The 102995-nt window shown below is 36.1% G+C and overlaps 6 protein-coding genes and 1 long non-coding RNA gene across 10 annotated transcripts; 3 read left to right on the top strand and 4 right to left on the bottom strand.

The window, feature by feature from the left end:
- Positions 1-4552: 4552 nt before the first annotated feature.
- LOC121251572 (protein CONTINUOUS VASCULAR RING 1-like) lies at positions 4553-10631 on the top strand. The gene is made up of 7 exons (XM_041150852.1): positions 4553-4966; positions 5883-5935; positions 7932-8041; positions 8917-9084; positions 9170-9267; positions 9759-9885; positions 10229-10631. Exons 1-7 carry the CDS (start codon positions 4820-4822, stop codon positions 10324-10326), a joined length of 801 nt encoding a protein of 266 aa, XP_041006786.1. The 5' UTR covers positions 4553-4819; the 3' UTR covers positions 10327-10631.
- A 2266-nt stretch (positions 10632-12897) lies between these two features.
- LOC121251573 (dynein light chain 1, cytoplasmic-like) lies at positions 12898-13791 on the top strand. The gene is made up of 2 exons (XM_041150853.1): positions 12898-13270; positions 13399-13791. The coding sequence occupies exons 1-2, from the start codon at positions 13133-13135 to the stop codon at positions 13540-13542; spliced, it is 282 nt and encodes a 93-aa protein (XP_041006787.1). The 5' UTR covers positions 12898-13132; the 3' UTR covers positions 13543-13791.
- A 713-nt stretch (positions 13792-14504) lies between these two features.
- Positions 14505-19578, bottom strand: LOC121251571. Of its 2 annotated transcripts, none has more exons than XM_041150851.1 (6): positions 19253-19578; positions 19043-19089; positions 18523-18597; positions 16676-18439; positions 16313-16457; positions 14505-15310 (listed from the first exon to the last, which is right to left on the bottom strand). In XM_041150851.1, exons 2-6 carry the CDS (start codon positions 19070-19072, stop codon positions 14676-14678), a joined length of 2649 nt encoding a protein of 882 aa, XP_041006785.1. In that variant the 5' UTR covers positions 19073-19089; positions 19253-19578; the 3' UTR covers positions 14505-14675. The 2 variants fall into 2 exon arrangements, with proteins under 2 accessions (XP_041006785.1, XP_041006784.1); XM_041150850.1 differs by having other exon boundaries at positions 19043-19099; positions 19258-19578.
- An 8988-nt stretch (positions 19579-28566) lies between these two features.
- On the bottom strand, positions 28567-49974 carry LOC121253189. The gene is made up of 3 exons (XR_005938371.1): positions 49961-49974; positions 39517-39520; positions 28567-28692 (listed from the first exon to the last, which is right to left on the bottom strand). It is a non-coding gene; the product is annotated as an uncharacterized LOC121253189 (long non-coding RNA).
- A 9546-nt stretch (positions 49975-59520) lies between these two features.
- On the top strand, positions 59521-77897 carry LOC121251914 (peroxisomal fatty acid beta-oxidation multifunctional protein AIM1-like). Of its 2 annotated transcripts, none has more exons than XM_041151322.1 (18): positions 59521-59775; positions 59869-59940; positions 60592-60654; positions 60759-60815; positions 60951-61018; positions 61117-61198; positions 61395-61450; positions 62052-62354; positions 62601-62687; positions 68605-68779; positions 69171-69292; positions 69560-69723; positions 70714-70968; positions 71278-71399; positions 71509-71630; positions 71783-71931; positions 72480-72618; positions 77487-77897. In XM_041151322.1, exons 1-18 carry the CDS (start codon positions 59682-59684, stop codon positions 77529-77531), a joined length of 2175 nt encoding a protein of 724 aa, XP_041007256.1. In that variant the 5' UTR covers positions 59521-59681; the 3' UTR covers positions 77532-77897. The 2 variants fall into 2 exon arrangements, with proteins under 2 accessions (XP_041007256.1, XP_041007255.1); XM_041151321.1 differs by having other exon boundaries at positions 60592-60660.
- A 3375-nt stretch (positions 77898-81272) lies between these two features.
- Positions 81273-88200, bottom strand: LOC121253299 (protein tesmin/TSO1-like CXC 5). The gene is given in 9 exon segments (XM_041153328.1): positions 81273-81981; positions 82811-83227; positions 83383-83477; positions 83552-83655; positions 84010-84369; positions 84984-85161; positions 85939-86046; positions 87459-87646; positions 87649-88200. Coding segments are annotated over 9 exon segments (1854 nt in total). The 5' UTR covers positions 87790-88200; the 3' UTR covers positions 81273-81718.
- Positions 88201-90407: 2207 nt separating this feature from the next.
- LOC121251713 (RNA-binding protein EWS-like) lies at positions 90408-95390 on the bottom strand. Of its 2 annotated transcripts, none has more exons than XM_041151046.1 (3): positions 95079-95390; positions 91499-91802; positions 90408-91196 (listed from the first exon to the last, which is right to left on the bottom strand). In XM_041151046.1, the coding sequence occupies exons 1-3, from the start codon at positions 95281-95283 to the stop codon at positions 90581-90583; spliced, it is 1125 nt and encodes a 374-aa protein (XP_041006980.1). In that variant the 5' UTR covers positions 95284-95390; the 3' UTR covers positions 90408-90580. The 2 variants fall into 2 exon arrangements, with proteins under 2 accessions (XP_041006980.1, XP_041006982.1); XM_041151048.1 differs by lacking the exon at positions 95079-95390 and adding an exon at positions 91956-93642.
- Positions 95391-102995: the final 7605 nt, after the last annotated feature.

Genomic DNA, 102995 nt, shown 5'->3' with positions numbered 1-102995 from the left:
AGAAAATAATTGGCAAGTAACGAGCCCGCCACCATAACTTATCACTTGCAAGGCAAGCAAGCAGCAATCCAGCCACACAATGACGACAAACAATGCTTGCTCACCTCACCCGATCATGAGCCATCCCGCTACTCCTCTTTGTTCCCATAGATGGCAGCTATTGTTGATGCATGTTGTTGGTACAGATCGAAAAGGAAGAATAAATCATCATTGGCAATTGACTGGCCCACGATAGTTGCTTGGGCATCGGTACGGTGTCCTTGCATTCATCCATGACAGTAAACAACAAATGAAATATAAATGAGAGAGATACAAAGATTTATGTGGTTTGACATAAAGCTTACTTCCACATGGTGTTTGGAAGACAAATACACTATGTTTGGTGATTTGAGCATTCTCTTATGGCCTCACGTATCTCTTAGTACAATATGGATAGTACAATAGAGGATGAGAATCCTCTTACCTAGAGGGAGAAGACGATGTCTCTGAAGTCCCCAAGATTAAGGTTGAAGAAGCCCCTCTAGAAGTCGATCTATAAGTTATTGACTATGATTCCCCCTTCTATATGTAGGAAAATCTCATTTTTCTAGGCCTCTTGGGAGTGGTTGTCAGCTTTATATTTCATTCACATTTTCTTTTTCCGTGTTTGACTTGGCTTTATTTAAACTATTATCTTGTCTTATCTCTCTTCTTTTTCCTCCTCATTTGATGATGGTCATATAGTAGGCTGGCCTAGTTTATCTTGTATCCTAACAAGTTTTGTTCATTAGCTTATGATGGGTAGTAACATAGTGATGTCAGGTGCCTATAGAATTCTATATATTGGTAAAAAAATTTCTGCACAAGCTTATGAACCCAGTATTGGTGCAACATAAATTTGCACAAAAATCGTAAATGTCAACTTTCCCTTGGTGAAAATGAGCAGGGTTTGATCAAGCTATCTAATAACTAGTTTTTTTAATCTTATTTTTCTTTTTGCACTATATTATCTATGAAAAAACTATTTGTCCGGACCTCCCACTTTTAGGGGTTGTTCGAAAAACATAACTCATCCCAAAATTTTTCATAATTTTCTTCCAAAATATCACTCAAATACAAGCAATTTCTAATTTTAAATTTTCATCTAACTATTACCTAATAATTATAATTTTCATAAAATTCTAAACAAAATACAAAAAATAATTCAACTTTTCCAAACCTTAAAACAAAAAAATAGGACAATGATAGAGTGCACACCAAATGTGCACCCCAAATATGCACACCAATGCAAATGGTTTTTTTATTTAAACATTTTTTAAATATCCTTAATCATTAGGAAAAAATAAAAAAGCATAAAATTTCATTAATAGTCACTTTTTAATCATTAAAAAAATATATACGAATAGGCATATTTGATAGACATATTTGGAAGTCATATTATTATTTTTTAAAATAATATTAAAAAATAATATTCTAATAATATTTTAATTTTATAATCTATTTTATGTAATTTTTTCTCTCTCATTTTTCAAAACCCAATAAAATTTTAACTTCAAACTATTTCATTACTATTTACAAATATTTTAATTATTATTTATAAAATTATAATCTTATCTCATCTTATTTCAATATCCCAAAGTTATTTCAATACTACTAGGGGCAACCGACGTGTGAAACTATAGGGCAACCGTGGGGCTATATATATATATAAAGCCACGTTAGCCGATATATTAAAAAATAAAAAAATAAAACAAAACACAGGAGTAAATGGAAAGAGGGAAAACTCAAATTTCAGTATCGCGTCTGGTTTGGGTGGAAGAAAATTGCCATTTTGGGTTTGCGATTTTGCTGAAGAAACTCAGATTGTTGCCCATAAAATTAGATTTATACTTCACTCCCAACTCAGATTCATCCCCTTTGATTTATACTGGAAGAAAGAAGAGATCATGGTCGTCGTCTTCAGGTCTAGAAGAGATCATCGTAGCTTCTTCGTTTTTCCTAATGTTGTCATGGTAGCAATCAGATATTTAGAGAAAATATTTCTAATTTGAATGATTTGTTTCTGTATATCTCTTTATGAGTTTGGTATTTTTCTTTTCTTCCTTTCATATTCCATTGCCTCTTTAAGCTCTAAATTGTTAGAAAAAATTGGTAGTTAGTACACTAGATTTGTGAGATTTGTTCATCAATCACAACATAACTTTTTGTTTACTTTTGATGGATCAATTGGTAGTGATAAAGTAATGATCATTCTTGTCAAAATCACCCAGTTTCTTGCAAAAACTTTCAATGATTTTGGATTTTATCCAAACGGAGGAGTGAAAACTATGCAGTTGGCATATACAAACTACATAGGCTTATGGTTACCTTTTGAAATGAGGAAAGGAGGAAGGTGGATTTCGAGGGAGGTCTGGAAATGGGAGAAATTGTGATTTCGAGTGGTTTGAGAGCTCCAGAAACGGTTGCCTCTAGCAGTCTTGATTGTGAAATGAGAAAAACGGGGAAGACGGATGAAGATAGAAACGTGAGTTTTGACAAGTTGAATGAAACGTGGTCGTTTCATTTTTGCCACATGGGACGCGGTTCCCTAGCAGTTTGTCTAGCCAGTTACGAATAACATTTTTCAAGTTCAATACTACTAGGGGCGATCGACGCGTGAAACCGTGGGGCTTTATATATATATATATATATAAAGCCACGTCAACTAATATATTAAAAAATAAAAAATAAAACAAAACACATAAGTAAATGGAAAGATGGAAAACTCAGATTTCAGTATCGCATCTGGTCTGGGTGGAAGAAAAACTGTCATTTTGGATCTGTGATTTTGTTGAAAAAACTCAGATTGTTGCCCATAAAATTAGATTTATACTTCACTCCCAACTTAGATTCATCCCTTTTGATTTATACTGGAAGAAAGGAGATCATCGTCATCGTCGTCTTTGGGTCTGGAAGAGATCACCGAAGCTTCTTCATTTTTCCTGATGTTGTCACGGTAGCAATAAGATATTTAGAGAAAATATTTCTAATTTGAATGGTTTGTTTTTGTATTTCTCTTTATGAGTTTTGTATCTTTTTTTTCTTTCTATCATCTTCCACTGCCTCTTTAAGCTCTCAATTGTTAGAAAAAAACTGGTTGTTAGTACACCAAATTTGTGGTAGATCTGTTCATCAATCACGACATAACTTCTTGTTTACTTTTGATGGTTTAGTTGGTATTGTAAAGTAATGATCATTCTTATCAAAATCACCCAGTTCTTTGCGAAAACTTTCAATAATTTTGGGTTTTATCCAAATGAAGGAGTGAGGACTATGAGGTTGGCATATACAAACTACATAGGTTTATGGTTACCTTTGGAAATGAGGAAAGGAGGAATGTAGATTTTGAGGGAGGGGGAATTGTGATTTTGAGTGGTCTAGAGCTTTGAAAATGTTGTCATGGTTACCTTTGGAAATGAGGAAAGGAGGAATGTAGATTTTGAGGGAGGGGGAATTGTGATTTTGAGTGGTCTAGAGCTTTGAAAATGTTATCTCCGGCAGTCTTGATTCTAAAATGAGAAAAATGAGAAATACCAAAGAAAATAGAAACGTAAATTTTGATAAGTTGAATGAAACGTGGTCATTTAATTTTATCACATGGGACACGGTTCCTAACGATTTGTCTAGCCGCTTAGAGCATTAGTATTGGATTGCTATTTTTTTAAATTTTGACTAATATGTAACTTTTTTACTTTTAGCTAATCATTCAAAACTTGAAGTCTATATTGGATTAATTATTACACTCTCTATAATAATAAAATATTATTATTTTTTTACTATTTATATTTTTTTAATTAAATTTTATTTTATTTTCATAATCGTCAATATCCTCCAGCAATCATATTCATTTTCATTTTTACAATCTAATAATCTATAACTTAATAATCTTATATATATATATATAGATGATAAAATTTCATATGAATAAAAATCTCATATTTATAATATAATAATCTCAAAAAATACTTTTAGACTTGCTATAGTTCTTTTCATATTTGAAAAGAAGAATGAATTTACTGTAACTTATATTTTGAATGAAAATAATTTAACTAATTTAATGTGAAGTAAATATAGATAATATTTATTAAATTTAAAGATGAAAAAGCGCTAATCTTACAAATGGCATTTTCAAGTTCTTTATTTGTAATGGAATAATCTAATTGTAAGTAATTCTACGTACTAATATGGGTATCTATTTAATATAATTGATCAAAATGTAAATTTTATTAAAAATAATATTAATTTAAATTTAAAATATAAAAATAATAATATTAATATACGTAAATTTATTTGTACGAAACAAAATTCTTTTATAATCTACGTTTAATTACGTGAAACCTGGCCTCGATAGGGAAAACAAAACACAAAAAACAAAAAAACTCTGGCACCCCGCTCACTGGAGACAGATCATCAACCACTGCAGACAACACAGCAGGCTACAAAGGTCAAAGTGCAATGTGATTGGATAATATGTAATTAACATTGTTTAATCCGCCCCTTAAGTGGTGCCGCCAGACACATTTCCTCGCAGTCCTCGCACACTTCATGTCGTTACCCAAAACGTTATGTTTATATATGTATTTAGTTTGAATTTAAAAATTTATTAGTAAGAAAGATTTTAGGGAAAGGGATTTGGGAGAGATTTCTCTAGGAAGGCTCCTTTCCTCATCTCTCTTCTTCAAGCTTGTCTCCTCTTTCTTCTTTTCTTCTTTCTTCTTCTTCCCCTCTCTCTTTCTGACTGCCCGCACGGTAACGTTGAAACGTTCGGATTCCTGAACGGCCTCGCTTTGTTCTTCTTCTGATGGGCGACGACAAATCGGCTATCGTTATGGCCACCAGAGACAGAGATCGGGAGCTTCTCATCCCCGTCGCCGACTCCGGGGACGACCACGCCTCCTCATCCAAGCCCTCCTCTTCTTCCTCTCCTTCCCACCATGCGGGCCGAGAGGTAATCTCCCTTCTTTCTTTCTCTCTATCTGGGGTCTTCTAATCTTTGCTTGTGCTTCTGCTGCGTTTGCTTCCCTACGAAACTGATGGGGAACTTGTACTTCTTCATTAGGTTATGCTTATGCTTTTTTTCCTTTTCACTATTTAAACTTACTTTTTGGTCGGCCGTTGACCTGTTCTCATAGTGTTTTCAGTTGTGATTTGAAGACCATATTTTGGATTCTTTTGGAGTAGAGCTTCTTTTGATTCTAATTTTGGTACTAATCGTAATTGCTCTAAACGTTATATTCATAAGTTAAACGAGTTGAACTAAACTTCGTTAGTCAAATTGTCTGCTGATTTTGATATGATCAAACGACTATTGCTTAAATTCTTCATTTCTGGTTCTATCTCTGGGTCGATCGAGTTCGTTGAGAAACTGAAAGATTTGAATTATGGTTTGTGTGGAAAATCAATGGACATTTAACAACTTCATTGTTCTGACTTGGAATTTAATTATGCACAATCTCTCAAGTTACGAAATTGAATAAGTAGATTTCAGGTTACCTTATCGACATCTCTGGCAGTAATGGATCTCACGTTGGTTGTCAGGCAAAATGCATTAGCTCCACGTGCTCCTGTTTGAAGATAGACTGTTAGATTGAAATAGCTTTTACCAAGGCATCTTCTAAACCTTCTGTTGGTTTGATTTCTGATTCGACCTAGTACTTCATATGTTGTTTCATCGACTTCAATTCCCAATAGCCTTTTATAATTGTAGTAGGTTCCACAAGTTGACTTTCCTATTTGTAGTTGTTACTCCAAATATGTGTGTATATTTTTCGTAGATTGTAGTGCCATGAATGATTCCATTGTTATGTTCTTATATAGGATTAGTATGTTTCTGACAGATTCTGTACACTGTCTTCACTGTGTAGACCTTTTACAAAGTCGTTAGGAGCTGGGCTTCAAAAAAGTTCATGACTGGATGGTGCGCAATTCTTGCTTATTTTTCCTCAGTATTTTTGCATCAAGATGAATGCTACATACTCAGTATAGTTGCTCTGTTATGCATAGGAGCATAGAAGTTCACCCACATTTAAACTGATGAACTTGTGTATTTTTTTCTTCCTGTCAATTCATCATGATGATATTTTACAGATAAAGGAATCCGTTGGTACAAATTTTTATTTTTTGGCATGACTTTGTATTTAAATGTAGTGGAGTCAATTTTCATGACTTGTGCAGGATTTTGTTTATGATTATATTGAAACTATCTGCAATGATATTTTACCTGTTCCTGTTTTTGACATCATTATATGACCTGTGGGTTCTGAGAATTAGTTTTAAATGGGCAGGTGGTTTCCTATGGAGTTTCTTAGGGAAGCTCAACTTGCCACCTTTTCTTCCCCTCGCGTATTTCTTGGTTTCGATACTTTCTGTCCTATTTTGGCTTTTTACTATGGTGGGGTGGCAATCTTTTTTGTACTCGTTTCCGTTGAAATTTTCATCTATTTTTAAACCACTAAATTTTATCTTTAACCTTACCAATTTTTTTTTATTCCCTCGGAAGGGTTATCTTGGAATCTTTCAGTTAGCAGAAGCCTTGATAACATGTTGAAGACATGTTAGTTCACCTTGGTCTTCTATGAAAGGATATTATGGTAACATAAATTAAAAAAAAAAAAAAAAGTTGATAGATGGATATTTTGAAATGTGACATTTCCAGGTCATGTCACCTAGAGGAATTCTTGGGTGTTGGAAGTTCACTTAAATTTATAAGTCTTGAGGCATACTTAACTTGCACGTATTGGAAGATTGAATGCTTTGAATCTAACCTAGAGTTTATTGTTCATTATGATCGGGGCTTGTTTTTGAAACCAACTCCCCACCCAAAGGAGTTCGGACATGGGCTAAAACTCACCCCCTTTAGTCGTTTATTTTACTCCTGTCCATTGAAGCCGAACAGAGAGAGGGTCTAATGGATTAAGGAGAAGAGAGAAACAGAGGAACCAATGAGCAAAAACCCAAAAACCCTTAATGGAATTAGAGCAAAACAGAGAAAATGAGAGAGGGAGAAAGTTTACATTAAGGCCCCATTTGGATTCAAAACTCACGTCAACTCATCTCATCTCATTACTACAACTTTTCCAAATTTTCACACAAACTTTTTTAACTTTTCACACAAAATATAATAAACAATTCAACTTTTTCAAATCCCAAAACAATAATAATATTAAAAATAATATTCTAACAATATTTTATTCAACTCATCTAAAATCATCTCAACTCATTTCTGAATCCAAACGGGGCCAAAATAATTTGTTGTAAGGAGTATGGAGATAGAGAAGGGGGGAGGGCAGGAGTGGCGATTTGGTTTGAAAGGGAGGGGGCAACAATTTTGAATAGGAACGATATGATGAAGTGCTGAAAGAGATACATTTGACAGTTATAGGGAAAAAAGGGAAAAATGATGCAATATGTTAAAAAGATTGTAAAATATATATAATATTAAGGTTTGGACAAGCGGGTATTATCCACCTCAGAGCCCTCTGAACGTGCTATGTCCTTGACCTTTACAGATTTTAGAGGAATCTACCCAGGCAGGCTGCCCATTAGAAGGTGAAAAGAATCCACCCATTACTCAGGCGGGCGGGTGGGTGGAGTCTGTCGTGGGGCTGTTTTTATCCTGGCCTGCTGATCAGCCCATTTATGATGTATGTTGAATGAAATATTGTTCCTTGGGTAAGTAGGATAGCTCTCCTATTGATGAACTTAAGAATCTTGGTAGATTTAGTTTCTGATACTTGATTTACTTGCACAGAATTGTACTTGGAAAAGTGTGTGGTGTTCTTTTAATACTTTGTTAATTGTATAGTCCAACTATTATGAATGGTATGGTTTAATGGATATGCTTTGCTTTCAAGGTCTATGCTTACTGTGCTTTCTGCTATTATAGTAGTTGCTTACTCTTAGCTGTTTTGCAGTGTCATCCTATTTCCAATAGCAATTACTTTCTACCTAACATGGTGGTTTATTCACTTTGTGGATGGCTTTTTCTCTCCTATATATGCTCAGCTTGGAATTGATATCTTTGGTAAGCATAACGTTTGTGTCAAATAAAAAGTCTTTTCCTTCATCCCAGTGTTGGTAAATGTGTTTGAGATGTATTAATCAATTACTTCTGAGAAATCATTATCTGAGGCAGCATTTTCCCATGGCTTGTTTTGCCTTGTTTGGTTTGTACAGAATGGACTTCTCTGAGAAAGTCATCTCCCTTTTATGATAGTGCTAGTCCTAGATGCTTCTGTTGTACATGATTTTAATGGCCTAAATGTACATGATTTTCTTCTTTCTTTTTTAGCAACTAGATAGGTTTTATCTCTTGTATACGACCTTGCATACCTGGGCTTTGCCTATTCTTATTTATACTACCGTTTACTTATCAAAAAAAACTTTCTGCTGCTAGATGCTTCTGTTGATTGAGCACAGAGAAGTTCTATTTCATGGAAAAATTTGTAAATATTATGTTTTCATGAATCTTATATTCTTTTCTGAAAGTTCAAAATACATGATACTAAAGTTAATGCTACTTTGTCGACATGAATTCCACTGATTCTCATTTCTGTGGATCTTTGTTGCTAAATTTGTGGTGTCTATATGGAGTAAAAGAAAAGGAGAGGAAATAGAGACATTTTCTATACCTAGCTGCAAATTATGTTGCTCTAGTATTAATATATTTTGTCATTTTTAGATTAAGGGATTAGGAAGCTTACTAAGAGAAACATGCACCTCTATGGGGTTTCTGAAGTTGCTCTCATTTGTCAAGAGATGGCTGTCTGGCTTCGTGCTTTGAGCACATTTTCTCATAGATCGAAAGCATGCTTCCATAATTTATAATGTCTTTGTCAAAATGAACTGAACCTCAGTATCTTATGGAAGTTTTCACTTAGTCTTATACTTCTTGTGCAGGTCTTGGATTTGTAACTTCAATAACATTCATCTTTTTGGTTGGGGTGTTCATGTCATCATGGTTGGGTGCATCTATCCTTGCACTTGGAGAGTGGTTTATTAAGCGGATGCCATTCGTTCGTCATATCTACAGTGCCTCCAAGCAAATTAGTTCTGCCATATCACCAGGTTTGGTTTGTGCACATTTTCCTGCCCTTGTTTTGATTTAATCAGTTTCAGTGGAATGATATATATTCTAATCTGTTTGAAACAGATCAAAACACACAGGCCTTTAAGGAAGTAGCCATAATAAGGCATCCACGTATCGGTGAATATGCATTTGGCTTCATCACTTCATCCGTCGTCCTCCAGGTCTGAAAACAATCTCTTTGTGAAATTATCATCGCAGTACCGCCTCAATTAAACATCATCCATTAATGTAGTGAAAGTATTATTACCTCAAATTTGCCTCACTCTTTGAAAATGTGTGTACTGCCACATCTCTTGGACTGGTGGTGGCAGTTACCCATATTAAATTGATGTCAATTTACATGTGCAATCATTCCATGATAGAGGTGACTCAATAGTCTCTTGACAAGACTTTGTTCCCTGGATGTTTCCTAGAAATGTTTCACCTTCTCTGTTTTAAGAAAAACAACTCTCACATACAGAGAAAGTTCACAAACTGAATATCAGTAATTAGTTTTGGTTTAACGGTCTTTACCCCGGTTATTAACTTCTTTATCTTTGAACTGTTAGTTTGTCTTTGGAAGTTCATTTTTTATGCTATATTAAAATAGCCTATTAAGTTCTGAAATGAAATAGCATTTATACTGTTTTTCTCAATAAATAAATTAATGCAGAATTATTCTGGAGAGGAGGAGCTTTACTGTGTCTATGTTCCGACAAACCATCTTTACATTGGAGATATATTTCTGGTCAATACCAAGGATGTTATCAGACCAAATTTATCAGTCCGTGAAGGAATTGGTGAGTAATTTATTTCCTTAGCTGTTATTTTTATTGTTAAATCAGAGGTAGGGAAAAGTGAATTGTTGTCGACCTGGTATCACCTTCTTGCCCCTGCTTATAAAATATTCAATCTGCAATTTTCACCTAACAGCACCAGAAAGCCATGTTCATTGAGTCATGGAACAAGAATGGTCTGTAAATGAAGATACTTAGTTTTTAAGGGTTTCCCTGTTATTAATTTTTTTGGGGGTCCTATAATAAGTTCATTTTTTTCCCAATATAAAAGCAAAGAAAATTTCTTCAATTGGACTTACCATCTAATGTAGTTTGATGTGAAAACTTCTTTGCTCTTCAATTGCAGAAATTGTTGTGTCTGGGGGCATGTCGATGCCTCAGATCCTATCGACCTTGGATTCACAGGTTATGTCAGTGGATAGAAGTAGACTCAACAGAAGCTGAGAGTGAAGATGTTAGATGTAGTAGAGTTGTCTGTTTAGTAACTAGGTTCAAATTCAGGTACCAATCCGTTCACAAGGCAAGAATCAGTGATCATTGAAGTGTGAAATTTCAATGTCTTATGTAAAATTGGTTCCTGTGTTGAATATGGAATCTAGTGTTTGCTTGGAAATATAGTTTGGTTCAAAATTGAGGCTCATAGGCTGTTTGTCTTAGGATTTCTTGTTTCTCCACGAGTAAAATTTGCTTTGCTTAAATTACCCTTCGGTGTGTACCGTAAATTCCATTGGAGGATATATTTACCTTAACCTTCTTGGGCAGCTTTTCATTTTGTAGATAAAGGGCAGCAGTATGTTATCTCTGTTTTCTGAGTGATCTAATTATGCACTTGCCAGATTCAGTCTTTATATGTGTTTACACGTATTGTTGTAGGATATTGGTAAGCAGCCAACAATCTACTTGTAGTAAAAAGACAACCAAGAACACCCACTTGAAGAAAAAAGAGAACCAAAAACAATAAAGCTTTCTTTAGCCCATAATGCCACTCTAATACAAGATCTAGTGATATGTATATTTAGTATTAAGATATTTTAGAATCTCTCTAAATTTTAGGGTCTAAAATAAAGTAGATGGGTATACAAAATATGGAAAATGATTTACATATAATATTTTTTACGATACTTTACACAATTATATTTTAAATGAGGGGTATTTTTGTAAAACATCTTATAAAAGTAACATAATTTTACAAAAATACATTCATTTTATAATATTGTTCTGTAATGTATTGTACAATGTGTTGTGTGTATATTATTATTCTTTTGCATACTCTTTGCGTACTTCACTAATATGATTGGCTGTCATTTTTTTAATATAAAATAACTGTTTTGATCAATTATATTAGTGAAATACGTAAAGAATACAAAAAAATGACTGTATGTAGCAAAACTCTCAGCATTTGCAACTAGCTCAAAATTATCAATTTTGGAACTCACCCCTAAAGTACAAAAAAAAAAAAAAAAAAATCCCTTTTTCCTTTAAAAGTCTAAATTATCTCTAACAATTTAACAAAATGGTACATCCATATTAAGTTTACAAGAGAATACTAAAAAATGAAAAACAATTAGAAAAAAGTGACCCAAAATTTGACCCAAAATCTCTCTTCTATTTTTAATTTCCAAATTTTAATGAAGATGTTTTGTCATTTTTTTTTTTTTTATTGAGGTGCATATTGTATTTGTTTTTGTTAATATAGGGTTAATTGCCCAAATTAATAGTTTGAACGATTATTACAATTTGAATGTAGTTTGAGTGAGCTATTATTATTTTTTTCTAAAAGAAAATATCTTCCAATAGGAGGTTGACACGTTAGCTATCATTACTTTTCAAATACTTCTTAATTGAAATCCTATGCTTATATTTATTTCTCAAGTCCCTCTTAAGGAGACCGAAATGGACAGGATCCAGACCGTTAATGATAGTTTCACTTTATTTTTTATTTTATTTTATTTTTAATAAGCATCTTATATTATAAAAAGGAAGGTCCCTTACATGAAGCAGCATATTTACAAAAATAAAGGTGGGTCTTTCTCACTATGAAAACATAGCCAAAAGGGTGGAATAACAATAAGTATTAAATGGAATATTTTCAAAAATATTTTTAGAAGCAGCTCACTGCGTAATGAAATGCGCGTACCCAATTTCATCTTGGTATATTTTCCAGAGTTCCCATATGTGAAAACCTTTGAGAGCAATCCTTATATATTGTATAAGTGGTTGCACTGTCCAGTCGGGGATATAATTCGGATTTTTCACTGCTTGGGATAGTTTCACTTTATTTATTCCTCTTAAAGTAAATATTCAGTTTGAATTCGACCTCCATTAACTTTTCTTTCATTTGATTAAATTACTATATAGATCGATTAAATCAATAAGTCACCTCGTATGAAGATTTCTCTAGTTTCATTTTTTATTTTTTAAATTTAAAGAATGGAATATTTATTGCAGATGCGATTTTGCTTCAAAAATTTCCCCTCCCTATTCAAGGGGTAAAGAGCACTAGCATTAGATTATACATCTGCATATACATCTACATATCACATACCATATTTTTTTTTTTAATTTTTTAATTTTATTCTTTTTAAATTTATTGAATTTTTCTACTTATCATTCATATACCACACGTTTGGTAAGGAAAAAAAACGTGGTGTATGGTGTTGTGGGGATGATAAATAGAATTTTTCTTACAAAAATTTGAATATACACTGTTCACTCTCTAAATATTATTTTACTACTTTTTTCTCTATCTTCCACTCTCTCTCGTCACCAATAAAAATAAATCCTCTCTCAAAATATTTCATTCTCCATACTCTCTCTTAATACCAACGAAAAAAAATTTGAAAGAAAAAAATAATTTTAAGAAAAAAATAATAATAATAAAATAATAATATTTTATCATTATTTTACTCAATAATGTATCGGATGTTGCTTTTGATATGCAAAATCAATAGATATGATTTTGCATATGAGTGCTTGTATGATAAATGGCCAAGTGTTTGGAAAGCGGCGCATGCAGACAAGAAAGTAGCCAAAAAGGTTGGGCGACGTGCCCACCTCAAAGTTCACTCTTACTTATAAGTTGGTCACTTTGGACTGTGATCATGACGGAGATGGGGAAGCTTCTCGTTGTCTGTGCTCCAGAATCATACGCACATAATTCTTCCTTCTTATTCTATACATTCATATCATATTTGAGAGAAGGAATCGCTTCTGGGATTCCAAAAGGAGAGCCAAAAAAAAAAAAAAAAAGATGTTGGAAGGAAAAGCTAGGATAAGGGAAACAGACATGGCAGAGAATATGCAGATTCAAGCCATGGCTTGTGCTTCTCAGGCCCTTGATCTCTATGATGTGTTCGATTGCATCTCAATTGCTGCCCATGTCAAGAAGGTGTGTTTATTGCTTTGTTTCGATCAAAAGCTGTTCCAGTTATTCATCAATCATACACTATTGTTTACACTATTGTATGCATTTTGTTGCTTAATCCTAGTGTTTTTTTTTATGGGTTGTGTTTGCAGGAGTTTGATAAGATGTATGGGAGTGGATGGCAATGTGTGGTGGGTTCGAATTTTGGAAGCTTCTTCACTCATACACCTGGGACTTTCATCTATTTTGCACTGGAGACCCTCAATTTCCTTATCTTCAAGGGAGCCTCTTCTTAAAATTATATGTACATACATAAATGTTTGATGTCTTTGTTTGTATGTGTGTGTGTGTGTGAGAGAGAGAGAGAGAGAGAGAGACCAACATTATATTGTGGCTCTCGATTCTTCTTCCGCTCTCAGATGATGTACGATACGATGATAGATAGACCGGTAGTTGAAACAGTCCTTATCCTCTCAATGATTGCAGCTTCTCTGCGCTCCAAATATGCCTCTGCAGTTTAACTAGAAAAAATTAGTTTATAACTATTTCAATTGTTATGCGTTTGATGATGATCATATTCCACATAGGCGGTAGGAATCTGTCTATCATCTGTGCTTGTCACTTTCACTGAGGTAGTATATAAACAATTACAATACGTCGTAGTATTCTATTGGTGAATATTGAACAGCTGTGATTTCCCACTGAAAAACATAATCCTCAATGACGTGTTGAGCTTTAATGGCTTATTGGGAAGATTCACTTCAGTCTGCCAGTTTGGATTGGAAATTCCAATTATCATTATAATATTTTTAAATTTTCACATAAAATATTATAAATAATTTTATTATTTTAAATTTTAAAATAATAATAATATTAAAAATAATATTCTAATAATATTTTATTCAATTTATCTAAACCATCTCAACTCATCTTTGAATTTAAAGAGAATTGTTTCAGTCAGGTTGTTTTTCTCAATAGCCACAAGAGTGGCAGAGTGATTTTTCTAAACTGAAGTATAAGTCCTGCTTCATTCTTAGAACAGTTTTCCACATAAAACCATAATGATCCATATAAAGTCTCTAGTTCTCGAGTGCATCCAGAAAATTTCATTTTAGGTCTTCTTGAATATTTGGGCTGCTTAACTTGTTTTGAGAAAATCTAAACGGAAATACATTTGAACTCACCAAAAAGGGGAAATCCCAGTTTCTAAGTTAGGGCAAGTGGTGGAAGTTATAGTTCACATGCTAGGAGATATGCATTTGACTGCTTAAAAACAAGTCACATGGAAATGATCCCAACCTTGCGAAACTAGATGACAGTTTCAGCTCTCCTGTCTTGTAATCAGCATTGCACCATTATATATACCGGGAAAAAAAAAAAAATAGTGTTATGTATCCAAACAAAACTGTATAATATACCAAACCACCAATTATGTTAGGACCTCCTCTATCAACCCATTGAAAACCAACTTCTCTATCTCATTCACAACGTCCTCTGCATCATCATCAGAAAACCCATGCCTCCAACCCACCACCCAGATTGCATTTTCCACACCATTGCAGTTTATATCTCTCTCCAACATTGCAAGACCGTCTACACAAAGACTCTCACCAGCAAGCTTGCTGTAGCTTCTCAGATTTTCAACACCCTTACAAACTTCCTCCACCAACTTGTCTATTGAGATGCATGCTCTCACATTGCTCACAGGTGTTAGTAACAGAGGATGGACCATCTGTGAAACTATAAGGCTTTTACGTTCAATGAGTTCATTTGCGCATCCTAAAGTGAGTCTCCCATTGGCTACTTCCAAACCATCTATGCCTGATATTTCAAAACTTGTAGAACTACTACCATTGAGATCAAAAAGCTCCACTGCACGACTGAGAAATGATGGACTGCTTAAGAGAAAAGCTTCGAGATTAGTTCCAGTTTTGAAACTTTTGGTATCTGTTTTAGGATGAAAGATGAGATGGTAAGCTTCCTCGGCAATTTTATCATCCATTTCATGTTTGGGGCTCAATGGTGTGACATCAGAAAGAGAACTTTCTCTATTACTGCAATGCTCTGCAATTAAAAAAAAAGAGGTTACATAAACATCTAAATTGACGCATGAAAGTATATAAATTTTATTTGCCTAAAGAAAAGGGAAAAGATCTATAATTGAATCAATATCGGTGCTCTTTTCCTGTTCTATAGAGGTAGAAGATGCAGACGCTTGAATGGCTAATGGTGTCTGTACGACTATGAAGGTGATAGCAGGGCCTTTTAGCCAAGGTGCCGATTTCTTTGCCAAATCTGGTACTAAAGGAATAACTCGTGAATATTTGGCTCAGAAGGATATTCCAAGGGACGTGAAAAGAACTTTGGTGACATATAGAGAGAAGATGCCATATTTGAGGTGCAAATGAGTTTTGTTTTGAGTAGTGTATGGTTCCTTTTTTGTTATCTTGATTTGTACTGTGGTGGTGTTCTCACCCTAAGTTTGAGCTGAAAAATGATGGTTGGTTGGGTTGAAGAAAATATAAAAGAAAAGAAAACACAAACAAGTGATAGCAAGGCAAATTGGGTCTCTTAAAACTTGACATCTACTTGAATTAATACGGAGATTTTAGTCCCAATACTCATAATACCTCAAGCCTAACACCCACAAAGCACCATTGACATGGTAAGCATTGATAGACATGTCCAATCACAAAATAACAAATGATTGGCTTGACTACTTGCCATGCCAGTAGTATAATACGAGTAATAAAAATTAGGGTCTTATGAGTAGAACTTTTCATCATAAAGTAAATATTGAGTTGCTCAATGAAGCATAACACTTACACGATATTAAAATCTTAGCCTTTTTATTTTATCTAGTTTTTATTACATGCAGGGGATGTCACTACCATTACAACTACAAAAAAGCATCTTTGTTTTTCATCATATTGTATCTATCCCTGTCTGTGATCAAGAGATGTGATATGCCTTAAACATGCAAATATTTATAACTAGTCACACCGTTTTATCAGTATCACTGATTTACTGCAGTGAATATAGCATAATCAAAGTATAGCATCTTACCTCCAATATGACATTGAGAGGCATCTTTGTCCACCTCTATAGGAAGTTGATCCCCCAGAGCAGTGCCGGTTCTTATCTGTGGAGAGCAATTTTGACTTCCAAGATCAATCCTCTTGTCATCTTCTTTGGAACTAGAACTCTCTATCTGCAAAGAAGAAGACTGCATTAATTTTCACAAACCATAGATTCTTCTTTTTCACAGTTCCATTCATGTCAAAACTTAGTACTGTATTTCTCATACTTCTAAAACCGCCTCAATGGTTTTCAAAATAATAACAGCTAAAATCTTGGTTTGACAGAAAAAACAGAAGTTGCAAAGAGACACTTAGGCCAAATCAAGGAAAGTTGTTATAAGGAAGACTCAACTGATTTGGCTGCTTTAGGCTCCCTGACAGGCGTTGTCTTCTTCATCTGATTCTTTTTCTGATCAGAAGAATTAGAAATTGAAGTTTTTGTTTTTGAGGCGCGTCTCAAGATGGTGCTTTGGGTAGAACTTGGCTGCCCGGGAGTCTGGTTATTTATAATGTTTGATCCCTTTTTCGGCTTTATAGAGTTCGCCTTGGCGTGATCTTCAGATCTTGAGACAATTTTAGCTCTCACATTCACCATCTCCGTTGGTTTCCTGCTGGCAGAAGCAACTTTTGCCTTCTTGCCAATTGCTTCTTTTTTCTGTCGTGTGTGATCTACAAGACCAGAAGCTTTCAGCTTAATTGAATCCTTTTCTCTAAACTTGATTTCTTTCTCTTCTCTTTTCATAAGTACTTCTTTATGTCGTTTAGCTCCTTCTTCCAAGCTAATCATTTTTATTGGAGTCTCTGCTGCTTCCATCTTGCCTCTCTTGGAACTCAAAGCCCCTTTGCGAGTTTTGGAAGTAGGCTCTTCTACTGTTTTCGGTTTTGTGAGGATTACTTTTGTGTTCAAAGATTCCTCTTCCTGCAGCACTGGTGTGTGGAGCTCCTCCAACTGGCATGAGACACGCATAGGTTTAATAAGAACAACAGGCGGTATCTCATCAATCAACCTGTGTTTGGAATGGAAATCATTGGAATGGTAGGAATAAGGCTTAAGCTCTTTGGCAGATTTGCTTTTCAGAAGTCCTTTGAGTTGCATGGTTTCAAGTATTTTCTCCAGTGTCCTCAGCTCTGGATCCACATGCTGTGCCATAGATTGGGGATTGCTTCCTTTCGGAATATCGATATCAAAAAGCAGCCTTCGCTGACTTGAAATTCTTTCACTCTCCAAATGTTCTTGGAGAGTGGCCTGCAGTGTCTTTGAAGGGAGCTCTTCTAGACCCATAAGCTTGGCAATCAAATTTGGAGTTTTTGACTTCTTCTGTGAAGCTGTTGATGAAAGAGAGGATTCAGTAGAACAAAAATCACTTGAATGAACCATCAAAGACTTGTTTGAGCTTGTGGAAGGGATCTCTGAAGCCGTGTCCGAGTCTCTTTGAGTAAGAAAACCCATTTCTTCAGAGGATGGGTTTGGCAATAGATTCTGCCTAGCAAGGCTGTCATTGATCACTTTCTTAAGCTCCTCGATGTTGTGATTCCTTGAAGAGCCATCAACTGAAACTCTTGGCTTTTGAAATCCCTTTGGGAGCTTTTGATACCCAAATTTACTAGAATATGTTCTCTTAATCCCCATTTCATCAATCCTTCTCCTTTCTGTCTTCTCATTCTGCTTCCTTTTCAATCGACCCATATAATCTGAAGCTTCTTGCAACTTTCCTAGCATGATTAGAGACTCCTGCAGATCAAGAGCTTCTTTCAACAAATCTTTTGCAATATCTTTAGATTGCCCATCATATCTCACTCCTTTGGACCACGAGTCAATCGTCTGGTTCAGTTTCTGAGCTCCTCTGGAGACTTCCATGACTTGAAAGGAGGATGGACTAGGAACTTCTTCTGTCAACCCTTTGGAGAGCATCTCCTTTTTATCTGCCTTGTGTGAAATGGACGTATTTGAGTTCTTTGGTAATCTTCGGCTTTCGATCTTATGCTCTATTTTCTCACTGCTTGTCCTTGATTTTCTTATTGTCTTACAATCTACAATTCCTTTTGGATCGTCACAAGTGACAAATGATCTATACACCGCTGATCTCAGCCTGTCTTGAGGCATATTCTGCGACCGAAGATTACATTGACAGAGTCATATGCAACTAATAGTCTAATATATTCACGGATCCTAAAAAATACCGATTGGATACTTACTTGGTCTGAAGGAATCTGACCAAACGTTTGCAGCTCAAGGTTGTCTGTAACAGAGAAAAATATACTTGTCCAGCTCTGGTAAGAAACACAGAGGAACAAAAAATAAGGTGCTGACAAAACAATCGAAAGCAATGTCTTAAAAAAGAATGAATATATCATTCTCCTTCTGAAAACGTCAAACATGAACTACTGGATATGTCCAATGCATAAAGTTCCATCTTTTTCCTGTCAGTATTTTCTCATCCAACTTAGTTTTTGAACTAGCTAATCAACCATGTATCCCTTGAGAGAGGGGGCGGTTGTATTGAAGTTTTTTAAGGTGAAGACCTTGAACACAAAACATTAGCTGAAAAGTGATAAGACAAAAAAGAAAAAAACAAATAGAAAGGATGAGCTCTCTCTGTGACAATTGACATAAAGTAACTGAATTATGACATGATGATAATTGAAGATGTATGTCGACTTAAAACAAATTGAAAGCAGAACTTTCATGTGCCAATTAAACTTGAAGAGTACTTGCCTGAGTACTTAGGTTGTTCTTTCCCGGCATTGATCAATTTTATTATTCTGTTCTGTCATGAGAAAACAACTACATAAGACAGAATTTGAAAGGAAAAACAAAACACAGAGAGAGAGAGAGAGAGAGAGAGAGTGCATAAAACAAGCACAACACAAAACCGTATTTCCAAATCATAAATATTTACATGATAAAGAATACATTAATAATTTCCTGATTTGTTCTTTCTCAGCATTAACCAATTGGAAAACGCAGAACCCAAATGAGAATACATAAAAAAAAAAAGAAAAGTCAGAAGAGGAGAGGAGAGGAGAGCAGATCAAGACCCAGAACCAGTTTCAACGAAAGCTCACCTGAAAGTGAGCTTGGAGAGACAGAGATCCGGAGAGTAGGAGCAGAACAGTCGGTGCATTGACTTTGTACAAGTGCACCAGCTTTGATGTCTCAAGGCAAAGAGAGTCAGTCGTATGGCTATACGGTGCCCTTGCTTTGTATATTGGGTTTTATGGGACAAGAAAATTTATGAGAGATTCTGAGTGTCGTTAATGGGAGCATTTTTGTTTGTTACGGTACTCGTGTTTGAGTGCCGAAAAAGGCAGATGAAGGAGGGAAGGATGCTGTGAACCTGGATGAGGAACTGCCTCCCTCCCAGTCAGCAGTCTATTCTATTCTTAATTAATTAATATTAATCCTTTATAATTTATTGTAAGGGAGTAGTTTTAAAATCATTGGTATTTACTATTTATTAAGCATAAAATTTAAAATATATATTTTTATTTCAAATTATATTGGCAAATTGAATGAGCAAAACACCATATATTTCACACTAGATGTAAGTAATGCTTGTAGAATTAAATGTTGTAATAATACATTCATAGCTTCCTGGCTCGTAAACCAAACAAAAAAAATTGATTAATGTTTCAAAAAAATTTTCCCTTTTGGGCAATAACGAAATATAAGATTTTTTTTTTAAAAAAAATTATTAATTGACTTTGTATTTTGTATTTAAATAATGCATACTCTATGAAAACTGATAATGTATATAATTTATTTAATCTTATCCTATACAGCCAGCCCACTCTGTTCTTTTCGTTTTTCTAACAACTGCCTTTAGATTTGGAGGAGTTTTGGATAATGTGTTTGAGTTGAGATGAGAGGAGGTTATGGGATTTGAAAGTTAAATAAAAATATTATTATAAAATATTTTTTTAATATTATTTTTATTTTAAAAATTGAAAAGTTGAATTGTTTATCATATTTTATTTAAAAGTTTGAAAAAATTATAATGATCATATGAAATGAGTTGAGATAAAATCCAAACAACTGACCGGCCTTAATCTAAATAAAAGCCGACATCTTTTAGGTTTGAGCTTTGCTAATCATCATCCATACACACCACCACACACCATATTTTTTTTTTTTTATTCTTCTTAACTTTATTGAATTCTTATACTCATCATCCATATACCATACATTTGGTAAGATTAAAAAAATAATAAATAAATGAAGTATAGTGTGGTGTTTGGAGATAATGAATAAAATTTTTCTTTAAGTTTTGAGTAAACCCATCTTTTGTATACGTACTTTGAATCATAATTTTTTTTTTTTTAAAAGGTAAAAATTACCCATCTTGACATGGACTTGTACTTATATATATAAACATATATATTACACGATACATTTTTATTTCTCTTCTTAGGCAATGCTGTATATTCATTTGGATAGGAGGTGTTTCAAAATCATTTGGGATAAGTGCATGCATGCTGGAGTTGGGTTTGGACTCTTTGGACAGGAGTTGGTTTCATGGAAAACAAGCACGTGACTTAATTGCCACGTTGTTTACAGTTTTACCTTCGAAATATTTGATAAAATTAGGAGTACGTAGTACCATCTATCTTCTCTAAAAACAGACGCATCATAATATTCTTATCAAAGAAATGAAGGATTTTAATATATACTTCTTTTTTAAAGAAAATAAAATTAGATTTTATTCAATGAATTTGTCACAGAGAGGATAGACATTCTCATTTTAAATGCACTTTAATGCGTATTATAATTAATGAAATATATACACATACCGTCAAGAAAAAACCCATCTTCGAAATATATATTTGCTAAGAAATGTTAACTATACTTTAGAAAAACGAATAAAAAAGTTTAATTTTTCACGTATCTGATATGTTGAAAATTATGAGAAAATTAATAAAATGAATCTTGTATATAAAATTATTCATGTAGCTCATACTTTCTAATATTCTTCAATAACAAACTATAAAGAAATGATAAGAAATACACTATATTTTACTGTGATGTTGTTATTTCCTTCTGCGGTACGTAACATCCGTAGAAATAAAAACTTCTCATTTCAACACCTCATTTGCTACTTCAAGTGGGCTATATGTGTGCGTATAATTTATGTCTGACTCAGCTTGTTAGTAACTCGATTAAAAATAATTCATAAATTATTGAATATATATGTGCGTATAATTTATTTCTATATATTAGTATTCTCATATGTGTGTGCCCACGCTTATATATGTATTAAATTTAATAATATAAACATAGTTAATTTTATAATTAAATATTTAGTATTTAACTCAGTTACTTATATGTAGTCATTTATGCCTATATATTGAATATAGTCCATAATTATATATTAGTTAATTAAGTACTTAAATGATTAATTATATAGTTGGTATTTTATAATATATATGTGTTATAGTTAGTATGTAGGACTTGGTAGTTTCATATAGTACAATGTAAAAACCATATAAGAAATTAATGTATTCATAAAAATGTTATAATTCAATATAACTAGGTTTATGTATTAGTTGTAAAAATTTCATTAGATTTAATATATATATCTTTTTATGATTTGGTATTTTTAATTATTCAATTCATTCAAAAATAAATAAAAAATATATATAAAAGAGTATAAACAAACCCGAATAATAACTCAGCTCGGCTCAGGCTAGTTAAAGAGTTTAGATAAATCAATAAATATTAACTCGACTCGGCTCAAGCTTGTGTTTGATCAGCTCGAATTCTAGCTCAAACTCAAATTATTTGGATCCAATTCGACTCAATAATTCAAAAATTCGACTCAACTCGAATGCTTACAGTCCTAATTGCAAGGAAAGTACACACATGCATGCATGCAGTGATTAGAATCCATGCATGTGCGCATGATTATAACAAAGGAATTAGCCGGTCGGTGTATCAGTTTACGTACAAAATGCAATCAGCAGCAATTATTTGAATGTCGAATTATTTCTCATCGTAGGCTATAGATTTTGAATTCTAATAGATCTTAAAAATACATGACAACAATATTAATAGAACATAAATACCCTACGTACTACTCTTAATTAATTTAGATGTTGTACTCTCAGCCAGACATTACTTACTATCCTTTCCTTTCTAAGTTTTTTTCTTCTTCAAAAATCAATTTCATTTAGTATCTTTATGATAATAATAAATAAAAAAAAAAAAAACATTTCCTGAAGTATCAATCAGCAATTAATATGATATTTACGTTAAGTTGTTAACTGCAAAGCTACCCAAATGACATTCTTAAATGTAGTGCTGACAGGACTCTTGCAGTATTAATGCACGATTTATACATTCCCATTTTTTAGGCCTATATATCTATCTATATTCTTAAATGCATGATTTGAATCCCAATTCCCAACCACTTATGTTTCATCTTTACGCTAATAAACAATATGTGGTCCCTGCTCGATCATTGTTTGAAATTTAAAAGTTTGACTACAACTTCTATGACACGAAAGCTACTTTTATACAAGTTACAATATAAGTCCAATAGAGTTTTCATACAGAACGCAAGACAATACAAGAGTCTTACCTTGATCAAATCCCATTAGCTATATATATTAACTTACACATTATATATATTAATAAATTTAAAAATTATGTTATTAGTTTTTAAATTATCGTCATATTTAAAAATTTAAATTTATAATTTAATTTATGCAACAATTTGAGTTTAAAAATATGTTTTTGATTACTTTTAGATTCAAAAATAAATTTCAGACCCCAATTAGCCATGTGTACTATTGCAGAGGCCGGAGCGGATGAGGGGGTCCACCCCCGCCCCCAAGCGGGATGCGGGGAAGGATCGACTCTGCCTCCTCATGGGCGGGTTGCACCCCTAATTATTGCAGAATCTACGCCATTTTTCATTTGGATGATAAAGGTAAAATGTTACAGATGAGGCCCTATATATTCGACAGCAAAGTAGGTCAACAGTCTTCAAGCATGGCCGTCCATTAATCTCAGGCAGACATCGGTTGTTCTTGTTCCCATTACGCTATCAATTGCAGGCTAATAAATTTACTGTCTTTAGCTATGGGGTACGCTCAATGATCGTCATATTCTCTCTCTCTCTTCTCTCTCTCTCTCTCTCTCTCTCTGTGTTTTTCCATTTCTTTCCATAATTTAAGATGATAGTGATTTCTCCTTAAAAAAAAGAATAACATGACCAATATTGTATGTATCTTTTAAGCATATATATATATATATATAAATCACATATTGATCAATCTGAACTGAATAACATCAAACCCCGGCCCTGTGTACTTCAATGTCTATTAATATTATATTACATACGTTTAGGTCAATATATTAAATAAACCCCAGATATAATTTAATAAGGCTTAGAAATCTTGCTTGTGATTATTGTATATCTTTATCATGTGCCTTTGCATATCTCCATTAATATTACGCCTTATTCAGGGTCATCTCCCTTCACCAGGTCCATCATATTCTACCTAGATGATCTGGTGTAAATCGTTCTGCTAAACTAATTAAGAATTCAAGCCACCCATAACTCGACCCTTTATCGATTAATAAATAGTCTTAGCCCGCAATAATTTACAGTCCAGTAACATTTGTTGGATTAGAAATTCAAACTGAAGGATTTTGGGCAGCTTAAGACTTAATACTTCCTTGGTCAGAAAGTAGCTCAGTCTCCTCAAGGTATTTCTTTATGTCAATAAAATTATCGTCTTGTGATATTCCAAGATGCTGGTTTTGTTAGTGCTAAGCCAGTTACTCAACTAAAAGTTAGTCGAGAAGATTGCAAATTATTATAGGATCCTATATATAGCTTTTTAAAGACTCATCATTGGTAGGCTTTTGTATCTCACATGACCTAATCTCCCTTATTCTATACATAGGCTTAGTCAATACATGGATAAGCCTCGGCAGCCTCACTTGACAGCAACATATTGAATTTTATTATATGTAAATTGTACTTCTACTCGTGGTCTTTTCTTTCGAGTTAACAAACCTCTACATATTAAAGTTCTTACAGATTCAAATTGGGCATCTTGCCCTAGTTGGCAATTCTTTGGTTTTTTAGAAATCTAAGGAACAATAGAATGCATGTTATTGGCTAAGGCAAAATATCGCTCAATGGCATGCTGACACTACTTGTAAAATTATTTGACTTCTCACTTTACTCTCAGATTTTTGGGTTTCTCATAGTAATTGATACCAACCTAGTGTTTCATGAGTGCACAAGACACATTCAGCTTGACGTTATCAAGACTTTTTATATTTCTTCACAGCATTAGCTTGTTGATGTCCTTGCTACAACTTTGGGCAATCAACAATTTACTATTTTGGTTAGCAAGATGAGTTCATTCCATTTAGTACTTCCATCCACTACAAGAAATAACACCTTTTCCAGTGATTTTATTATTGCCGTAAAAAAAAATCATTGCCATTAACCATTATTTGCGGCAATTTTCTTATCGCCGCTGAAATCCAAAGCAATGTATCTGAAAATCTGATGTTGAAATTACTGTTCACTCATTGCGGCGACTATTAGACCTTTTGCGGCGCTTTTGTGTCGCCGCAAATAATATTAGTAATTGTAGCAGCATTTTAATTGCGGCGAATAAAAAGCGCTACAAATAGCCTTTTAGAAAATTTAGGCCTTTCCCAACGATTTTAATATCGTTGCAACAAAAAAATCACTAATAGACATTATTTCCGACGATTTCTAGGTCGTCGCTTGCTTTCCATCAGGAATTTTTGAATTGATAGAGAAGAAATTACTTTTTACTTTTTGCAGCGATTTTGATATCATCACAAAACATTTTGTCGATTTGAGTAAGCGGCAAACATTTCCATGGATTAGAGAAACTCAAGCAACATATACTATTTACGGCGAAAATTAAATGTTATTTGCGGCGAATCCAAATCGCTGGAAAAGTGAAATTAAATTTAAACCACTCGCATTATGTTTTTCCCCTCATTTCTTTCCCTCCCAGCTCTGCCTCCCCAATCCTTATTCTCTCTTAACCCACGCCGCCGCGCACAACCCGATGCCAGCGACCCCACCATGCCACTTCCACCTCACCTCGACGGCCACCCCTCCTTCTCCCCCAGCCCCCACGACGGAAATATCATTTCCCCCAAATCTGGCCTCGACCTCTCTCTCTCTCTCTCGGATTTTTCTATATCGCCGCTGCTAGGGGCACCATTCGCCACCACTCACACCTCGACGCCATCACCAGTCCTCCGTCCGTCGGAGCCCCCTTCTCCTCCACGCTTAACCCAACAGCCCGAGGCCCTCCCTCTCTCCGTTGCTCTGTTCACAACCCACGACCCCGACACGGTTTGCTACTGATCTGCCACTCCCTTGTGAGTTTTGATTCTTCTTTTCTTCTGTTTTTTCTTCCCATAGATTTTTGTATGTAATGTCTTTGGAAAAGTTGTGGGTTCTCGTTCAGGGATGCGTTGTTTTCTCCTTGTACCCATATTTTTTGTTGTTGTTTATTTATTTTTATTTTTTTTTCCAGCTTTTACTGAGGTCTTTGTTCAATTTGAAGATTGAAACATTTGAGTGATACCTATCTTGGGATCCTGTGAATAAGTTACTACAGAAACTGATTCTTTTTCCTTGAGAATATTTTCTATGCAACTAGTTCAAACTATTTTTTGTTTATTTGAGATTCAATATCACTTTTAAAATGCTTTGATTTTTTGTTTAAGAGATTTACATGCTTTTATTTTTTGTGTAAGACACTTTGTAAACACATACAGTTGTGAATCTTTATGTTGGTTAATGTCCAGTAATGTTAGTGTTCAGGTCTCAATTTGATTTTAAGGCTTAAACTAAGTAGTTCCAAAGCTCAAACTTGATTCCAAATGTAAGCATGTGAAGTTGGTCACGGATTAGGCTAGCATACCAGCAAGTTGTTTGCTGCTGAACTGAATGGCATACCCTGCATCTGTGACAAGCTCCTATGAACTGCTTTTAATGCTTGCATGTTTTTAATATAAAGTACTTAGTTAGTTAGTTTGTTAGTTAGTTAGTTAATTGGTTGCCTGTACGTTAGACTTTAACTTAAATTACTAGCTTGTGTTTGACAGCTCACAGGCCGAAAGTTCTTGCTTTTGCCGGAAAATGGGAACATCCTTACTTTTGTTGTTTTTAAAATGTTCTTAAGAAGGTACTAACTTTAATGGTATCCCTTTCTCACTTTATCTTGTTTTCTTTTATTTTATTTTTTTGCTCTTTTCCCTTTACTTTTCTTGTTGCTATTTTAGATCATGTTTGGAAAAAGAAGGCCACTAACTTGAAGCCTGCAGAGTGTTCATTCCATTTGAACAACTTTGTTTGCCTTTTAAATTATGGAGCCTCATTGAAAGATAATAAGAGCTTCCTTGTTTATTGTATCAATTGTCATGGTATATGCCATAAGTGTGTTGTGTCATCTATTATAGATTATGAAATTATTATTTGTCATCCTTAGAGATTGTCTATTGCATTTAAGTAATTGTGAAATGTAATGGAATCGACTTTTGCATGAGAATAAAGGGGTATTCTGGGTTTGCATCTATCTGTTTTGGTGTGACGTGATAGTTATTAGCTTCTATTTACGCTTTAACATGGATCCATATTGCAGATAAATGACCATTGTGGAAGTAATTTGACCATCTTTCTGAATGTACAATATTTAAAGAAGTGCTTATGATTTTTATATTATGCTTTATCTTTCACAATCTTAGTTCTAGTTCTATGATGTCACCAGCACATGGGGACTACTTTCATATTATGCTTGTAGAAGTGTCTTTATGTCATAGATCAGTTTTCACATAACTTTTTGTCTGCTGCTACATCTTTTTTCACATAACTTTGTAAACCAGTTTTGTATTCACTTAATGTCAGGCTAAGGAGTAGAATCAATGTGAACCTCACATAATTTGTCATCCAAATGTTATCTAATTTCGTTGTATCCATTCTTATAATTTCCTTCACCAAATAAATTATTTAACCAACATGCCTAAAAGTTTATGTATTACCCTAGGATTATGTCACAATAATTAGTCCAAAAACATAGATTTATGCTTGAAATTTATTTTATATTTTTGCATTAACAAACCTGATCATATCAATGTCATAATGAAAGTTTGGAATTTTATAATTTTATGTTTATGCATTGGTACTTTTTGTATGTGGAGTAATCATCTCTATTGTTTATATTTGAGTACTCTTGAAACTTTGGAAGAAAGATGTATGGCTACTTGGAATTTTCCTTCTATAAAATTCCAAGTATGTAGATAGTATGCTTTAGTTTGATATGTGGTGTGTAGTGTATCATCAAATGGTTTTGTTTTATAGATGAGGGAATTGTGTATTTCTTGGCAGTGAGGTTTTCTTGTTCCTTTGTGCAGGTGGGTGGATGAAGTCGTACTATTTTATTTACTTGCATAATTCTCGCAAATCTTGTAGTTAATTAATAATGATGATTGGTCCACTTTTAGTAGAACTATATTCTTATCACTCAGGTTAGAACCTGATTATCTCATCACAAAGTCATCATACACTTATATCCTTACACACACACACACACACACACACACACACACACACATATATATATGTATATATTTCGAAATAAGAGTTGTACAAATCTCAATATAAGAACTCTCATCTCCAAATTTATTATCTCCTAAGGTGCTTGGTTTACTAAGGGGTAGAACAGAGCAAGTTTTAGTTTCATGAACTTAGTTAGAAAATTGCAATTATAATATGATAATAACTAAAAATTATAAGTCAAATTCTTTTTTAACTTAACCAGCAAATGCTAGCCAAGGTTTGAGCACCTGGATTTTGAGTGGAAGTTGTTGTTGCTTGATGTTAGTGCTTTTCTCTAAAGGTAACATTTACAGCTTCCAAGAATGTTGTAAAAATGTTACTTTTTTCTGTGGAGTTGTAAGAAGTTGCCTAACTCTAATTGAGGGTATTACTACAAGCACATTGCAGGCTTGCAGCGGCAAAGTCGTGCTATGGATATTAAATCAAGGTACTTTTTATTCTCCCTTTCACTCTCTTTCTTGTTTGGGTGTTTTTTTTATTTAGTAGTTCACATTATTGTTTGATATAAATGTTAAATTGCAATTAGCTTGAACTTTGTGTAGCCATCCATAAATTTCATAGTGAATATAATTTGAATGTGTATTATAATTTTTATGTTTTATCTGCAGAAAAATTGATGTTGAAAAATGTTTTTTTTGCTCTGGCTTTTTTTATAAGTAAGGTCTGATATTCAACATAATTGCTTAAAAACCAAATTTAACATAACTGCAGATTGGATTTAGAAAGGTAGAAGACTTAACTGCAGAAGACATTCATAATTATATAAATATAAATATAAATATAAATATATATATATATATATTTCACAAAAAGACTATAATCAAGCCCATGAGCTTCATACTCTTTGGAATCACACTATATATAGTGATTACTCAGGGAAAAAATTGCTTTGAAAATTGGTTGTGAGGACTTTTTGTTTCAACTTTAATAATTCCTACCTTAAAACTTGGCTTTTGCTTATAAATAGGTAGTGAGCTTTTATCAATATCCAGCAAACTCTCACATTTTATTGATATATATATATATATATATATATTTGTGTGTGTGTGTTTGTGTGTGTATGTAGTATTAAAACAACAGTCAATGTGAGGGATTGTTGCACTATTTAGGTGAATTAATTATATCTTACAGTTATATATACACATATTATATATAAGTGTAACTACATATAATGCAACAACCCCTCATATATTATATATATATATATGTGAGAGGGGTTGCTGCACTATTTAAGTGAACTATACCTAAACCATTTCTGTTTTTGCTCCTCTCATTGAATGAGTTCCTGTGTTGCTGTAGGTGTAGAAGCAATGTTTCTGATTTAGGTCACTTCTTTGTACGTGCCATACAGGTTTATTTTTGCACTACATCAAATCATTTTTTTCTTGAAGAATAAATTCATGTATTTGCTTTACAAGAGACTCCTTATAAATAATCTATACTATTTATCTAGCTTTAGGGTTTAGTTCATATGTTAATTATATCTCATAGTTATATATACATATATTATATATAAGAATCTCTAATATGAAGTATAGCTTGGGTATAATTCATCAGGATTAATTTTGTGGATTTTTTTTTTTTTTTTTGTGAAATATCTTTTCCGGCGATTATATTTCGCCGGAAATATTTTTTGGTACATTAAACTTATTTTCGACGATCATATATCGCAGGAAAAAACTTTTACCGGCATTTTAGGATTTTTGGAGCGAATAATATTGGCCGCAAATATTAAATTTTCATTCGGTTCATTCTTGTCAAGTCTTTTCACTAAGAAGAAATCGGAACCATTTCGTTGGTCTCAATATCTCTTTGGTGTATAATTTTTTTACCTTATTTTGGTTGTGCCACACTGTAGATCATTGGGTGTTCTAGGCCCTAGGGTAATTGCATATATAGGTCCCCATGATTTGAAATTAGACTGGTAATGAGGATGAAATTACATCAGTTCATTAGTAGCTAGATGAAGATAGGAAAAGATTTATCAAAGAACGAGGAGTTCATGACAAGCATAATTACACTAGATATTGGTGGTCTTTCCCTCTCAAATTCCTCCAACACCATGATACCAAAAATAAAAGAGAAGTGATATATTTCATAAAAATATTTCATAAAAATAAATTCATAAACTGACGTAGCTCTATGTGATATGTGAAATTTACTTTACAATCTAATGTATCGCATCCAATCACGTCAATTTATGAATTTACTTTTATAAAATCACATTGTGGTTAAAACATTTCTCAAAATAAAAATTCATCCAACATCATCAATTGAAAAATTATACTTCCCATATATATATATATATGTTGTGTTTTATGGTGAAAATTTTGTTAGATTTACTTTATATTAAAAGTAATTTTACAATCTGACGTACCACAAGTCATCAAGTCATATCAATTTATGAGTTTATTTTTATAAAATTCCATTGTAGCTAAAGCATTTCTCAAAATAAAATTTCCTCCCACATCCTCAATTGACAATATACTTCCCATATATGTTATGCTTTAATGGTGAAAATTATGGCTATTATTCTATATTACTATTGAATATTGGCCCCATTTGAATAGTGAGATGAGATAAAATGATTTTAGATAAAAATTGAGTAAAATATTGTTAGAATATTATTTTTTAATATTATTATTGTTTTAAAATTTAAAAAAGTTGAATTATTTATTATATTTTGTATAAAAATCTAATAAAATTATAATAATAGGATAAAATAAGATAAAACATTTCTATATCCAAACCGTCATCTATCAACAAACTTCAAAAAAAAATATATATATATATATAATTTTTTCCCATTGAATGAAATAGCACCTACAGCTACCCCATTTATCATGACAATACTGTGTGCGCAAAAAGTCCGATCAGTATTAATATATAACACCGGATGGATGTTTAATGTCACCGACCAATACCAAGCAAAATTCATGATCTTTGTCCTTTAACGTTAAATGTTGTACCTGAAAAGTCGGTGTCAACTATATAACTTCATTCCAACCATACCGAACCATTTGATTCCGACATAATGCAGTGAAATGCATCGAGAATTGGGCGGATTTATTTTTGGGAAACAAATCGACACGAGAATACTCCTCACCTGACGTGATATAGATTGCAGTTATTCTATTTACAAGTTAGTGGATAAAGTAAAATAAAAATATTAAGATCCGTTTAAATTATAAAATAATTTCATTTTATCTTATCTTAATATTTAAATATTATAAATATAAATATTTTTTAATTTTAGATTTTTAACTTTTTCGTCTAATCATTACATAATTATTATAAATTTCTCAAATTTTCAAACAAAATATAAAAAATAATTCAACTTTTTTAAATTTCAAAATAAAAATTATATTCTAACAATATTTTAAATTTATAATATTTTATTCAAATTTTTCTCTCTCATTTTTTAAAACTCTATAAAATATCTTAATTTAAATTATTTTACTACTATTCTCAAATTTCTCATCTAATTTCAACATTTAAATGAGGCCTAGTATTTTTTCAATTGGCTAGACTGTAAATAATTTTTTATAGGTTACAATTTAATCTTTTTTCAAGAAATAGTTTTTGCAATGTAATATAGAATTAACGTGTTATAACATTAATTAGATTATTGAACTTGCTTCTCTTACATAGAAATGCAATTTCTCACCTTGAACTCGCCATTTTCAATCACATTAGAAGGTGATTTGAATTCAGAGATGAGATGAGATAGTTTTAAATAAAATATGAAAATTAGAAAAAAAATATAGTTAGAATATTATTTTATAATATTATTACTATTTTAAAATTTAAAAAAGTTGAATTGTTTATTATATTTTATGTGAAAATTTAAAAAAATTATAATGACGAGATGAAAGACTTTTTTAATCTAATAGGGCCTAATTGATACCATTCAGATTAGACGGTTTTTTATGTTAATCAATTAAATAAAAGATTATTTAAAATATGTCATATCACTAAGAATAATAATATTTAAGATGGAAAATAATTTCAGTTTAACTTTTAAGTATATTTTTAAAATGATATCGTAACGCTAACTAATGACGAATCGAAATATCAATTGTACTCTTTGTTCCTCTCTAGGATCACTTGTGATTTAATTTAAGTTTAAACTTAAATGTATACCAACGAGATATAAGATACTTTTAATTTAAAAAAAAAAATAGATATAGTACATGCATGGTTGTTACAACATTTGATGTTGCTTTTATGAAATATTTGAATATAGATTTCATGCATTATTTTATCATTATTTTTTATTACTATTTACTATTATTCAATATTTTATTATTATTTTTTACTACTTTTTCACTACTATTTACAGATAATCTGAAATTATCTCACTACCCAAAGTATATTCAAAGAAAAAAATCTATTCATCATCTATTTTTTAATCATCCTCATATCATTCCATGATATGATATCATATGATAGGTTTACATGTGAAATATATTAATAAGGAAAAATATAATTGTAAGCGATTCTGCACACTAATATGCGCACACATTCAATATGATTGGTCAGAAAGTAGATTTTATTGAAAACAGTGCTAATTTAAATTTAGAATATGAAAGCAACAATATTAGTACGCAGATTGGTACGTAAACTTGTTTGTACATAGCAAAACTCATATAATAAATAGTCTCCAATTATCTAATAACACATTATGAAATGATGCGAGAATGATGACAATTGAGATGATGAATAGCAATTCTCATATTCAAATATGTTATAACTCATATCTTTTGAAAAAAAAAAAGCGCGTGCCAGAAAAGTAAGCTTGATAATAATTTTGAATAAAACTAAGACTTCATTTAGTTACGCAGTTCAGATGAAATGTTTATAATATAATTTTTAATATTATTATTGTTTTGAGATTTGAAAAAGTTAAATTATTTATTATATGTTGTGTGGAAGTTTGAGAAATTTATAATGATGAGATGATATGAGATAGGTTTGTGTATCCAAACCAAGCCTTTACTTTATTTACATGTACTGTTTTTCATTTAGTAAGCTTAATTTAAATAATAATAGTAATTTAGTTAAATATATACATTTTTCATTTAATAAGTTTAACTTAAAGATAAATAACTTTCATATAATCTAATAATATGTTTATTTGACTATATCTTATTTAATTATAATAAATATTATGAGGATTAATGGTGACCTCTCTTTGCCTAGGCAAAGACCTATAGGCACTAGTTGAAGAGTCTTAAGCCGGTTTAGTTTCACAAATCTTTGAAACTATTTCATTATATCTTAGTTCATCTCATCTCAATGTCTATACATTATTTAAACATAAATATTTTTTAATTTTTTAACTTTTTCATCTAATCATTACCTAATCATTACAAATTTTCCAAACTTAAAAAAAAAATCTACTTTTTTAAATTTCAAAACAAAAATTATATTATAACCCTATTTTAACCTTATAATTTTTTATTCAATTTTTTTCTTTACTTTCCCAAAATCTTGCAAAAATCTTAACTCAAACTATTATACTATTATTCACAAATTATCTCACTATTATTCACAAATTTTTTATCTTATCGTATCTGTATAGTCAAACGAGGCCTAGTATGGAGAAAGAGTTAGAAAAATAAAAGGTTTCAATAAGAGACAAGAATTGATACTATCAACTTCATCATTGAACGAGTTGTTGTCAAAAGGGAAATATTGTCTTCTTGCATTGATCATGACTAACAAAAAAATTAACAAAGAAGCATTTCAAACAACCATGATCAAAGTATGGAGCCTAGATGAAGGGATACAATCTAGAGAAGTAGGAGAAAATAGATTTCTATTGGAGTTCCAACATGAATGTGATAAAAAGAAGGTAATGTGGGGGAGGTCGTGGTCTTTTGATAGTTTGATTGTCTGCCTCCAAGAGTTTGAAAGTAACACCTCTCCAAAAGACATCTTTTTCGCAAAGAACATTTCTAGGTTCAACTTCATAATATGCCTTTGGTAAGTATGACAAAGGAGATTAGATCTCAAATTGGATCTGTTCTCGGGAAAGTGATGAGACTTGAAGCAGATGGACAAGGCTTTGGGTGAGAAAAGTTCTTAAGAGTTAGAGCGGAGATTGATATCACAAAGCCTTTAGTTATAGGCATATTTTTTAAAATTGATGGAAACAAAATGTGGATTCCATTTAAGTATGAAAGTCTCTCAATTTTTTGCTTTCAATGTGGCATAATTAAACATATGAAGAAGAATGGTCCTCAAGCCAATCAAGGAGAGAACACGACTGATGAGGTTCAATCTCAGTATGGATCATGGTTAAAGGCAACACCTGCAAAAACTCATAGCAGTGAATCCAAAAAAAATTGGTGGTGAGCCTCTTGCACAGGAGCAACATGACCATGAACAAAGGAATTTTGACGAGAGGCTCAGCCAGGAAACTAAAATGGTAAGACAAGATCTCAGGTGCAACTAGATGGGACCATTGATGAGATTCTTGAAAAGCAGGAGCAATTTACTCAATCAACTGACTTTGTGATTCTGGAGAATCATTCAAATCAAATAAGTGGCGGGAAAGAAGATCTGTCTCCATCTTTGAAAGTTCCTACAAGATCTTCTAAATACGGAAATGGTACATAAAAAAAATCTCCTCCCATACTCATAGCTAAGAATTTAATGCAGGAGTAATGGAAGATATGGAGGTTGCATGAATAAAGGAGGCAGAGCAAATTGATTAAATCCCACAATCAGAGGAAGCATTGTCAAATCAAGTAAGTTTCTGGATCAATTTATTTATGATCAAATTCAAATTCTATCCAAAAAATAAAAAACCAAGCTAGTTGGAAATAAAAATAAATAAATAAATAAGAGCAAGAGATAAATTTTGTCTTTCTTATTGAGACAAAATGCAATAGAATTGAAGTGGAAAAAGTGAGGAATGGATTAGGCTTTGAACACAACTTTGTAGTTGACAGTAAGGGTCTAAATAGAGGTATTGTTTTCATATCGAAGGTTAGATGAATGTTACTCTAGACTTTTATACTCAAAACCATATCTCTCTAAGAGTTACAGAACCAAGAAGTGGGAATCAATTTCTCTTAACATGTTTTTATGGACATCCTTTGACTGCTAAAATGACTAATAGTTGGAATCTAATTCGAGCATTAAAGCCTAGCAATTGTATGGGTGACTTTAATGAGATTCTTCACCACACTTAAAAAAATGGAGTAGCTGTTAGACCTTATAGACAACTGGAAGCATTCAGAGAAGTAGTTTATGATTGTGGTCTGAGTGACTTAGAATACATTGGTGATAAGTACACTTGGAGCAATAATAGAAAAAGCCAATTTTTACCAAAGAAAGACTTGACAGAATTTTTGGAAACATTGCTTGGCATGAATTCAAAGAAACATCAGTGAGGGCTCTAACTGCACAAAGTTCTGATCATTTTCCTTTGCTGATCACTATAGATAATAGTTGGAATGCAAGAAATAAAAATAAAAAGATATTCCACTATGAAACAAGTTGGGCATAGAGGGAGGATTGTCATTTGTTAATAAAGGAAGAGTGGAATAAACTAGCAATGTCCATTAATAAGTTGAGGGCCTTTACTGTTTGGTTGCAAAGATGCAAAAATAAGCTGACTAGCTGGAGTAAAAAGAAGTTTGGAAATTAAAAGGGAATCATTTTTTCCAAGTTCAATCAGATATAGAAGTTTCAACAATCAAACCAGAGTGATTTAACTAGTAGCATCAAACAGTTACAGAAGGAAGTAAACTTACTTCTGGAAGAAGACAATCTCAAATGGAAGCAAAGAACTAAACAAAGATGATTGAATGAAGGAGATAGAAACACTAAGTTCTATCACATGTGTGCAAATCTGATAAGGAAGGCCAATTCCATTTACAGAATTTTAGATGAGGAATGAAGAATGGTTACAACACCTGAGGAGATTAGTCATTAATTCCAAAAGTTCTTTAAGGAGCTTTATGCATCCTTCCATCCAAAAGGATTTGAAGAATGCTTGTTGTCCATGGCTCCAAAAGTGAATGTAGAAATGAATTCTTCCCTCAAAGTGTTTACTGTCCAAGAAGTTGAGGAGACTATTTTTCAAATGAATGCTCTTAGCTCCCCAGGTCTAGATGGCTTCCCAGCAACCTTCCACCAAAATCACTGGATCACAATTGGAAAAGAGGTATGTGCTACTGTCTTTCATGTGCTAAATTCAAATGGTTTGGTTGATAAAATAAATGAGACTTACATTGCTCTTATTCCAAAATTAAAGTCTCCTAATAAAGTTTCTGATTTTAGACCAATTAGTCTTTGCAATGTAATTTTTAAAATTGTTTCAAATGTTGTGGTTAACATATTGAAATCTATCTTGAATGATATTATCTCTCCCACTCAGTCTGCTTTTGTGTCAGGAAGGTTAATTTTAGATAATATTATTGTGGCATATGAGACAATGCACATAATGAATAACAAGTTGGCAAGAAAATCAAACTACATGGCTTTGAAGAGCAAGGCATATAATCGAATAAAATGAGCATTTCTGAGAGCAGTTTTGATGAAGTTGGGATTTGCACGAAGAGAGACTGACCTGGTGATAAGGTGCATTGAAATTGTTTTCAACTCAATACTCATCAATGATACTTCTTAAGGCTCTTTCAAACCAACATGAGGAATTAGGCAAGGTGACTCACTATCACCTTACCTATTCGTTTTATGTGTGAAATTTTGAACAACCTTCTAAGCTCTGCAAATAACTCTGGTGCTATCTCAGGCATTCCCAAAGGTTGAGGGGGGTTTCACATCAACCTTTGCAAATGACAACCTCCAATTTTGCAAAACTAACTCTTTAGAGTAGAGTAAATTAATACACATTCTAGAGATGTATGAGAGGGCATCTGGCCAAAGGTTAAACAAAGACAAGACCTCCATCTATTTAAACAAGAATACTTCCAGAGAGTCTCAAGAAATAATTCTCAATATAGTAGGCATTAGATCAACTCTGTCATATGAAAAGTACCTGGGGCTGCCATCACTCATTGGAAGATCATGATCCAATTTATTTAGAAGCATTATGGACAGGTTTAGACAAAGAATTAGCAATTACAAAATGATGTTTCTTTCATAGGCAGGAAAAGAAGTTCTTCTCAAGTCAGTGATTCAAGCACTTCCCACATATAGTATGAGAGTTTTTAAACTTCCCAAATCCCTCCTCAGTAGTATAAATTTAGCTATGCAACAATATTGGTGGGGACATCAAGAAAATGAACAGAAGATATATTGGGTCTCTTGGAACATGATGGGATAGGCAAAATTTGCAGGAGGACTAGGATTTAGAGATTTGGAAAGTTTTAACCTTGCAATGCTTGCAAAGAAAGGGTGGAGGCTTATCCAGAATCCTAATCCCTTAGCATCTAAAGTTCCAAAGTCCAAATATTATGTTGAGCATTCCTTATTCCAGGCCAAACTTGGAAGCAAACCTTCATTTGTATGGAGAAGCATATTCTCAGCAAGACATCTGATACAAGAAGGAACAATGTGGAGAATTGGCAATGGTGAACAGGTAGGGCTAAAAGAGGATAAGACCGGACTGAGATCGATTGAATGTATATATATATATTTAAATATTATATATATAATATATTATTTTATATAGTAGTTGTATAAATTAATTATGTAACTTTCATCCAATGGATTACCACTAACCATATATGAAATGAAATTATTTAATATTCATTAACTATATATAAAATGTTAAAGAGATCATTTAATTTAGTTAACCATATATATACAATGAAAAAATATTCATGGACTGAATCGGACTGAATGGACCAACCAAATTGATAACTAAAGGTCTAGTCTGGCAAAAATGATGGACCGAAATTTTTCAGTCTGTGACTCCCCCCGGACTAAACCCGACCGATTACGCCCCTATGAACAGGTTCATATTTGGAAGGACAAATGTATTCCCCATCCAATCTCATTCAAAGTCTAGAGTGCTATTATACTATTAAGATACTAGATGAAAATTTCAAAGTGAAAGATCTAATTGAACCAGACACTCATCACTAGAAACACACTCTAATTGATCAAAATTTTTCAAAAACATAAGCTGAAGTCATAAAGAAAATTCCTTTAAGCTTTTGTAACAGTCAAGACAATTTAATACGAAGATGCACTACAAATGTCCAATTCTCTATGAGGAGTGCTTATCACTTACAAAAAGAAATAAAAGATAGAAGAAAATATGGCCATTAGTGTGGAAGTATTCCTAATGCAAAAAAAATCTTTTCGTGAAGAGCATGTATAGAGGATTTAACAACAAATTTGAATTTTTAAAAAAAAAAAAAAGTATTGTAGAGCCTAATTCCTGATATGCCTTGAGGAGGAAGAATCAATGGTACATGTCTTGTGGGGATGTATAGCAGCTTGAGATGTCTAGAATCACTGTTATATGAAAATATAGAAAAGCTACTTTCTCAAGAAGAGTGTTATGGAGCTGATAAAGGCCATGGGTGATGTTTTTTAGAAAGACCAACTAAAGGAGATTGCAGTAGTAGCAAGAAGAATTTGGTAGAGATGAAATAGGCTTGTGTTTAATGACTAGTTAACCCATTCTAACTCTGTGGTGATGCGCTCTAACAAACTTTGCAAGAGCTGAAAGTGAAGCAAACACAAAGCAAAAGCTTTTCAAAAGCAACTAGCAATCTAATTCAGTGCTAGAATCCTCCACCAAAAAATGCTATAAAGATCAATTGGGATGCTGCTATCGACGAAACTCTATGTAAGATTGGAATTGGGGTGATAGCTTGAGATTGGGAAGGAAGAGCCATAGCTACTATGAGAATGAACGAGAGTCTATTCCTTGATCCTTCATGACTATCAAAAACTTTTGGTGCTTTTCAAGCAACCATTTTTGGAGCAGGTTTGGGGAGGCTGGCCCTCCTTATATTCAATCCTTATTGAGAAGGAGTTGATTAATAAAACAATCTTTGTTGATGTCATGTTTTGCGGCTTGGGCAACTCCACGCTGTTAGGACTCAGCTTCCTACGAAGATGAAGAATGGTGAGCTTGGGGTCCGTGGTACCTCTGATACTCAAGTTAGTCTTAGTGATGGAGATGAATGGAGAATATCTTAAGGAAAGTTGTAGTAAGAATGTATGTAGATGTCAACCTCCTCACTGGTCTTGGGAGGAGTCTATTTATACCTGATTGTCTGACCTTTATGGTAGTGTGTGTGTGTGTCACTCTGTAGAGGATCGGGTGTCCATGCCATCCACCTACCCCGTCGCAGGCCACTCAGGTCTGATGTTGATTGTTCCTGATACAAGGCCTCATGTTGAGCATACCGAGCCCCGTGACGCATTAAATGCGGTGTGCCTTCCCCCATAACTCTCTCCATCTCATTAATGCGGTATGGCCTCAGCCAGATACCCATGGTGATTACTCCTGACACAAGGCCTCACGTTGTGCATACCGAGCCCCGGGTCGCATTGAATGTGGCGTGCTTCCCCTTCACAAGTCTTCCTATCTCATTAATGCGGCATGGCTTCAGCTAGATGTTCTCACCTTCCTGACATGTCTTGGAGCCGATATTTAGGGTCAGGGAATGTCTCTGTCTGTCAGCTAGTAGGGTGTCAGATTGTCCTTCCTGCCATATGTCTGTCATTGTTTCCTATCTAATCATCCCTTCTCTTTGGGCCTCTTGGGTATGCTCGGCCCAGCCCAGCCCAGACTTCATATCTGGGCTCGAGCCCGGGCCCTTCTCTTGGTCTGCCCTAAGGGATAATCCCCTCACAGTATCTCGCGAATTCCTAGCATGTTTGTAGGCTGGGAATTTTAAGGAGAGAGACTTTTCGTGTTCCTCTGCATCTAGACCATGTGTCCATTATGGCTGCCTTCGTCCAAGTGTAGAAACGAAAGATGACTGCGATATTCACATGTGCCTTTTCACCCGTTCACCTTCCCCAGGGTGCTGGGATATGGAACGACCTCGCGACGCTTTGACTCTCCTATGAAGAAGGTGAAGGGTTGTTCTCGCCTTCATTAATTGGGGTTGTCCCATTAGAGAGACTCCCCTATGCTTACACGTGTTATTCAAGGTTGGCTTGTGTCAACCACTTGCCTTACTGGTGCTGTCTAGTTCGTTTTCCCACAACTATCACACCCCAACGGATTTTGTGCTGCCGTTTCGTTAGAAGTCTATCAATCACCTCAACCCTACTTAAGCCTGTCACCCCCCTTTCCTTGTCCCTTTCGTTACCTTTTTCAAAATCCATCTCTCTCTCCTTTGTAGCTTTCCTTTGTCTTCTTCTTCCTTCGTTCCTGAAATTTTATCTCTCTTACCTTTCCTGCCATTGTTGATCGAGATGACATCAAAGCTCTTCTCAACTGCTTTTTCGGGCAATGTTGGTTGTCCGCCATGACTTTTGATGATCTTCGTGTTTACCGAAGGTCATACCATATTCCTCTGGAGGTTGATCTAGAGATCCCTAGTCCTCGTGTCTCAACGATGGATGCCGATGTACTGGCGATGCGTGTCACCCTCTACCCGCTGATGCTTAACAACGGGTTATGGCTGCCGTTCTGCCGCCCTGTTAGGGACATTCTGGACTTATTGGGTTGGCCCCGGTGCAACTCAGTCCCAACGCCTGGCGTCTGATGATGGCCAACTGTATTGGCTTTTGGATCTTTCTCAAGGAGGATTCAGAGGTTTGCCCAAACCTGACAGCCCGAGCATTTTTTTTCCGTGTATGGTATCATTCATCTTGATGGGAGCATTTGCAGTTTTCAAGCTCGGTCCCCAGAGAAGCACTTCGTCTTTTTGGAGAAGCGTTGCTCTTGGGTCAAAGACTGGCAACGACGCTTCTTCTTCATCTCCGGCTAGAGTTGGGAGTTCCCCAAAGGAAAGAACTAATCGAGAATTTCTTGTTCGTGTCGTCTAGTCCAACGTACCAACTTCTCTCTTTCTATCGAGCTGTTGGAAAGGGAGGAACTTAGGGTTGCCACCGTGATATCTTGGGCAGTGGCTCACCCTACACTATCCAAGACTGAGATGCTGCTGACAGACAACAACATTTGTCGTTACTTGACACTTCCCCACCATCTGCATGTGCTCAGTTTCTAGTTTTTTATGCTTCCCCCTTCCCCTCCCAGGGGGAAACATCGGGCCACCTCTCCACTTAAGGTAGCCGAGAGAAGCGGTCACGAATTGATGACCCCACCACTAGGGTCACTTCTCGTCCAGGAGCTGGGGATTCTCACTTTCGTTCCTCCAGGTGATTGAGATGCATTATTGCATATTTTATACATTTAAAACTAATATATTTTTTATTTTATTATTATTGATTTTAGATAAAAAGATTGTTAAGAGACATAAATCTAAGTTGTGATTTAAATTTGTTTAAAACATGTTTTATGCTTAATTTTAATACTTTTGATTTAATAATGTTTCTTCAAATGCACAATACACTTTTAATATTTTATTCTTCATTTTTTGTCTAGTTTTATTTTTGTCTTTAATTATTTATTTTCTTTTCTTTGATTAGTATAGTTTGATTTGTTTTGTTTTGTTTTGTTTAGTATACTATTTATTTATTTTTATTTTATTTTTGTCTAGCCTCCAAGCCATTGCACAATCATGTACCACCGCACGGCCTGCAGCCATGATAGCACCTCCACCAATAGCCAACCTACACCACGCATGGCAACACCAAATCCATTACATTGCCACTACCCAGCGGCAACATCATCGCATGTCCTCTCCACAGCCATGAGCCTAGCCGCACCCAGCCTCCTCCTGCACACATCATCCTTTCGGAACCACCAGCGCAGCACCACCCATAGTCGTGCCGTGAACCACCAAGAAAATTGCACATATACATGCATGTACGTAAACACGACAACGCCAACACCAATGCACAACAACGCAGTTCACTGCCGTAAGCCACCCCACTCCATGCAGTGCACCACCAGTCACCAACGCCACTGCCCCACTACACAATCACCATGCACGTCCAGCAGCACCCATGCACACGTACAACCATGCATGCACAGTCGAAGCCAGCCCCACGTTCGGAGCATGCACTGTCCAGCTAGAAGCACCTCCACAGCACTGCCCTAACACTACACAAAATCAATAGCCACCAGCATCACCACCTTCTTTTCATGCAAGGCCAGCTTCTGTTTTTCCACCCCAAAAACAGAGCATTTCATTCTGTGAAATGTAGCCTCTTAGCATGGCGACAACTCCTGCACACAGCAACACAGGCCTCCTCATACTACTTCGCCGACCTGAAACCGCGATGAGCCTTCTGGTTCATCATGTCGTGTGCCAACGGGGTCTCCCTTTAGTGCGTACGGTGGTGCTCCTCGTTCGACCCCACAGGTCCTAGCACAAGACTTGTGAGAGTTCTTCGTGTCCTCCTTCAATAGGCGCTTCCTGTAAGGAGGAGGGCAGTTCCTCTAGTGGGGCTACTCCCACTACAAGTCCCTTTCCCCCTTGGCAAGTTCCGTTGGGGGACCCACCGACAGGTAATGCTCTGAATTTTGGTTGACTATGCCACGTTTTTCGGGTGCTATGCCCATGCAAAGATTGCTCACGGTGAGTATTTGGCTAGAGGGTCGACCCCTTTTGAAGAGAGGCTTGCCTAGGTGGAGGCTGCCTGTGGTGAGTCTTTGGCCAGGGAGCTTATGCCCCTATCCTCCCACCAGAGTCCTCAGGTCTCGTTTCTCCAAGCCCTCCTATGGTTCCAGAGCTTCCCGAAGTACTGGAGGTGACTCCCGACGTCGTTCCCAAGCCAACCTCTCTTTAGGTCTAGAGCCGATCCTTTCAATTGCTATGGAGCCGACCCCTCCAGTGGTCATGGAGCCGACCCTTCCAGAGGTTCTTGAGCCAACTCCACCAGTGGTTCAGAAAGTGCCTCCTTCTATGGTCTATGAACCGACCCCTACAGTTGTCCACGAGGTGACCCCTCCTCTTCCACCAACTTCTCAGGTACGTGTTCTTTTATTTTCCATTGAACTTTCATCTGAGCTTTAATGTTGTCTTACACTTTACCTCTGATGGTCCATCTCAGGAACTAGCGATTCCCAAGCCGTGGCATCTTCTACTACCAAGGTTGACATCATCTTGGTGGAGGATAGTTCTCCGTCGGCGTCCTCCGCTATTGGGGATGGCTCTGGTCATCCAGAAGTTCCCCATGATGGGGCTTTTGCTTGAGGTGAGGAGAAGGCAGGCTCGCTGATGGTTCTCCCACAGATTGATCTGGTGTTGGCAGGTCCAAGGCCCTCTCCCCATCCAATAGGAGTTGGGGCACAGGCGGTAGGGCTAGGTTTTGAGAAGGCCCTGGCCAAATCAGTAGCAAAGCAGGCTCGGAAGTTTAGACCTCTTTTTGCTAGCGTATGTGTGTCTCTTTTATTGTTTAACTTGTCTTTCATTTTACCCCTTTCTTGTGACTCTATTTCTCATATCTCAGGCCGCCAATCAGCTCACGGAGATGGTTGCTAATGACCGGGAGGCTTTCGAAGAAGAGCTCAGAGCTCAGTGAGCACTGAACTGCCTTATGCATTTACAAATGAAAAAGATGAGCGACGACCTCCATGATCTATCCATGAAGCGTGACTCCTTGGTGGAAGATAATGAGGCCTTCTGTAAGATGATGTGAGATCATCGGAAGGAGATTGAGTCGAAAGATCGGGATATTAGATGGATGGAACGGGATCTGCAATCCACCAATGAGGACCTGCAATCAACAAAGGAGGACTTTGCCGATCTCCACAAGGGATTTGAGGTTCTCCTCACTGAGAAGGGTCATGCCACCGACGAGATCATGAGGTTGGAGTGCGAGTTGGAGTTTGTTTAGGAAGAGCTGGAGGCTTTCAAGAGAGCGGGCAAAGTGTTGGCGAGGCAAAAGACAGAGGAGTGTTCTTGGCTGCTCCATAAGTGCATCGGGCTCACTAAGTTGGAGCAGAGAATGAGGTCTTCTGCTTGGCGGTTCCAAATTTAGGCCCACCTGTCGGAGTCTTCCAAGGAGGTTGCTCAGTAGCGCGCGAAAGTCGTTGAGTCATAGCTTCGGTTGGCTCCTACTCTCCGAGATGTGGCCTGGGGTTATCGCTATAAGGAAGGCCTCGAGCATATGCGTGATCATCTGAAAGAGAACCCCGCGATCGACCTTGACACTATTGACCTCCAGTCTCACCTACCAGACCACCAGGCTTATCGCTTTGCAAAGCCTCTGGGCAAGAAGGAGATATCGTTGGCCTTTCCTAGTTCTCACTCACGGCGTTAGCTTTGTTTTGTTGTTCTTTTTGTTGTTCTTGTATGCTCGTTGAGGCTTTTGATGTAACGAGGACACCTACACACCTACACACACACACACACACACATACCTCGCATTTGTGGTTTGTGTAATCTTGCTTGTTCTACCATCTTATCCTTCTGTCGCCTGTATTTGCTATTATTTTGTGACTGTTATTCAAGCAGAGCTCGAGGGCTCTAGCCCTTAGCTGATGCATTGCAAGCAGTAACTTGGCACGAAGGTCGGCAAGTCAAAGGACTTGTGTTCCAACTGGCTGTTGTTGGAGCAAAGCTTGGGCGCTCTGGCCCTTAGCCAATGCATCATGGCCAACCAAGAGACTGGACTCCTGCCTTGCGAAGGTCGACTAGTCAAGGGACTTGTGTTCCAATTGGCTATTGTTTGGCAGAGCTCGAGGGCTCTGGCCCATAGCCAATGCATCACAGGCAGTAACTTAGCACAAAGGTTGGAAGTCATGGCACTTGTGTTCCGACTGGCTGTTGTTGGGGCAGAGCTCGAGGGCTTTGGCCTTTAGTCAATGTATCATGACTAGCCAAGGGACTGAGATTGTACCTTCGAAGGTCGGCAAGTCGAAAGACTTATGTTCCGACTGGCTGTTGTTTGGGTAGAGCTTGAGGGCTCTGGCCAATAGCCAATGCATCTCAGGCAACAACCTAGCACGAAGGTCAACAAGTCAAGAGACTTGTGTTCTGACTGGCTATTGTTGGGGCAGAGCTTGAGGGCTCTGGCCTTTAGCCAATGCATTGTAGCCAGCCAAGGGACTGGGCTTGTACCTCGCAAAGCTCGGCAAGTTGAGGGACTTGTGTTCCGACTGGCTGTTGTTTGGGCAGAGTTTGAGGGCTCTGACCCATAGCTAATGCATTGCAGGCAGCAACCTAGCACGAAGGTCGAGAAGTTAAGGAACTTGTGTTACAACTGGCTATTGTTGGGGCAGAGCTCGAGACCTCTGGCTTTTAGCTAATGCATCGTGGCCAATCAAGGGACTAAGCTTGTTTGATTGAAGTTTTCAGACATATGAGAATGGAGTGAGCTCATAGGCATTTTTTATTGACAAGTTGTTAGCTACATTGTTGGGCAGCGTCACGGTCTCTATACAAAATTTTTTCTCAAGTGCTCGGTGTTCAATCGGTGGGGCAATTCGCTGCCTTCTTGGTCTTTGAGTTGATAAGAGCCAGGCCTTCCGCTCGCCGTTACCACCAATGGACCCTCCCATCGGGGTCTCAGTTTTCCTTTCTCCTGGGTGGTGACGCCCGTTTACTTAAGGACTATGTCTCCTACTTTGAAGGCTCGAGGTCAGACTCGTTTGTTGAAATACCGTTCGACCTTTAGTTTGTTGGTGGCTGTTCGGCTTGCCGCTTCTTCTTGCCTTTCTTCTAAGAGGTCTAAGTTTTCTTTTAACCCTTCATCGTTACGCTCTAGGTTGAAGTGATGTATCCAGTATGTGGGTATTGCCACCTTTGCCAGGATCACGGCTTCCGTCCCGTAGACAAGGGCGAATGGCGTTTCTCCCGTGGGGGTTCTAACTGACGTTCGGTAGGCCCATAGTATGCTGGGGAGTTCTTCAGTCCATCTCCCCTTTTGGTTTCCCAGCTTTTTCTTCAGAATATTGAGCAGCGCTTGTTGTGGCTTCTACTTGTCCGTTTGCTTGTGGGTGTCCTTCTTGGTTTTAATTTCGAGTTTTGAACACCATTCTCAGTAATGGGAGCAATCGAATTGCCTTTCGTTGTCTAATATGAAGCTTTGAGGAATCTCAAACCAGCATATTATAAACTTCCAAAGGAACCTTGTTATGGTTGGGGTTATGATTGTTGCCAGGGCCTCTGCTTCCACCTATTTTGTGAAGTAATTGACCGCCGCTACAACTAACTTCACCCCTCCTTTGCCTCTAGGAAGTGGACAGATGAGATGTTGCGTTTCACAGCCTGGGCAACTCCACGCTGTTGGGGCTCGGCTTCTAGTTCCTACGAGGATGAAAAATGGTGAGCTCGAGGTCCGTGGTACCTCCGATACTCAAATTAGTCTCAGTGATGGAGATGAAGAAAGAATATCTTAAGGAAAGTTGCAGTAAGAATGAATGTAGATGTCAACCTCTTCACTGGTCATGGGAGGAGTCTATTTATACATGACTGTTTGATCTTCATGGTAGTGTGTGTCACTTTGTAAGGGATCGGATGTCCATGCCGTCCACCTACCAAGTCGCAGGCCACTCAGGTCTGATGTTGATTGTTCCTGACACAGGCCTCACATTGAGCGTACCAAGCCTTGTGACGCATTGAATGCGGCATGCCTTCCCCCCCCCCCCCCCCCCCACAGCTCTCTCCATCTCATTAATGCGGTATGGCCTCAGCCAGATACCCATGGTAACTACTCCTGACACAAGGCCTCACGTTGTGCATACCGAGCCTCGAGTCGCATTGAATGTGGCGTGCTTCCCCTTTATAAGTCTTCCCGTCTCATTAATGCGGCGTGGTTTCAGCTAGACATTCCCACTTTCCTGACATGTCTGGGTGCCGATATTTATGGTCAGGGAATGTCTTTGTCTATCAATTAGTGGAGTGTTAGACTATCCCTCCTGCCATATGTTTCTCATTGTTTCCTATCTAATCATCCCTTCTCTTTAGGCCTCTTGGGTATGCCCAGCCTAGCCCAGACCTCATATTTGGACTCAAGCTCGGGCCCTTCTCTTGGTCCTGTCCAGGTGATAACACCTCTCACAATCTTGATTTAAAAAAAAAAAAAAAAGTGGTGACAGCCATTATATGTAAATGATTTTCTAATTGTAATGGAAGATCAACATCTTAATATTGAATTATTGATGTGTTACGGAAATTACTTCCAACTACTCGGACACCCATGTAATTCCACAGTCAATTATGGATTAATAAATAGTATTTTTACTACGAAATTATGGGATCGGAACCATTACGTTGGTTTCGATATTCTTTTGTGTATTTTTTTCCACCATATTTTGGCTGTGTCACGCTAGTAGATTTGGGTATTGATGTAGGCTAGAAATGCTTGGGTCCTCATGATTTGAAATGAGAAATGAAATTGCATTAAATATTACTTGACAAGGGTCTAACAAAGTGGCTTATTGGATCACAACTAGAGCACTTTGCTCGCACCTCGCCCTATACTTGGATTATTTTCCTATAATGTTTCTTTTTACAATCTTATGTAATTGCTGCTAATATCAAGAAATTTGATCTAAAAGCAACATTAAAAATGGGAAAATATTTCTCTTTTTTTAAGCGTTTTTTAAAATGTTCTTAAAATGCCCATAAATTTCTCTTTCGCATTATTGTCTTGTTTAATTCGTGTGGTAATTGTTCTTGTGATTTACTTTTAGAAGTGTTCAACGAGAATACTAATGATATACGTATAATATTTTTCAAATTATTTTAAAATTTTTTAAGAGTGTATTTTTATAAAATAATATTATTTATATAAATTATTTTCCATCTCATATATAGATTCGTGGACATTGGAGAATCTCAACTTGTTAAACTTGTGAAACATGGGCTGATGCCGCCACAAAACATGTTTGACAAGTGGGATGAGATATAAAATTCTCATTTCGTCTCATCATTACAATTTTTTAAAATTTATACACAAAATATAATAAACAATTCAACTTTTTTAAATTTCAATTCAATTTTTTCAAATCTCAAATTAATAATAATATTTTAAATTTTTATTTAAAATAAAAAATTCTCATCTCACTAACCAATCTTGTTTGTGCCTGTTATCATTTTTTGTTTTTTAAATGAAGGTCAAGTTGCAAGGATAGGGACCAAACAAAAAGGTCATCTTGTCTAATTGGACATGTTCCAAAAGAATCCTCGTTTTCTTTTTATGAAAAATGATTTATATACAATATTTTTTACAATACTTTTCATAACAATGTATTTAATAAGAGATAATTTTGTAAAACACTTTATAAAAATAAAATTACTTTACAAAAACATCCTTATATTTCATCATTGTTGTGAAATGTGTTGTGTATATCAATACTCTTCTTTGATTACCCAATCCAATTCGAATATAATCCGGGCTCATCTCTCCGTTGAAATATACAATCATTGCAGTTAGGCCTAATTTGAGTATTGAGAATATTTAGCACTAGCGTTGGTTTCTCTATATGCATCTTTAAAATCACATATTTTGAAAATTGATTTTGCATATCAAGAAAAACTCTCATATTAGATTATGCATCTTTGAACCAAATAATAATAAAATATTATTATTTTTTCCTTAAAATTATTATTTTTTATATATTTTACAATTAGCATCATGCGCTCAAAAATACAAATTTTATATATCTAAATATTACCAATTTCATATATCAAAAATGATCAATTTTATCAATAAATATTAAAATGTACTAAAAAACATTTTGTATCATCAACTTAATACAAATTTCATATACCAAAATCATTAATACAAATTCCACAAAGTTGATTTTAACGGGTAGGAGAGAGAAAAAATACTAAAAATAATGTTTGGAGAGTGAATAGTGCATAAGTCAATGTAGATGAATTTAAAAATATATTATGCAAATATGAAGATGAAGATAAAGATGAATAAGCCATTGCTAATGCTCTATATTCTTAAAATATCTAATGAATAATCTTGAACAATGTAGACAAAGTTCTTTGTCTTTTACTCTTTGAAGAAATAATGCTTCTGATTGCTTTCGTCTGATATGTTGAATAATTGAAAAAACAATAATCTTTTGGGATCACATAATCTGAGAGTCAGAGATCACATAATCTAAGGGTCATATTCTGCAAATTCCATATCTACACTATTCAAGATTATTCATCAGATTACTATCTAAAGAAAAGACAAAAGACTTTGTCTACATTGTTCACATTTAATTATTGTTAGTTGACGTAGGAAGATAGGCATGTATTATTGGAAGTGTTGTTTTGGTGTATATATAAAGAAGCTTGTAAACAAGGGAGAGCATTCAAAAACTTTCATCTGAAGCCTCCTCTTCTCTCGTCCAAGCTTTCCCTTCTCTAGTCCTCCTTCATGTCTTCTGCTTCCAACTCTTCTGAGAATTAATCTCCTTGTAAGTACTATGCCTTTAATGAAGTTGATTTTATTATATATCTTTTTTATATTTCATATTTATTCATGCATATAGTCGGTTATACTGCATGTTTTACTTACACCCATGCATATGGCTGGTTATATCGCCTTAACACTCCCGCGATAGTTTTTACTATGGTGGGATCATTATGAACTTAAACATTTTCTTCTTCCTCTCACTCTCCAAGAAAGTCTTCAAATTTTTGCTTCACAGAATGATTATCCACCTTCATTAAATCATTGTTTACTACTTCTTCTTTTCTTCCTCAAAACAAAATCAAATTGGATTGTGGAGTGAGAATATGTTATCAAACCTTATCCATCTCTCAAAACCATTATGTTCTTAACCCGCCAAGTCTCTGTCAAGTGGTGGGAGAAAGACAATTATGATCATATTTTCAAAATGTTTTCAAAAATCACCAAAGCTCTAGAAGTTCTTGTTCAGCGGAGTAGATTTCAAGCCCAATTAGCACCCATTACTAATAAAAATGACTTGAAAAAATTAACTGAAACAATTTCACAAGTATCAGATAGTGATGATGATGAAGATGCATAACATCTAGTCAGATTATCTCAATTACAACAACCCGCATTATCACCAGCTCATCAGGCCTCTGATCCCACCATAGTAAAAGCCATCATGGGAGTGTCCTGATCTCTTGTAGTTTATCGAAATAGAAGAACCAAGAATGCCACAAGTTTTTATTTTGTTTTAAAAACATTTTTATCCATGCCTGTTGATAATCGTAATAATCATAATATGACAGATCATAAGGATGAGAAAATTTTCTTGTTAAATGAGGATTTTTTCCTCATTGTTTCAAGGTGAGAATTTGTTTAATGATAACTTTATGAAATGCAATAATTGGAGATGTAGGTGGAAAATATTAAGTTTGAAGATAACAAAGGATCTCAGAGAGAATAATTGAATCCGTATCTACTAAAATGAATTCATAAAAATGCTGAGATTTCTTAATATTTTGTGGAACAAAGTGCCAGTCTGGCAAAAGAAAATCATCAAATAAATTTTGAAGATCCGTCAAATGCTAAATTTTAGACTCAATGGAGAAGATTGGATGTCAATGAATTTTAATGATAATAGGAGATATAGAAGACTGAGATAATAGTGGGGGATTAATAATTTGAGAAGGGGAAGAAGAATGAGAAACAACTTTGGAGTATGTTGATAATTTCGGAAAAGCTAATTGTAAGAATGGATTGTAAGATGGCCTAATATTTTGTAGTAATGTCCCCATAACTGTGTATGGTCTTAGAGTTATAAGGGACAAGGTAAATGATAGGGAGAAGATGGTGGCCTGGAATAAGAGGATTTGGACTTTACTTTTGATTTTGAAGATGGCATGATTTTCTTTATAAAAATTCTCGGGATGGAAAATCAGAAAGAGAATTAAATTTTTTTTTTTATATGTTCAATATCAAAATAAAAAATACTTAATATGGCTTGTCATCTAGTAAATATCTGTTTAGCAGCCAGTTTTTAACATCTTTAATCAAACCTTCATTGGTTGATTTACAATCTATTTAAAGTAAAAACTTTTGATTTAACAAATTATCTTGAAATTTAGAAATACATACTGCAATAAGTAAAATTTCTTTTTTAATAGTACTTTAATTCTTTTGAGCAAGATTCCAACATCCTGAATGGAATCGAACAATTTGTTCAGATTCAGTTGATAATTTTTGCTTCATAATTCCTCCATAACCAAGATCAGAGGCATCTGTTTCAATAATTTTAAAAGCTTGAGGTAATGGGAGTCTGAAGTATAGTAATTTCTTAACGTAAGACTTAATTTGTTTTATAATATTTGTATGTGTTTCTGTCCATAGAGGTGGATTCTTTTTTAGTCTTTTGAATAATGGTTTATATAATGGCCTGAGAGATTGATAAAAATCTGCAACATAATTAAGACTTCTCAAAAATATTTGTAATTTTCTTATCTTTTATTTCATCAAGAAATTTATTAGCAAATTTTATTACTCTACTAATTGGTGTAATAGTTTCTTCATGTCAAATTTGAAAATACAATAGCATTATAAAGGCAGAATAATAAATCTTTCTTATGGGGATTGAATATCTGATCCATTGTAATGTTTAATGGTTTATAATTAATAATTAGTCGAGGTACTCCTCTTTCTAATTCTACTTGGTTTTTAACATAAAAAACAGTACAACTCCATGATAACTTGCTTGTCCTAATTAATCATTTTGTTAATAAACCATTATTTTTTTTACACAATTCTAATAATTCTTTGTTCATTTGGATTGGTCTAGCTTTAGTAGGAATATTCTTTTCAGAAAAATCTTTTTCATATGGTAATTCAACTATATATTTTTTCTATTCCAAAAAGCATTACGCATGTTAGAGCATACTTCTTTTTCAATGTTAATTTTAAAATTATTAATGTTTTGAATTAGTAATGGATCTTTCTAAATGGTCATTTTATTAACTGATCTGATCTTATCATGCACTTGAATTTAATATGGTTTACGTGTCTTATACACATGAGATGCTTGACATATTACATACATAATCATAATTTCTAAATTTAAACATGATGCGAAATGACAAAATCGTATGCTATACTGGATGACATGTTTGCATATGACATGAGTGGTGCATAAATAATTGGCTGGAAATGAACTGACTTGAATAATACTTATTTATAAGCTGAACTGTGATGATCCTAATTTGTTATCAAAATACTTACCTCGCTGTGCTTCTTCTTGAATATCATTTCGTAACTAGACACCTATACGCAATAGTAACTTACAAGAAATCTAATAATTATAATTTACATATTCTTAACATATTTCTTAATTTTTCTATTTAATGTATAGCATAAAAATCTTGAAAATCTAATTAAATAGTCAATTGGAAAATTACTTAACATAATAGGCTCAATAGTATAAAAATATACTTTAATTCCTTTAAATGCTTTCTATAATAATTTAAGTCCAATTTGCTCATATTTATTTAAGTAAAATCTCACCTTTAGAATATCAAGCCCAATAAAATTACTAAAACAGTTGTTGAAATAATACAAGATCAAGTCCAATTCAAAATACAAGTCCATTTAAAGATCATTACAATCTGTAAGAGTTGCAATTTTGGCACATAATAATATTACTACACGAGTCCATCTAAATAAGCCCATCACACGCACATAAGGGCCCATCAAGAATTAAGGATTCCTCTGGAAGACAAAATACACGGGGCCAAAAAAAAACAGAGAGTTTGTGAGAGAGGGAAAAGTTCTGCGATGGACTCATCAAGAGAGGAGCTGACGTGCGGCGACTCTGGGTGGCTGGCAGGGGTCACGGTGGCGTGACTGGGTGGTCCTCTGGGCAGGGAGGTGCGCTGGCGAGAGAGAAAGCGAGAGTTAGAGAGGGAGAAATATGTTAAACTGAAAACAACCAAAAACAACCGAGAGGGAAAGGAGGCTAGCAGCGTCGTGGGCTTACCGGAAGGAAGTGGGTGCAACGGAAAAAGATGGCGGGCAAACTCTGTGTCATCGGAGAGGTGGTTCGGCATGTCTTGAGGTGGCTACCGTGGAGGAGGGCGACAGCTCTGTTTCTGACATGGAAAGCAGAGGTTCACCAAAAAGATGGTTCTGTGAAGAGGGTGGGTCTGAGGTTTACTGTGTTTGGGGGACTCTTGGCCTTGCACGGTGGTTGAAAGTGGGGGAAGGCTCACGGTGTGGAGGAGTTCAACAGTGGGGTGGCTCACGGCTTCGAGTTTCTCTTCTCGTATAAGGGGTAAGCAAAATTTATAAGTGTAGAAGATAGAGAAAAAGAAAAAAAATAAAAGGAAACCTAGAGGAGTAGAGACGTGCATGTGCATGGGAGTGGAAACATGCGAAGTGGAGAAAATTGCTCATCAACAAAGTTGGTTTCCACTAGAATGTTAACAACTAATACTGAGAAACGTACAGGTTTGGAGGTTTATAGTGTTTAATTTAGAGGTTAAACTCAAGAGATGAGGTTCGGTGAAGATAGGAGGAAGTAAGAATTGAATTCAAACTAAAATTCGTAAAATCTGATAAAATCTAGTAATAGTTATTAAAATAAAATAAAAATAACACAAAACTCTAGTAATTTCAAACAAGGGAAAATTATAATAGAAATTATTAAAATAATCAATATAAAATCTGATAAAACTATAATAATAATAATAGAAAATTTTAACTAGGAAATTTACTTATATACCCTAAATCTAATACTAGTATGTTACAAATCTCCCCCCGTAAAAGCTAATCTCGTCCTCGAGATGGAACCTACCTCAATTAAATAAGTCAGGATATTTCTCTCTCATGTCTTCCTCGTGTTCCCAAGTGGCTTCTCTCTCGCTGTGGTGACTCCAAAGTATTTTGACCATTTGAATAATTATGTGTCGTAGCACTTGGGCCTTCTGTGCTAATATTCTCACTGGAATTTCTTCATAGCTGAGGTCGTCTCGAATTTGAAGAGGCTCATACTCCAAAACATGTGTGGGATCCGGGGCATACTTCCGTAGCATAGAGACATGAAACACATTGTGCACTGCCGACAAGTGAGGTGGAAGTGCTAGTCTGTAGGCTGCAGCACCTATTCTTTCTAAGATCTCAAAAGGGCCTATGTACCTCGGGCTTAGCTTTCATTTTTTTACCAAAACGCATTATCCCTTTCATCGGTGCAACCTTCAAGAGTACTTTATCTTCTATATCGAATTCTAATTCTCGTCGTCGTTGGTTCGCATATTTCTTCTGTCGCTCTTGTGCTATGGCGAGCTTCTTTCTAATAATTGATATTTTCTCATACATGTCTTGTATAATTTCTTGTCTCAATATCCTCCACTCTCCTACTTCATCTCAGTAGAGGGGTGACCTACATTTACATCCATAGAGAACTTCATACGGCACTGCCTGAATACTTTCCTAGTAACTATTATTATATGTGAACTCAATAAGGGGTAGATACTTAATCCAACTACCTTTAAATTCCATCACGCACGCTCTAAGCATATCTTATAGAATCTGAATTGTCCTCTCTCATTGACCATCTGTCTGAGGATGAAATGTCGTGTTGTAAGTCAGTTGAGTTCCCAACTCCTTCTGTACCTTCCTCCAAAAGACTGAAGTGAAATGGGTATCTCTGTCAGAGATGATCTTAGATGGTATCCCATGTAATATGACAATCTATCTGACGTACAATTATGCCAGTCTATCCACGGAGTACGTCATCTGAATAGGAATGAAATGGGCTGATTTTGATAGTTGATCAACAATCACCCATGCTACATCTTGACCTCCTAGTGCCTTCGGGAATCCTGAAACACAGTCCATCCCGATCTCATCCCAAGTCCACACTGGTATAGGGAGTGGCTGAAGTTTACCTGAGGGTCTCTGATGCTCTGCTTTGACTTTTTGACATGTCAGACACTGTGATACATATGTCACTATCTCTCGCTTCATCCCACTCCACCAAAAGTGTTGTTTTAGATCCCGATACTTCTTGGTACTCCTCGGATGAACTGTGTAGAGTGAACGATGAGCTTCTCTCAAGATTAAATCTTTGATTAATCTATTATTGGGTACGCATAATCTCCCCCTAAATCTCAAGGTGCCATCACCTGATACTAGAAAATCAGGTCTCCTACCTTCTGCTATTTCTTCCTTAATCTTCATCAATTCTGTATCACTTGCTTGGGCGACCTTAATTTGATATATCAATGTTGAACATAGGGTCAAACTATTCATCTTAGCTTGAGTGTCCTGGATCACCTCAATGCCTGCTCGCTCCATGTCTAGTAGTATATGCTTCTGAGGAGTAAACATCGTAGCTAGGGTGCCAGAGGATGACTTTCGATTAAGTGCATCTGCTACGATGTTTGCTTTACCAGGATGGTAGTTAATATTGCAGTCATAGTCCTTCAGAAGTTCCAACCATCTCCGTTGTCTCATATTCAGTTCTTTCTGTGTGAATAAATATTTCAGACTCTTATGATCGGTATAAATCTCGCACTTTTCACCATAAAGATAATGTCTCCATATCTTCAAAACAAAAACCACTACTGCAGGTTCCAGATCATGGGTTGGGTAATTCTGCCCATAACTCTTTAATTATCAAGAAGCGTATGAAATAACTTTCCCATTCTGCATTAAAACTGAACCTAAACCCTTTAGTGAAGCTTCGCTGTATATAACAAATCCTCCATCTCCCAAGGGAACTGTAAGAACTGGCGCCGTCACTAATCTTTTCTTCAATTCTTGGAAACTGTCCTCACACTCATCTATCCATAGGAACTTCTCATCCTTTATTGTCAACTTTGTTATCGAAGCTGCTATACTTGAAAATCCTTCTATAAATATTCTGTAGTAGCCAACGAGACCTAAGAAACTTCGCACCTCATTGACATTACTAGGCTTGGCCCATTTTACCATTGCCTCAACCTTCGCTGGGTCTACCGAAATTCCTTTTGCTGATACCACGTGTCTCAAAAAGGAAATCTCTAATTATAACATTGACTTGGGAATTGGCATATATGTGACTTGGGCCTTTTTTGAGTCGTTACAAATAGTATCAGAGTCAACCTCAACCAAAAGGGTGGGACTTAAGCCATGCCACTATGATGGGCTTGGCCCGAAGAGGACATTGGGGATTTAATGGGGAGATTATAATACCCAGGATTGTGTGATTGTGTATAGAAAGGTGGTGAATGAGATCCCATATTGCTTGGCAATGAGAAGTTCAAGACCTTTATAACGATTCCAAGAGGCTCTTTTCTCTTAATGTTTGAAAGGCAATCCTCAAATACTCCTTATGCTCTCTGCTACTCCGAGAATAATCCTTAAATACCCTATTCATAAGATCCATGAAAACTGCGGGGGCATTAGTTAGACCAAATGGCATAACAAGGAATTCATAGTGCCCATACCGTGTTTAGAAAGCTGTCTTCTTCACATCTGTCTCCTTAACCTCCAACTGGTGGTATTTGGATTGCAAATCTATCTTATAAAAGACTTGGGCTCCCTGAAGTTGATCAAATAAGTTGTCTATCCGGGGTATAGGGTATCTGTTCTTGATAGTTACTTATTTAACTCCCTGTAGTCAATACATAAACGCATAGACCCATCCTTCTTCTTCACGAAAAGTACTGGAGCACCCCACGGAGAAACACTGGGGCATATGAAACATTTTTCTAGTAACTCTTGTAATTGATCCTTGAGTTCCCTTAACTCAACTGGAGCCATGCGGTAGGGTGCTTTAGATATAGACGCCGTTCTTGGAGTGAGATCAATCGCAAACTCTACCTCTCTATATTGTGGTAACCCTGGAAGATCTTTAGGAAACACGTCTCTAAATTCTCTAACTACTTTTATGTCTTCAATCTTGAGTCCATCTTCTGGTGGTAAAACCAAACTCGCTAGGAATCTCATGCACCCTTGTCTCAAAAGTCGGGTGGCTTGTAAAACTGAGATTACACGAGGAAGGAAACTTTCTCGTACTGATTGAAAACTAAACTCCTCTCCATTTGTGGATTTAAAGACTACTCTCTTATTAAAGCAATCCACACAGGCATGGTTTTGGGATAACCAGTCCATTCCCAGATTCACCTCAAATTCGGACATATTAAATATGATTAAGTCCGCAGGTAGAATTGTCCATTCCTAAGCAATGTGGGATCCCATACACCACCTACCCTTATCCATATCATATGGGGTATCACAATCTACCCCCCTTAAATTTCCGACATCCTCGTTAGGCCTGTCCATTATAGGTGGCACGGCTCAAGTCTCACATTTTTGGTTGGGATAGGCTCTGATACTATTTGTAACGCCCCAATGGAAGGTCCAAACCACATGCCTATATTCCAAAAGAACTAGTCAATGATACAATTGGAGCCCCATTGAAACCTTATAAAGAACAAGAACTTCTCCTTCTCAAGCAATGTGTGATCTCATACACCACCTACCCTTATCCATATCATATGGAGTATCACAAATTGTCATTCATTAGAGAGAGTAATTTGATTCCAATTAATTTGTTTATGAATTTGTATATTAGAATTTTGTGTACTAGATTGTAATAATAATGTTTATCCTTTTGGACTGGTAATAAGAACTTGTGGCTCTAATATTGTTTTCATTTGTTTATAATTTATCCTTTATACTACTGTTAAATGATGTGATTATTTTATCATATGATAACCACTTGTTTTAATATTTAATGTTAAAACATATAAGATATTAGTGTCAAATAATGAAAGAGAATAATTAGGATAACAATAAAAATAAAATGGACCTTAGAACAAGCTTAATTCTACCATACCAAGTAAAGAATTATAAAAATTATAGTGTCTCTCGTCTCTTAGACAGAGTAATATTAAGGTATTTAATCTGCTTCTAGTGAGTGGTTTTATAGCCACTTGTACTAATCCAATATGTATGAAAGAATATTTCTGCTCTTTATGATGTTTTGTAACTTCTTTTGATAATAATTGTAATGATTCATAATCATTATTTAATTTAATTATTTTTTCTACTGTTTTAATAGTATAATTAGTGAGAAATGATAATTTAGAAGAAAAAGTGGAGTGCTTGTATATTTGATTTTTTGGAATATTAGAAATTGTCCAATCTTGTAAATTCATTTCTATATCTATTATACTATAATCTTCTTGGTTGATGTTATCAGGTTCTGTAGGAATATTAGTAGTGGATTCATTAAATTTAAATAAAGAGTTCATTGAGATATGTTTTAAAGCAAATATTTCCTATATTCAAAGAGAAATAAGTAGATCAAGAACTTCAGGGAACACCACTGAGACCACCCTTAAAGCCTTTAAGCATAAATGGGCTGACCAATGGATTTTTCATGGCTTATCAACACAAATATTTTAATATACTTCATTTTCATTTTCTTATGGGTTATCTTTATAAAAATCTGTATTAGTGATTTTTTACTCTTTTTTTTTTTTAATAAAGCAAGGATACTTAAATGATATCCTATACTTTTAATTTCATTTCTTAAGAATTTGCAATAATTTTTCCATTTCTCTATTAACCCTTGTCTTCTTTGATATACATGATAGTTAGTCATTATTGATGTATAATTTTGTCTTATTAATTATTGTTTTTTCTTAAATTCTTTTATATTATCCATCATTACTTTTAATTCAATTCTTGTATTATAATCTATATATCTTAAATCATATAAGTCTCGACAACCAGTACTATGAGCAAAATAATATTCTATAAAAACAATAGATCTCATAAAACAACAAATAAATATCAATAAATAACAATAAATATCTTATTGCTACTTTTCATTATTTTATTATTAACTTTTTATTGCTATTATTAATTTTAGGAAATAATATTAGCATTAGCCCCTATTTGGGATCATCCAAAACACACTATAGTAAAATGATAAAAATATCCTCACAACAAAATCTACTTCCCTCTCATTTCACACATTTCATTTTTGAAATTCCTCTCTCTTCTATCCCGTCACCCGTCCTCCCCTCCCCCACCCCTACTGCTCGAATTCGAAATAGTACCGGGCAGGCTTTGATAGAGAGTTGATGAAGGAGTGAGAGAGCTGGTGAGAGTGTGAGAGCTAATGGATGAGAGAGAGAGAGAGTTGGAGAGAGGTGAAGGGCGAGACAGAGAGAGCGAGAGAGAGGTCGAGGGTTTGGCTGGCTCGGAGGAGCTCGAGGAGGAGTCACAGTGGTCAGGGGAGGTGCTCGGTGGAGCTAGAACCGATGCACGACCGCGATAGGGCCGTCGGTGACCCCGAGCTCGTGTAAAACCCATCATTTATGGGTAGCTTGTGCAATGGAGAGGGAGATGGAAGTTCGTGGTGGCTGGGTCTATGAGAGGTGGTCGTCGGTTTGAGGTGGTGGAGGTGCGATGGTCTGGGTGGCAGCGTACGACAATACAAGGAGAAGTTGTCGGTGGCTGTGGTGAGGCTGGGCGGCGCATGGCGACGCCGGATTGAACTGAAGGAGAATTGGGTGGAGGCTTCCTTCGAGCTGAGAGAGCTGATGAGAGAGAGATAGATGAATTGAGTAATGGGTTTTGCATTAAAAAAAAAAAAAAAAGACACATCACGCCTGCTACGGATCAGAAGAGGGCTGATCCGTGAAGAAGGGCTGATACGCAGCATTACTCTTAATTTTAGTCGTTGACACTCACAGTGGCTCTTAGCCTCTTTCTGCGTAACGCTCTGATAGACGGAGCTTCTTCGTTTTCTTCATCTTCATCGATTGTGTGGTAAAGGTCTAAACCCTTGGTTCTCTCGTTTCACGATATCTAGGTATGGCGGAGGTTAAGGTCACCTTGGAGGTCGGAAACGATGGCGTCGCGATAATCACTTTCTCTAATCCGCCGGCTAACGCCTTAGCCGTTCAGAGTGAGCTCCGCGCCTCTCGATTCTGTGGAATCGTGTATTTTTATTATATATGAAGTTTTTGTTTTGGCTGAGATTTTTCTATTGTCGGTGCAGTTATTGTCGGGTTGAAGGAGAAATTTGACGAGGCGGTCAGAAGAAATGATGTGAAAGCTATCGTTTTGACTGGTATCCTTTTGAGCTCTCTCATTCCATGCCTTTTGAGTTTGCTTTTTCTTTCTGGTGTTCATTGTACCGTTTGATCGGGTTGAAGGATCTCTATGTTGGTGATCGTGAAGTAGTTGTAAGTGCTAAGGGTACCTTTAATTATGAAATTTTTTTAGAATTTTCTTAATATGTATCGTCTATTGGATTTTGGGAAAGGAGAGTTTTTTTAAAATAAGCTTAGTATATGATTCGTGTGGCAGTGGATGAGTAGAGTTGAAAAGTTGTTTCACTGTAATTTTTTAAAAGCAGTTATGTTTTGGTATTTGTAAAGGTTGGTTTGTTTTTTGTGGTTGGATAATGACTGAACAAAAAGTTGAACTAGAAAACTTCTTTAAAATTTGTGGATATTAGTTTGAAATTTTCAAAATTTGAAAAAAACTTGTAGCCAAACAAGGCCCAAGTTTCTTCGAAGTAAATTCAATTTGGTGATTATCATATGTTTAGTGATTACCCCTGCTCCAATACGTGCCATGTGGATATTTTGAATATTGTTGAGATTTTTTTGGGTATTCTTCTTTCGTGAGAATAATATGTGGGAGTTTTGCATTTGGTTGCTGGAAATTGACCTCTGATTTTGTGTTTTGGTGGGGTTGTGGTATTTGTTCATTGAAGGCAGAGGAGGGAGGTTTTCTGCAGGGTTTGACATCAATGTTTTCGAGAAGGTTCAGGAGACTGGTACGAGTTAATTTGACATACCCTGTACAGTTGACCTCTAGATAGGTAGAACTTAGATTCCACTGTCAGTACTTAGGATGCATCGCTCTTGTTTGACCCGGCAGGGAATATTTCACTCATGCCTGATGTATCAGTTGATCTTGTGGTCAACACAATTGAAGGTAACTTTAATCTTCTGGGTCTCATGGACTCTGTTTTTTTGCAAAAGCTTTGGTTTCCAAGAATCAAACTTTTTATTTGAGCATTTTTTTTCAATTCACTCTTGGCTTTATAATCTTGTTTCTTCATAAGAACAGATTGCAAAAAGCCTGTAGTTGCTGCTGTGGAAGGACTTGCTCTTGGAGGCGGCTTGGAGTTGGCACTGGTATGTCTTTTTGTTGTTAAGCAGTAGCAGTTTCCTTTATTGTACTTTTCCTTTTCTTTACCCTCCCTCATTGCCTCATTCCATTTAGCCTCTTTCAGGGATCCCATGCACGTATCGCAGCACCAAGAACTCAACTTGGCTTGCCTGAGATGACACTTGGAATTATTCCAGGGTTTGGAGGTACACCTACATTCAGCGCACACATTTTGTTATGTATATTCATTTTTTCATCTGTTCTAACCATCAACATAGTTGTTTTTTTTTTTTAATTGTTTTATTTTTTTATAATTAAAAAAAAAAACAACTATGTTGATGGTCAGAACAGATGTAAAAATGACTATCAATATAGTTATTAAGACTTCAGTTATTTTGTAAGGCACACAACGTCTTCCAAGGCTGGTAGGGCTGTCAAAGGCAGTTGAAATGATGCTGGTAAACATCCTCGACATTCAAATTTTCTTTTCCATTTCCAATTGCTTTGAGCTTGTAAACTGACTTTCTACATTTCCCAATTTACCTAATTACTCATACTAATACTAGTTGGACATGGTAAGCTACAGCAGTAAAAAAATGGGGAGAAAACTGAGGGTTTTGCCTGAGAATCTGATGATTTCTTGAGAAAAGCTTACTTTAAATATAAAACCACAGCCTTAGTAAATTATTTAAGGATAGTTGAGTGGGAGGGACACTCATAAGCTCTTTTTTTCCTCCCATTGTCTTGCTTATGCTAGTTTGTGGTGTGATGGTGGTTTAATGTCTGAATTTAATCTCTAGTAAAAAAAAAAAAAATCTTTGCAATAACCAGCGTGAGTTTAGTTATGCTTTGAATGTTCAAATAGAAAGCAAGTACCTAGCTAACCTTTAAAATTCCTCGAATATGCTGTGGGAAGAGTGAAACCGCCAAACATGGTATTTGTATGAATAGTTTTTTCTGGGACCATACTCTACACCTTCTAAGTTTCTCTCTCTTTGGTGAGTGTTCTAATTCCTTTATCATTTTATGTCATGTCATCTGATTGAATATGGTTTTCAGTTGTCCAAACCGATCATGTCAGAAGAAGGGAAGAAGCTGGGTCTTATTGATGCTGTTGTGGCCTCTGAAGAGTTACTGAAAGTATCTCGGCTATGGGCTTTAGACATTACAAACAGGCGCAAGCCATGGATACGTTCCCTTCACAAGACAGACAAGCTTGGTTCCCTGTCTGAAGCATATGAAGCATTAAACACTGCAACACAACAAGCCAGAAAAACTGCCCCAAATATGCCTCAGCACAAGGCCTGCCTTGATGTGATGCGGGAGGGAATTGTTCATGGAGGATATACCGGAGTTCTAAAGGTATTGTGGGATTTTTTAGGAGCTACTGTTAACGTGTGTAAATTACCTTCCTCAAGAAGAAAAAAATATGCTATTTTATGGCACTGGAAACTTATATTGGTTGTCTTTCCTGTGGGAATGAGATGTTTGTTATTGTTTGCTGAAGTAAGCATGTTTCATCACCCGGAAGTCATTAATTTAATATTGATTAAGGAGCTGGTTTGTTACTTGTTCATATATGTCCTAAATATGAAATTATCATTGCAGGAGGCTAAAGTATTTAGGGAGTTGGTCATATCAGACACTTCAAAAGGACTTGTCCATTCCTTTTTTGCCCAACGTGCAACATCCAAGGTACTATAAGTGATGCCGGGACTCCCTCTGGCTCTTTCCATGATTTTCAATTTAGGAATTATCAGATTTGCTTGATCCTTGCTTGGATTCTAATGGCTTTCCCTTTTCGGTAAGCAATGGCTTTTACTTTCGTTCAATCATGCTGAAAATGTGTAAGTTTAATAAAAATTATGACAATAATTCTTTATGGGGTTGCATAATATGGGCTCATTGGTTTTTGTTTTAAAGTGGCAATTCTTTTACCTAGCCATGTCAAGCCAGGTAAACATATTCCTATTTACCACATAGTTCAAATTGTGTAAGATATGTGTGTTCTGACTTGTTACTTCATAGTTTATCTGCATCTGTCTATTCCAGGTCTCCATTCTGTACTAATCATGTATTGCAATGCTTGCTCATAGGATTGGAAGGAAAGTAATGTATGACTTCTTAAGGGATATGATGTTTTTTTTGTATGTGTGAATTATCATATTGCTAATATGGCTTAGATGTGTAACACCCCATTCCCCTAGGTTTAAGAATAACATTAATTGAAAAAAAATAGAGGGACCAGAAGTGCGACTAACCTTGCGTTTATTTTTTTTTTCTTTTCTTTAATGAAGCGCCAGGTATAAAAGATTCTATAATTCAAAATAAAACAAATTTCAGTAAAATTTAATGATAAAAAAATTAACTGATCAAAACATATTTCAGTAAAATTTAAGAGTTTGCAGATGCCCTTACTAAAATTTCTCAAATTTTGTACTATAAGAATCATAACTTAAAGCTCTGTACATGATCTATGCCTTTGCCTCACTTTCCTTAACTAAGTCCTGTCCTGCAACTCCATTCTCCAAAAGATCCTACCAGGGGTGGTTAAAACATAAAAATATACAAAAATGAGTCGAATACTCAATAAGTAGTCTATCATAAGTAAACATAACAAATATAGGGTTTTCTTGAAAGGCGTGCATACTTAATACTTATACTAACATAAATATGGTACATATACTATGCATAACTCATTAAACTTGTCTGTTCCTTTCTTTAACGGCCAGCACACCTTAACCCTCAGACTCACAACACATACCCTTTTATATGAACATCATCCACACGTAACATACATAAAAATCTAATATAATTAGAACTAAATAAAAAACATAGGTATATACCGAGCAAGAGAGGGATAGAGAGGGAGGGAGAAAAAGAGTTACGTACAGAGGGAGAGAGCTTTATGTGTAAATAGAGGGAGAAACTAAGAGAGAGAGAGAGAGAGAGGGGGGGGCTGGGCTTCCATGGTGGTTGGCCTCTACATGCGGCAGCTTCTACGTGCAACCTCGTGGCTGGGTTGCATGTTAGGGACCTCGGTCAAGTCCTAAACACTATAATCTTCACGCCTAGGATCTTCTTGAGATGATCGAAAGCCCGTTCCTCTCTTGCTTCATTCTCGAACAATGATCACAAGGATGACAACTTGGGTAAGGTGAGGTTATGTGTTTAGGCTTGAATTGGTGTATGGAATGGTGGAAAAGATGATGAAGTGTATGGGCTTCAATGGGTGAAAGGGCTGCATGGCAATGGGGGAAATTAGGGTTGGCACCACTTTGGGATTTAGGTTTAGGGTTTGGAAGATGGTGATGGACGGCTGGGGTTTGGAATTAGGGTTTTGGGATTAGGGTTTGGTGATGGTTGGCTAGGGTTGGACAGCCACAAGGTGTATGGCTTGATTGATTGAGTGAGAGATTTTAGGAAGGATTCCTAAAATCTTGGGACTCAATATGGAGAGGATATGGCTGGCTAAGGAAGTGAATATGGTCAACTAGGGTTCCTAAATTATAGGAACACCAATATGGATATGGGAGTGGGCGGCTAGGTCAAATCCAAATAAGGCAAGTGTTTGCCGAAAATTGAATTTGAACTTGGCAAGGGTATTGTGTTTTGGTTAGGGCAAAAGGATGAAGCAAACGATTATGGAAAGTTGACAAACACAATGGTTGGTCGACTTCTAGGGTTTAATGGATTTGGAAGCGCAAATGGATGAAGAACACCAAGAACAAAAGATGAACACTCAAGAACAAAAGCAAAAATACTTAAAAACTTGAATGAACAAAGATAACAATTCAACAATTGATTCACGGATTGCATAAGTGTTGAATAAACCTCATATATTGATCAAAAGATAATAACAATGATAACATAACTTGGATTCATGAATTGCACCAAGTTGCAAGAATAAGATAAATGAATCACACCTATTCAAAGAATTGCAAGGTGTGATCCTTTCTTTAGTATTCACGAATTTCACCCAGAAAGCCCAAGTGCAATGGCACCGGTTTGTGATCTCTCAAACAATAGTCTTCCCTCTAGGAAATTTATTCTAAAGCAAGTGAATGATGTCCTATTTTTAAGCAATACAAGTTGGAAACTCCCAATAGGTCCCTTGAAAATAAATAATTAAAATAAATAAATAAAACAAAATGATAATGGCAGGGATTAAGTTTGGCCGTGGCATGCATGGGCCCATAGTGGGCTAGGTTGGTGCATGGTGGTCTTCGGGCTGGTCCATGGCTAGGTGATGCGGCATGGCTTACTGATGGTAGCCATGTGTGTGTGCTGCATGGCCCAGGCTGGTGGCCTGGGCGCTGGCTCTGCATTGCCCAAACTGGTGGCTTGGGCGTTGAGTCTGCAAGGGATGGGCCGAACCCATGCGCTGGATGGCATGCCACTGGCCTAGGCTGCAAGGCACGGGCTGGAGCCGTGCGCTAGATGGCATGTCTGGTGGGCATACCATTAACCTCGCTGATGTGCGGTAGGTGGGCTGGCGGTGTTGTGTTGTGTTGTGTTGTGTTGTGCGTGGGCGCGCGCGCACACATGGAAGCTGTGCGGCGCATGGGTGAGTGCATGTCCTTGCGGCACCTGGGCGTGCGTAGGGCCATGCGATGCATAAGAATGAGCATGGGCGCTTGGGGCAATGCCGCGCGCCTGGGCGCACATTGTAGTGTTGCGTGCATTGTTGCGCGCATGAGCGCACGGCGCATGGGCAGGCGCCCACTAACCTCGCTGGCCCGCATGCTGGGCGCCCCGTGTGGGTCATCGCGCGGGCCAAGGCATGCATACATGCTGGGCGCCCCGTGCGTCACTACACGAGCCAAGGCATGCTTGTGGGCTAGCCAAGGGGCATGCCCCCACCATGACTAGGGCATGTGCGGCATCTCTAGAGGCAACTCGATGTGGGGGTCTAACATTGCATCCATGTGGAACGTGAAGCAGCTTGTACATGAAGCTCCCATCAGGGTGAAACTTGGATGTGATAGTTGCTAGTGCGAACGTGGGAGGTGGTGGAGGTGCGATTTACGGTGGGGCTGTTTCTATTGCAGTGCAGTGGGGTTGCGTCTTGACAAGAAAGGTTGCTGGCTTTGCTGTCCGCGGTGGTGATTGGCACTGTCTGTGGCAGTGTCATGGTGATTCTTCAGTGCAGCCATGGTGCAACAGCAGCCTGTTGAGACGCAGAGGAGGCAACCCACGAGGTGTAGGCACTTTTTGTTCCAATTTGAGGTGCTCTCAATGCAATGCTATGAGTATAATTTTTTATCTGTTTTTGGTGTATTGGTGTATAAAACAAGGGATTCCATGAAGTTGCAATGAAGGGGAAGGACTTGACTGTGTGGACTAGGTAGGTGGTTGCTTTGCGGTGGGGGCTGCAATGTGCTACGGTGCAAGTGAGTTTGCCGTGACCGTGAGGGAGAGGCTGGAGGTGATTCGCGGTGCAGGGACCTAGGTCGGCAACATGGCTGGAACAAGAGTGGGACGTGGGTCTATGGTGGTGTAGGATAGAGGCTTGAGGCAAGGGCTTGGCGGCTTCCGTCGTACAAGATAGAGTTCGGCAGCGTGTGGTGGTGGTTCACAAAGGTCTGTGTCTACGGCCTTGATATTCTTCTTGTTGGTTTCACGTGGTCTAGAGGTGGTGTCAAGCATGATTACAGCCAGAGTCCTCCATGGCTTGACTGGGCTGGAAATTGCTTTTCCGTGGGAAAGGATGAAGCTACGGTGGGTGCAATGCAGATCAACATCAACTTGGGGGCTTGTTTTGATTCCAAAGGAGGTGGGCGTGGCCAAAGCTCTAAACATTGATGCTTGGTGCCGCAACTGTCAATGGTTGAGCCTTTCACATGGGTTAGAGTCCATTTTTATGGGCTTGTCCCATGAGTCCTAGGATTTGCCAAATGCGCTGGACCTTTAAATGTGTCCACCTATATTATAGGGCTTGCCTATAATTTCATGGGCCAAGTCAGTTAACAACCCTAATTCAGAATGAACCTAACTTGTCCAATAAATATTTTTGTGCTCATTAATTAATTCTTGGGCCTAATACCAATTAAATAAGGGCCCGCTTGATCCATAAATATTAAATGGGCTTTTAACTCAATTACTAAGCCCAATATAAACCATTAATCCACCATAATAAATTTTGGGCCCGTGTTCTATTCAAAATTATCCAATAAATCTCAATTGGGCTTTTAGAATAAATTCTTGGGCTCAAACCAATTAAATAGGCTCACTTGGTCCATAAGTATTAAGTGGGCTTTAATCCAATTATTGGGCCCAAAAAAACCATTCATCCATCATAATAAATTTGGGCTTGTGTTCTATTCAGGATTACGTGATAAATCTCAATGACTTCCAAAAATATTAGCCTACTAATGCCATCCAAAATTATCCACTAAACCTTGACGGGCCTTAAAATAATCTTTTGGGCCTATGAGCCTAAATAAAATTCTTAGTCATCCTAAAAAATTATAGCTTGTGGGCTTATCCAAAATGGCCAATTAATCCTGATTTAAGCCCTATAAAATTATCCATATTTCATCCCTAATACTATTTGATCGGGTTGTTACAAGATGGCTCTTATACGTTCTTATTTTGAGTGAGTTCCAAAAATCCAAAGAAACACTAATCATCTCCTTTTTCTTACATGTTTTAACAAGTGGTATTGTCATCTGTTTCTACCTTCTATATACAATTTCCTTTTTCTATAATAACACTTAATTTTGAATGTTTGAAGAGTTGATAATCAGTGCGAAGTGTTATCAATTTCCTAGGAAATATGAAATTTTACTATAAGTGTCCTGTCATTGAAGAATGAAAATTCAAGTTTGAGCACGTGTAATTTTAATCCTTAGGGGTTGCCTCAAGTGGTCGGGCTTTGTTATTCAGGTCTAAGGTTCGAACCCTTGGGTGCAAACAATTTTTGGAAGCAATATCCCATTGGTGAAAAGCCAATAATTTACCTAATTTGTGTGATGGGGATGCATTACATAGGTCCAACTGTCCAGGGTTTGATTGGGTAAAAGACATGTTGCATTTGCAGTCTCAAGGACTCCTCGTCATAAAAAAAGTTACATGTAATTTTTAAGAAACGAATTTGAAAAAAAACTCCAACAATAGATCACCATCATGAGAAAGAAATAAAAGATTAGATATTCTATTATGCAAGCTATTGAGCAAAGGTCATCATAGATGTCTTTTCCTATTTTTGTAGAAAATTGAAGTCCTAAAAAACCTTGTAAATTCACTAAACGAGGCAAGTAGGTAGGAACCATCTGCTTCTTGGCTACAATTTGTGAGCTGCCACCTAACCCTCTCTCCGGGAGTAAAATAGATCCACAACTCTTCTGGCACAACCCAAGCCAATCCAATCCCAATCCAATCTGCCTTTTTCTTTTCTTTTAATGGGCTAAATCTACATGACTTTCTTATATCTTTAACTTCTTGTAGATTGGCATCTCTTTTGTATACTTTCTGTGTACTAGTAAATTCTTTTAGCTTTTGGAGATGTACTGATAATTTAATTTCTAATTTCCTAAGTAACCTTGTCCTGGTTTTTGTTGACAAAATTGAATTCATTTGTTTAATTCCCCTGTTTCAATGTCTTTTACAGGTACCTAATGTTACTGATGTTGGGCTTAAACCAAGGCACGTAAAGAAAGTTGCTGTAATAGGGGGAGGACTAATGGGTTCAGGGATAGCTACAGCTCTGATGTTGGGCAACATATATGTTGTTCTCAAGGAAGTCAACTCTGAATATCTTCTGAAGGGAATAAGAACAATAGAAGGTGGCTCCTTTTTTCACAGATTCACAATGTTATTTTCTCGTTCAGTTTGCTTTCATTTATGAAGGACATAGTTTAAATTATATTAACTGAAGTGTTAGCTGATATAATTGAAGAAAAGTTATCAGGTATTGTCTAAACACAGACACTCAAGTTAAAGCTGACTGTTGGGATTTCTTTTTATACTTCACTCTTAAGCATTCGTGCTAGTGTATTGTAGTTTGTTAATTTTTTTAAGGTTACATATTTCAACAATGGAAAATGAACCCTCTCCCCACCCAAAAAAAAACGCAAAACAATTTTTTTTTTATTGGCACTAGGTGTTCGAGAACAGCATCCTGACTATGCCATATCCATGCAATAGAAACTTATGACTTTGTAATTTGTGTGACAGCAAACGTTCGCGGTTTGGTAACGAAAGGAAAGCTGACACAAGATAAGGCAGAAAAAACCTTATCACTGCTTAAAGGTGTATTGGACTACTCAGACTTTAAAGAGGTGGATATGGTCATTGAGGTGGGCTCTCTCTAAACTCATTCTGGTAGTGCGACTTTGGAACTTTAAACCTACAAAATCCTGGCAGTGCTAGCACTACTTTCCATTTGTAAAATGGGTGGTAAACTCAGTCTGCAGTTGGTGGATGTGTTATCCGTTCATGTTTGCTCAATACATTATGTTCATCTACCCCATTTTTTTCTTTAAGTAATATGTCTTATGAATGGACAATCCATGACATATTTAGTGCTGCGCATTTAACATTATTCGGTTTATCCTATTTTGAAGGCTGTCATTGAAAATGTTCCTTTAAAACAAAAAATATTTGGTGAAATTGAGAAAGTTTGCCCGGCCCACTGCATTTTGGCAACAAACACATCTACTATTGATCTCAATTTGGTTGGGGAAAAGACCAGCTCTCAAGATCGCATTGTAGGGGCACATTTTTTCAGGTTATTATATTTCCCTTCAGTAATACATGCTTGCTATCATCCGCTTTATATATGTAAAGGTTAATATATATGCATTCCACGGACCTTCTTAGTTGTAGGAGTATGTATTCAATAATTGCTGTCAGTACCTGACTCACCAAGCAGATCCTGTTTCAGATTTTCGCTGTAGATACAAACTTTTCCTCACTCATCTTTCATTGAGGAATTGAAAAATAGTGGTTTACTTGAGCTCTATAGTTGGGCTCATCCAACAGAGCAAATTTTTTGAAGGAGCAATACCACCCATTAGCTAGGGTTGCAACCCAAGTACACTAGGGGTATATAAAGGGGAATGCCTAGTTTAAGGAAGGTTAGGGCAACAAGCGCTAGTAAAATCTATAGAGGAATTGAAACAGGAGTTGTTGTCGATCTTAGTTCACTCATACAATGACCTAAGCATGAAGGTTCTCAAATCTGGCAAACTTCTTCGCTGTGGTCTTTGATATGATTGAACACTTAAGAGTCTGTATAATATTGATAGGATCTGAGACACAAACAAAATTTTCTGCACGACAAAAAGATCCCTGTCATGAAATCAAAGCACAGGATACACTAGTTTTTTCAGAAAACATTTCTCCTGAAGTTTTGTTTGGTTGGAAATAATACATCTAAAGGCAAAAAAGTTCCAACCCCTTCTAGGAGGCTAATGCTTTCTCTCAATATATTTTCAACTGAATTATGGTTAGTCTCTTCTAGTCTGTCAATTAAACTATGTAGAGGCATGCATGCCTTTTTAGTTAGTTGAGCATGTTGCATACCTAGAATTCAATAATGATGGAATTCTATCATTCATGGTGTTAGTTTATTAACAGCAGTAAAATTTCATGCTGTCCAGTGATATTAAAATGCTATTTTACTGCTATAGTACATTTTTTTTTTCAATTCAGGCATTTCTATAGATCGTGATGCATTTGGTATATTATTTGGTTAACATGAATCTTTGATATACAGTCCTGCTCATGTGATGCCTCTTCTGGAGATTGTAAGGACAGAGAAGACATCTGCTCAAGTTATTCTTGATCTCATGGAAGTTGGGAAAATAATTAAGAAGGTTCCTGTAGTAGTGGGTAACTGCACTGGCTTTGCGGTCAATCGGACATTTTTCCCATATTTTCAAGGCGCACATGTTCTGGTAAATTTAGGTGTGGATCTGTTCAGAATTGACAGAGCAATCAGCAGCTTTGGCCTCCCAATGGGTCCTTTCCAGTAATCTTCTTTCCTTAATTGCTTTGCATTTATATAGGGCAGTTAAAAACAAGTCTCCTATGAAGTTCTATCCCCAGCCATTTTGGGTTAAGAAGATTTGAAGACTTTTTTGTGTATATGTGCCTGTGGCGATCATGTTTTTGCCACTGCAAAGCAGTTCTCAGGGGCCCAAAAGAGGCTTAAGTATCTTGAGCTTCCTGGTTAAGCCCTAATGCTCTTTACATCATCACCTCATGGAAAGACACAAAAATTAAACCAACAAATAATAACAAACCATGATGTCTATTCCTTGATGCTCTTGACTTGCAGGCTTCAGGACTTAGCAGGATATGGAGTAGCCCTAGAAACCGGGAAAGAATTGGTTAACGCATTCCCTGATCGCACATTTAACTCGCCATTGGTTGAACTTTTGGTGAGAAGTGGAAGAAATGGTAATAATGACTTCTATAGCCACCCATATGAATATTTCTTATTGTTCTGACGTTGTGTGCCTTTTTATGTCTTATAATTTGGGCTGACTATGCACTTCCATTGTTTTAGGTAAAAACAATGGAAAAGGATACTACATTTACGAGAAGGGGAGCAAGCCAAAACCTGACCCCTCTGTGCTACCAATTATTGAGGAGTCTAGACAACTAACAAATATTATGCCTGGTGGAAAGGTACTCTTGCTCCACATCAATACACGAGCATTCCATTTCCATGAAATTACTTAGTACTGCTTCAAGTTGCGATCCACTTGTTACACTTAATTTTTTCAGTCCCTGTGAGACAATCAACTAATGGGTTTGCTGGATTATTTTAATGCTGGCAGTCTATATCTGTTACTGACCAAGAAATAGTGGAGATGATTCTCTTTCCAGCGGTGAATGAGGCATGTCGTGTTTTAGGTGAAGGAATAGTTGTTCGAGCATCAGACCTTGACATTGCATCTGTTCTTGGGATGAGTTTTCCATCTTACCGGTGAGTAACTTTTTGACCATTATTACCTTCTTTCTAGTTGGACTTTCAAGTAATCATTTATTCCTTTCCAAACTTTTCCTATATACTCCTTCCTGAACTTTGTTCATCAGGCTTTATATCTTGTTCTAGCAAGTGTAGGTACAAATTTGTATGTGTTACCAGTCTGCTCATTTTTGAGTTATCCCTCCTGCCAAACTGTGAGGGCTTATCAGAGATTTTTTCCTTGTTCCTTCATGATAATAAGTCACATATATCTTGTCTGTGTAATAAATGTATCAAATCCGGTCCTCTGCTTGAAATCTAAAAGGCTGAAAAGTAGGTTACCTAGTATATAGAGGCTATGTATTTTACTGATGGTTATTCTGGAAACATTAGTATTGCATTATTGGAAATGAGGATTTATGGTGTTTCACAAAATTATTGTCCAAACTCCAAAATGGGCTATTGAAATTTGATTCTGTGCATCTACTCTTTAGGTATATCATATTGAATCGTACATTTCCTTAGCCATGTGTAAGAATTTCACTGCAATCATTTCTTTGTTGCAGTGGGGGTATTGTTTTTTGGGCAGATGCAGCTGGGCCTAACCATGTTTATAGAAGTCTCAAGAAATGGTCAGAACTATACGGAAATTTTTATACACCATCAAGGTTTTTGGAAGAAAGAGCGAGAAGAGGCATCCCATTGGTAAGAAATCTGTTTTATTCTTTGTATGCACCACTTAACCTTTGGATAGGAAGAGGTTAATTGATCGTGATAAATTTTTATGCCTCATGGGTCGGCTTCTTGTTTGTTTCCTTGTAATTTCAAGGGGCCTTTAATAGTGTGGTTATTTATGAAATTATCCAGATTGTATTACCACGTTTTGACCCAACAAACGACCTGTTTGTCTTTACCACAGTAGCAGCTAGAACCTCTAGCGATTTTCAAATATTGGTTTTTCTCCTGGAACTCTAGTGGTTAAATCACGATCACTCTATCTCCAACATGGATCAACGATCACACTCTTTGAGAGAAACAATATAAAAATTCTCTTAAGGAATTTTCTCACCAAAATATGCACTGTAAAGTGTTCTAGAACATATCCAGAACTGAATCTCTACAGATCCTAACAAGTAGGATCCCTTAAATAAACAATCTGAAAATCAATTTGAATTGCAGTAGGACTCTGCTGACGGAATGAGTCTGATAGGAGTTTGAGTCACAAAAGGATTTTGTTGACGGTAGGACTCTGCTGCGAAAAACTTTGTTGATGCAACTGTTGACACCTAGCGCTAAGTCTTCTTAGCATATGTAGTTTCCATTCAAACTCTTCACAGGATAATTCCAGGCTCCTTGAAATTCGGATACGTACACTCTCGACTTATCTGAAATATTATCTAATAACTTTTAGATACACTTCAAATGTTTATAGATAAAATCAAAGTGTTTTACATACTTATAAAAAAAAAAAAAAAATCAAAGTGTTTTACATTCATCCAACTTATAAAAACATCAAATTATCTTTATCCATCTAGTCACCTAGTCCTAGCCAAAATCTTGCATTTAGAATCTCTCTCTTTGGCAGATTGGTGACAAAAATCAGTTTGATGAATGCAGTATGTACTTGAAATAAAAACAACCAGCAGACCAAGATCAAGTGAAGAAAATCTTAATACAGTAATGAGAAGAAATGACATAGAACATTAATTGAAATTAGTCTTAACAAAATCAAAGGTTAGACGTAATCTAAACCTACTAAAATCCTGTTCTAGTCATCATTAATAACCATGTTCAGTATTTAGTTCTCCCCCTTAATATTAAACTATCTTAAACAGAACTAATTCAACTCCCTCTCGGCAACACACTTACTCTAACTCTCCATAAATTTCACAATACCAAAACAATCAATTTACTCCAATGCTCCTCTAACTTGCCTTTTTTGTCACTAATCTGACAAGGCTCAAACCTCCTCGTCATCAGAATCAGAAAAATAAATATCAAGTCTATGTGTGCTGAGATGAGGATACTACTAAAACTCTTTCTGATTTTAACTCAACCATGCACATATACAACCGTGATGTATGAATATGGATGCATGTTAAATACTGAGCAAATGATTGAGGTAACTTGGTTGAGACATAAAACCAAACACTTGGTAGGCATACCATAGGATCCAAGAAGCTCAATGGCATAACCAAAAAATCGAGCGTTTATACATGGTTACAATAGACCCATTTCATCATATGTACAAACTCATAATCCAAACCCCAACATCACAAATCAAAACCAAAATCCCAATCTCCACTTTTCATGTGCGCCAAACCCTAGAACTGAAAAATAGATTAAGATGGATGAATTTAAGGCATAAACTCCCCCTTTTATGAACACCTTTTAAACAATTATGGAACATAATAATAAAGAAAGTGAAACTAAGTTCCTCACAGTTCATTATAGTTTGACTTTGTCTAGATGAATCATAAGGTTAACATAAACAAAGTTGACTGCACAAAATAGAGAGATGCTTCAGCTCAAGGAATGAAAGTGTGAGGACCCGAGTACTCAAGACTTGGCACACAAAGTATGAACTTTGCTCAACTGAACAAAAATAAAAATTGAGATACAAACGAGTAAAAAGAAATGAAAAATAATTTAACCAAACAAACCAGCAAAATAAAAATAGAGCAAAAAAAAAAAAAAAGAATGCATGTCCTAAACTAATGCAAGTTTGTAGTGTCTCTCACTTGATGTCACACACACCAATAGCTTTCTTTCTTGGCAAGATCCACTCACTATCTTCTTTGACCACCCATTTTGCTTTAAGTTTGGTCTTGTCCATATCACTTTGCATATTTTTTTATTTGTTGAGAAGACAAAACTTTGCTAATTCACCAAGAATACCACAATGATGACAAGTAGGAATAAACTTACCTCGATTAAGCTTCCTTGACATTGATCTTTCATGAGAGGCTCTTGAAATGTTAGATTTTGACACGGCTTTCTTTGGAGCATCCTCACCTTGGCTTCCTTTAACAAAGATAATACATTTTGATGATGAAGCTTGAAGTTCTTTGCTTTGGGAAGTCATGTACCCCAAACCCGTGTAATCACAGCTGGATTTTTGAAAGCTTAACATCTCATCTAATTTCCGAGTTGCAGTTTTTTTCTTGTATTCTTGAACTTTTTCCAATTCCTTTTCAAATACTCATCTTTGAGTGTTCAATCTTGATACTTCAACTTTAGAAATTTTTAATGCCTTGGACAGATTATTCTTTTCATTCTCCACGGCTATGAGCTTGTTGTAAAGCTTCTTATTTAGTTTTTTCAGCTTGACCACCTCTTCACATAAGTCATTATAGACTTCCTTTAAACTCAGCTCATGATCAGCCTCAACTAAAGCTACCTCCGAGTCATTGTCATCATCATCACTTTCAGAGTTTGTTAACATAATTTCAGGAATCTCACTAATAGCTGTAGAAAAGGCTATAAATGAACTTTCATCCTCAGATGATGAACTGGAATTTTCAGAATCTGATCTGTCACTTAGTGTGACATTAACTGTTTTTCCTTTGTTCTTTTTAAAGTTTGGACATTCAATCTTTATGTGATCATAACCTGAGTATTCATGGCACTTAACTTTATCATTTTTCTCAGATTTCTCTTTATTCCATTTTTCAGAATCATTCTTCTTAGCAAAGAATTCCTTACCTCTCTTTTGCTTTCCATTTTGCTTTTTGTTAAACATGAATTTTCTAAATTTTCTCCTCATCAAAAAAATCTTCACTATCTTCTCTCACAATTTTTAGAGCAATGGACTTATCTTTTCTTGTCTGAGGAAGTGAAGACTCATAGGTTTTTAAGGAACCTAGTAGTTTTTCAACTTTAATTGCATCCAAGTCCTTGCTTTCCTCTATGACAGTCACTTTTGGGTGAAATCTTTCAGGCAAAGATCTTAGGATCTTTCTCACAACTCTTGAGTCTTCCACATTCTCGCCGAGATTGAATGTGACTTCCAAGATATCCCAAGCTTCTTTAGCCACCTCACACATGGAAATTCTTTTAAATTCTTCAAAAGATATCACCATAAAAATAGCATTAAGTCATTTGCTATTCCAATTGCAGTTGGTGATCTCATCTCTTGTCCATGCATCAATGGTTGTCTTGGGTTTAGTCCATCCTCGTTCAACTGCATACCACACGCTCATCCAACGACTTGAGGAATTATACGAACTTTCCAATATGCATAGTTTTCCCCATCAAAGTGTGGCGGTAAACCCCTAGGGGTTGGCTCAAGTGGTAAAGGCCTTAGGCTTGGGGGTATGCTCCCCCCCCCCCCCCCCCCCCCCCTCCCCCCCCTCCCCTAGGTCCAAGGTTCAAATTCCCTTGGGTGCAAACAATCTCTAGGGGTCACACTCCCTAGTGAAAACCAGCGATTGAACTAGTTTCGTATAGGGAAACTTTAGAGGGTGGTGCATGGGACCAGGGTTTACTCTGCAGGGGTGGGTCCGTAGAGTCCTGCCTTAGAGAGGTTCCCCGACATTAAAAAAAAAAAAAAAAAAACCCGATATGGTCAACAGGGGCACGTATCACACTCGAATGAGTGAACCATGCTCTGATGACAATTGAAATTACCCAAGTACCCATGTATTGTATTACCACATTTTGACCTGACAAACGATCCGTTTGTCTCTACTGCAGTAGCCAAAACCTTTGGTGATCTTCAAATATTTGGCTTTTCTCTTGGAACTCCAGTGGCCAAATCACGATCAATGTATCTTCAATATTGATCAACGATCACACTCTTTGAGAGAAACAATATGAAAATTCTCTAAAGAATTTTTTCACCAAAATATGCACTGCAAAATGCTCTAGAAAATATCCAAAAACTGAATCTCTACAGATCCTAACAGTGGGATCCCTTAAATAAACAATCTGAAAATCAATTTGAATTGCAGTAGGATTCTGCTGACGGAATGAGTCTGATAGGAGTTTTGAGTCACAGAAGGATTCTGCTGACGGAAGAACTCTGCTAATGCAACTGTTGACACCTGGCGTTAAGTCTTCTCAGCAGATGTAGTTTTCATTCAAACTCTTCACAGGATAATTCTAGACTCCTTGGAATTTGGATACATACACTCTAGACTTATTTAAAACATTATCTAATAACTTTTAGATACACTTCAAATGTTTATAGATAAAATCAAAGTGTTTTACATTCATCCACTCATAAAAACATTGAGTAATCTTTATCCATCTAGTTACCTAGTCCTAGCGAAAATCTTGCATTTACAATTTCCATGCCACTGATAGGGAGTGGTTAATTGATAATGACACTGGTATTAATTTTGATGCGTCATGGCTGTCAGCTTATACTTTTAAAGTTGCCTTTAATTGGTTTGGCTTTGTTCCTTGGCATTTTGAATATGTATGGTGTTGTCATTCTCCTGCAAAGGCAAATTTCCCAGCACTGAGATTATGTTCCAACGAAGATAATACTTGGTTACAAGTGGAAGTGGTAGAAAGCAGAGAAAACTCTCTCTCTCTATTTGTTATTGACATTCTTGTTTTCTCCGCAGAGTGCACCTACTTCATCATCTCCAGCTTCAAAGTCACGCTTGTGAGCAGGAACTTCAAATTCAATCCGACCTAAATCCATACGGAATAGGAGAAGAGATGTTCCTTTTTCATGGTGGGCAGAATAACTCATGTTTGGTTGGCTAGTAATTTTTCAATATTTAGAAAAATTTGTCAATATTTAGAAACAAGATCTTGATTTCAATGTTTGTTGTCTCCCTTTCTTTCATCTTGGTGCGCTTTTTCAATTTTTATTTTTATTTGTCTCCTGAGTCACCCTCGGATGAACGAACAATGATTTTCTTTTCGGGTTAGAGAAATATGTCTCCAACCCAATCTACCAGGTTGTCACGCGTCATTTGAATAAGTGAGATGCGATTGTTTTTTCAATAGGATTGATGGTGTTTGATTAACTACTAATGAGTAATGTTATACACATCACTATTTTTTTCATTCTATTTTCTAAATGTAATACTTTCTATCATTCTCGGATCATTCTTTATTTTTTTTAAAATAAATAAATTTGCAGATGGATGAACGAGGCTGGATGAGAGAATGGGGTTATGGTGTAATATGTAGAAGTAGATGTAAAAAAAAAAAAAAAAAATGTTAGACATTAACACCGTTATCTTATTGAAAAGATGTCTTACATGTTCGGCAATTCATGATACTATTTTGGAAGAGTTTTCTTAAGTATATTCAAATATGTTGTTACTCGTATCTTATGTGAAAACAAAAGAACAGCACTTGTTAGAAAAGTAGAAGGTTAATAATTTTGAATAAAACGAATTACTTTAATTAAATATACTGTTTTTCATTTAGTAAGTTTAATTTAAATAAGAGTTATTTTATTATCAAGTCTGTGTAAAATGCACATGATTCACATTGCTTAAATAGTAAAATTTGATTTGTAAGATTTAAATTAAATTCTGTCATGTAAGCAGTTTATTAGCCCTACATATTAGCTTGAAAACAGATTTTTTTAAAAAAAATAATAATTAGTAATTAAATTAAATGTATACATTTTTCATTTAGTAAGTTTAACTCGAGGATAATTAATTTTCATATTATCTAATAATATGTTTATTTGACTAAATCTTATTTAATTATAAGATTATGAGGATTAAAGGTGAACCATTATATATAAATCATTTTCTAATTCTAATAGAAGATAAACATCTTAATATTGAATTATTGATCTGTTACAGCAATTACTTGCAACTAGTCGAACACTCATGTATTGTGCGTGAATACCATAAGATATCTAATTAAAATTAATATGTACAATATTTGTTTTAGGATATTTTACCTATGTTTAAATGTTAGTGTCCCCATCAAGAGTGGCTCTAAAGGAGAAGCAACCAGCGATCAGAGTCTCCTCTCTTGCTCTCGCTCTGAGATGCAGAGGTGGTGAAAGAGTGTGTTCCTATTAATTTTCAAAGTGGAGTGAGTGTTATTTCATTGCAAAATGGAAGAGATTGAGGGCCAAGGGAGCCAATTGTCTCTGACGGAGGAGGAAGATACACCAATTAATATCAGAGGGGGAGGCCAATGAGAATGCTCAACGTAAAGGTGAGAGGTGTTTAATTGGGAAAGTATGTATAGAATGTGTGATAACAAAAGCTACAATTGCTGCAACAATGGCTAAGGTGTGGAAACTGACTAAGTCGACAAGTTTTCAAAAGGTGGGACAGAACATATTTCTTATCATCTTTGAAACTCATGCTGACAAACAAAGGGTGGAAGGGGGTCACCCTTGGTTTTTTGGCAATCATTTCTTTGTTCTTAAGTTGTTTAATGGGTTTACACAACCTCATAAGATGAATTTCAATCATGCATTGTTGTGGGTACAGATGCATAATTTGCTATTGGCTTGCATGAATCGACAAATTGGAGAGAGGCTTGGAAATTCAATGGGGGAGATGGAAGAGGTGGATGTTGATGAATATGGAGTAGGATGGGGGAAGAGCTTACGTGCGAAAATTAAAATGTGCCTCACAAAACCCATTGCAAGAGAGCGTACAGTTAGGGTGAATGGAAGAAGTGTTTGGGTATTGGTGTGTTATGAGAAACTATCAAGGGTTTATTTTGATTGTAGTCGTATTTTACACTTTGGATTATCCTGCTCAAAAGACATAAAACAGAGAAGTGGCAGTAAGCAATTTGACACTTGGCTTTGAAAAGATGTCTATGCGAGGTGTCGAAGTAATCTAGTTCAGAACCTAGATCCTATGGATGAGAATGGAAAAAGGAGTGAAGATCGGAATCCAGTTTAGACTACAGATGAGCAAGAAGAAGCAATTCCCAATGGCAGAAAGGCCAACGACAGGAACATGGAAGATGTTACTCAACCTAATTATGGAGAACGAATGGAAGAAGGCGTGATTAGTGCTAATGAGGAGGAGGAAAATCTGAGAATAACATCATTGAAAGAGCTGGTGGGGGAAAGAATTAAGAAAGGAAAGAAAACAACTGTAATGGTCAATCTTGAAGCAGATAAGAGGGAAAGCTTAGAGAAGTTATGTGCTTAAATTGATACTTGCCTAAATGGGCCAATACAAATGTCTTCATCTCACTTGGGCTGGGCTGCTTAAGGAACAAGTCCAGTCATGACATTGACTTTAGTTTGGGCCCATGCAATGGCCTTAAGGTCCCTCCAAATAGTCTAACGACTACTCAGGAAAACAATTCAACTCCCAAGCCATGACAAAAGTAAGATCAGCCTACTCTTGGAAATTGGAAGAGTAGGGCTCGTGCCATAGGTCAAAATCTTTCTCTCTCATAAGGGTGTTGCTAAGAAAAGAGTTGCTGGGGAGGGTTTTGTTAGTGAGTCACATTTTTGAGAGTGCAAGAAGTTAAAAGTAAGTTTCAAGGAAATTGAGGGTGGCAGACATGGTATTATCTAAAATATATTGGTAGAGGCTGGGTCCCAACCCCACTGGGAGTCATGAAAATTTTAAGTTAGAATTCTCGAGGACTTGGGAACCTATAGGGAATTCATGCACTTCATGATCTTGTCAGAAGTGATGTTCCCTAAATAGTGTTCCTTATTGAAACTAAGTTATCAATTTAGAAGATGGAGTTTGTAAAAAGGAAGTTAGGGTTTGAAGGGTGTTTGGCAATAGACAGTGTTGGTAAGAGTGGGGGTTTGGCCCTTCTATGGAAGGAGTGCCAAATTCATATTCAGAATTACTCCAAGATACCATATTCATGCTTGTGTGAAAAGAGATTGTGATGAGTGGTTTCTAATAGGGTTATATGGACATCGTGAGGTGGCTCGAAGACATAAGTCTTGGGCACTTATGCGTATGCTAAAAGTACAAAATCCTGCGACTTGGCTTATTTTTGGAGACTTTAATGAAGTGTTGAATATTCAGGAGAAGAGGGGTGGTAGAGGAAGATATGAGAGACAAAGTTTAGAAATGCTCTTGATGATTGTGGATTGTTTAATCTTGGATATTCAGGTTCCAAATATACATGGTGCAATGGTAGAGAGGCTCAACATAGAATCAGCAAGAGAATTGATCATTTTCTAGCAAATGAAGGATGGTCTAATTGTTCCCCCATTGCTAGAGTTTAGCACGGAATAGCTACACATTCAAATCACTCCCCAATAGTATTATATCAAAATGATGAAGGTGGTTCAAGTGGAGGGAAGAGGCCTTTTAGATTTGAGGCAATGTGGGTTGATAATAAGGGCTGTGAACAGGTTATTCCAAACTCTTGGAGCTGGTATATTCTGAGGTAGTAAAAAATATTTGCAAAGGGACAGTAACATCTCGTTCACAAGAATAAATAATGTGCACATTTTATTATTCTTGAAGAAATTCTATGAAACATATTCCATTACAAAATTATAATTCCGCTCTTTGCTTCTCTAGAAATGTGAATAGTTAAAATAAACCTCCTAGCACCTAACAATACAAGCTATATTGCCATTGGCATTAATCATCTGAATCACATCTTCAATTACAAAGGCTCGACATTTTACACCACTTTGTGTTCAAAGTCAAACTATGGCTGAAGCTGGAAACTAACTTAGAAATATATTAATGGCGTAGAAGAAAAGAATAGAAAAAGAAAAAGAAAAAGAAACATTGAATTAGATCCCCGTCAGCTCTAATAATGAGACCCAATACCATCTCGACCACGGCATTGAAGAAACCCAACAATGGTGTAGTCTTATGGAAATGCAGGGAAATGCCTAGAGGAAAATTTCTGTACTAAAATCTTTTTACACCTCTTTTTCAGTCTTCTGTTTTCTTTCGCCATTTTCGGGGAGGAATGGAACTTTTGGAAGGAAGTCATTACTAGGGGTCACAATGGCTGAAGCCATATGAGATGTCATGGCTATCTGTGGAAAAAAAGGTTTTGCAATACCATTGCCAACTGGACCCTGTTCATCCACTGCTTCAGTCCCGGCATTGGCAGCACCATTGCTCAGTACTTCTTTTTGACCTCCTAATTCACTTCTGGCTAATGATGAACAGTTTGTCTCTGCAATGTGTCAAGTAAATGTCAATAATTTTCATGTATAAAAAAAATGTCAATAATTTTCAATACTTTTTTATTGGCACCAGGTGTCCGAAACAAAGTCCTGACTAATTCCGGGGTGTACAAGCCCTCTGCAATGAGTGCATATAGAGTAATTCAAGGGGAAGTCCCCCGTCCAATTGTCCCTAAAAATTGTTTGCACTCACTCAAGGGTACAAACCTTAAACCTGGAGGGAGCATACCACTCAGACCAAGGGCCTTTATAATTTTCAGTACTAAAGCAGGCAATAATGAGTGTTGTTGTAATCAACTGTCATTGCTGTATTTATCATTAATATTAGCATAATAAGTTTCGAGCATCCATTGGATACGAACAACTATAACAGTACACAGCCACAAAAGGGATAGGGTGGTGTGGGGGTGGGGGGACAAAGCTGGCAGATGAAGAAACCAACTGCACTCGGTAATTTATAGCTGGCCAATAATAATCATGCTGACTTTCTGATTGCAGGGAAGCCATTTTTGTCTTGAGTACAGAACTGAGAAAGAAACAAAACCAAACCAAACCCTCCCCCTGTGCCCGGACACAGGCACCCCAAAAAAAAAAAAATGATCCTAATTTTCAGACTTCCATCCTCAACCTGTTTATTTGTTCAGTCTGCCATAGTTTAACAGTTGAATTTTGACTTTTAAGCACTACTTATCAAGATTTAGATGGAGATTAACTTGATTTTCCCCAACAATGATCAATGATTCTAATTTGGAAATTGATATGGCTGTTTTTCTTTCACAGTTAAACCATTCATCAAAATTTAGATGAAGATTAACTTGCCTTTTATTTCTCCAAAAGTAATGAGCCTATTAAGGCAATCTCGAAGCTTTGTCAGAACAATCCTTTCCTGCTCTGCATAGACCTCTGCCATACCGTGCCCATAAGGCAAGGGTGAAGACGTGTTGCCCTGACCCATCAACCCATCTGGAGAAGCAGATGCCAAGAACATTGCATCTTGTTCATGACACATCAATGCTAAAGTTACAGGAGACATTGGCCTTCCTTTTGGCGCATTGGCACCATCTGAACTGGAATCTTCAGCACAGATTTTACCCGCCTGGGTAGCACTTGAGCAATCATCAGCCACAGCTTTCTCAGCATCAGGTTCCTTCTGGCTTTGAAATCTTTCTTGTGTTGATGAAGCAAGGGAAGTTTCTGTCTGATCTTCTGCCCGCTGTTCTGTCACACTTCTTTGTTCTGGAAATATTAATCAAGTTTATCATGTTCGTATATTATAGAATCAGAGATAATTCATCAGGAAATGTGTCATGTGTCATATAGAACTTCATATGCACCTCACCGCATTGTACCCAACCTGAAATACAAATTTCTTAACACAAATCATGACATACCTGCAATTGTTCTGGCAGCTTCTCCTGAAAGTACCACCAAAACTGAGCAAAGCTCCTTCACGTCCTGTGGTTGGATAATGTCCGCTAAGAGAGACCTTCAACAATTGTGACAAGTTAGTAGTGTAACCATGCAGGTTAATGCATCTCCCAGAAGACAACAATTTTTTACCTGTACGTAAATTTGGAAGGGCCTAATGCTGCAGCTCCACCAACACCAGAACCTGGGACTGAAGACGGGGAAGGGGATGGCGCAGAAGGTCTGAGTTGGTTTGCCTGATAAACATGGAAACATAACTGTGAATATACTAAGTAATGAAAGTAGCACCCAAAAGTCACAACGAGAGGAAGTTTAGTGGTAGTAAATAATTTAAAATTACAAAAATTTTATCCATGTACTAAAAGACAGCAGCCATGCCTTATCAGCAGTGCACAGCTGCCATCAATACTTCAGTCAACTTCTCTTTTTAACTAAAACATAATGCTTAAAATCCCTATAAGACAGATATGATCAGGTGAAATGTCATAAGCAAGAATTTGAAGAGAGATAATTATTCTCTTATACTTGCCAATTTAAACCAATAATCAGCCGAAATACAATTTCTCCCCAAATATGACGAGCAAGTTTACCTGTTGAAGATGTCTGAGCCGTTGCACGGATGGATCCTTAGCTGCTGAAGCAAAGAAGAGGTCCTGCCCTTTTCTCTTCTTTGATATTGGAGGGGATGCATAGCCAGAGGACCCAATAGCTCCAGTTATGGCAGCATTTGCTAACTGCTGCATATATGCCATATTGTTGCCTTGATCTCCATGGAATAGAGCCTGTCTCTCTTCACTACCCTCAAAATTCTTGCAGTCTATGCACTTACAATTTTCAGAGCAGAGAATGTTGGCTTGGAAGCACTCACAATACTTCTTGAGACACCCAGATTTTTTGCAATGGCATCCCTTGTTGTGCTTTCCCAATATTACAACTTCCCCAGCCTCCTCCTGCATATAATTCAAAAGCACACAATATGCTTTGTTGTTAACATACAGAAAAGAGAATAATGTTTGGTGTACTAATACAAAAACACTCAATCGGTATATTACCAATGTATGCCTCTCAAATTATTAATTCAGAACATGTAATTTATCTTTTCTCTAGGCCAGCATTTTTCATAATGGCATTACAAAATATTCTAAGTAAGATACAGTTCAGAGCAAGCAACACAAGCATGCACAAGCCAAAAACAACGGGCACATGGCAGAATACAATAAGTAACATAATAACAATTCTCTATCCACTAATTCTTGTAATCATCTCATGCACAAAAAACTAGGAAAACTGTAAGCAATAATGTGAATTTCTGAAGTCACATAAGCTTTAGCACAAATTTCCCAAATGAACAATAATGGATATCTGTAGTAGAACCATCATTGGAAGTAACAATGATGCCACAATGGCTAGTCACATGATAAGAGAACCAGTTAGCATCAGTACCTCCATTAATTAAAAGTAGCTAAAACACTGAACTTCTTGCATGTTTATCTACACCAACGTAAAAACTGCAAGATTCCCAGTACCTGATAGATGTATTCAAAATACTGCATATTAAACATACCCTATTATCCCTCACTCCATGTGGGCTGCTTGCAATTTTTGGCCTGAACGCATTTGGATTACGCTCTAAAGTTGCTTCTACAGCTTCTCGCCTAGCAGCTTCATTCTCAACATTGTTATAACAATTTACACAGTTGCACCCATCACAGTATATTCCAGACGCAAAACACTCACAATATCTGACATGATCACATTGACCAAACAAGCTTCACATCAGTAAAAATATCTTATACAGAACATTAAATTTTATACAGTTAGCATATAAATTCGGAGGCTTCAATGAGCTTTGGCTATGCCCTTACTGGTTTTTATTATACACTGTTAAGCAACCATCACACAAAACAAAGAAGAATGGACGATGAAATATGTCACTCTTTGAGTTCTATCAGAATGCACACATGCAAGTGTGCCCAAACACACACACATACACACACACACAACCACAGTAAAATAAAGGAAGTGTAAGATATAAACTTATTACTTTTGTTCCTCTTTGGTGCATAAGGTAAATAAAGGAAGTGTAAGAAATATGTCATTCTCTTTGAGTTCTATCAGAATGCACACATGCAAGCATGCCCAAACACACACACACACACACACACACACACACACACACACACACACACACAACCATAGTAAAATAAAGGAAGTGGAAGATATAAACTATTACTTTTGTTCCTCTTTGATGCAAGGAAAAATGCCACCAGCTCAAGTTACATGATTAGAATTAAACAATTATGAAGTTGTGAGGCCATGGCACAATATTAAATTAAACAATTATGAAGTAGTGAGGCCATGGCACAGTATTAAATGGTGTAATTATCAAGTTCTACCAAAAGAAGTACAGATGTGGGAGGTATGTATGCGCGCACGTGCGCATGTGTGAGCATTGTAATTCAAGGGTAGAACAAAACTCTTAGTCATACCAGGGGACTGTAAAGTGGTCATCTACTTACAACTTCAAGCATCGAGAGTGTTTACAGTTGCACTGTTTTTGCTTCTTTGGAGTACCATCCTTCACATCAGAATTTGGTCTTGGTCTTGATTTTGGGGAATCTGGTTTTCTGCAGGAAGAAAGGTTAGGGTTATACTAAATTTCAGATATAAATATTGAGCTTTGATATGAACATATTCACATGTACCCTATCAGTAAGTTATTTTTGTGCAGTCATATTATTTCACCTGCAACAGATTACTCTTCAATGATACAAGGGCAAAGCAATGCCAATTGGCATCCCTTCTTTCGGTTCGGGAGCAGGGTTACAACACAGGTAGACTAGCTGAAGGAACTATTATGATAGCACAAAGAAAAAAATATATATAAATTCAAGAGTTATTCTATTCCAAGCCAGTGTGTAGAGCATTTCATCTACATCACTTAAACAATAAGATTTTATTTGTAAGATTCAAATTTTAAAATTTATTTTCCAAATCAAATTATGTCATGTAAGCATTTTACTAGGTGTGCTCTACAAACCACCTTGAGAATAGAATTTTCTAAATTCAAACAACCACAAAAGTGAGAAAGTTCTATTTCATAGATATGGCACAACACATAACACACCATTATGAAAGATACCATAATATGGAGAATTCATAAATATTTCAACAGTTCTGCTTAAAGGAAATAAAATAATATTTATTAATTATCAAACTATTACATTTTCACATAACATAGATAAGCCCAAAAAATACCGTTACAGCTTTGTGACACTATAATAAGATGGGTGAATAACCAAATCCAAAGTTTCATGTGATCTCACCATTTTAAGTTCAAACTGACTAAGCCCTATTTGGATAATAAAAGTGTTTCATCTCATCTCATATCATCATTACAACTTTTTCAAATTCTCACATAAAATATAAAGACAATTCAACCTTTTCAAATTCTAAAATAATAATAATATTAAAAAATAATATTCTAACAATATTTTATTCAACTTTCAACTTTTAGCCAAAACCATCTTATCTTATCTTACTATCCAAACCGAACCTAAATTTATGTGTAGGCGTTCCAGGCAAACTTTAGTGTAAAAGCACTATATATGTTATTAGTAAGAATTTAATCCTCCCACTCTTCTATAAATATAGGAAATAATATCTTGAGATCCATAAAAGCAACAAATAAGTGAATAAATGTTAGTAAGGCTAGAAATAAAGAAACAGCTGTGATTATGGGTACTTTCCAGATACACATCAAACTTCATACTCGAAAAGAAGATCTTTCACCTAAATGTGTTACTTTCTCAATAAATCCACAAACCAAAAACACAAACGTCACTCTCCATTAGCAAAAGCTTCCAAATCAAATAAGATTCCTTCTCAACGCAACAAACACAAGTTCATACAAATACCACTCTTTCGAAAGACCAAATCTTTCGAACTAATTCAGCATTTTTGTCAATGAACCAACAACCACAATTGTCCAAACAAAATCAAAGCTTGTTCCTGCAAAACCAGAATTTTACGAACTTACACAACCCTCAATGGCGGATGAGCCGTATGATGCGGCGGCGGAGGGGGAGCCACCACGGGCATCACCATCACCTGTGGCTGCGGCTGCGTCTGCGTCTGCGTCTGGGGGGGCACTATCACGGTCGCCGCCACCATCTGAGGCTGCGACTGCAATTGCGGCTGCGGGTGCTCCGGCAAGACCACACTCCCCGAGCCCCAGCACCACCGAAGGCCGTGAAATCCAGCTGCCTCGCCAGCTTCTTCGCCGCTGGAGCCTCCGTCGACGCGGAGGCCGCTGTACCTTCAGATTGAGCCTTCTTAGGATGTAAATCGCTTCCTTCACCTTCTCCCATCAAATTAAAAATTCGAAAACTCAATCAAAATTTCAAATTTATCTTCTCTTTTTTTCCTTCAAGAGTTCAATCCACTGATTACTTCCAAATAATCACCCAAGTTCCTCAAATTCAGGCACTTTCAGATCCAAGACGAAATCGAAAGCCACCGAAACGAACTCAAATACACGATTTTGCAGCTCAAAATTTAAGCCGAAGCTCAGCGAAGCGAATAGTGACCGAGTTTGAGAAGGCTTTAAATTCAAACACAGAGAAATTTAAAAAAAAAAATTTGTAAAAATTTCTAGGAGAGAGCAACACACACACACACACAAGAGTTTCGTAGTGCAAAAGAAAGCAATGAAGAAGTGGAGGAGAATAGCAGTAAGGGACTTTTGTTCGTCTCTGCTCCCTCTCTCTCCCAAGCTTTTGAAATTCAATTTTGTGGAATATTTGACGGTGAGATTAACCCCGATGGTCTTATCAGACGGTATATGAGAGAATCATCTAACGGTTTGAATTCATAGAACTGGGAATCATCAGCAGTTGACCGTCGGTTGAGATGGGTGAAACGTGGACGCAAGTGATTGGAGAGAGCAGAAATCTTAGGAGTATTGGAAAACGAGGGAAATTATTATTAATATTATTATAAGATTAATTGTTAAAAGTGAAAAGAAAATAAATAAAAAAATAAAATGGCGCTAAAAAGGGTGAAGGGACTCCGACTCCGTGACCGTGAGAGTGAGAGAGAGAGAGAGAGAGAGCTTGCTGAGGTGGGCTTGGATTAGTGTGTGATTGGACATTTTCTAGGCAGGAAAGATCAGCGGACAAGTCTGGAAAGAAGCCGAACTAATCAAACGGTCGGTTAATTGTTTGAGATTAACGCCGGAATAAGAAACACCCTTAATTCATTTCATCTGATAATCATCTTATTATTATAAATTTTTTAAATTTTTATATAAAATATAATAAATAATTCAATTTTTTAAATATCAAAACAATAATAATATTAAAAATTAATATTCTAATAATTCAACTAATATAAAATCATCTAATCTCATTTCAATATCTAAATAAACTCTAAAAAATAATTAATTTATAATTCTTTTTATAATATTATATTAAATGGAGGATATTTTATAAAATTAAAAAAAAAAAAATCTATTCATCATCTCTACATACCACACACAACTTTTTTTTTTCTTTTACTAAACGTGTGGTATATGGATGAAGAGTTTAAGAATTCAATAAGTTTAAAAGGAATAAAACTAAATTTTTTTTTTTTAAAAAAAATATAATATGTAGTGTGCGTAGATAATAAGTAGCAAATCCCGTACCATTATCTCTTTTACACTTATTTGTCTAATTGATAAATTAAGAATAAAAGAAAATTAGAAACTATTCTATACATATAGAGTTCTTGTAGCATAGACACAAATAAAGATCAATTGCAAAATGAATTTTTATGTATTGGCAACTCGAGATCTTAGATCTTCACAAATTGTAAAATTAACACCTGAATTTTAAGAAATTCATAATTAGATATCTCCGTCAATCTCCCGTAAGAAAATTAATTATAGGATTGACACATGACATCAATATATGGCATTATTGAAATTCATATGACATTGAGATCTCAATTTGCAAAAATCTAAAAAAACGCAAATAATGATTGCAATTAATCCTACAAATAATACAAGAAGCTTTAGAAAAATTTAAATAATATAGTAGTTTATGTACTTTGTTTTTTGGATGGAATTATTTCCTAAACGTTAAGTTTTCTTCGCTCATTATACTTTATCAATCATTCTCTTTAATTTTTCTTATTAACCAGTGAAAGAAAAACATAACGTCAGCAACAATTACTGAATGTCATTTAAAAAGTAAAAAAATAAAATAAATAAATAACATAGGAAAAAAAAAAATGGAGGTAAGACATGTAATCTTATTTAACTGGTTTTGAATTTGAAGTTAGGTTTACTTACATCCACTCAATAATTAGACGAATTTTGTTAAAAAAAATATATAAATAAACGCCCAAGATTTACTTATTTATTTACCACAACCTGACACGACCAAATTTATTCACTGAACATAAAGCCAAACTCCTATTCTAACAATAAAATTGGATGGCAACAAACATCAACCTAGATGGATAGTACTATAATTTCGTCTCTCTTTTTAACGTAATTTGGCCATGAGTTAAATATCTCACCCCACGTCGTGTACACAGAGACAGAGACAGAGACAGAGAGAGAGAGAGATGGAATTGTATCCATCTATTTTTCATGTTGTAAAAAATATTTAGACGATAAGATTGGAAGAAATCTCAATACCAAAGAGACAGCCTCTTGCAATTACATCAATTCTATGATGTTGACTTGCGAAGACTTGGAACAAGTGGAGGGTAGACTGGCTAATGACAACGACAGTAGGGCAATCTAACTCGAAGCTCAAGCATTACCCAACTACAGCAAAAGAAGCAAACCAATACACGGTAAATTAATTTAAGAAAAAAATAAAAATAAAACACCAATACTGAGAATCTCTCTCTCTCTCTCTCTCTCTCTCTCTCTCTCTCTCTATATATATATATATATATTATATATCTGTGTGTGTGTTTTCGTAAGGACAAATAATTGTAAAAACGAGTTTTTTTTTACCTATTTAAAGTCAAAACATTTTACCAAGGTCGGAAAAAGAAAACACCAACTTTAGTCCTGATTGACTATCCTTCCTCTGTTAACAAACACGTAAAGATCGACTACTAGAACCAAAATTATGCATGCAAACTTTATTCCCTGGCACCCCGCTAATATGCATCTCCAATTCTGTCTCGCCCCACGGCACGCCGATCACCTCGTCCTTGATCCATGTACATATCCCGGTGATAGTCTTTTGGTGGCGGGCTGCCCCTTATTGGAGAGCGGCTCCTCCCTCTAACATCACGAGCCCAGCGGTGAAATGGTGCTGCTGGTGGAGGTGGAGACGGTGGCCTCCTCTCAAATCCTTTCCTTTCATTGAAGAAGACATTCCTTCCTCGGTCCCTATGGCCCCAGTCCATTGGCATTGGCCTGTCAAACTTGTTTCTTCCCCTGTAGTCATTTTCTGGATAGTCCAGCCTATCTCTCCGCATGTGGTGATCAGAAAACCTACCTTCGAGCCTGGGAGGTGGCAGACCACCAGCGCCAAACTCCCTAGGGCCCTCCCTAGCCCAAGCACGAGGCGGCAGCGGCGGCGGTGACCTATACCCATTCATGCTCCTGCCTGGAGAACGCTCCAGTGGAGAGCCAGGGAAGCGTCTTGGTGGAGGAGCATGTGGAGGAGGTGGGCCAGGATAGCCTCTCCGAGGACTACCCCCAGGCCCATGGCGAAGCCTTTTGCAGCTGTTACAGTACTCTCGCCTTGCAAAATTCAGGTTCCCACACCTACGCATGGTCAAGAAATAAGTGAGACAAGAATAAACGCTTAGATTCTCCCAGTCACACATTTAACAGAAAGAACAGTAGATGACAAAGGCTAAAACAAAAACACACTTGCTCCTAATGCCTACTGCAAAACTAGAACAGGCAAAACAAGGAAAATCTCTAGCAAAACTGTAATAGATTATTCATTGTCCTTCTCAAAGAAAAAAAAAATTTACAACAATTAAAACTTGCAGAACACACTACAAGCAAAAGCCAATACAGACTGCAAATAGCAAAACTGTCGCATAAAGAGATGGACTTACAAAAGATCTGGGCAAATCCAATCTCCTTCTCTTTGACGCACATTTGGATTATTTCTACTCATGCCTTCACCTCTGAATGTCCCAGGGCCAAGCCCAGGCCCATCAAAAGCCCTACCAAATGGCCTACCACCACCCCTTCCTCGGCCATAAGGCGGTGAAGAGTCTCTATATCTGCCAGGATCCCTCCCGCTGCCAAATTCCCGGCTGCGTGGCAGACCACCTGAATGATTAAAATTAGGACTGTAACGATGACCTGCATCTCTGTGGCATACAGGAGAACCAGAACCTGCACGAATTGTATATCCTGGAAACAGAAAAACCAGTGAAGTCTAGCAATAAGCCACCCCTGTTCAAGTAAGGGGAAAAGGTCAAAGTATAAAACTAGTATGGTAGCTGAAGGACTGTGATCATGAAACTCAAAAATGACCCATTGAACAGAGTTTGCAAGGATGGTTACCATCACTTGAGGCATCTTCTTGCCATATGTAGCAGAAAGCAAAAATATGTGAAAGAGTAAGAAGTTCAGATGATATCTGCGCTTGTTGCCACTTCCCAAACAAGTGGTCCATATCACCAGTGAATATAACTAAAGCATGACAAGCCAAACAGTGTTTACTTGTACCCACCACATACGGAAACTGCTCATGGTCTTCAAAAAGAAAACAAGTCCAGTATTTCTATCTACGAAGCCACGTCCATTACCCTGTGCACCATTACATAATTTATACTTTTGGACCTAAACATACGAAAACCAATGCTAAAATTCATGGATCTGGTGCAACCACAACTTAATACAGCACCGTAGCAGTTATAAGGAAGCAAACTTCATCCAAATCTACTGCCTGCAGATAGAGAAGATGGATATGTGCCTAAAACTAACCCAGCAGATAAAGCAACACCTCCAATAAACCTTGTTCCAAAACCTCACAGTCGAAACATGCCAGCCAAAAAGAGCAGCAACAGCAATTGAGTGAACCCCAAAGGAACAAAACCAAAAAGCATCCAAATAACTCAATAGTTTACCCACTATCAACTTGGTCTGCTTCTTTTTAATCACCACCTCAGCATCTTGTAAACACCCCCAAATTTGACCTAAACACAACACCAGCGTCAAAGATTTCCACCAACCAGAGAAAACAGTTGCTCAGATGAGAAAGTGTGGTGGAGCCATATGGCAAGGGCAATCCAAGAAGAGTAATTCATTGTTACTGTTTGCCATTGACTATGCCTCTATAACTTAGAAAAAATAGAAGTGTGAAAGGATAGGGATTGTTAAGAAAAACAATAACCAAAGATTTTAAAGATCTGAAGTTCTGTACCAACTCACCACTCGTCAGAAATATGATAAAAACCAAAACCTACAGAAGTTCACTAGAAGCAAGAAAGTGACTTGCTAACAGAAGTTCCCAAATCTCCATGCATTTATCATCCACCATAACAAGTCTGAAAAGCACAATCTCATATTGGTTACTATAAAACAGTCCAACTCAAACCTATTTCAAAACCCAAGGGGAAGAGCTGAAAATGCAAACCCAACTAAACCATCAATCCTCATAAGAATAGTCCATATAGCAGCAAAACACCTGCTAAAATCTATCAGTAAGCAGGAAGAACAGAAATATGCCTTTCCATGCACTAAATTATAAAGCGCGACATTCACCATTACACATCAGCTTCCAACACAATGTCAGCTTCTGTAAAGGTACATTTGGTACTATTTCACCACACTGAACTTCTTTCCATAGACTCAGCCCTTGTACTTCTCTTTCTTGTATACTTCTTTTGATTGATAACAAGTTAGAAGTACCATCACAGTAATGGTTGATGAGAGTGTGGTTCTCAGGCTCTTTATCAAGGCATATGAACATCTTGGATCTTTGCAAGTTCATCATGAAAATGGCTAGCATTCCCAGTTAGACACAATTAATTTCAACCCCAACCAATCAGTTTCATTCCCAGAAATACCCAATTTTCAATGCCCATGACCATGAATTGCAACAAATGAGACCCAGGCCCTTATTTTGGTGGTGCTGCACCCCATAAACTCAAACACAACGAACAATATCAACCGATGGCAAGTATTGAAACACATTTAGTCCTAACATAAAAACATGTTCCCCCATACCCTGATCCAAGACCGCACTCACACCAACATGCCTTCCTCAAGGCCCAAGTGCATGTAGGCAACATTTAGAGCTGTAACACATAATAGCAAAATTTATTCGCAGTTTGATACTCCATAAGTGATACTCGATCCACATGCTTGACACGCAACACAAGGAATATTCAACAGGTTTTAAAAATAATATTACTTGGAATACTGGACAGACTCATGAGGCAATATAAATTAAACAACATAGCTAGTAAGGTAAATATCATTTTGACTCAGAAAAACACAAAATAAAATACAGAGCTTATTTGTAATTAGAAGTCCATTACAGCAATTTGATTAGGAGCAAATATGAGAGAAATAATCATAAACATGCAAGATATAGGAAGATATAGGAAGCCCATTTAGCATGAAGATCAATCAGTCCTCAATGTGACCCTGAGTTTACATAGGCCTTCATACAGTCTCAGAGGTAACCAAGTTCATAATTGGGTAGCATGACTCATCCTCCAAATTATTCCACTCAATTCCACAGGCCTATATGTGTTTCCAAAGATAAAAGGCATCACTGTGTTTAACATATGAAGATACAAATCCACCATCCATAATGGTGTCATTGAAAGTAGAGCTGAGTCACAAAAAGGAGCCATCTTATTCTTTAACCTTAATTTGTAATTAGAGTCAGATGTTTGTTTCAGCATTCCTATTCACAATCATAATTAATTCGTTAAAAGATACCCCATCAGAGTAATTCAACGCCCCATGGGATAAACTAAGATATAGTAAGACCTGCAAAAAAGCTACATGAACTGTAACACAGTAGCTAGACCACAAATTTTTTATGTATAAATTAGATTTCCACATGGTTAACAAGATCTTGATTAACAAAATCTTGACTATCACCACAAAATCTAAATATAAATTAACATTTTTCCCCATATCAATTAATCCAAAGTTTACTTATAAAAAAAAAAAAAAGCCAAAATATAACCAATCAATCAGTTCTATATATCTATGCTAGCAATACGCATAATGAAAGCTGTTTCTTCATTTCAATCACAATCAAGAGGAAAATTTAAAAACCAACTCAACTCAACAAGCAGATTTTTTTCTTTCTTTCCTTTTTTTTTTTTTTGATAAGTAAAAGTTCATGATAGCTAAAGACGCTCAACAAGCAGATTTATAACCGAAGGATAAAAAAAACATAACAAGAAGTAAACAAACAACATAATTCCGAATCAATCATAATTATTCGGAAACCAGCTAAGACCAGAAACAAATACACTTAGCAAAAACCCGAAGAAATCCTACTTCCATGATATAGGGTTTGGAAAAACTATAATTCCTGTAATTTAAACCTGAATTTTGAGATCTAAAGAAAAGGACTCGAACAATTACACAATCAATTTGCACATTAAAAAAACACAAAACCAAACAATCGAGAAGACGAAGAGAGAGAAAGAGACGAACCAGGCTCATCGGGGTATCGATCGGAGCGAGAGTACGGATGAGGATCACGGCGGACCTCTCCAGGCTCGTAATCGCTGACACGGCCTCCAAAACCACCGTCGACACCACCGCCTCCGGCGCCGTCGCTGATAGAGGGACGGACGACGAGGCTGCTCAGGAAAGGCTGGTGATGCGGTGTCGTTTGGTCCTTGTCTCTCGAGGACATTTTTTCCCTCTCACTGTACGGTGAGCACTAAGTGCGTGTCTGATCGCCGAAGATTTCGATGATAAAGCAGTGATATATGTATGCCCCAACCGTCAACGGGATTTTTTATCGTGAAATTATGAGAAAGAGCGAGGCCTCGTTTGGGACATTAAAAATTGAATTAAAAATTATTATAATATTATTTTTATTATAAAAATTAAAAAAATTAATTATTTATTATATTTTATATAAAAATTTAAAAAAATTATAATAAAAAAATTTTAATAATTATATTATATAAGATAAGATAGTTTGATTTTGTTAGTCAAACCTCTCTGAAATCTTTATTTATTTATTGGGTTAAATAACAAAACAAAATTTACATAATTTTGCAAACTGTTTAAAAAAATTAATTTTTTAAAATTTATATAAATTTTATTTGGAATTGAATTAAAAATAGTAATGTTTTATTGTGAGACTTAGTAAAAGTCGCACAATAATTGTGTTTATATCATTTTCTTATATTAAAATTGTCTTTGCATTTTTGCTTTCTTAAGATAACTTTTTTTTTTAATTAAATTTGTTGATCTGATATATATATATATATATATATATATATTAAAGGACTTCATAATTTAATCAATTAAATAAAATTGCTTAAAATACGATACATTAGTTGTGAGTTTAAAAATGATAAAGTTTATAATAATAATTTATATTTCTCTTTTAATTTTACTAATTTTGTCCTTAATTTTTTGGCAATCATTGTTTTTCCCTACGTTTATGTCAAAAAGCTAGCACTATATAAAAAAAATTAAAAATTAAGGTCTTGATTATTTTTAGGAAACTTCTCATCTCATCTCATCTAATCATTATAATTTTTTCAATTTTCAATACAAAATAAAATAAATAATTTAATTTTTTTAAATTCTAAAACAAAAATAATATTAAAAAATATATTCTAACAATACTTTATTCAATTTTTTAATTTTAATCTCAATTCATCTTATCTCATCTATAAAAACAAACAAAGCCGGAATAATTAGATAATAAATACGGTGTGGCATTGTGAGAGTAACAGAGATCCTCCCATCTTCTGGAGAATGTAGGGATGGCAACTTTAGAATGCAGAATTCCTTCCTTCCCGACAAGACTTGGGAACTGAATCCATTGGATATGGGATGTGTTATGTTCCGAAGGAAGAGTGATATAAACGGCAGCGTATTATTCTAAAGGGAAACGGTGGCGTATCAATTGTAACATTTGAGTAGATAATAGAGTAGAAATGCATGGGTTGACTTGTATGGGCTTTGCGTCAGTTGGCAGTTACTGTTGTACTCATGGGCTAAGGCCTAAGCCTATAAAAGAATTGTATGATCAAAGGGAAAAATGGTAAGAACGATATTCAAACCATTTTTTTCCTTCTAAAATCCTTCTTTTCTTCTTCTTGGAGAGTGACGATCTTGAATTCTGTCATCTTTCCTAGTGGGTCCATTAGAATTAGTATTAGAGAAGGCATTCTTCTCATTCATTTACAACAATAGCGGATGGAACTCGATCGTATACTCAAATGGTGGATTCTTTAGCACAATTGAAGCAGCAACAAAAGCAGAGTCGAGACATTGAATTTGTTGGAATAGCAGAGAGGCGGCAAGAATTGATAGGGATAATCAAGAAAGAAGATTCAATGAAATTCTGCAGCAAATATCCAAGATTTCAGTGAATTTTTCATAAAGTAACGGAGGTCAAGGAAGATAGTTTCACGAAAGTGACGAAGAAATGCAAAGGAGAGAGAGAGAGAGAGAGAGAGAGAGAGAGAGAGAGAGAGAGAGAGAGATAACTAGGTTTAATTACTAACAATTTGTGAGAAACACAATAGTGAATGAAGAGATAACATGATACTACGAGGAGATTTTAATAGAGGAGTTAAGTTGGAGTTTCCAAGATTTGGAGGGCAGAATTCGTCGGCTTGGCCATACAGGGTGAATCAGTATTTTGCTTTTCACCAAACTCCAATTGCACGTAAATTGTTCATAGCATCCTTCCATATGTACGATGAAGCTTTAGTCTGCTTTCAAGATGCAAGTGAAGCGAAAAACCTTCGGCCATGGGAAAAACTTGTTCAAGCAATGCAGCTGAGGTTTGGGTCTACTCCTTATGATGATTCAATGGAAGCATTGACAAGATTGAAACAGGTTACTGCAATTCTAGCTTATAAATCTGAGTTTGAATATCTGTCAAGTAGAATTAAAGGTATCTCTAAGAGAAACAAGTTAAGTTGTTTCTTGAGTGGTCTAAAGGATAAAATAAGACTACATGTGAGAATGCTTAAGCCCAATAGTTTAATTGATGCTTTGGATTGGAAAACATTCAAGAACAGTATGTGTGGAGTAGTAGGAGAGCTTGGCGAAATAATGGTGATGTTGGATGACAAGGCCAATTGATGAATTCTGATATAAATCTCTCCAATTCAATTTTGGGAGCACCAAATAGTCAAGTTTTGACTAGATTGCCTTATCAAAAAATTAGTGATGCTCAGATGCAAGAAAGAAGAATAAAATGGCTTTGATATTTTTGTGACGAGAAGTGGCATCAAGGTCACAAATTTGTTAGGCCCAAGCTCTATTTGATGGAAGGCATGCAACAAGTTGACCACGAGGAGCTTGAAGAACAATAATTGAATAAAGGAATTTCAGTAGAGCGGGCAGAGGACTTGGTGGAGTTAGCCGAGACTTCATTACATGCTACAGTAGGGTTTCCTAACCCTATAACAATGGGAGTTTTGGGGAAGATAAGGAGTTAGAGGGTAGCCATTTTAGAAGATATTGGAAGTACCCATAATTTCTTGGATACTTCAGTAGCTACTAGGCGCCATTTACCTATTTAAAAGAAAACTTCTTAAAGTGCTGGTAGCAAATGGAGAGAAGTTGTGCAGTGAAGGTAAATGTGTAGATACACGTTTCAAAGTGCAAGGTGAATATTTTCCACTAACATTTCATTCTATCTTTGGGTGGCTGTAATATTGTATTAGGGGTTTAGTGGTTGCAATCACTGGGCACCATTGTTTGGGACTTTGTTCATATAACAATGTAGTTTCCTTATAATAACACTATAGTGGTTCTAAAAGGACTCACATCTAATGGTGTATTGATTGATGATAGGGAAGTTGCCAAATTTCCTAAGAGAGGAAAGGGATTTTTTTTACAGTTTATGAATTTAACAGATGGTAAGGACTCTAAGGAGCAAAGTAAAATAAGTGAACTTTTGTAGTAGTACACAAAGGTTTTTGCTAAACCTGTGTTTGCCCCCCAAAAAGGATGCAAGACCACCAGATTGTATTGAAAGAGAATTCTCAGCCAATAAGTGTGACACCCTACTATTATCCTAACTATCACAAGGTTGAAATTGAGAAGATAGTCAAGGAACTACTAGAAACAAAAGTAATTAGACCCAATCAATCCCTATTTTCCTCTCCAATATTACTTGTATGAAAGGTTGATGACATATGGTGCATTTGCATTGATAATAGGGCATTAAATCAGGCCACGACTAAGGACAAATACCCCATTTTAGTTGTAGATAAATTGTTGGATGAATTACAAGGAGCAACGATCTTTTCTAAGCTAAACTTACGATTTGGTTATCACCAGAATAGAATGAGAGAATAGGATATTCACAAGACAACTTTTCAAATTCACAAAGGGCATTACAAATTCTTGGTTATGCCTTTTGGCTTAACCACAGCTCCCTCCACTTTTCAAGATCTTATGGATGAAGTCTTTAGGTCTTTCTTGCAGAAGTCGTTATTGTTTTCTTTGATGATATTTTTAGTTTATAACAGGAGTTTAGAGACTCATCTCACTCATTTACAAGTTGTTTTGCAGACCTTACAGGACAACCAGCTTTATGCTAAGCAATCCAAGTACAGATTTGGATGCTTAGAAATTGAGTATTTAGGCCATGTCATATATGGAGAAGTAGTGAAGGCAAATCCTTCTAAGATAGAGGTGGAGTGGCCTAGTCCTCGAGAGGTTAAGTCTTTAAAAGATTTTTTAGGGCTAACTGGTTACTATAGGAAATTTATAAAGGATTATGGGTTAATTGCAACTCATTTGATTGCCCTTGTCAAGAAAGACTTATTCCAATACCCATCTTCAACTAAAGCTACCTTTTAAAGACCTAAAACTGTAGTCACAACTCCTCCAATCCCTGCACTTTCTGATTTTTCCAGAAACTTTGTTATAGAGTGTGATGCTAATGGTGATAGAGTGGAAGCTGTATTAATGTAAGAAGGCAACCTTTAGCTTATCCTAGTCAAGCTTTGAGGGGAATAACTCTGCAATTATCTACGTATAAGATTTAACTCTTAGCACTAGTATTGGGTGTAAAAAAATAGAGACCTTATTTATTAGGGAATCTATTTGTTATTAAGACTGACCACCAAAGTTTAAAGTTTCTTTAGGAGCAGACGATGGGCACTCCTACTCAACAAAAATGCGTGTCTGAACTATTAGGATATGGTTTTGTTATAAAGTATAAAAGGGGGTTGAGAATAAAGTTGCCAATGCTTTGTCTAGGCAATTGGCGTCAGAGTATGGAAGTTCATTGGGTGTTATCACATTTCCAAACCTTACTTGGCTTCAAGAGTTGCGAGACCTATATCCAGCTGATCAAAAGGTGCATTAAGTTACGACTAACCTGTAGGAAGGGTTATCTTAAACCAATAGTTTTACTCTTAAAAATGGTTTTATGTTTCGGAATGACATGATTTATGTTTCTGACCATACAATTTTCAAGCAGAAAATTCTTAGTTTGTTGCATGAAGAACCCACAGGCTATTGTTGGTCATTCTATTTTTACAAAACATTACATAAAGCTTGAGCTGAGTTTTCTTGGCCTGGCATGAAGTTGGACATCAAATAGTATATTAGGAGTTGTGATAGTTGTCAAAGGAATAAAGTTGAAATTGTGCATCATTTTGGACTGTTGCAGTCGTTACCTATTCCTACCCAGGTATGGACTAACATATCCATGGATTGTGGAAGGTCTTTGCATCTCTACAGGTTTTTTTTGTTATCATGGTTGTGGTGGATAGTTCAACTAAATATGCTCATTTTGTACCTCTCAAACACCTTAAGACAACTACTAAAGTTGATTCTCTATTTATGTCTAACATTTTTAAGTTGCAAGGGTTGCCTAAGTCGATTGTCTCAGATAGAGACCCTACCTTTACAAGATCTTTTTGGCGGGAACTAATTCATCTCCAAGGTACTACTTTAGCTGATAGTTAAGCCTACCTTCCTCAAAGTGATGGCAAACAGAAGCAGTGAGTAAGAGTCTTGAACATTATTTGAGGTGTTATTCTAAAGATAAACCAAAAACAGTGAGTGATTGGCTTCCGTTAGCTGAGTGGTGGTATAATATTGCCACTCATTCCTCTACTAAGACAACTCTATATGAAGTTGTGTATAGGCGGCCACTTCAAAGCTGTTTACATTCCTGGTACTACTCATAACCCAGCAGGTTGATGATTCCTTGTGGACTCGTGATCAAATGCTTTATTTCCTTGGGCATAATTTTGAAGCTGCACAAGAAAGAATGAACTTTCATTATGAAAAAAATAGAATAGAAAGATGTTTTGATATTGGTGACTAGGTTTACCTCAGACTTAAACCTTACAAGCAACAATCTTTGGCTGTTCAACGGAATTTAAAGCTAGCTCCTCACTTATTTGGTCCATTTCATATCCTCCAATGAATTGGTTAGGTTGCCTATAAACTGGAATTACCCTCAGATTCCCACATCCATCCTGTATTCCATGTTTCTTGTTTGAATAAGAAATTCGTAAATAGTAAGGTTTCCTTACCAACTCTACCACCACTGAAGCTAGCATGACAAATTCAACCTAAGCCACATCAAAGTTTACAGAGGCGTAGCCAACAAAGGGTAATCATGCCATTGTTAATGTTTTGGTACAGTGGCATGGTGCAAGTGCTTAAGATGCTACTTGGTAGTCTTATTGGAATCTTTATCTTCACTTTGTGGGAAATGTGTTTTTCCAAAACTAACTGGTATTGACTTTTTAGAGAAAAAAAATGTGTTTTTGCTATGAAAACTACCTCGATTATTTTTTTGCACTATTCTTTGCATCTAGATATTAAATTGAAACTTTTGTCATGAATTGTGTAGATATTAGTAATTTTTATGCACTACTTTTCACTACATAAATTGTGAAAAACTCCTCTATATTGAAAATTGTAGTCACAAGACATGTTATGCTCATTTCCCCATTAATGTTATTGTATGGCATTTAAAAACCACGAGGTATGAGATTCTGTTTTTGCTTTGGTTACTAGCCCTACCACAGGCATTACTTGTGGCATCTGTTTATGATATTGTTATTACGTTGCTACTAGTTTTTGTTCTAGTTCTGGGTGCACCCACTTTAGAGTTAAAGTAGTTTTTTGTGTGATTTTTTTTGAGTGCACACTCGGCTTGCCGAGTTTAATAGGGGAAGATTTTACTTTTTGTTTTTGTTAGTTTGCTACAAAGATGCAGAACCCTGCCACAAGGTAAACATGATCTCTAATTCTATTATCGATTTTATTCAGTTATTAGCTATGCCAAAGTTGTTTGACTATACCATGGTCAAAGTTTTTAATTTCGTTCCATTCTGATCGAAATGGTTGAAATCTTTCATGCTAGAACAGTAACCAACACAACTTAATTAAATGTTCCATTTCGGATCAAATCTTGTTTGTTCTGGTCTATCCCAGTCCAATCCGGATGGATTCTGATGTTTCACTGGAATACATATTTTGGCCCAGAATATACACTATACGACAGTTTTGTAAACACTTGAAAACAAAGAGGCAAACTTGTAATTATTGGCGTCTCATTTTCTCCTCACCTGCCACATCTCTTTTCCTTTCCTCCTAACCTAATTTCTCTGCCTTACGCCTTCCAACTACCTGCAACCCAACTTTTAAGTTCCAAGCTTCAAGCTCCTGCCACAAGTTGCTGCTCAGTGTCTCAGTCATCCCCGTCGCAGCCCAACCATACTCTCTCTCTCTCTCTCTAATGGCTTCATTCAATGATTCATTAGCTCATTTTGTTTTTTGGGTTTTGGAATCAAAGACTCAAAACTGCAGAGCATGTCCCTTTCTTTACTACGAAGTGATTCATTAGAAGTTGAAGAAGCTTTTGATTTTCTTTCTTCATTTGTCAATAATATTTACATTAAAATGGGTCTCATTTTTTAAGTGCTAATGATCCTATTTGAGTTACTTTGCAAAACCTTTCCTGCGTTGATAGTCTACAGCATATATGTAGTGTCAAAACCCCAAAATGAACTGTCTACGAAACATAGTCATCTGAGGTTTTGAAATGATATCTTAACACTTACCATCTGAGTTTCTGAAATGAGGTCAAAAGATTTGTAATTTGATGATGAATCTCTAAATTTTGTGCCCAATTAAGTGCTAATTAGAATGAATAGAATTTGCACATTCTTTTTGTTAGCATTAGCCCTATAAATTTCAAAAGTTCAAATATCTTTTAATTATTTTTTTAACACAATCATTAGAAGGCTGTGAAACTTGGATCAATGGAGTTGAATTTGAGTACTTGCTTTAAAATATTGTCACAAATGTTGAGACTTGAGAGACTTAAAAATGGAGTTCAAGAAATTGAAACAAGCAGCCTCATACTCCAATTAAATCTTTTGAAGAAGG

Source organism: Juglans microcarpa x Juglans regia, chromosome 2S, assembly GCF_004785595.1.
Source record: "Juglans microcarpa x Juglans regia isolate MS1-56 chromosome 2S, Jm3101_v1.0, whole genome shotgun sequence".
NCBI classification, from domain to species: domain Eukaryota; kingdom Viridiplantae; phylum Streptophyta; class Magnoliopsida; order Fagales; family Juglandaceae; genus Juglans; species Juglans microcarpa x Juglans regia.
This window is presented reverse-complemented; position numbering and strand designations above follow the sequence as displayed.

Bases quoted from the DNA above. Each gene is read 5' to 3' on its own strand.
- LOC121251571 (XM_041150851.1), bottom strand. From the start codon at position 19,072: ATGCCGGGAAAGAACAACCTAAGTACTCAG. The intron at 18,440-18,522 runs GTAAGTATCCAA...TGTAATCTTCGG, and splicing joins GTCAGATTCCTTCAGACCAA to TCGCAGAATATGCCTCAAGA. The intron at 16,458-16,675 runs GAGTCTTCCTTA...TCTTCTTTGCAG, and splicing joins CTAAAGCAGCCAAATCAGTT to ATAGAGAGTTCTAGTTCCAA.
- LOC121251573 (XM_041150853.1), top strand. From the start codon at position 13,133: ATGTTGGAAGGAAAAGCTAGGATAAGGGAAACAGACATGGCAGAGAAT. The intron at 13,271-13,398 runs GTGTGTTTATTG...TTGTGTTTGCAG, and splicing joins TTGCTGCCCATGTCAAGAAG to GAGTTTGATAAGATGTATGG.
- LOC121251572 (XM_041150852.1), top strand. From the start codon at position 4,820: ATGGGCGACGACAAATCGGCTATCGTTATGGCCACCAGAGACAGAGAT. The intron at 8,042-8,916 runs GTAAGCATAACG...CTTCTTGTGCAG, and splicing joins GCTTGGAATTGATATCTTTG to GTCTTGGATTTGTAACTTCA. The intron at 9,268-9,758 runs GTCTGAAAACAA...AAATTAATGCAG, and splicing joins CTTCATCCGTCGTCCTCCAG to AATTATTCTGGAGAGGAGGA.
- LOC121251914 (XM_041151321.1), top strand. From the start codon at position 59,682: ATGGCGGAGGTTAAGGTCACCTTGGAGGTCGGAAACGATGGCGTCGCG. The intron at 60,661-60,758 runs GTTAATTTGACA...TTGACCCGGCAG, and splicing joins GGTTCAGGAGACTGGTACGA to GGAATATTTCACTCATGCCT. The intron at 62,355-62,600 runs GTATTGTGGGAT...TTATCATTGCAG, and splicing joins GATATACCGGAGTTCTAAAG to GAGGCTAAAGTATTTAGGGA.
- LOC121251713 (XM_041151046.1), bottom strand. From the start codon at position 95,283: ATGTCCTCGAGAGACAAGGACCAAACGACACCGCATCACCAGCCTTTC. The intron at 91,803-95,078 runs GTTCGTCTCTTT...TTCTGTTTCCAG, and splicing joins TCGATACCCCGATGAGCCTG to GATATACAATTCGTGCAGGT. The intron at 91,197-91,498 runs GTAAGTCCATCT...GACCATGCGTAG, and splicing joins TGGATTTGCCCAGATCTTTT to GTGTGGGAACCTGAATTTTG.